General features: G+C 37.0%; 1 long non-coding RNA gene across 2 annotated transcripts; it reads right to left on the reverse strand.

Annotated features, from left to right (window-relative positions):
* Positions 1 to 22956: 22956 nt before the first annotated feature.
* Positions 22957 to 53966, reverse strand: LOC120094755 (uncharacterized). Of its 2 annotated transcripts, XR_010054887.1 has the most exons (7): positions 51891 to 53966; positions 47467 to 51288; positions 46169 to 46229; positions 37043 to 37209; positions 35965 to 36100; positions 35310 to 35379; positions 22957 to 23122 (listed from the first exon to the last, which is right to left on the reverse strand). It is a non-coding gene; the product is annotated as an uncharacterized LOC120094755 (long non-coding RNA). The 2 variants fall into 2 exon arrangements; XR_005489354.2 differs by having other exon boundaries at positions 47467 to 53966.
* Positions 53967 to 144179: the final 90213 nt, after the last annotated feature.

Below are 144179 nucleotides of genomic sequence, written 5' to 3' on the forward strand. Positions count from 1 at the left end.
AGATCTCACAGAACTTTGAGCACAGAGCTCATGAAGACCAATGTATAGAAGTTCGAGAAGACTCAAACTTTACGACCTCTGAGCATATCTCCTCTTGCATAAGTTGAATCTGGCATCTCTGTGCAACTGTTCTCCTTGTAAACAAGAGATGACTTTGAATAAATGAAGAATCCAATGGGTTTGTAACAAAGAAAAACAAGGAGGTCTAGAAAGTGCTTTATTGGATCTGACAGTTCAAACAGTCACTGATCCCCAAAATGAAAGCAGATAAAAAGAGAAAGATAAGGGTTTCTACCATATGTTTGTTTCAGTCTTTTCAAACTCATCATCAGAAGGGTAAAAATTAATGAATCTCAGTTGGGAGTTTCTACCCTGTCTTTGATCATGTAGTTCCCAGATAAAACACACACAACCTTTATATTTTTAATAATCCTTTAATGCATTAGAGTTGGGCAGCTATCTAACCTCTAGGCTATATAGTCTACCTCCCTACCTATAACCCCTAGATATGATTTGCTATGAATCACATAGGCTGGTTTATTCCAACTGACCAACCTATAACACCTTGCTTAATGGCATCTTTTTCTCTCTCCATCTTCCCTTCTCTCCCTAGTGGTTCTCCTCATACCCCAAACCTTGGAGCTCAAACCTTCCCTATCTCTTTTATATTCAACTATAGGCTGTAATCTTTATTCATACATCATGGATAACTTGGGAGCCAAGACTGCATAGCATCACTTGTTTACATGCAGATACTCTCATCCCTGAGATCAACCCATCCATGGACCAGTATTGCATTACAATACATAACAAAAGAGCAAACCTCAAAAAGTTTATATGCTGATCAAGATGTGAGATTAAACTTGAAAATATTTCTCTTCAATGTTTCCAATTTTTGAAAATTCTCAAATGCACATTCAAATATGAGTAAATATAAATTATGAAAATAAATTAAACAGAAATCCATAAGTTAGATAATTTGTGGGAATTCTATTTATAAACAAAATGTTTCTATTTATGCTTGAAAACTCATTGTGAATATACATGTTTCATTTTAATACTTTAATTATAAATTTAATTTTGTGTAGAGATATTATCATCAGGATTCATAGGCAAATCTGTAGGGATACTAAAGAAAAAAGGTTAAAAATAATTCCATTAGCATATTAAGAGACAATGCTTTCTTTCACCTGGATAATTTTACCCACAGTATTTCTTTTCATAGATACCACAAAATATGAAGGTAGCTCTGGGAGTCCGTAAAACACTCAAAAAATTAACTTCATTTTACAGTACTGATTGTGTGTCAAGGCATGCAGTAATATTAAAGGAGTTTGTTGGAGAAGAAATATTCAACAGATATTCTCAGAATTAGCACATGTAATATGTATCTGTGCATGGAATGAAATAGTGGTAAGAATCTGAGATCCCAAAATAGGATGGTTACATACAAACTTGGTAAGTAAGAGTAGGTGAGAGCAGAGTAATCAGGCCTAAGGAAGATATTGTACCATCCGTGTTAAAACTTTAGGAGCATGTAGAAGTGGGGAGAGGCAGTGTATTATTTAGCAAGAAAAAAAGTTGGTGTAGGGGAAAAATAAATGAATGTCATCTGCCTGTCAATACACAGCATGGAAAGCCTAGAAAGAAATGTGAAATCGTGGCAATAAGGATCTCTCAGCAGCTAAGGTTGACTGTATTTGGTGTGTACGAGGGAGAAACCACCTGTAGAGATGACCTCCAGTAGAAAGACACATCCCCCCAGTAGAGGGATGGGGCCACACACACACCTCAAAATTTTAAACCCAGAAATATTCCTGTTCAAAGAAAGGACAGGGACAAAAATTGGAACAGAGACTGAAGGAAAGGTCATCCAGAGACTGCCAATCTAGGAATCCATTCCATTACAGACACCAAACCCCTCCCACTATTGCTTATGAGAAGAAGTAGCTGCTGAGAGGAGCCTGATATGGCTGTTCTCTAGGAGGGTCTACAAGCACCGGACCAATAAAAATGCAGATACTCACAGTCAACCATTAGACTGAGTCCAGGGACCCAATGGAAGAGTTAGAGGAAGGATTGAACGAGCTGAAGGGGGGATTGCAACCTAATGGGAAGAGCAATATCAACTAGCTGGACCACCCAGAGTTCCCAGAGACTAAACCACTAACCAAAGAATGTACATGGAGGAAGCAAGGACTCCAGATATACATTTAGCAGAGGATGGCCTTGTCTGACATCAATGGGAGTGGAGGGAGGTTTGATGCCCCAGAGTAGGGGGATGCTAGAGGGATGAGGTGGGAATGGGTGAATGGATGGAGGAGCACCCTCATAGAAGCAAAGGGGAGGGGGAAGGGAAGGATGGGAGGATTGTGGAGGGGTAATCAGGAAGGAGAATATTATTTAAAATGCAAACAAACAAAATGATTAATTAAAAAAAGAAAAAGAAAGAAGGGGTGCATTTAGCTGGACAAAGATTAAGGAAGAACTCATGGGCCCTGTCTCTTATTACTTAAATATTTCCTATGAATAAATTCAGAAGAATAAGAAGCAAGAACCATCACTTGTAAACCCACAGGTGACCTCACCTGGTTCCAATGAATTGTGTGGACCAAACAGCCACACAAATGACCCTGTTAAGCCTAATGAGTCACACAGCCAAGAAAAAGTCAAGAGTCTTGAATAGCAGTAGCTGGCAAGTAGGGGATGAAGTTAAAAAAGGGAGAAAGGAGAAATGAGAGATTTGGAGGAAAAACCATCATCATATATGAAGTTATTAAAACAACAAAACTTCATAATATAGATCTTTAGATAGAAAAGAAGGAAAAAGCAGATGGAGGTGTTCAAAACAACCAGATCTGTAAAATAGTATCTGAGATGCAAAATTTATCTGATTTTCACAAATAATTCTTTGATTTTTCATGTCCTACATGAACCTATAATATTCACCAAAATTTTTGCTACACATTTTCAAGGAATCCATAAAAGTTCCAGCTTTCTTCTTTCAGCATGAAAGAACCTATTCATTTAGGATTTATTTTAAGTGAAAGATTCACTGACATTTAAAACATAATTTAAATTACATTTACATTTAAAGAATCATCAACCCTTTAAAAATAAATTAGATCTTTAATTGAAATAGAATTAATATTACTTTTTCCTTCCTTTCCCCCCTAAAGATCCTCCTAGCAACCCTTCTTGAAACTCCTCATAAGTCTACACTCATCAAGGTAATGTCTAACATTATTTTTTGACACAAGGTCTCTCTATGATTCCCCGACTGTTCTGAAATTCTTTTTGTAGTTCTTGCTAGCCTTGAGCTCCTGAATGCTGGGAGTAGTCATGTGCCATCCGTCTTAGCTGCCTCTCTTGTTTGATAACACACACAAATGAATTTATTTATTGTCGTTTATGTGGGCTTGTATTTTCCACATGGGGGAAAAAAAGGCTTTTACTAGCAAGCTGAAGCTAAAGGTAGGAAGAGATGACATTGGTACACATAAGAATGTTATGGTGGAATAAAATGTAACACAGCTTTACCCATAATGAAAGGGAGGATGTGAGTTTGTGATGGTAGTGGTAATAAAAAGATCTCAAACACAATTTGTATGGCAATGAATCAAATACAAATTGTAAACAGTAATTTGCATAGGTTTAAGAATGTAATTCATAAATACAACAATTCAAGTGCAGTATTTTGGAGTCAGTTGTTTAAATATCAATCCTTAAAAAATGTGAATTGATTAATGCAGAATATCTATTGAGAGAAGAAAAGACGTACTCGGCTTTAGACTCCAGTGCTATCAATATACCAAATGAATCAGCAAGAAAATAGAACCAGAGCTACACTAATTTAAAATATTATGTCAACTACACAAATGTGGTCTGACTATTATTGCACCCATAATTTTTCTCAACTCAATTCTTCCAATTATTTGTTTGAAATACACAGTGTATTACTATTATAAAATTTCTACACTTATTATTCCCAGTAATTCTTTATACTAGTATGAAGCCTTAGATACTAATAGTTTTATTTATGATGAATCATAGTTTTGAAGGATGACATAAAAATTCATTGGCAATTGGCCAGAGTTCACACAACTAAGGCAGATATTTTGAGTAGTTATTTCCCAGTTTCGAAAAATAGTAGTTAAAAAATGTTAAGGCCTTTTTAAATGCTTTCCCTTAAAATAATGTTTAGCTTTAAGAACTACGGAAACATGTTGTTGAGTAAATCTTAAATAACATATTTGTATATTGCTCTCAGGTACAGAATATTTAATACAATTCTTTTTTTTGTAGTGGTATCTAATCAGTGTATTTGTAAACGTGATTTAGATGTAAAAATATTAAGTGGAACACAAGTGTTTTAAAACTAAATATTAAAAACAAAATAAACATTTTATTGGGAAAATAACATTGTGATTACCCGCGGTTTTCCTGAAATACAGAATACAGAAGCTTATGAGGAAATGGGAAATTTCAAAGGACTAAAGCGATTGGATGACAAGAAATCATAAGATGAATAACGCAAGACTACAAGAAATTATAGAAAGAGAATGAAAACACAGTAGATAAAACAAGCTATCTACCGATCTAACAACTATATTTACTTCTGCCCTGGCTGGTAGTGTCAAAAGATGTTTAACAATGGAGGAAGACAGGGCAGACAGACAGGCAATGGGAAATGGGATGTGCTGTGTCAGGAGTGAGGCCCAGAAGGACTATTGCAGCCATAGACAGGCCCAGTCCTTGTCATTGTTGTTTGGGATCCTGCACAGTCAGCATTTCTCAGTAGCCTGGGCTTCTTCATGCAGTGTTGAGGCCTCATGGTCTCTACACCATCTACTTTGGAATGTCTGGTGGTGTTAACCCTGTCTTTCAGATTTGGTGAAACTTAGTGGTTGTAGCCTATATTAATAGCAGACTGACTCTTGCAGCAAACTCTGGTCTTCTAGTACTTAAAGTCTTTCTGCGTCCCCCACCTTTTTCCTTTTCCTTTTCCTTTTCCTTTTCCTTTTCCTTTTTCTTTTTCTTTTTCTTTATGGAAGAGCACAGCAACTGATTATCAAATACGAAATGGTTGGCCCTGAAAACATACATAGGAGTACATATGTGTACTAAGCATGGTATATTTAGCACAAAAACAAATTATATATTGTATAATAGTAATTAAAGAAAAAGAGGCCATGTGTTGGAAAACGAGAAAGGGTATATGGACTTGAGCAAGAGAAGGGAGGGGAGAAATGATGTGCTCATAAATATAGTCTCAAAAATAAAATAAATAAATAAATAAATAAATAAATAAATAAATAAATAAATAAATAAATCACAAGGTTCTGGCTCATTCCTGTTTCTAGCTGCCATTGTCCCTGCTTCACATTATACTCGCAGGTAGAAGGAGAATCAATTTTGCACCCTGAAAGTTGTCAATGATTTTATGATGACATTTTAAAAACAATACTCAACTTCTTTTGTTCTTTTTCTTTCACTACTTTATTCATTTAGATTTCCCAATTACCTCTCCATTCAACCTTCCCTCTCCCTCCCTCCCCATTGCCTCTATTAGGGTGCTCCTCCACCTACCCACCTACTCCCACCTCACCACTCTAGCCTCGTTCTATCTTGGGGCATCAAACCCTTCCCTCCCATTGATGTCACACAAGGCCATCCTCTGCCACCTATGTATGTGGAACCATGGATCCCTCCATGTGTACTCTTTGGTTGGTGGTTTAGTCGCTGGGAGCTCTGGGTGATCCAGTTCGGTTGATGTTGTTCTTCCTATGGGGTTGCAATCCCCTTGAGCTACTTCAGTCCTTCCCCTAGCTCTTCCATTGGTCTGCCAAAGCTCAGCTGATAGTTAGCTGTGAGTACCTGCACTTGTGTTGGTCAGATGCTGGCAATAGTGTGGGGGTTTGACTTCTTTACAAATGAGAAGAGAATCTTATTACACCTAAGGCTTTTCAATATACATCCAACAAAGATACATTTCTTGTATCTAATACTAAGCTGTCAACCTGTTTAAGAAGCTGCCAAGAGTTGCTCTAAAAACAGGATGCCTTAATGAGGAGGCAGATACAGCTGTTAACAGCTGGCAGAGGACATCTATAAAAGAAAGAACATCAGGTAATGAGTAGAGCTTAGGAAAATGGCATGAGATAACTGTAAATATTAGTACCAACAGTAAAACACTCTTTGAAAAGAATAGGTTCTATAATACCCCAGATAATATATTTTCAAAAACACACAAAAAATATAACGACAAATAATGTTGTCTAAAAGATAATATAGGAAATATATATTTTTTTAAAGACTACATTTTACAAAGGAAACGGAAAGCATTTTTAAAAGGATTTGCCATCTGGAAATCAAAGGACTATTAAAGAATTAACTGAGCATTTGATAAATATAGTAAGATTGTTACACCCAATTATATGTATAAGTGATTTGAGAAAAAAAGTTACCATAGCAAAAAATCTAGGACTTTGTTTTCAACATCTGTAGCAATTAATTAAGAATGCTTACTATTTTGGACTCATATTGCCATTTACCAATCAGTTAGTCTTTAATTTGAGAGCTAAAATCCAATTAGTTGGCACTGTTGTTATGCCCCATATGAAAAGTGAGTCTGAAATGCTCAATTTAAAAAAAAATTAAGCAACTATACTTTGTGTTACATTCCTACTGACAGTCACATAATTTCATTTGTAGTGTATGCTCATCCTATTTTTAAGACTGGAATTATAAAAATTCAAGGAATGAAAATAGAAAACGCAAGTTAAATAACTACCATTTACATGAGATTAGTCTGGTTTTATTATTTGTAATTTAAGGGCTTGATGGTTCCTATTATGTCCTCAAAGACTGTTTTACTTTCCTAAATTAAATATTCCAGACAAGAGTTTTGACAAAATAGAAAATGTGTATCCTATGTAATTTTTGTCGATTAAAATCATGTTTTAATAATAAAATGTAATTGTTAGAAATATTTTGACAAATTCTCCATATAAAAAAATGAAAATTAGTAAAGAATTTCTAGTGAACTGTCTACCAACAAATACCAAAGTATAAACTGGGCAAAAGAAATTATCAGGTGAGATTATTTCTAGGAATTTATGTTGCCAAAAATACCTATTACAACATTGTTTATAATGGTAAATTAGGAGAAATATGGCAAGATTGAATACAAAATTTCTTAAATACATTTTAGAATTATTTGTAAACATTCACAATATGATTAAAATATATATTTAGCTATTCACTTTACATTCAGTTCACCGTTCCTGTCCCAGTCACCCTCTCCCAAAATCCTTCCCCATCCTTCATACCACATCCCCTTCTCTTCTGATTTTACATACAATTTTTTAGGAGATATTCATCTACTGTTTTCACATTTTCAAAGTCAATATTGTAAATATCTTATATTTTAATGTTATAAATATGATTAAAATGAGTTAACTCACTTTGATAAAATATTAAAGAATTAAAAATTATTCCTGGCAGATCAATTCTAACAGTTTCTTTGGCCATTCATTTTGTTCTTAAATAACAAATGGGAACTTGACTTTCCTTGCAGTGACAGGTACCTGATCTAATAAATCACAGGTCTACAATGCCACTTATTTTCTTTAGATGTTTAAGGCCCTACATTGTCACCTTCAACTAGAAATAAAGTGACGATGGATCACAAAACTCACGAAAAGTAAATAATGGGCTCCTAAAATATACAGGATTCACCTCAGTTACTTGAACATAAAATTCAATAATTCTCCCATTTTTGCCCAGTGGATAGGCAAGAATGAAAGAAACATTCTTTTTCATTTCCCAAGGTCATTATTCTAAGATGCATCAAATACGTATATCACTTGCTGAAACTACTCATTAAATATTTCTTACTCTGTAGTGCCTATTTCTGAAAAGATTGAAGTATGCAATTTTGTTAAATCACGTTATCATTAAGAGAAACATGCAAACCTCTGGTCATAGAGGAAAATAATGCTGTAAAACCACTTACTATTTTGACTTAAAGGAACACCCCGACACGAATTAGCCTGTTAAGACAATTTCCCAGACAGGATAAAGAAGGATACTCCGCAAATGAGGCACACCACACATGTACAATCCACAAACCTTTATCTGCTAATCCCTATCATATTTATATAGATATATGCCCCCATTTACTGGTGTTTCTCAGTTTCCCTGAGCAAGTTCGAGTCATGTCCTAGACTTGCATGATGGAGAGGTTCATAGAGAAGCTGCTTCTCCAGCTTAGGAGTACCAGTGAGGTAGTGTGTGTGTGTGTGTGTGTGTGTGTGTGTGTGTGTGTGTGTGTGTAAGCCAGGCACTTGAGAAACAGAGACCACATGATTTGAGCCAGCCAACCTGAACTGCATACGTGAAGAGGCACAGCCTCAACAACATGATCGAGAAACAAGAAGCATAATCCTCGAGAGACTTGAGGCTCCAGGGAGGAGGGAGGCCTGGTGGTGGGGGAGCATCCTCTTAGGGACAGGGTGGAGGGTTAATGGAATGAGGAACATTCCATTAATGTGGGAACAGGGATCAGGGTGGGAGTGGGGAGTGCAACAGGTAGATTGTAAGTAAATTTAAAATTAAATAAATAAACGGGGTGCCAGGGGTAGCCGCTAGAATGTCCCAGATGCCAGGGAAGCAAGAGGTTTCCAGAACCCAACGGGAACGACATCAGCTGAAATACCCAACAAAGGGGAGAGAGACTGTAGCAACTATATTCAGTAGATAGGCATAGCCCCAGTTGAGGGATGGGGCCACCCACACATCTCAAAATTTTAATCTAGAATTGTTCCTATCTAAAGGAAACGCAGAGATCCCCCCCCCAATAAAAAAGGAACAGAAACTGAAGGAAGGGCCATCCAGAGACTGCCCCACCTAGGAATTCATCCCACGTGCTCATACCAACCCAGACACTATTGCTAATTCCAAGATGCGCTTGATGACAGGATCCTGTTATGGTTGTTCCCTAAGAGGTTCAACCAACATCTGACAAATACAGATGTTGATACTCACAGCCGACCATCAGTCTGAGCCCGAGGACTCCAATGGAAGAGCTAGGGGAAGGACTGAAGGAGCTGAAGGGAGTTTCAACAACATAGGAAGAACAACAATATCAACCAACCAGACACCCCCAGAGCTCCCAGGGACTAAACCACTAACCAGAGGGACCCATGGCTCCAGCTCCGTATGTAGCAGAGAATGCCCTTATCTGGCATCAGTGGAAAGGGAGGCGCTTGGTTCTGTGGAGGCTTGATACCCCAGTATAAGTGGATGCCAGAGCAGGAGTGTGGGTGAGTTGGTGGGGGAGCACTTTTATAGAGGCAAAGGGGAGGGGAGATGGGATGGATGTTTGCAGAGGGGAAACCAGGAAAGGGGAAAACATTTAAAATGTAATAACATTTGAAATAAAATAACCAATGAACATTAAAAAACATTTAAAATTTTAAAAAAGAAGCATAGGAGGTGTATCAAGAATATTGTAAATAAAAATATGCATTATTCACATTAGTGATAATTTCACTTAAACTATATCCATGTTGCTATTATTTTTAATTGAAAAAGTTGTGTTTGCTCCCCAGGTGAAATGTAGTTCACATTGCCAGATAAGATTCTTTTTATCATCAGTCATCTTTTTTCTTTTTTATTTGTTTTTCCCATTAATCTCCTTTCTGCTATACTCTCCCACACACATAGTCTCTCCTTTACCCCCTTTACTTCTCCATTGAGAGGATGGATTCCTTCTCTGGGTATTCTCCAACACTGACCCATCAAGTCTCTATAGGGCTAGGTTCGTCCTCCCCCAACAAGGCCAAAGGAGGCAACCCAGTTAAAGGAATGGACTCCTCAGACAGGAACAAGCCCCGCTCCAGTTGTTGGGGGACCTCTCATGAAGACTCAGCTGTACATTGGCTACATATGTGCAGGGGCTCTGGGTCCAGCCAGTATATGTTCCTCGGTTGGTGGTTCAGTCTCAGGAAACCTTACGGTCCAGGTTATTTACCTCTGTTGGAAAGAAAATAGAAACTCCTCAGTCACCTTTCTTGTTGAATCTCTGCCAGATCGCATGTATAAAACATGTGCACCCATGGATCTACTGCTTTTCAATGTGTAAAATTACTATTTACCATTACCATTTGAATGTCATAAAACAATATTGCAGTAGATATTGTTATCTGTTGTTCCTTTGGGTATGAAAATGGAGGGGGTTGGCCTGATGCGGCTTGTACTCTAATGCTAATTTGCAGCCCCTAAGATTGGTTGTCCCACAGACAAGAGAGTTCACATGTAATACTCTGAGTGAGTCTGTCCCCTTGGAAAATAAAAATGTCAACAGCCATTAGCTGGGCAGAAGAAACATGGGCAGGGTTTAGGTTTCCTTGGCTTGGGGTTGGAGGAGGAAGGAGAAGCTGCCATGTGTTAATGGTAAAGAGAGTGTGACCTTGAGGGTTGCCCAACTGGAGTTAAGAGCAGCCAAGATGGGTCATAGTAAATAGTAAGTAATGACGTTTGATCATCAATAGGAAAATAGATTCTAACAGGATGGAGGGTAGGCAGTTGCCCAACATCTCTGTTGTGTATGTCTTTCATCTGGGAACTCAATAAGCAAAGATGGGGTAAAAACCCTGTGCCAGTATTTAAGAAATTTCTACAAGATGAAAATGTTTCATTCACTTACGTCATGAAAGTAGAAGCCATGTAGTTAAAGGTGTCATGGTTTGGAGAATCTACTCTGGATAATCCTTTCTCTGCTGTGTTCAGGACACAGGATAATCCAACTTTCGTTTTCATCTAACTCCATTGACAGAAGATGGTGTCAACTACAATATGGTCGCAAATGCCTGAACAGAATGAGTGAAGGAAAGACTTTATAGGTACTTCGCATTATGGTGCCTGTTTAATACCCACGATCATTTGTCAAATGTGATCTAGGACAACATGAGTGTGATTGAAGGGTTACCACTGCTCTTCTGTTACCCGGCAGCGTTCTCCTAGTAGCTGGCCAATTTGAATAGAGTCTTGGGAGATAAATGTCAATTCAAATCTTAAACAGATGAAACTCTATGATATATGAATGCTCAAAATAGTTTGCTTAATAGTAACAAAGTCCCTGGCTAAAGAAGTATAGAAAAACATGACGTGCCCTGGTGACTCTTCCTTTCCTGCTTTTAACCTTTTTCCTGACCTCTTTCTGATTCTGAAGCTTATTGACTGTCCTGGGACTTTTATATATGTAACTACTTGAATGGAACTATGCCACAATAAACTGAAGTTCTCGGGGAATTTGTAATAATCACCATGATATCTGAAGGCAGGTTTTTGAGTAAAAATTTTAAAGTATCATGTCTTTTTTCACTATTAATGAAGAGTGTTTCAAAGTATTTTAGCTTTGTGAATCTGGAAGTTACAAGGAAAACATCTAAGTCCCATTCAATTTTTGCTCTTGAGGTGTGTTGGATTTTCTCTCATTTGTTAATGCATAAAGGTAGGTATCTGTGAAATCAGAAAATAAAGCTAATGCTTATATAAATTATGGAAAGAAATGTATTTTTCCAGTGAGTACCACCAGGGGAAATAAGCTACCTGTAAGTACTACACTATTCATTCATTTATTTTTTTATACCAAGTGAGAATTAATTTTACAAGCAATTGAAAGCTTGAATGCTCCATTTAATTTCACAGTATTTCTCCTCGTCACTAACGCATACGCTCCACTTTAAGAAACAGTTTTTAATTTTGAAAAATTTCATACATGATACACGTAAGTCATTACCATCATATGGTCTGTCAGTCCAAACTGTTTTTCCATACGTTGACCTGTTCTTCTTCGGATAAGTAATATACATAAAATCCAAACATAAAATGTTTCCAAATTTCTCTTCTTATAACAAATAGGAAGAGGTAAGGTGGATACAGAAAGCAAACACTGCTGGACAACATAGGCTTACAGAATCCTTGTATGTGTAGTAAGAAGGGGAAGGTTTGCCCTCCACAGAGACTCACAGAGACTGAAGCACCAACCAAAGAGCAAGGTTGAGATAGACTCAGGCTCCATACACATGTGTAACAAATGCAGAACTCGGTCTTCCTTGCTGTCTCTGACTCTCTTGCCTGTCTTTGGACCTCTTTCCCCTAACTGGGATGCTTTATCTATGCTTCATTGGAGAATGTGCAATAAGTCCTCCTCCATCTTGATATGCCAAGACCAGTTGATATCCATGGGAGACCTCCGCTTGTCTGAGGAGAAAATGACGGTGAGTGAGTGGGGAGAGGTGAGCTGAGAGGGAAGAACTAGCAGGAGAGGAGGGAGGGTAATCGGTGATCGAAATGTAAAATAAATACATAAATTAATAAAAAATTGACCCATTGATTTTGTAATATCTCTTAACCATTAGTTCAGTACAAAGGAAATAAGAGCTCTGAGGGTGGACGTTGATTTCATCTGATCTCTATATTCAGGGAAGGACCCCATGCTGATGCGCTGGATAGACACTGAGGATATCATTTCAGAGACAAGAGAGGCCCTTGCCTGAGGACTGACAAGCAAATAAGGAAGACATACAAACAGTGAAAATATAAACCTACCACGAACCTGCCTGAGCTTAGGACTGAACATATCCGTTTTACTCAGAGGCTTCCAAATAAAAGTCCATCTTGAACACAGTTTGATTTCAGACTTGGACTTCATAAAAACAGAGAAACCAGTCAGTTCCACATGGATTTTAGATTCGCCCAACTGTGACAGAGTAAATAGATATTGATTGAATCTGTGAAATTTTTGATAAGTTGTTATGCATCCAGAGTTAAAAGTTCTCATTGGAAAAAAAAATACACAACATCTTCAAGTCTTTTCCAATGGAGTTTGCATGTATTTCACTTAAAACCAAAGTCCTTTACTACATTAATGTCTTGATTTATCTAATAGAAAATTTTAAAAAATGGAATATCGCATTCTCATGTATATCTGCCACAAATAAGATGGCATTGTCTGACTGTCAAAATTTAATTCATGATCTCTTCAGAAAATTTTCAATTCTACATGTAATTATTTCAACTTGGATATTGGATATTACTTTGTAAAGGTGAATGAAGTAATGATGACAGTTTTGGATGATCAAATTATTTATAAGACCCAAATGGCCAGATATCTATTCATCGAAAGCACTTATGTTACAATAAATAAAAAATGTTAAAAAGTTCTTCACTTTAACTTGACAATACTCAATCCTCTCAACATATAAATGCACAAATTATATTTTATACACCAATTTTCAAGGTTGTAGCTTTTATTTTTTTCAGTATAAAAGTAGAAATACTTTGGAAAATATAGAGATGACTTATAGCCAGGAAATGCAAGTGATTCTTTTTAATATTTATATTGAAGGGAATTTTAGTGAATTTTTAATGTGATTCAGGAATCATTTAATGCTATTTTTTCTCACATTCAGTTATTGTGTAAATATTTTATGCTTCATAGTGAAAATCATAAATGGTCATCCAGCTATGGGAAAAACTGCAATGCATTTTGTAAAAGAAATCTCTATTTTGTTCATGATGACGACATAGTACTTCTGTTCAGATCATATCCCATTTCTTGCAGATTTCTCACACAAGTAATAACTCCCTAAAAAGGAAAACTGTTTTTAGTGCGTATTAACTGTACAAAGTAAGGAATTTCTAAGATTTTTTCAAATATGCTTACAGTGCAATTCATTACATTATTTATTGATATTAATCCCTATTATTATTTTCTTTTTTAAAAAACTTTATAAAATTCGCCTTTATTTTTGTTCCTATGCAGAATAACATTGATAATAATAGCTAATATTTTGAGCACTTGAAATGTGTAAAATTTTTCTGAACCTTTAATATATTATTTGCTTAAACCTTTCAATGATATAAAAACTGGCTTCAGAAAGTTGAACAATACTCTTATGTATGGCAGGATTTAATCTAGAAATGCCTCATGTTTGAATTTCTCAGACTGTAGGAACATAAATATGCTTTGTTCTTTAAAATTTACCCCGTTTAGATATGTTGTTATAATACAAAAACAATGACAGAAAACCACAAACCAACAAAACAAATAAACAAACAAGAAAACTAAGACCACACAAATGAAATGTTCTTTTTGCAGAAACAGAAATGCAATGAGACAAATTTTGACACTACAGAGAGTGTACGAGTGGAGCTTGTCAGCTATGTTTTACTTAAGAAAAAGCAGGCCACTCAACATAGGTATGTAAGATCAGATTTACCTCTAGAGTAACATTTCTTTGTAGATAATATTCTATTTCCCTAGTATCCTATGTTTATATCCCCAGGATTTAGTAAATAACCCACAAAAGCGAGGTCTTAATATCACTGCCGAATACCATAAAACCTTAATGTGGTACATTTAATATTGTTCCTATTGTACACTACCTTGTGAGATCATTTTATATATCATTGCATCAAATCTGTCCCATAAATAAGATGAATCCTTATGAATACTTAGTGTTTCACAGTATATAATTAGGCATCAACTCAGGCCAACATGAACCACAATAATAAGAATAAAGTCAGACATGGGCCTCATTATTACCGATCCAATGTTCTCAGGTGCTCTGTAGGAATCTGTAGAGAAGTGAAGTGGTATGGTTTGTCTCTACTTAGAGATCAGTGAACACTTAGAGCCCTTCGTCCTTTCACAGGACTAATGATTATAGGCAGTATATGAAAACAGTGTCATAGAGGTACACACACTGGTTCCCTTCACTGCAATACCAGCTGCAGCCCACCGTCTGCAGGATGGAGGACAAATGTTTGAAGAAACTGCTGAGTCCCCTTTTAAATCTTCAGATTTGGGTCATAAAATCACAGTTGTTCTTACAGTGGTTGTGCTGCTCTAGCACCGCGTGATGTTGCTTATATAATACTGAGAAACATTCTTGACATGATCTGTAACGATTGCTTTCCCTCCGTTTCTGTAAGAGTCGGTCAGTAAAAAGTTTGGGTTTCCTTTTTCTGAAATTTCCCCATGTATCATGTTTATACATAGTTTTTTTAAACATCCTTCTGCTTAGTTGACTCTGTTGGTTTTCCTGTGGATTTCCAAATCCCTTCAGGGTCTGCAATCCTTCCTCCTCTTGTTCCATAAGAGTGCCCAAGCTCCGTCCACTGTTTGACTGTGGATGTTTACATCTGTCTGAGTCAGCTACTGGGTGAAGCCTCTCAGAGGACACCATGCTCCTGTTCTTTTGGATTTGTATTTTTAGAATACATTTTATATGTGTGTTTTTCCTGAGTGTTATTTGTGCACAGCGTTTGTCTTGGAGGTCAGAAGAGACTGTGGGATCCCCTGGGACTGGGTTGCAGGGCGTTCTGAGCACTATGTTGGTGCTGGGAATTCAATCCTGATCCATCAAAATGAGAGTCAATGTTCTTAACTGCTCAGCAGGTCAGATTTCCACTAATTTTTTTTTATTGTTCTCCTCTTCTTCCAGAATCCCTGGTGTTACTTCTAGCTTCATGCCTCTAACTTTTGTGATGTATTCTGGTGTGAGTAAAGTCATGTCATACTTATTTCTCAAAGACCAGACTATTTCACTGAACATGTTAATCTTTAATTGCATTTTACCTTTTAAAAATTATGTGGTTTCATTTTTCTTTTTGTCTGACTAGAGTTTCTTTATGTGCATACACCATATTTTTTCTATTAGTCCATTTTATTATACTACAATTATTCTATTAACTTTATTAATTATCTAAATTGCCTGGGTATTTTAATTTTAGAAAGCAATGGATTCTGGGCTAAATCAGGTCATGTTATCCACTCTTTTATGGCTCACGGGTTATAAGTGATTAAACCATTCCCTTGATTAATGATTCACAGGTGAACATTTCCATTCTATTTGGCAGAAAAATTCTAGGTCTAAAATTTATTTAAGTCATTTGTTATCCCTCCCTTCAAATTTTTATATAATTAGTAGGTCTTTATTAAAATACACATTTGTTATTATTTTGCATGTGTTTCTATACAAAATATGAAGACTCTACTATATATGTGGATTTATAATCTACTCATTTCGACTATTGATATGTAAAATCTGAAGCATTTGTCACCCAGCATTGGGAACAAAATATTTAGTTAACAGTATATATAGATAGTTATATAGATATATAGATCTAGAGATCACGTAATCATAAACACATTCTGAAAGTAATGTGTAGTTAGTTAAGTACCACAAAAATATTTATATATTGTTAACCTAAGTGAATTAATGAGATATTATAATATTTAAATTTATCCATAGATATCCAAATATAGATAATATTATAGTATATAATGCACAACATTTAGTGATCAAATATTTCAAGTTCTAGAACATATAAATATGTATATATATTTGTATATATGTATATAGATATATGTATATGTGTATGTATATGTATGTAAATGCATGTGTACAATTATATACTTCCGTTTATATGTATATATACAATTATATGTATACACATGTATACATATATGCATGTATAAATATACACACATACATATATATTGACCAAAGAAGATAAAACACTAGCATTAATTGTTTAGCTTTCAGATCACCCTTATTGTTTTTCTGATACTTAAAGTCTAACAAAAGATGTAATTTGAAACACGTGTGGAGAAAATAGCTATAATCCAGATATCTGGGACTCAGGGGAGAATACTGTAATTAAAATCTTCTATTCTGCCTCTGCTTCATGATGGATATCCGCATTTTCTTGTGAATTTAAGTAGATCTTTGTGAAGAAGATTCTGATTTTCCTGTCTAATTCATTCTATTTTAATACCACAGTTTTTATTTATATTTTTAGTTTAATATATTTTGATATGCTTCCCCTTTCCTCAACCCCCACTCATCTACTCATCCAAGTTCATGGTTTTTATATCTCTCTCAAATAAGATAAAACAATAATGTAAATCAAAACCTATAAGCAAAGGATTCAATATCACAAAATTCAAAATAAAAGAAAAGAAAAAAGTGAACAAAAACTAAACTAGACACATATGGAATCTCCTTCATGTGGGATGCCTCCTGATCACGAAGGAAATTGATTTTGACTTGCATAACACAAATAACTTCTCGATTGGCGTGGGGTCATGGGATTAGTGTCTCCTTCCCCTTCACAGAGCTGAGATTTTTATCTGGTTTGAACTTGTGCAGATCTTGTGCATACTCTTACACTGTCTGTGATTTCATCCTGTTTTCATTATCTGTGTCTGCATCCCGTTATGTCTGAAAGTTGCCCTGGATTCATTCACCAGATCTAGCAGCTCTTTCAATCTTCTTTCTTCTTCTTCTTCTTCTTCTTCTTCTTCTTCTTCTTCTTCTTCTTCTTCTTCTTCTTCTTCTTCTTCTTCTTCTTCTTCTTCTTCTTCTTCTTTCTTCGACAGTCATTCCTGATATCTCAAAGGAGGAGTTTGATAGAGAAAGACAATCCGTGTTTTGCCTGCATGCTCCAAAGACTTTCAGTCCAAATGTGGGTCTCTGTGTTTATTACCATCTACATATATGATTGAATGTTGCTCTAAGATTCTCTCTCTCTCTCTCTCTCTCTCTCTCTCTCTCTCTCTCTCTCTCTCTCTCTCTCTCTGTGTGTGTGTGTGTGTGTGTGTGTGTGTGCATGTCTGTCTGCCTGTGTGTGTGTGTGTGTGTGTGTGTGTGTGTATGTGTGTGTATGTGCACCTTCTGAAGTCAGAAAGTCATTGAATCCCTTGGAATTGAATCCCGAATCCCTTGGAGCTATAGTTCAAGGCCCTGGGAGCCTCATGTCCTGGGTACTGAAAATTAAATTGAAAATCAAATTCCCTGGAAGAATGTTATATGCTTTTAAGAGCTGAAATGTTTCTTCATCCCCAAGACAACAGAATTTTTAAAACATAAATATCAAATTCATTTGTAAGTGGATGCAACAAATGAACCAAGAATATCCATTTTGATAATTTTAATCTAAAATACGCAATGAACTTGCTGGTAAACACTTTGAAATGCTATGGCACACAGTACTCTGGGAAATAAAATGAGTGCTAAGTAATGGTAGCTAGAAAAATCTGTCTCGTTGCTGGTTGCTTGAACCTGATGTCAGCAATCTCAACTACACTTCCTTGTGTGTGTAGTAGTGGTTTTGGAGTGGGTCCCAAAGGCCAAAGCCTAATGACAATGCCTTACCATGATTGCTTTGCTCCTTCCCAGTAGTCAGAAAGCATGCAAGTCTCTGAGTTCAACGCTTTCACCAGGAAGCTCTCTGGCCAGCTTCCATGTTCTATATTATAATCTTTTCTGTCCCGATGCACCATTTTCCGGCTACCTCACTCTGTGTGATTCATCTTACTTTGCTGCTGCATACATGTTGACAGTTCTCTGTTTGTTGTTATAGTATGCAGGGTAGCATGGGGATCATAGGATATTTCCCATGGGCTGACATCGGGGGGTAATGAAATTTGAGTGTATTTTATGATTAGGAGGAATTTCTTCGGATTTAAGAATAATCTCCAAATGCATAAATAGCAGTGATTAATCAAAGTCAGCTTCATTATTTTTCAAACTGTTTCTAATTCATTAAGCTCTTTAGATACTTTACTGTCGTATAATCTTAGAGATGAAAGAAAATTATTATGTACTTTTGTGATCATTAAATATGACACATAAATGACATTGAACGCCACCAGGAAACACTTTTTTCTTCCTACATGAGGAGTCAAAGCTCCTGAAGGTACAAGCCCAAATGAGGTGTAGAGGATGATCATTCTCAAAGCAGGGAGTGCTAATCTTGTAGAAATGCTGTTTCCCTCACATTGTGATTGATGCCACACAGAGTGACTGATGGGAAATTAACCACTTTTTTCATAATGGCCTCGAGCGTTATGGAGAATATGCTGACAAGGTCTTCTCAAGGTACAAACTGGGACAGGAATGCACACGTTGCTATTTCTTTTCCTTTCCTTCAAAACCCAAATAGCTCACTGATTTCTTACACTAACTACATCATCAAAAACTTTCACTGTAGAGGACAAAACATTGATTCTTCTGATGACATAACATTTCTAGTCATGAAATTATCTTATTTCCACTGACACGTTCCATTAATATAATCTGAATTATATGTTTCAAGTGGTGAGTTTCTATAACACAAATGAACTCATCCGCCATTTGCTGGTTTGTTTGGAACTTCTTATGAATCACATGTGTGCACTGCCCATCTATGCTTGCTCTCTGTCATATCATTTGCATTTTACCAGGTTGGCTTGTAAGGACTCATGCAAATTAAAGTGGTTAAACTGCCCTAGCTTTGGCTCATAATGAAATTATAATTTTAAGGGAAATAGTTCCAACTCTAACTACCCCAACAGGCCAAGTAAGCTTGGCCAGTTGTTGAAATGCCAATTACAAAAGAGAAAGGAGATATTTGTTCAGTGGATCACGCTGAGGAATCAGGTATAAGTGTCTGTTGTTTCTAGATCTTTCTCTAGCTAATTAATATGAGATTTTAAATTTAAAAATTTAAAAATGTTTCTATAAAGGTGAAATATATTATATAATATACAGTTCTGGTCCATATGTTCTCCTTTTTCCTATTTTTAATATTGAAAGTAGGCTTATTTTTTCATTCAATATATACTGATGGTAGCATTCCCTCCCCCAAGTCCTCCCAGTTCCTCCTCACCCCTACTTCCACTCAAATCCACACCCTTTCTTTTGCTTTCTTATTGGAAAACCCATGGGTATTTAAAAAAATAGTAATAAATACTAACTGGGATAGAATAGAAGAAACAGAAGGAAAAAATCCAAAGGGAAAGATATAAGAAACACATACAGATATAGAGATACACAGAGAGATCATGTAGAATTAAAAATCAGAAAACATAGTATATAAATAAATGACATGTAAGGAAAAAATATACCTCCAAATATGCTATTGAGTTCATTTATTATTGGCCGTCTACCACTAGCCATGAAACCTGCCAGCCCTTAAGAATGTGTTTTATATTCAGTGATACTCCCTTGGAGAACATGGATTTTTCCTTTGGGACTAGAAAATGAGACAGAGTAAGAATAGGTGAAGGATGCCAAGGAAACATGGCCTTCTAAGCACAGCAGGACCCAGGACTGATGCACACATAAACTTACAGAGACTTAGAGCACGCACAGAGCCTGCAGGGGTCTGGGCCAGATGGGGCTCCCAGCCCTGAGACAGAAGTAAACTTGAGCCTCACCAATAAGCCAGAATCTATTTCCAATCTGTTGATTCTTTATGTCTCAAAATAAATTCCTGAGAATATAAATTATTTTGAGATTATAGCTCTTGCTCCATGGTACAGTTTTCATATTCTCTGAGAAAATGACTCTTTATTCACATATTAAAATGACTGAAAGTATTTGATAACTTTTTAAACCATTCAGGACTTTTTAAATAAACAATCAAAATGTTTACAGGGTCTGTATCTTGAAAGAATACAGGATTGAATTATATTTTGAAATGTCAACATGAAGATTCATGGACATTATTTACAGTAGAGAGGTGACCACTTCCAAGTCCACAGTTGGTGCAACATGTGTTTCCCTTTGAGGGATGAGGCTGACATTTGATGAGAGTACTATGACATAATGCTGGTCATTGCCAGTTGTCTGGATTATCTTGCATGAAAAATAGCATATCCTTTTCTTCATATCTTCATCAACACCTTAATTCAGTTCACATGCAAAGCCAGTGTCCACAGATCTCTGACTCTTTCTACCAATATTACTACTTGAAGTTACTGCATGAAAAAACTTTCATGGAAATCATATGTTTGATTTCCTTCAAGTCAGCACAGAATTTTAATACTTTATTGAAGATGATTGAAAAATATCATTACCGTTACAATCCATAGGAGCAAAAATTTCCAACTATTCTCCCTTATAGCCACAAAATTGTATAATGAAACAAGTGCATAGACATACCTCACTAGCCCATGATCAATTTGACGTACATTAGAAACACTAACAATAAAAGTTCTGAATGCTACTATCCACAGAGTTATCGGTACAGTAATTCTGAAAAAAGGATAGATCCATAAGGCCACCTTTATTCGTCACGGGAAGTTGGAGTATCTCAAAACTTATGTCCTTAAAGTGTTTTAAAAGTCTTTTCTAAACTGTCTATATAAAATGTTGCTTCTAGTTGGCGCATGACTGTGATGGAATATATTGTTCTAGTGATCACAACAGCAGAAATCAAGTATTTCGAAGATTTTATAGCAAATTTACCAATTTTAACATTGGCACCACAAACTAGAAAACAATCCGTGCTTGTGTCTCTTTGATTAGGTTATAGGGTCTCCTGTGTGTTCTCAGATTTGCGGGTGGTAAGATCAGCATTTTTCATTATATGGGACCTTAAGGTGATTTTGCCAAATGTGAAATAAATATACGCCAACATGGTACCAATGTAAATTATTTTATTGGAATTAGTTCATTATAAATTTAATGACTAATAAAAATTAGAAAAGAGTTGTGTTAAACCAAAAACATTACAAAAACAGTATTGGAATAAAAATTGTAGTTATTTCTCCAAATATCTCACTGCTGTGAAAACATTTCCAGCTCACTGACATTGTTCTGATAGGTGTGTGTTTTCCCTGGCAGCATATATCCTGTTACACACTGACAGTGTCAAATTCGTACAATGATTCATTTCTTTAACTCTAAATATTTTAAATCTATATTGGATAAGCTAACAAGAAAATTAAAAAATCTTGGGCTGGAGAGATGGCTCAGCGGTTAAGAGCACCCGACTGCTCTTCCAGAGGTCATGAGTTCAATTCCCAGCAACCACATGGTGGCTCACAACCATCTGTAAAGAGATGTATCTGGTGTATCTGAAGACAGCTACAGTGTACTTATATATAATAAATAAATAAATAAATCTTTAAAAAAAATCTTAAAAATTGTATACACAGAACTAATTGGAAGTGGACATATGGGGTTTAGTAGGAAACAGTTTATATTTCATGATTAATATATTTAGTTTTATTTAATGAATATGTACAGGTTTATAATGAGCTTCATGAGTGTTGTTTGTTCTAACTTTAATCATTTTATAGATACTATTTTGAGTAGGAAATTGAAACCTGGCCTACTGCACTATGAATATTTTCATGTCATATTTATTTTATAAGTTTAGAAACTCAGTTGTTTCCATTTGTAAGTAGTAGAAATATGTAAAGTGGGCATCCCCTCATGCTGGGAGGCCTTGGAAGAAAGAGACAGCCAAACCCATAACCAGGGCCCATGCAGGCACCACTAAGGTGAGTGGATATGTGATGGAGAAATGAAAAAGTGTGAATAAGCAGTGGAAAGAGAGTGTGAGGTTGATTGGCTTCTGTGTTATAGAGAGAGAGGAAGGGGGAGCTATTACAAAGCTGAGGAACAGTCAAATATGAGGAGCTGTCCAGATAGTTGTGTCAGTCTGTGCTTATGTCTGTGGCCTTTATTGCCACCCAAAGATATTCAGATGTCAGTGGTCTGGGTCCAGATCCAGACCACCGAGATATCCTGCTCCAACATTTATTCCATCTATGAACTGCTGGAGCTAGTGAAAGAGAAAGTCCTGAGGATCCAAAACTACAGGATCTCCATGACAGCAGGAACAATGGGATTTTCCAGATGAGTCCCTGTGTGGGAGGATATAGGATTGATAGTGCAGAGGAGGCAAGAGGCATCAAACTAGACCAATGACTCCCATCAATGAACATTTACAACTAAGTCGGCTTAGGAGGGAGGGAGGGAGGTTTCACAAGCAGAGGATGGATATGAAGAGAGACAGGAGATGAAAGCGATTGTGGCCCGTGGTGTGAGATTCACAAAAATTCTAAAATTAAAAAGTAACAAACCGCCCTCCTCAGGCCTCTTCGTACTTGAATCTTTAATTCAGAGTGTACACAGCTAATATGAGTGTCTGAAATAAGGCTGTGGGCTTGCCGGTGGCCGCAGCAAGGGCTCAGGGCATCCCAGGGAGCAGCTACTCAGTCCTGTCTTCGTTTGACTCCAAGATCATGCTGATCCTTTACACCGATTCCCTAGACTCAAAAGAAAACCAAAGGTACGTTATTGACACTAGAACCCCTCTACTTCAAAGAACCACAAAAACTGTTACATTTCACATTTCACAGTGGCCATGTCCACATTTGAGAAGAATAGAAATCACCCATGTAGGCCAGAACAGACGTCCATCAATGCTGCAAGCTTTTAATAGTTTCTCAAAATTTGGCCACCCCTAATCATAAATTTTGTTGCTAGTTAAACACTTTAATTGTGCTACTGTTAGGGATAGTAATGCATCTGACATGTGACACCCAAAAGGGTTTCTACACACTGGTTGAGAACCACTCGTCTGTGCACACCTCACTGGACATCTTACTGTGAGTGAGGGTATTAAGTTTAAATTTCATCCACTCATTTGTTACACAATTGTCCACTGTTGGTTGAATTTAATCTCATTCTGTGGGTTATTTTGTTTCTGTTTGTTTCAAATGGGGTTTCTCTGTGTTGCCCTGGTTGCTGTGGAACTCATTCTGTAGACCAAGGCTGGCCTGGAACTAAAAGTGTGCCAGACTCTGCCTCTGAGGCAGAGGATAAAGGTGAGCACTATGAAGTCCCGTTTGAATATTCTCTTCAAACAGGAAGGTTTAGAATGGGTCATTGTGAAAAGCTCCTATGTCACTTGAACCTTTTACTAAATAAAATTCTTGTAACAACAACAACAACAACAACAAAAGCAAAAACAATAAAAACAGTAAACTGCTGAGCAAAGATGAGATCTCCTTTTTGACCAGCCTGTGAGGGTCTCTGAATCAATGTTACAAAGATTGCTTATGCTCACATTCATTTAATAGAAAAACTGTAGAGCCTCTTACAAACAACAATAGGGTTTGGGGAGATTACTGAGAGGGCAAGAGCTTTCTTGAGTATGTAGGAGAAAGGAACAACTCAGTCAGATATACAGAACTCACCGGCCAGACAATCTTCATCAAATGGTGCTTCTTAGGGCCAGTAAAATGACTGTATCTCAAATATAAGGTGTGGAATGGTTGAAGAAGATGCATAACACCATGTTTTGCTCCTATAGATACATAGATGTGTGACCATTCCCATATGCATACATAATACACACACATATACACTCACACACACCACTCACACACACACTCACACAACACACACAAACACCACACTAACAAACACACACATACAACACACATACACACCACACTAATGAACACACACACACAACACACACACACAAACACACACACACAACACACACACAATTCCATACTAACAAACACACACACACAAACACACACACAACACACACACCACACTGACAATCACACACACCACATACCACACAACACACTAACAAACACACACTCACAAACACACACAAACACATATCACACACACACATACCACACTAACAAACACACATACACACACACACCACACTAACAAACACACACACATACCATACTAACAAACACACACACCACATACACCACACTCACACACACATGCCACACTCACAAACACACAACACACACATACACACACACACACACACACACACAAAATCATCTCCACTCTCATCTGCCCTCAGTCATACTCTATTGGGCATACATGTCACAATCTCTGTCCATTTGTCCTTAAGACTTATGGCTGCAAACCTACCTCACCCTTCACATACAGTGCTGTAGTAGCCGTGAAATGTTAGTTTCTCCTAAAAACACTATTTCATTTCTTTTCCTTTGGTCAAAAACAAAGTTATTGAATTAATGGATCCTGTGGATTTTTTTTATATTTATGAAGGAAATAATCTCAATATTATTTCTCAATATTATTTTTCAGAAATGGCTATATGCTCCAGGGATCTCTTTTCTCTTTGTTCCTCAGTTTTTATTAACAGTGTTTCTTTAAAAGTCAAACTATGGAAATTAGGGCAATGTCTGTCATCCGTTCTGACTTGCATCTACCTGACATTACTGCCTCTTAAATTATTTTACTATTAACAGTATGTTCATATAATTGCGGGAAGTTTACATATTTTAAAAATTGATTGTTTCAATGAACCTGAATATCATTAATCTGAATGCATTATCACTCATAAATAAAAAATGACACTAGTTATTGGCACTATAACTGATGGGAAAATGACTGCCACCTTCAAAAAAGGAACCTTATGTATTAATTTATGGGACTTTTATTTTATAAGATATTTATAGGGGTATTAATTATATAGGTTGATCATACAGAGAAAAATGTTATATGTTTTGTAAAACTACAGTTGGATAGCAAAACTGCCAGGTTTGAAATTATGCAAAATACATAAAGAAACTTGTATCAATGAAAATATATTTATAGTATTAATTTTAATGATCGCAATGGAACAAATAGTAGAGAGACAGTGAACAAACTCATATTTCTGAGTCACCTTTTTTGTACAGTGTTGATGAAGTTGTCAGGGTCACTGAGGACGGTTATCTGTGTACATTATTATTTATTCACCTTGCTTGTTGAGTTCGTGTTCTTTAGAGACCTGCCACATTACTACTTAAGCTGCTTAAAGCACACAAACTCCATTTATAAATTCACGGCCAACCTGAAGATAAATAATCCTTCATCTCATGATAGATACCTTTAATGTTAATTACTCAGATAAAACTAGTGTCATTAAAAAACATGTTATATATTATACTACCAAATCCCTTCATTAAATTCTATTAACACAATTAATAAGCAATTCATCCAGAGAGTAGCTCTCTTTATCACTGGTTTACTTTGAATTACTAAACAATGCCCAGAGTATAGGCCCCATATGAATTTCAAATACCATCTATTTATTTAGCTAATAAACAATTAATCAGCTATAAACAGAGGATAGAACACCTTCTGTGCTTCTGAAAAAGAAAAATATCCATTATTTGACTTTCAAGTCCAATAGAGTTTTCTAGGCTTAACCTCCACCAGTAAAATATTCTAAGGTATAAAAATGGAAAACAAATTCAAAGGTCAACTGAATAATAATCTTTATCTTCTTTGGATATTCTGAGTTAATGAAGCCAGATGTTTGTGCCTTTGTTTCCTTTGCATCTGTGAACCTGAGTGTCATGTGCTACTTTTTAGTCCCTGCTGACAGCTTATCCAGCAGACTAGGAAAAAGTATTATACTTGAACAATTATACTTTCAAGGTGATGCCACATGTAATATCTCGACTTTCTAATTCTTCTCATCATATAGGATTCCTTCATTAAAATACTGTTATTTCTTATACAGACCAAATCAACATTATAGGCGAACACTCTCAAAAAATGTGAGAAACGGTCTGTAGTAGTTGCAATATTTCCATTAGATATGACTTTCTACCCAACAGTGGTTAAATTCTACAGCTTCAGTAAACTCACCCCAACTCCTGAAAGACTCTGTTAAAGTGAATAAACTGGAGACAGAATTTAATGTCCACAATAGCACTTTTACTTTCACAACAAAGAAAACAGATTCTCATTCACCTGACTCCAGTGACTTGCTTTGGACAGTCCTTATATTATCATGGACTCTTTCCAGACTGAAATAATTTACTTGCTGGCATAGTTTTAAGTAGCATATGACACCACTGAGACCAACATACCAACTTAGACAAGAATATTATTGTTATACTGTTGTCTAAAAACCTCTTGCAGTTGTATGTTTAAATTAAATTGAAGCTTAATTTCTATGAAAAGCTAAAATCTATCTATACCCATATAGTCATATCCGTTTTGAAATCATGTATAGAGAAATATACATGATTTGATAATATACCCATTTCTAAAACTCAAACAGCATATAATATAAAACATTTAATATTTAATTGAACAAAACATCTGTTCAATGTAAAGTTAAGTGCCTTCAAGACACTGAAACATTCAGAATATTTAAAAGAAATTTCAAGATTTTTGAACTGTTGAGACAGGGAGCCCAAAACAGGTAACTTCAATTTTGCTTTGAGAACCAACCACATATTTTTTTAGTAGAGTGTGATGTTGTCTTTTGACATTCCTAGTTGTACCAGAAGACTACACTATTTGACCATATGGTCATCCCATCACAATGTCCAAATGAAGAGACAATGTCATGTTACAGCTGATTCCTGTCTCTCACATTTACTCATTCCCACCACAATTAAAATGTGTCACCTGGATGCCATCTGGAGGAGATGTTAAAAGAGCAAGAGAAAAGTTAACTTTTCCCTTGCTATGATAATACAGCATGGCCAAGGCAATGTTAAAGATTCAGAAGGTAAGAATCCAAGGCTGTCACTGTGAATACCATGGAAGCAGGCAGGCTGACATGGCACTAGAGTGCTTAAAGAGAGCTTACATCATGGGATACAACCCAAGGCCCTGTCAGCTAAGTGGGAATTGAAACTTCAAAGCTGGCTCCAAGGGATGCACCTTTTTTAACAAGGCCATATTCCTAATATTTCCCAAACCCTTCACAAAATAGGAACCACGTATTCACAAATATAAGGCCATACAAGTAGTTTTCAATGAAACCATTATAAGCAGCAGTTTTGTACAATGAAAACAAATAAAATTCAGAAGCGGGAGAACAAATATTCCAATATTAGAAACAGACAACATGGAAACAGAGTGTGTGTGTGTGTGTGTGTGTGTGTGTGTGTGTGTGTGTGTTCCAAGGTGTGTATGTTTAGAGTTGCATGTATGATATATGTGTACATGTACGAAACTGCTTATATGTGAATGTATTATATATGATATGTTTATGCATGTGAAAACCAGAAGAACTTTCTTATGTGAGTAGACAGGGCTAGGTAATAACTTCAGGCTATAGTGTTACCTTACATGCTCACATCCTTGGTTTTGATCCCAGCTAATGATAACAAAACCCAAATGAACAACAATAACAAGAAATCTTGTGTCAGGGAATGTAGTTCAGTGAAAGATGATTTGCTTAGCATGTTTAACACCCTGACATCAATTCCTATATACACATAAACCAAAAGGAAGGTTTCTTAAGTGGATACTGGGAACATGAAGGACAAACACACAAACATCTAAGTTTATGCAAATAAAAGGATCGTAGACAGAAACATTAAGTAGTTAGGCTTATAGGCTGATGGCAAAGTAACTTATATTATCAGAAGAGTGCTATCACAACCCCAAATATTGCTTTCTTACAAAAGAGTTTACTACTAGGGAAAGAATAGCTACAAGGTTGTCTTATCATATCTATTCAAAACATCAATTATACTTAAGTGTTAATAATTAAAACAAAAATGTAATCAAATTGCCATATATATATATATATCTCCTTCTGTAGACATTCATAATAGCTTATACATATTCACATTAATACCATTCTAAATCATTTTTTTGAAATTTGATTATTCAATAATCACAGAATGATCACAAGGAATGGTTTTCTACGAAAAAGAAGCAGAGTTCGGGTGCTAAATCAAGACAGAATTGAAGAGTCATGCACACTGCATCCGTAGGGCTGGGAGACTGAATCTGAAGAGATTTGAGGAGTCACTGTGTTCTCTCCTTCAGGGAAAGAAGAGCGTTTAAAAATAGACATATTTCCTTGGGTAGTTTTTATAAGAGTTTCTATGTATGATATTAGAAAATATTAGTTTATAACCATGAGACTTATCATATTTTAATGTCTTATTCTGAGATCTTTTATGTTTTTCAATAATAATTATGAAAATTGATCAATATGAATATAGTTTTATTGCATGTTCCTGATAAATCTACACAATTACATAACTTAACATAAAGAGAAAATTAGTGCATATTTACTTTATACAAGGAGTTCTGATATATATAGACATCAGAACCAAATAACTTTAGGCTGGCCCTTGAGTCATTATTTGTAACTTAAAAATTTTTATAACTTTATTTTATTGTGATATGTTTATACTTAAAGGTTTTTAACATTGAAGGAAACAAATCCTTTCAAACTGGTAACAAAAGATACATTTTATCTTCCAATTACTTCTCTCTTCAACTATTTAGAAGTAGACTTCATTCTTCTTTGCTTTCTGGAGAATATGTTATGGGTATTTTGTATGACAAGGCTTTATCTTGAAAGTATGTGCTTCATACTTAAGGTGAATGTTTGTTGGGCATGACAGTATACACTTTTAAACTCAGCACTCCACAGACAGCTGCAGGAATATCTTTTAGAGTTTACATAATGTGTTCTAGGTGAGCCAAGGTTACCCTGGAATACTATGACCGCCAACAAGAACAAAATAACAGCAAGAAAGATGTACTGTGAAAAACAAAATATATCTCCATTTCTTAAAAGGACTTTCTACTATTAGATATTTGTGAGAGGAAGTCACTTATAAAAACTAACATTGGAAGGCTGGTAAATGTTTGTAGTGGTACAGTACCAATGGACTATGTCCAAGTATACATATGCCTAGAGAAAGATAAAAACAATAAATAAAATGTGGAAGTAGGCCCTTCTGGTTTGAACCAGTGCCCTGAGCAGACCTTGGGGGCTGGCACTGCACCCGATTCCACAAACACCCAGAGGAAGCTCAACTTTCAAGGGCTCTAACACACCCAGTATCACAGATGAGGAGGCCACAACTGCTCCAACACCTGGAGTAACTAGGGTCCTTCCGTGATCCAGCGATGCAGGAATCCCTGCCCAGTCAGGGGCACACATTCCTTTTGGTCTGATCCAGTGCCCTGAGCAGATCTTGGGCGCTGGCTCCACACCCAGTCTCATAATTCCCAGAGAAAGCTCGACTCCTAGGTGCTCTAACAACTGAGGATCATAGTTTGAACCTGCGCCCGCAGCAGACCTGGGATGCTGGCTCTACATCCACTCTTACAACAACCATAGGGAGCCCGACTCCCTGGTGCTCTGAAATGCCCAGGATCACAGGATCACAGAGAAAGCTCAACTCCCAGGAGATCTGAGTCAACCAGGAGCACTGGAGCTCTGATACACTCACGATCACAGTCGAGGCCACAACATCTTTCCCAACACCCAGCATAACTAGGATCCCCACAGAAACTAGGGAAACAAACAGGGCCAACCAGAGTCTGCGGTTCCTTCCAGCTTGCATGTGTGCCTGGAGTAAACCCAAGGTTCTGGCTCCCGACCCATTCCTGCAAACCCTGACCAGGCAGAATGATATTTGCATCACACACCCCCTGAACAGATTGATCAAATCTTTAAAATCTTTTTAATAGCTGTGCTTAATTCATTGACTTTATGTGCAAGAATAATTACTGGCAATAAAAAGCTGACACTCTTCTAAGACTCTTCTAATCATCAAAAACAACAGTAGAAATTATATTAGACAAGGAAAAAATGTGGGAGACACATTGCACAAAACGTGTCTGTAAACTCTCTAAATTATTAAGAAAATGCTAAAAGAAAATATAGCTGGGGGAGGGGTGCAAACATAGAAAAAAGCAAGCAAGAAACAATGAATATGAAAAGACAAAATAACCATGTTTTAAGAAATAATGTAACTTTCTGTTTATCAGTCAAAGTTCTAGAGCCTGACAGTCAGTGTCTACTTTGACAGAGTCATAGAAAAGATGTTGTCTTCCAAGGCTCTAATTACCTAACATATAAAATCAAAGTAAGAAAAAAATATACCTCAAATTGCTTTAGTGATGATTAAATGTGTGTTGATGATTAAACCCTTAAAAGAGTGTTGCTTTTTTATCAGTAATTATTCTTGCACATAAAGTTAATGAATTAAACACAGCTATTAAAAATAATTTTTAAAGTCAAATACTATTTAAAAGATTTTAAAGGATTATATATTTTTTTTAAAAAAGTGATAATAATCAGAAAGGGAAAATGGATCAGAAACTAGAAATAAACTCAATAAAAATGAAGACCAGTAAGACTTCATCAAATCTCAGAGCAGATTAAATGGAGGCCTAGGGGAACCCTAACCTAGAGTTATAAAAGGTAATGTTTAAAATGAGGTGGCATTTCATGCAGAAAAACTGCAAAGGACATGAGTCACTCAGATCAAGGACATCAACTATAGTGATATGAATTGACTTCACACTACTGCCTCACAGCAGGTAAACGATGCAAACTGAAGCTGATCTGTTTATACTGTCTTAACTTCGAGATGCTCTTGAAAGGTTTGGATATTTCTCTTAATAATGGCTCTCTATTGTCTGAAGAACTTTCCAGTAGCCTAAGTTATTCAGTTTCTTTCATATCTAGAGCCATCCTTGATCCTGATATACTGACTGAATAACTTTTTTCTAAATTGTTTACATTGACTTTGATCCCATGGGAGCTACTGAAAATGAACCAAATGACCAAGTCGGAGAAGATGAGAGATGTAAACAAGTTAAATGCTTAATTAGGTTACTTACATATGTTAAAATTTACACCTAGTTAGCTAAACATATTCTCATACTTCTTACATTTATTGAAACAGAAGCAGTTCAGTGAGTTCAGATTATTCATGGTAAATCTGTTCCTATAAAAGATGCCATGATTTTATTGAGACAATGCTAACTACCATATGTAACAATAACAAAAACCATATTTTACCTGAAAAGGGGATAGTAATTGTGTTATTTTTATTTCAACCTTATTATAACAATTTACATATAATGTGTTGAGACTCAAAGGCATGTAAGAAATACATGATAATGTTGCTCACAATTTTGAATATCCACGACCAGAAATTATTTCATTAGGAAAAAAAAATGTGTTGTGTCAGGACAGTTCACTTACTTATCTTTAGGAGGACTACTCTCCTTCTCAGCAGTTTTTATTTGCCCATAGCCCTTCATCAAGGAGTTCCATCCCATTTCAATTTCCTCAATCAATTTGACCTATCAACAGTTGTTATTTGGCAGCCATCTTGTGGAGATTGCCTGGCTGTCGCTTCTGTATCAAATCTGGAGGGTACAATATTGCATCAGACTTCTCAGGATCCTAAATTTTACAATCTTTCGGTTATGTTCACTGAACTATGATTGTGTAGGAATTCTATTGTACATGACCTAATTTGGATTAGAAAACATTAAAAGTTGCTCTCTGTATTTTGATTCATGTGGCTTTCTGTAAGGGCTGTCCTTTGGGAGAAAATAAGCTTCTCTCATGAGGGGTGAAAGTTCTATTCAATTGTGAATACAGAGACCTGTATTTATAATGCATTTAAGAATTTTGCTGGCTTAAGACAGCAGCAATAATTGTAAGTTATCCTCAGATGTTTGTGACCTCACTAGTGATGTGTGCTTGGCTGAATTTACAGTACCAGTCATGATTTCCCTCCTGTTGAGTAGTCCTTAAGTCCAGTTAGACAGCTGCTGTTTGTCACCATGCTATGAGCGCCATTATTGAACCCTTAGGCCTCTCTTGTCATGCTGATCATTGCTATGCTCCTGGTGCCACAGCTGGGATCAACTACTGAATGCTTTCTTCCTTTGGTAGCTTACATAGCACCATCCTGTATTATGAAAGCTCACCCTCAGAGATGAGACTCTGGGTGAGGTCTTACATAATTCCTTTGAGCCTACAGTCAAAGCACATGTAGTCTTAAGCATCAAAGGAAGACAAGAGAATCTTGAAAAAATATATATGCATATATACATACATATCCACATATATATATATCAATATATATACATATATATATATATATTTGTTTCATATATGTTGGTTTATTCTTATTAAGCTAGGCTTTTTTGCTAAATTGAATTCAGCAACATAGATGTTCTGATGAGGGGCCAAAGGTCCTTAATCCCTGTGACTGGAATACAAACATAGGTTTAGTACACACATTTAATTCGAAACAGTGGAAGTAATGTTAGTTTATAGAAGGAAGCAGTGATGTTTAAAAGTGACATCTAATTGGAGGGCGGTACATTGAGTTCAGTCAGTTGACTTTGGTGCTGTTCCAATTTAAGTGAGTTCAGGGTCAGTGCAGCAAGTTCAGTGCAATAGAGTTGAGTTTCTTCGTGAGTTTAGATCATGCAGTTGAGGCTTTTTTATCAGGACAGTGTTATGGCAACAAGTTACAGATGGAAGCAGAATGAGCCAGCGAGTAAGAAAGAGGCAGATGATTAGAGCAGATTACTAGAGCTAGTCTAAGGCCAAGCAGAGCAATACAGCCATGAGCTGAGAGACGCCAGTGTGAATCAGTCAGCTTGGAAAGACGTGTGAGCCAAATAGCTGAATTGGACCAGTCATCTACAGTTCAGTGCAGCTGAAAGGTGTGAGATTATCTAGAAATAATCCTTCTATTTGACAGTTATATCAGGTGAATAAAAGATACTTTTCCAAAATTGAATTACAAAATATCACATTGAACTGTAAAATATTATTGATTAATACATAATACATAAAACACTCATCTTCACATATATGAAAAGGACACTCAGTAATTAGATAAAATTCCCCTCTATATCAACATGACATATGATATATATTTTACTTTTTTGAAACTGCATTCCATAATGGACATGTCATGTTTGTTGAAATTTGAAAACAAAGACTGAATACTTCTATAATTCTGATAATTCTATCTTTTCTGGTAATCTTCATCTTTTATTCAACTTATTGTAGGAATCATATTCTAATGATTAAAATACTCATATACAATTGACTTCATTTAGAGATAGATTTGACTAGCTACACTTGAGAAAGTAGATTGCTCTAATTATAAATATTTTTAGCATAGAACCACAGAACTCTTTGCTACAGCAGGTCAGCCATCAAATCAAATGAACTCTACCTAACTCTAAAACCAGCTGTGAAATGTAAAGGATGATAGACTCAACTTTTTGTTCTGGCCTCCATAGACTTGTAGTCATAACATAATACAGAAAAAAAATGCAGTCTAACAACAAAAGTTACCAAAGTCAATAACAGCCCCAAACATGTTTAAAGGTTCAAAGTTCAAAGTCTCTTCTGAGATTCATGCAAACTCTTTACTGTAATCACTGATAAAATTTAAAAAAATAAAGCATGTATTTTCAACATACAATAAAATAGGATAGACAACACCATTCCAAAATGAAGGAAAGAAAACATAAGAAGGAAATACTTACTGAATCAATGCAAGACTAAAAACAAGCTGGGCAACCTCCAAACTCTATTTGATGTTGAAATGCTTCTCAGATCTCTAAGAATTTTCAGCTTTGTTGACTGAAACACACGTCTTTCCTTTGTACTGGCACCATTCCCTGTTAACAGCTCTCTTCAGCAGATATCCCATTGATCTAGCATCTCCAACATTTTGGGGTACAGAAATCAATCCAGTTTCACCTTCACAGCTTTACACATGGCCTCTCTCCTATATTCAGGGACAACACTGCTATACAGCTGGCCTCAGCTGCTTTCTTCAGTCCTAGAGGGAAATTCCTTAACCCCTTTATTCTATCCTTGATTATAAAGCCTGAACCATGAGGCTGAAGCCGCCAAATTCTGCTGATTGCTAGGACTGGAACATGGACCCCCTCGATCAACAACATCTTCACAAACTTTCTGTTTGCATTATTTCCTTCAGTGCCTAAGATTGGCTGTCCTGAAACTAGCTCTGTAGACATTCCTGGCCTTAAACTCAGAAATCTACATGCTTCTGTCTCCTGAGTTCTGAATTAAAGACATGTACCACCATGCCTGGACCTAAGCTTTTCATTAATTTCTTTCACAAGACGGAAGCTTAGCTGGGTGGAATCTTGCCCTTTGGTCACGATTTCCTTAATTACATTTAATATCTGCACTCTATTTATTTGAACAGTGTAAGTGGAACCAGACTTCTGGTTTAGGATTGAGGTTACATGTTGAAATCCCAGATAAATATAGAAAAGTAAACAGAATAATCAACATATCTATAAACAAGTAGTTCATAAGGCTACCCAGCAGGGAAAACGTTGTCCAACTAAACAACAAATGGAGCATAGTATAAAAGGCCAGAGCAAAAGGATTTAACTTGAAACTTGATATGCCATTAACATATTTGTTTTCATGGGAGAGTAGAAATTTCTAAGTTATATTATGTTTTAATGTTAGAATTCTGAAGGAACATGATGATACAAAGGGCGAGGGTGGAATAAAGGAAGGGATTACTCACTGGGAGGAAGTGAGAGGGCAAGGAGGAGAATAGAATAGAGGGAGAGAAAAATAACACTACATATCTTCTGAAAAAGACCTGAAAACCATTAATTCAGATTCCCCCTATAATATAAACATACCTGATTACAAAAAGAATTGAAAGGTGGTTTCTCTTCATTGACTGATAGCATCCTTGCTAGACAACACAGGCTGAAAAATAAAAAGCTTAATGTTGTACAATTTGAGAAACCTCTGGACACCAACATCCCATAGATCCCCTTAATCTAGAGGCTTTGGTCATCCCTCTTGGTTACCATCTAGAACTTGGCAGTCAGCTCATACTGCTGAAGTTGCCTCATACTTGATTTGTAGGAACTTGAGAAAAGTAGGTCATATTAGCTTGGAAGCTTTACCCAGATGTAAGAGTGGTAGGGATATTTTATTAGTAGCTAACAACTTTCTGCTTGGAGTTGAAGCCTATTCAGTAAGATGCACCTTGTTACTGGCATTGACTAGAGCTAAGAACGCGTGGTCAGACATGTCACTCTACATCAATTACTTTGCTTAAAGAATGTAGTATTAAAGTGAATTACACAAATTTAATCATTATACCTGTAGAGTAGTGCACATCTCAGGTCTTAACACAGAAGCTTCTTGATTTAGTAACGATCCAGTAAATAAGAGTATTTTATATTAATGGAATCCATCTGGGAACTCAGAAAATATCTGGCATTTACATATCTACTTTTTGCCATGACAGTAAATGCCTTAAAACCATAAACTGCCTCTTTTTACCTAGATCCGCTGCGGGGAGCCATGGAGAAGGCCTTTCACCTACGTAGCTGCTGCCTCATCTCCGGTAAAATGCCTCTCTGTGATCCCAGATCTCAGCTCTTCTGTGATATCCAACAGCGCTTGGGTGTCCAAGAGCCTGAGAACCAGACAGCCCCAGCCTTATTGTCCACCCGGGGACCCCAAGTCAGCTCTGGCTGTCCCACACCTTAGACTGCACTTCCCCAACTCCTGAGCGGTATCTGGGGACTCCCCTACCACCCATCACTTGCCAAGTGACAGCCGGGTAAGTGCAGTCAATTCTCCGTGTCCCGCCTCCCCAGATGTCATGCCCTGTGGCTGAACTGAGCGGGCACAAGACCCCATAACCCTTCATTAAAGTACTTTGTATCAGGGTTTTAGTGAAACATAATAGCTAGTTAGTTTGTTAATTAATTAATTAATTAATTAATAATATTTTAAAGGGATATTGTTACTTTGTCTCTGTGATATTTGTATCTAACTAGAAAAGCATATCATACAATTGACTAGAGTTGGTTTTGAAGACACTTTATAAGTTCCTTCTATGCTATATTTGTGGGTTAATATTAATTTCATTAAAGATAATTACACTTAGTGTTTCCATCAAATGTCCTGATGTATACGTGAAGGAAAAATGTTTAGAAAGAATGCAAAGTTTTTACTACAAGCTACTTTGATATAAATCTGACAGAACATTACATCCAAAAAATGCAAGATTGAGTATTTCAGCTTATAATAGAGGCAAAGCAACTTAAATCTACCCTGTGATTAAATTCAGGTAGCAAAACCTCTTTGCTCAGAGTTCATTGATATAATTGGATATGGTTTTAAAACATCACCCTGAATAATTTTATATAATGAAGGAATAGGTGTAATAAAAATGTCAAACATTAAACAGCTGAATCATTTTCTACACCGTTTGATCTTTAAAATACCAATATTGTATTGTGGCATTAAATATTCTAAAGATTCTTCCACAATGATAGAACATTCAGGCTATTCAAGATACTTCAAACATCACCCAAGCGAGCCCAATGAAATCTGGGAAGGTGAGGTTTACCTTCTGAGAATCTTCTCCCACAGCAAAAGTAGGAGCATTATTCTCCCTTTGGGCTGGTATGACTTGGTGTGGTCTAGAGGACTTGTAACTACTGAAATATATCTCATGGGCACACATCTCAGATGTCTTCTTTGCTTTGTCCATGGTTGTACTGCTGTATTCTCACTCTGGAATTTGAAGATGAGGAGGCATTTTTCAAAGCCAGGGACTCCCCTTGTCCAGTGGTGCTTTTGCTCATCCTATGTGGTACTGTTTGGTCTGGCTGCAAGGCTATTTCCCATTTATCATCCTTCCCCTCATTCTAGGGGCACTGTCATCCTCAAACAGCATTCACAACAAAATGTTTTAGTATATTTCATAGCAAGGATTCCAATGAAAGTTATATCTCCATTCTCTTACACATATGAGTAACTTTTATTTAAGAGAATAATGCTCTTACAATAAATAAATAAATAAATAAATAAATAAATAAGTAAATAAGTAAATAATAAATAAATAAGAGAAAGGTGGTTTTACTTGTACCACATATTATCTTATATTCTGCTTTTAATATGTAGCATTCAATAATACCATGAAGTGAACTCATGTTTTTAAAAATTAAAATTCTTGTTTTTATGAATATGCTCATGTTTAAATAAGTCTCGCCTGTTTAAACATATATTTGCTAGTTAGTTGACCATACAAATGTAATATTATGAAAGTAAATTAGTAAATGTTTGTGAGTGTATTTTTTGTACATTTTATTGGGAGAGAAAGATGGCTCAGAGGATTCATGGGTGAGGACCAGAGTTAGGATCCACAGAATATAGATGCAAGCCACACAGTCAGAAAGCTGGACTTCACACTGACAGGGATAGGAAGTGGTGCTCTCTCCAAGCAGAAATAGTGACTGTTCTGGAAAGGTTTCAGAGAATAGCATTTTCTGACTATATAAATAGTGAGAAAAAGAGAGTGATCTACAGTGTTTGTATTTAAAAACTAGTAGTATAGCACCTTCTCAATGAAGAATTCTGGATATAAAGTGGGGATTTCTTTAATCGAAAATGACACATTTATTCACCAGATGTGATTATCATCTTGGCAGCTTACTGTTGAATAAACTCACCATTTCCAGTTCTCTTAGAACTTTGTCTGGTTCAGCTTAGCTCTTCTGGCTCAAACCCCTCTCCAAGCTGGCTGATTTAAACTGGCTTCTCTCAGCTTCCCACTGAATCACTCATCTCAGCCTCGAATTAACTCTGTCATAATCATCTGGCTCCTTCTAATTCTCTGACTTCAATGGCCTCTGCTTACCTGCAGGGCACAGACTGCACAAACTGAACATGACTCAAGAATGAAGCCAACTGAATTCAACTGCACTGTATGAACTGAGCTGCCCTCTAATCCTGACTCATTCTGCCTGCTCTCAAGTAGCTTCTCTTTCCTGTGGGTTCTCTTGAAGTTGAGCATATCATATTTGTCACTCATTTTGTCAAATAGTCTGTGATTCATCACTTTGTCTGCACCTCAATTAGAATTAACTTACAACATGGCTGCTTCCTTCTACAAACTAGCTTTACCTTCCTTGTTTGATATTAAAGGTATATACTAAGGGCATGTCTACAATGCAGCTTAATCATACTATAGTCCTGGGCATGTCTGCATTCTGACCAGATCATATAGACCTAGAAGGTCAAACGATGTTATCCCTTGCCAGAGCAGCTGTTGTTGTTGAATTAAAATTCCCCAACAATCAATTACTACTAACAAGGTTAATAATGTCCTACAAAATTCTCTCATTTCGTATATCTACTTTTTGTGAATTTTTTAATACAAGGGATTATGAGCAACTGCAACTTTATGAAGGTATATAGCTTATTAATAATTTCATCAAAAGAGACATCTGATATCATTTTGGATTAGTAGATCAAAGTGCCTTTCTATGTACAGGGATATGTGAAAATTGTCTCTAGAAGGCAGAATATCACTTTTAGTATTTCTCGTTGCAAGATGATTACAAAGAAAATAGAATAGTATTTGCTCGCATGATTATAATATATTGTGGCAATAAGGTGGCATATGAAGTGTAGAGAAATTTCAATCCAGCAATGTGGCTGCTCTGGCTAGGAATCATATGCAAATACCTTGTTGGTCTGTGTGATCCAGCTAGAATGACATACTTTTAGTCTCTTAGTCCCTCTTGCTAGAATATACACATTCCCCTAGTACAAATCTTTAGTCCCAAACAATGAAGGAAAAGGAAATTTGCAGAAGAAAGCGCCAATTTTTAAAAGTGATGTCTAATGGAGAGGCACATAAAGTGAAGAATCACAGAAAGACTTGACAGAATGAGTCATAGATAGGATATGTGCAACTTTCATGATAACTGTGAGGAATGAGAGACTACTTTAGAGCACAGTGCAGAGAGAGAGAGAGAGAGAGAGAGAGAGAGAGAGGGGGGGGGGGTAACAAAGACAGATAGTTATGCTGGTAAAGCTTTATAAAAACAGGCTGTAGGTGAAGACAAAATGAGCCTGAATGAGCAAGAAAATTGGAACAAATTACCAATTAGACTGTGGCCAACCAGAGCAATTCAGTGAGAAGCCTAAAGAAGCCAGTTTGAGTCAGTCATTTTGGACAGGAGTTTGAGCTAGAATAGCAGAGTTGAACCAAGCAGTCAGAGTTGTTGAATCAGAAAGAATTGGAAGGTGTAAGCTTTTTCAGTAGTAATCCTCCAAAAGGAGAATTACATCTATCTCATAAATGCTACATTTAAAATGAGAGACGATTTTTCACTGTGAGTTATATAGCTAAAGATTCAGGAACCTAAGGAGAATCTTAATAATAAGACAACATATTGTGTTTGCTATTATAGCACTGAAGATCATTTAACCAAGAAGCCATAGTTATTTAAAATTAGTCACTCTAGCAAGATAAGAACAAACAAACAAACAAACAACAAGAACAAAAAAATAGCCTGATTTTTTCTTTCCCTTCTTCTTGTATTTAAATCTCCTACTTATCACTTATACTAAAAGAATATGAAAATGCAGAGTTTTATTTTTTGGGGGGCGATACTTTTGCAAATGAGTTATAGGTTTTGTATCTTGATGATGGAAAGGAAATATGGAAGAAGAATGTTAACTGAGTGATAAGAAACCAAACACAACAAAACAATCCCCCAAACCTCCTAATAAATCTTGGAGTACAAAACAAAAGACCATAACCACTTACTTTTTCTTCCCAAAAGATTATTGTTATTTTATACAAATCAAAATTTGTCCCTAACTATGAGAAGGTGTGACCAATGTTATCAGTCACCCAATCTATCTTCTAACACCGTCAATCACTGTTTCAGTGTCACTGCCATCGATAATGACAGTATCTTGTTTTAACCTCTATTATGTCAATACATTAACTTCAAAAGTTGAATTTCTTTATAGTCTCACTCAGAAAATAAGAATCATGTAAATAGAGTCTACTCTATAAGCTGAGATCAATAGAATTTAATTTACAAAATTTGGTGTTCCAGAGAACTTCAGGAGCAAATACAAGCAGATAAGGTCCTTTAATGATGAGTAACTATAAGAAATTCCCTCACACAGTATAGTGGAAAGGCTGAGGTGAGTGATATAAACCAGAGAGTATTTTTCTAACAGTCTCTGCTGCTGAGTCTTTACAGGCTCAACAGAAAGCAGTGAGATTACTTTTAGGTGCTCTCTTTTCAAGAGCCCTAACTAGTGATAGCCAAGCCTGTTGCTACTCCCACTATTATTGCTGCTTTCCAAGATCAGTAAGCTGTTTCTATAACTCTCATCATTGCCCAAGACACTGTGGGATGCTATCAAATATTTCATAACTCCTGCCAACTTCTAATATCCTATTACTGTCTCACAGGAACACAGGTTTACAGGAAGTCATCTAGAATAAGAATCTGGGAAATTCTATTTGCATCGTCATAGATGAAATGAACCTTGGGTTAAATGGAATTCTATAATGATAAAACCTCAGATGATCTTATAGGTGAAGATAGGCCAAAAAGAAATCTTGCACATGCATACACCACACACACACACACACACACACACACACACACACACACACACACACACACACACACCATATATACCTCATGGAAAGATGTCAAAAGAGAAGATACCAAGATATTGAAGGTATTATTTTGATTTTTAACTTATATAAAACTGGTCTGAATAAGAAAACCAAGCAATTATGGCACAAAATGAAATCTGTGGTAAGAAAAGACACTGGAATACTCTTCCAAATTTGCATATCAGTAAATGAGATTCACTAGAGAAGAGTAAAATCCAAGAAGAAAGCATGGAAAGGAACCAGCTGCATAGCTTCATGAGAACAGTTTTATAAAGTAACAAACATACATTTAAATATCTGATCATGCAAAGGAAAATGTGGCTAAAATGTAATGAACAGCCAGGTGGATATGGAGGTCACTATTTACTTTCATATAGCTTCTTTGAAAGAGTGACGGTGGCAATTGGATAAAACTTAGTAATAATAAAATTAATGAAACTGGGTTTGCACATATATTATTTATTGGTGCAATTTTGTTTGAAAGAAAAAAATATCTGACAAGATGAGTACGATAAAAATCTAAGGAAAACTGTATTACTGCTGTTTCTATTTTTAAGGTGGAAAATAATATAGGGTATATGACCTAAAGCACACAAAAATGTAGAAAGTACTACTGATATAGAAAAGGGGAGAGAAAAATTTTACATGGTAAGAGTGTGCCTCATTCACATGAGGTAGGAGACAAAATGTAAAGAATTAGTTTATTCTAGGTATAAGTAAAAATAATAAATGAATAAATTGATAAACTAATTGAAAATGAATGTGTGTTCAATATCACAAAAGTATAACTGTATTGGAGAAATAAGAAGATAATCTTGTGGTTGATTTTGTTCCACATAGTGAGAAAACAAAAACAAACAAAGAAAAACAAGTGTAAGAGAGAACAGAATGCTTTCATAGTGACGATAAGAATAGATTGACCCCAGATCTTAGTCTTCTCATCACCTGACTTGCATTATCATAGTGTCCTTGATGTTTCTAATTACCATAAGGTATGGAAGGGAACAGCATCAGAAATTACTCTAGTAGTACTGGGAAGTAATGAGAACATAGTACCAAACAAACAGCTAAAACCAAAATATCCCTTCATGATGTCTGTCAACAGAGCACAAGCACTATGGTGATTTCAGTGCTCACTACAAAACACCAACTGTTTTCAGTAACTACTGGTGGAAAGAAATGGAATTAATAAGCCTTTATGTGGAGACTGGAAATGGAGAATTTGAGACCTTGTTGAGATTAAAAATAAACTTGTGAATTTCACTTAGGAAAATGTGATTACTGAGTAACTAGAATATCAAAAAAGAAACTGAGTTTTAAGAATCGTGAAAGGTCTAAATGGAGGGATGTTTCAACATGAAATTAAGACATGGGAGGGGTTACATTTGTTATAATGACAAGAATTAGGGCATCACCCTAGAAGTTCAATGTAGAAGTAAGGGAAGTGAAGACAAGGAAAGGGAGATCTGGGATGCTGGTGGATCATTCATAAAGGTACTGACTTTGACATATGATAACACATGTCATGCTAGAATATAAGCCAGAGATCCAGATATTAAAGTTGTTCTTGAGAAAGGAAAGATGATTAAAATGGTAGGTGAGGCTGGCAGAGGGGTACAAATCAAACCTTCTGCTTTGATGGAGTGCTAAGTTGGGAGTTTGGCAGGGAGTCGATGTAAGATGATTATAGCAAGTAGCTGTATAAAGGTTTGATTATTTCAAATGAGAAAATGAAGCTGCCTGTAAGGACCATCAAAAAAAGGGGCATGCCAGAAGAGATACACATTTAAGTTACAAAAGGAAGGTGAACAATTGCTTGGAGACTATTCTGGCACATGCTGTGAAGTCTGTGTCCATGATGCCACAGCATAACTGCTGTGGATAAAATGGGAGGATTTATGAATTGGAGATGGGAAGAATAATAGTGAAATGTCAATTTTATCAAAACTAGCTCTTTTGAATTTTCTGGGGAAAATTCTTATTTAAATCCCTTCTTGGAACTGATGCCCTCTGAATTTACAGGCAGTGTGATGACAAAGAGGAGGTGGGCTAAAGGGATACAGATTTTGATCTTATAAGATATACACATCCAATTATTTTGAAGATATTAAGAATCCTGCAATGCCCTTGGAAAAACACAAGAAAACTTTGAGGGCCAAGACCATTATTGAAGCAATAGAAAAATGAGAAGATTTCAATACTATTAATTGTTTCACACCATGAATGATTGCAATTGTTCCAAAAATGATCCTTTTTATAAATGTGTAGTAAACCCTAGTAAGACATTTTAATATGGAACAAAAATTACCAAATATATAGCAGCTAAATTATATAATAGTCTTTTTAAATGCTGTTATGTAGTCTTCAGATTTATCTAAATTAATGGTATACCTCATGTGGACTAGCTATAAAATAAGTATAGGTTATTGAAAACACACACATCATATATATGAATATATGTATTTCTTTTATGGAAAATAGTTTTCTTAAATAATATACTGTAATTATATTTTTCTACTATTCCTAGCTCTTCCCCAGATCCCCTCCATCTAGACCAATAACTTTCTGTCATAAAAAGTACAAATGTAATATGATATATTTTAATAAATATATATAAGACAGAACCTAAAGCAAAAAAAAAAACACATTACAACAGAACAAAACAAAGAGAAGAAAAAGGTCCAAGGAGAAGGCAAAGGAAACAGAGAGACAAACAGACTCAGGAACCCAAAAATTATTATTTAATATTACTAAGTATTGTTCCTGCTTAAGACACCAATATTAGAATCATACACCATAAATTAACTAAAAGGATTCAAAGCAGAACACACAGGCAGTCATTCTATTTTCTTTCTTTTTTTATTCTTTAATCTCTTTTTATAGTCCAGACTTTATACCCCTCCTGGTCCATCAAAATTATTTATTTAGTGTGTATATATTTATGTGAATATATGCATTGCTTTGCACGGATATGTGATGCCTTGATGTTGTTTACAAAGAGTCAATTGACTTTTGAAATTGTCTACACAAATTTCTTAGAAGCCAGTTCTCTCAAGAGCGACTGTGGCTTAATAACACAGATACAAAGGAAGGAAGTTTCACTGAAGCAGAAATAAGTGACATCTTTTATGATATTTGAAATGATCACTGTTGTCCAGCACAATAAGCTTATATCCTCTCTCCTATAGTAATTTTCCTTCATCTCCGCTATAATAGTGTGCCACAAAGTGACTTCCAGGAACATGTCACAGATTCAATCAATTTGGAATGACACAGCACTATCATTCCCATAAGTGTTCAAGCACTTCCAGGAATGATTAAGAAGCAAAACACTGTCCACCAACTGCTGTGGTGGCATATACATTTTGAAGATGACAGCCCACCGAGTGGTTGCCAATTATATATACAGAGGGTATTTTCAAATGCTTCTTGAGAATAGTGAATTCTTTTTATTTTGAGCCTGTTTCGAATACACAGTAATATTTAATATGCTTCTGTCATAGGAATCTAATTTCCTCCGTACACCACAAATGAAAAGCTATGAAGTACAGTCAGATAAAATTGACATATTTGCTATCTGATGCTCTTTAAGAATTTTTAATTAAAATGTATTTAAGCTTTAGGAAATTAATTTTATACTGTTAACAATACAAAATATCAGATGAGCCAGACAAATAAAATTGCTATCTCATGAGGTTTAATATTTATACAACCCTATAATTAAGCAAGATGTTCTTCACTGAGAAATCTAATAAATTACACCTACTTGAAAGCATGTTGATAAGTCCAAAATAAAACTGTTAGTTTCTTTATATGCAAAAGTCTCTAGTTATTTTTTATGAATGCTGGAAATGTAACAAGAACTGCAATCTGATGTTCATATGGGAGTTTCATGTAGCTATTATTTTGTTTGGGTACTTTCTTGCCACAACTTTGAAAGGAAAAGAAAATTTTGTGTGACTAACTTGCTTACATTTCACTAGAACGTTAAGAAAATTGGATATATCTGAATTTCACAATTGAAGATATGTAATAAAGATATGAAATTGGACAACTTATTACTCAGATATTTTTCTGTTGATATTACTTGACCAATTACTAAGAAGTATTCAAAGACTTGCTCAAGATACAGAGAGTTTCAAGGAGGACCAGTAAAAAAAATTAAGTTACATAGAAGAAAATAATTAGTTATTAATCTTGAATTTCATGACATTTATTTTTGTTCTGTGTCTTGCTTTAGAATAATCTTAATTAACAATAAATGATAAATGTCAATGAATAAAGATATATTTGTTACACCCATGGCATGCACCTTGTGGACAAGGATACTAACAATGCTATTTCTCCAAGTTCACCATTGGGAATGAATTGTTTCCCATCCTTGGTGCAGGAGGTGTTGGGTGTTTACTCACTATTCTTACATTATTTCCAAAGTCAGGATGAGAGGTAGACTAACCTTCAAAATATGAGGTTCTCAAGTTCAATTACAGGGAGGCAATTTCTTTGCTTTTCCTTTTTTAATTTTATTTAATCTTGTTTTTCCACACTCTAAATTTTATCTTTCTCCTGTCTTCCCTCTGACTGTTCCACATCCCATACCTCCTTCCTCCTCCCCGTCTCTACTAGGATGTCCTCCACCCCACCAGACCTCTTCACTCCCTGCGGCCTCCAGCTTCTTGAAGGTGCATCTTCTCTGACTGGACCCAGACTTGGTAGTCCTCTGCTGCATATGTGTTGGAGACATTACATCAGCTGGTGCACACTCCCTGGTTGGTGGTCCAGTGTCTGAGAGTTCTCAGGGATCTTGGTTAATTGAGACTGCTGGTCCTCTTACATGGGTCACCTTCCTCCTCAGCTTCTTCCAGATTTTCCCTAATTCAATCATAGGGGTTAGCAGCTCTGTTCATTGGTTGGGTGCAAATATCTGCATCTGACTCTTTTGGATGCTTGTTAGGTCTTTCAGAGGGCAGTCATGATGGGTCCCTTTTAGTAAGCACTTCATAGCCTCAGTAGCTTACCCTTTAGCTGGATCCTTACCTTGGGTCTCTTGTTGGACCTTCTTTTCCTCAGGCTCTTCTCCATTTTTGTCCCTGCGGTTCTTTCAAACAGGAAGAATTGTGGGTCGGAGTTATGACTTTGGGATAGCATCCCAATCCCTCACTTGATGCCCTGTCTCTGTACTGTTGGTAGACTCTACAACTTTGCTCTCCCCACTGAAGGGAATTTCATCTAAGATCCTTCCCTTTGAGTCCTGAGAGTCTCTTACCTCCTAGGTCTCTGATACATCTTGTGGGAATCCCTCCATCTCCTAACTCCCAAGGTTCCCTAAGGGCAGGCAATTTCTAATGAATATTTGCTCTACGAAAGAAAACTATGAAAACCATATTTAGATTTTCCTGTATTTAAAACATGTCTGACAAAAAGACACATAAAATAGAGTAGTAGACATGCTCGGAAGTGAATGGAGTAAAATAATGTATGAACTGCTTTGGCACAAATAGAAGAGCATTGTGTACTTCTTCATTCTTTCATCACAGTTCTTAAAGTCCACAACATCAGTCTCAAATGTATTGGTTAGACATGCTCCTAAGACGAACAGAGCTAAATACAGCTTATTTGAATCTTCTCATTTATCTATGTTCATCTGTTTTCCATCCCCTTTGCTTATTTATACTCAACTATATCTCATAAGATCTTGGTATTATATTTTTTCAATCATAGATATTATCATACTCATTAAGTGACCTAATATTAAATTTATAAAATACCATGTCTATAAATTAGTTTCATAATATGCATGAAGTAAAGAGACTTGGAATGGAAGATATCCCCACACTCTTACTACACATAAATACAATCTGTCAGATAAAATTCTAAGCATCTAAGTCTTCATTGACCAAAGTTATAAAACATAAAGGTAGTAAATTAGGAATATCCATATGTGTCTGCAGCATATGAAGTGAATTCAAAGCTAGAAATTGTATAAAAACACAAATTGCTATTGGATGGGATTCATTATCATAGGCTTATATTAGTTTATGTGATTACATAAAGAACTGAACTATGAAATAAGATGAAGACATTAATAGGACCCTCTCATTATGAATAATTTATGTAAACTTTGGGTAGCCTATTTGGCGAAACAATTAATTTAATTAGTGATATGAAGTCCAGGCAGTAATTAATAAGATTATGTCTCACATAGTGTCTAATAGAAGTAGAGTATGCATATCTGTCAAGGTCAGTACATTTTCTAATGCCTATTATAGTTTCTCTTCTTATAAGAAAATGCTTCAATTAGAAGCAATTAAGGGACAAAAAAAGTATTTACTTACAGTTCTTTGTTAGAGTCAATCTTGGCAAAATAGTCAAAGCACCAGGAACTTCAGAAAGCTTCTCACCTCCATAATCAGAAAGAAAGAGCAGTTAGTGCATGCATTCTAGACACATTTCTCCTTTTAATACAATCCAGGTTCAAGTCAGGCAATCAAATCCAGTCACCAGTGGTGGCTGGATCTTCCCCCATCAAGTAATGCCATCAAGATAATCCCTCATAAATATGCACAGAGATTTCCTTGTCTTACGTGGCTCTGGACTTTTATCAAGTTGGCAATTAGTATTGACACAAACAGAGCCCAATCTACATCTTAACCTTTATTTGTCTGTCCAGAAATTGTTAAACATGTCTGGGATTGATTCCGAAGAACAATACATAATTATATAAATAGTGTTCCGAAATAAAACAATTAAGCATATTTTATACCTGTGTTCTGAAAAGAAATCTTCATAAAACATAGGTAAGTCAAATTCTACAGCATGTTCTCTATCACAAACCAAATTCATGAACTTGACACACTACCATGGGAGAAGGGTAAGTTCCACTGAAGGTAAGAGCCTGTGACCTGTAATAGTAACTTGTATATTAAATATCCTGGTATGATAATGGCACAAAAGTTGTGGGAGCAACCAACCACTACTTGATAAAAATTGCAGCTGGAATCCATGGTCAACAGGGCTCAGTAGGCTATGGGCCAGAAAATAGATAAGCCATGGATCTAGGTGAAAACAAACTACTCATGTATGATAAAGCAACACAGCAACAAAATGACAGCTAGCAAACTTCTGCTTGCATCCATAGATCAGTGTCTAACTCAGCCATCATCAGAGAGGTTTGCCTCTGTAATAGATGGCAACATCTATAGAGACCCAACAGTGGAAAATGTCCATAAAGTAAGACATCTTGGAGTAATCTTTCCTAAATTGGATGTCTCTATCAATGTCTTCCCTAAAAGGTAAGAGAACCCTGTAGAAGAAGAGATAGAAAGATTGTGAGAGTCAATGAGGATATAAGACACCTATGAGGATGAGGCCTTAGAGACACAGGTTGACACACATACAAACTCACAGAACCTGTGGCAGCACAGGGCTGGCACAGGTATGAGCCAGATGGACTACCAGTTCTGGTAGGTGAAGTAAGTATACACAAGCCTTCAGAGCAGTCTCCAATTCTGTGTAAGGGAAAATACCATCCCCAACCACTGTTAAGAGTAGACCCACTTAGTGTTAGATAGGTAACATAAAATTATCTCGGTAGTATTTTTGGAGGGTTTTTTTTTTTTGTCTTCTACCCTTGCAACTATTTTGCTATCTGTAATGTTTTCCGATATTCTTTTTATGAGTCTTCAATGTGTACAAAGGGTGATTCTCATAGTCTGTATTTCTTTATTGTGCTTTTCTTTTGGGTTGTTTGTTTGCTTGTTTTTCTTGGTCTGGTTTGTATGTTTTTATTTTACCACAATTTAAAAACACTTACAATTAATTGGACTTCTGTTTATATTTTAATGGAGACAAAGAGTATAGATTTAGGTGGATGGGTTAGTGGGAATTAAAAGAGAGGAGCTGTGGGAAGGAAAACCATAACATCTTTTCAATAGATTATTATCTCATCATTTTCAAAAAATATAACAATACCTATCTCAAAGTATATTGCATTTTACCAGAAATCATTATCTATTCATCAGTTAAGGGACATCTAGGCTGTTTTCATTTCATGGCTATAGTGAATAGAAGAGCAATGAACATCTAAGATTTTGCGGAAACTTCACACTCACTGATTTCTAGGGGTAGAAAAACATGTGCATCAGGAGAAGCAATATTTAAGTGTTTCACTTTTCCAACATCTAATCTAACATTTTCCCCCACTTATCTTTTGGTATTTAAACAAATAAAATCATTAATTTCCTTTTTCTGATGTGTAAGAATGTTGACCAAAAATTTAAATGTTTCTTAGTCATTTGAATTTCATTGTGTTAGACATCACTACTTATTTCCTTGTCTCATCGGATAGCATTTTTCTTTTCTTGATTTCAATCTTTTAGTTATTTACATATTCTACATACTAACTGTCTGTCAGATGAATAGCTGGTAAAGATATATTCTCATTTGTATTCTTCATTTTCATTGAAGTGATCGTATCGATTGTACTAGGTCATATTTTTTTTGTTGGTCATAATGCCTGGGATATTGTTGTATTGGTCATATATAATGAGATGATAATATCTGTAGAACAGAAAAGGCTACTAATGAATTCAAAGGCATGTCCCAGTAATATGTTACTTTATTTGGAGCTGTTGATTAGTAAGGCTCCAACGCCACCAAATATTGCCACTGCTATTGATTACACTATACAGAATGCTGGAAGACAGCCATTCTGAAGACATCACATACCTAAGAATTAGAACATGTATAAAATTCTCAAAGAACTACTTTCAAACAAGGTGAAACAAAATGAATAAGTAAAACCAAAACCCTCCTCATTCATAGTGCTGGCTTGTGTTACTGCCTCTTGCCTCTCCCTGGAAGAGCATATTATCCCCGAACACCATCAAAAGAGTTTTATGGTGATTTCCATAAAATAATTTATAGCAATTTTCCATGTAATAACGTCCATTATGTTCTATCTATAAATTTTCATTTACCTATTCTTTATTCATGTCTGAGCTTAATATTTCTCCTCTTCTTAAGAATACAATTATAGGGCTAGAGAAATAACTCAGCCACTAAAGACTCAGGCTCATACTTAAGCAAATATAATTGTAGTTTTCTTAAATTAGATGTGATGGCTTATTTTCCAAAGCATTGCATAATTGTCACTCTTAGTCATTTATTTTAAGAGATCTTGTGAAGCAAAATTTGAACAAACAATACACAACTTCAAAATTTCTCTCAAGTATGAATTTGATATTTCCCAGATTTTCTTTAACACCCTAATCTTTCTGTACCCCATCTGGGACTATAGCATCAACTTTCTTAGGAAACAGTAACTTCCAAACTGTCATCCTTTTTGTAAATGAGATACCACATTTCTTGGGCACCTGAATGATTTAAACTTGATTATGTGATTCAAACCAAACCAGAAAAACTCAACCCAGATGTGTGGGTTGATACGATACAAAATGAAGTATTGGCTTCCATCTCGTCTGCCAAACCAGTGGAGTCAAATCATCCTCTCTTGGCATGAGGAGGCTCCATAAAAACGAAGCCAACACGGAGGAATAAATACTGAGCACCAGATTGATTTCCGCCGTTGTTTTTGATCACATACAATAATGTATGCTCTGAAACTGTTATACCAAAGGAATGGAGTACTTAAAGGTAGAGATGGGCATAACTTTTTATTTATATATTGTTTACTTACTTGGGGTAATTTTAAAATGCTCATTTAAAAAAAAGGAAAATAGAAAAAAAAAAAAGAGCCTGCAGTCACATTGACTTTTATAATGGCGAACCCTTGATCTTCACAAATCTTGAGTTTTCTCCACGTCAACCTTCACTAGACAAGCACAAGCAAACACTCACTGACAGCGACAATTGATCTGAAGTCCCCTTCCCATCTATCTATACTTGGTGGATTCTTCTCAATAGTAGCTTCTCTGTGAAAACCCTAACAGCTTTGTAATCTAACGTAAGTTCTATGGCTGTTTTGTTTCTAAAGGACCCAGTAACAGTTCATCCTGCTAGTCAACATTGATTCCCCCCCACACCTCATTATTCTGGTGTTCATAGTCTTGTATTTACCAGATTCTGTCCTCGAAGATGTTTTCTCATGAATTTAACATTTTTGCTCATAACCTGCTCACCGATGATCTCAATGGTATCTTGTAATGTTCCACATTCATAACAAAAAACAAGGAAAATTAATGGGATCGTAATAAATGTATAATTGCTGCATGGGATACATGTTCAAGTTTGATATGTACCAATTATGTATCTATCACAACTACCAGTTCTTAGTTATGATTGTATCAAATACAACATACATATATATTTACCATATCTATACTAGCACTGAATAGATATTTACAGCATATGTGCAGATTTACTACCCTCTTGAGACTAGATATTTTCATCTATAAATAAGAGCTACACAGATTAAAGAGTTATTTCAAAAAAATTTTAATAATCAATTCTATTTAATTATGTCATCAGATACTATTCTTCACTCCTCCTCTGTCTTAGTTAAGGTTTTATTGCTGTGAACAGACACCATGACCAAGGCAAGTCTTATAGGGACAACATTTAATTGGGGCTGCCTTACAGATTCTTAGGTTCAGTCCATTATCATCAAAGAAAGAGCAGCATCTAGGCATGGTGCAGACCGAGCTGAGAGTTCTACATCTTCATATGCAGGCTGATAGCTGAATACTGACTTCCAGGCAGCTAGGGTGAGGATATTGAGCCCATATCCCAAATGACACACCTATTTCAACAGGACCACACTTCCAAATAGTGCCACTGCCTGGGCCAAGCATATTCAATCCATGTCTCTCTCCCTGAAATAAAATCACACTTTTAAATAATAAGGTTATAGCCAATGCTTATAAAAACAATCTAACATTTTTATTTATAACTAGCACCAAATATATATGGTACTGTGTGAACTATAGTAGTGTATAGTTTTTAAGAACTATATTTTTAATTTTAATATTTTGTACATTTACTTATTTAACTTTTACACTTAATGTGACATATTGATTAAGTGTTTCTTTTTTAATTTATTTATTTCTTTTTTTATTGGATATTTTCTTTATTTACATTTCACATGTTATCCCCCTTTCCTAGTTTCCCCTCTGGAAACTTCCTATCCCATCCCTCCTCCTCTTGCTTCTATTAGAGTGCTTTGCCACCTGCCTCCTGCCCTGGCATGCACCTACACTGGAGCATCAACCCTTCACAGGACCAAGCGCCTCTCCTCCCATTGATGCTGGAGCCATGGGTCACTTGATGTGTACCCTTTGGTTGGTGGTTTATTTGCTAGGATCTCTGGTTGGTCTGGTTGATTGATATTGTTACTCTTCCTATGGGGCTGCTTAACTGTTATGTAATGAAATCAATGAAGATATGACAGCATTAGGTACTAGTAGTGATAAAAGACTTGCAAAACACATGTAAAAATAATAGAACATTCAGGGATGGCTCAACATACTTAAGTCAAGAATTGGAATCCATAATATAAGCAAACCAACAAAGCAAAATCACATGATTTTATCATTCAATGCAAAATGACCTTTGACCAAATCAAGCACCATTTCAATTAAAAATATTATTATAGACATTAGGAATATAAAAGACGTAACACAATATAATAAAGGCAGTTTAGCCCATATCACACATAAACTTAAATGAAAAGAAAAATGAAAACACTTCCACTAAAATGAAGAACAAGTGATTAAACACTTGCTATATGCTATTAAATATAGTCTTATGGCAGTAAGTCAACTGAAAGAGTTCAAATGGGAAGGGAGGAAATCATTCTCTATATTTGAAAATGCTCTTGGAATACACACAAACAACCCTAAAAGTTTCACTGGGAAACTCCTACAGCTGACAAATACATTCAGCAAAGCTGGGTACCAAATGTATTCACAAAATCTGTAGCTGTCCCATAGACAAAATGGACTGAGGAAGAAATCAGGGAAACAACAAATTTCACAATAACCTTGATAAATATAAATTATGTTAGGGCAACCCTAATCAAATGTTAAACTTCTATACTAAGAAGGCCTTCAGGACATTGAAGAAGATATCAGAAGAATTAAAGATCTCCAAAGCTGCGGTATTACAAGGTTAATGTAGTAAAAATGGCCATCTTACCAAAAGCAATCTATGGATTTAACACAATCCTCATCAAAACTCCAACGTATGTGTTAACAAATATTTTTATCATTCCTTTTTTCCATTTATGTTTGTGTGTATTTATTTATTCACTTTACATTTCTTTTTTTTATGAAGTGTAATTTTTATTTTTGAAGAAATGGTTCTTTGCAGAGGTCACAAGATTTCAAGAACAGATACCATTGGCTTATCTCTCCCCTGAATCCCCATGAACATAGGCCAACAATAAATCTGGATACTAAACACATTCTAAAATATCTTGCTTAAAGCTTGCTTCTATAACTATACAATCTGTAGCATTTCCACAAACATCAGTACATTTAACACAAGTCTTACAAACTGGTAGTCAGTACAATAAACTGAGGCTGAGAGGCGATTTGGACTTGCACAGTTACTTGGCTGGTGGTAAGAAATTAGAGCAGATCCCTCACGGAGTGGGTACTCGCAGGAACCAGGTTGAGCACCTTTTTTAATTTTACCAAAACAAGAAATCGGATCTTCTGGAGTCCCTCATACTGCGTTGCTGCATTTTCCACAGCAAACATTGAAAGTCACCCATGGATGTTCACATAGACACTGTTATCCTTTCCAATTAATAGAAGCACTTTCTTTTTTTTTTTATTAACTTGAGTATTTCTTATATACATTTCGAGTGTTATTCCCTTTCCCGGTTTCCGGGCAAACATCCCCCTCCCCCCTCCCCTTCCTTATGGATGTTCCCCTCCCAACCCACCCCCCATTGCCGCCCTCCCCCCAACAGTCTAGTTCACTGGGGGTTCAGTCTTAGCAGGACCCAGGGCTTTCCCTTCCACTGGTGCTCTTACTAGGATATTCATTGCTACCTATGAGGTCAGAGTCCAGGGTCAGTCCACGTATAGTCTTTAGGTAGTGGCTTAGTCCCTGGAAGCTCTGGTTGCTTGGCATTGTTGTACATATGGGGTCTCAAGCCCCTTCAAGCTCTTCCAGTTCTTTCTCTGATTCCTTCAACGGGGGTTCTATTCTCAGTTCAGTGGTTTGCTGCTGGCATTCGCCTCTGTATTTGCTGTATTCTGGCTGTGTCTCTCAGGAGCGATCTACATCCTGCTCCTGTCGGTCTGCACTTCTTTGCTTCATCCATCTTGCCTAATTGGGTGGCTGTATATGTATGGGCCACATCTGGGGCAGGCTCTGAATGGTTGTTACTTCAGTCTCTGTTTTAATCTTTGCCTCTCTCTTCCCTGCCAAGGGTATTCTTGTTCCCCTTTTAAAGAAGGCGTGAAACATTCACATTTTGATCATCCGTCTTGAGTTTCATTTGTTCTAGGCATCTACGGTAATTCAAGCATTTGGGCTAATAGCCACTTATCAGTGAGTGCATACCATGTATGCCTTTCTGTGATTGGGTTAGCTCACTCAGAATGATACTTTCCAGTTCCAACCATTTGCCTAGGAATTTCATAAAGTCATTGTTTTTGATAGCTGAGTAATATTCCATTGTGTAGACGTACCACATTTTCTGTATCCATTCCTATGTTGAAGGGCATCTGAGTTCTTTCCAGCTTCTGGCTATTATAAATAAGGCTGCGATGAACATAGTGGAGCACGTGTCTTTTTTATATGTTGGGGCATCTTTTGGGTATATGCCCAAGAGTGGTATAGCTGGATCCTCAGGCAGTTCAATGTCCAATTTTCTGAGGAACCTCCATACTGATTTCCAGAATGGTTGTACCAGTCTGCAATCCCACCAACAATGGAGGAGTGTTCCTCTTTCTCCGCATCCTCACCAGCATCTGCTGTCACCTGAGTTTTTGATCTTAGCCATTCTCACTGGTGTGAGGTGAAATCTCAGGGTTGTTTTGATTTGCATTTCCCTTATGACTAAAGATGTTGAACATTTCTTTAGGTGTTTCTCAGCCATTCGGCATTCCTCAGCTGTGAATTCTTTGTTTAGCTCTGAACCCCATTTTTTAATAGGGTTATTTGTCTCCCTGCGGTCTAACTTCTTGAGTTCTTTGTATATTTTGGATATAAGGCCTCTATCTGTTGTAGGATTGGTAAAGATCTTTTCCCAATCTGTTGGTTGCCGTTTTGTCCTAACCACAGTGTCCTTTGCCTTAGAGAAGCTTTGCAGTTTTATGAGATCCCATTTGTTGATTCTTGATCTTAGAGCATAAGCCATTGGTGTTTTGTTCAGGAAATGTTTTCCAGTGCCCATGTGTTCCAGATGCTTCCCTAGTTTTTCTTCTATTAGTTTGAGTGTGTCTGGTTTGATGTGGAGGTCCTTGATCCACTTGGACTTAAGCTTTGGACAGGGTGATAAGCATGGATCGATCTGCATTCTTCTACATGTTGACCTCCAGTTGAACCAGCACCATTTGCTGAAAATGCTATCTTTATTCCATTGGATGGTTTTGGCTCCTTTGTCAAAAATCAAGTGACCATAGGTGTGTGGGTTCATTTCTGGGTCTTCAATTCTATTCCATTGGTCTATCTGTATGTCTCTGTACCAATACCATGCAGTTTTTATCACTATTGCTCTGTAATACTGCTTGAGTTCAGGGATAGTGATTCCCCCTGAAGTCCTTTTATTGTTGAGGATAGCTTTAGCTATCCTGGGTTTTTTGTTATTCCAGATGAATTTGCAAATTGTTCTGTCTAACTCTTTGAAGAATTGGATTGGTATTTTGATGGGGATTGCATTGAATCTGTAGATTGCTTTTGGTAAAATGGCCATTTTTACTATATTAATCCTGCCAATCCATGAGCATGGGAGATCTTTCCATCTTCTGAGGTCTTCTTCAATTCTTTCTTCAGTGTCTTGAAGTTCTTATTGTACAGATCTTTTAGTTGCTTGGTTAAAGTCACACGGAGGTACTTTATATTATTTGGGTCTATTATGAAGGGTGTCGTTTCCCTAATTTCTTTCTTGGCTTGTTTCTCTTTTGTGTAGAGGAAGGCTACTGATTTATTTGAGTTAATTTTATACCCAGCCACTTTGCTGAAGTTGTTTATCAGCTTTAGTAGTTCTCTGGTGGAACTTTTGGGATCACTTAAATATACTATCATATCATCTGCAAATAGTGATATTTTGACTTCCTCTTTTCCAATCTGTATCCCCTTGACCTCCTTTTGTTGTCTGATTGCTCTGGCTAGAACTTCAACAACTGTATTGAATAAGTAGGGAGAGAGTGGGCAGCCTTGTCTAGTCCCTGATTTTAGTGGGATTGCTTCACGTTTCTCTCCATTTAGTTTAATGTTAGCAACTGGTTTGCTGTATATGGCTTTTAATATGTTTAGGTATGGGCCTTGAATTCCTATTCTTTCCAGGACTTTCATCATGAAGGGGTGTTGAATTTTGTCAAATGCTTTCTCAGCATCTAATGAAATGATCATGTGGTTTTGTTCTTTCAGTTTGTTTATATAATGGATCACATTGATGGTTTTCCATATATTAAACCATCCCTGCATGCCTGGGATGAAGCCTACTTGATCATGGTGGATGATTGTTTTGATGTGCTCTTGGATTCGGTTTGCCAGAATTTTATTGAGTATTTTTGCGTCGATATTCATAAGGGAAATTGGTCTGAAGTTCTCTTTCCTTGTTGGGTCTTTTGTGGTTTAGGTACAAGAGTAATTGTGGCTTCATAGAAGGAATTCGGTAGTGCTCCATCTGTTTCAATTTTGTGGAATAGTTTGGATAATATTCGTATGAGGTCTTCTATGAAGGTCTGATAAATTCTGCACTAAACCCGTCTGGACCTGGGCTCTTTTTGGTTGGGAGACCTTTAATGACTGCTTCTATTTCCTTAGGAGTTATGGGGTTGTTTAACTGGTTTATCTGTTCCTGATTTAACTTCGGTACCTGGTATCTGTGTAGGAAATTGTCCATTTCCTGAAGATTTTCAAGTTTTGTTGAATATAGGCTTTTATAGTAAGATCTGATGATTTTTTGAATTTCCACTGAATCTGTAGTTATGTCTCCCTTTTCATTTCTGATTTTGTTAATTTGGACACACTCTCTGTGTCCTCTCCTTAGTCTGGCTAAGGGTTTATCTATCTTGTTGATTTTCTCAAAGAACCAACTTTTGGTTCTGTTGATTCTTTCTATGGTCCTTTTTGTTTCTACTTGGTTAATTTCAGCTCTGAGTTTGATTATTTCCTGCCTTCTACTCCTCCTGGGTGTATTTGCTTCTTTTTGTTCTAGAGCTTTTAGGTGTGCTGTCAAGCTGCTGACATATGCTCTTTCCTGTTTCTTTCTGCAGGCACTCAGCGCTATGAATTTTCCTCTTGGAACAGCTTTCATTGTGTCCCATAAGTTTGGGTATGTTGTACCTTCATTTTCATTAAATTCTAAAAAGTTTTTAATTTCTTTCTTTATTTCTTCCTTGACCAGGTTATCATTGAGTAGAGCATTGTTCAATTTCCACGTATATGTAGGCATTCTTCCCTTATTGTTATTGAAGACCAGTTTTAGGCCGTGGTGGTCTGATAGCATGCATGGGATTATTTCTATCTTTCTGTACCTGTTAAGTCCCGTTTTTTGACCAATTATATGGTCAATTTTGGAGAAAGTACCATGAGGAGCTGAGAAGAAGGCATATCCTTTTGCTTTAGGATAGAATGTTCTATAAATATCCGTTAAGTCCATTTGGCTCATGACTTCTCTTAGTCTGTCTACGTCTCTGTTTAATTTCTGTTTCCATGATCTGTCCATTGATGAGAGCGGGGTGTTTTAATCTCCTACTATTATTGTGTGAGGTGCAATGTGTGTTTTGAGCTTTAGTAAGGTTTCTTTTACGTATATAGGTGTCCTTGTATTTGGGGCATAGATATTTAGGCTTGAGAGTTCATCTTGGTGGATTTTTCCTTTGATGAATATGAAGTGTCCTTCCTTATCTTTTTTGATGACTTTTAGTTGAAAATTGATTTTATCTGATAATAGAATGGCTACTCCAGCTTGCTTCTTCTGACCATTTGCTTGGAAAGTTGTTTTCCAGCCTTTCACTCTGAGGTAGTGTCTGTCTTTGTCTCTGAGGTGTGTTTCCAGTAGGCAGCAGAATGCAGGGTCCTCGTTGCGTATCCAGTTTGTTAATCTATGTCTTTTTATTGGGGAGTTGAGGCCATTGATGTTGAGAGATATTAAGGAATAGTGATTATTGCATCCTGTTATATTCAGATTTGGATGTGAGGTTATGTTTGTGTCCTTTTCTTCTCTTTGTTTTGTTGCCAAGACGATTAGTTTCTTGCTTCTTCTAGGGTATAGCTTGCCTCCTTATATTGGGCTTTACCATTTATTATCCTTTGTAGTGCTGGATTTGTAGAAAGATATTGTGTAAATTTGGTTTTGTCATGGAATATCTTGGTTTCTCCATCTATGTTAATTGAGAGTTTTGCAGGATACAGTAACCTGGGCTGGCATTTGTGTTCTCTTAGGGTCTGTATGACATCAGTCCAGGATCTTCTGGCCTTCATAGTTTCTGGCGAGAAGTCTGGTGTGATTCTGATAGGTCTGCCTTTATATGTTACTTGACCTTTTTCCCTTACTGCTTTTAATATTCTTTCTTTATTTTGTGCGTTTGGAGTTTTGACTATTATGTGACGGGAGGTGTTTCTTTTCTGGTCCAATCTATTTGGAGTTCTGTAGGCTTCTTGTATGCCTATGGGTATCTCTTTTTTTAGGTTAGGGAAGTTTTCTTCTATGATTTTGTTGAAGATATTTACTGGTCCTTTGAGTTGGGAGTCTTCACTCTCTTCTATACCTATTATCCTTAGGTTTGATCTTCTCATTGAGTCCTGGATTTCCTGTATGTTTTGGACCAGTAGCTTTTTCCGCTTTACATTATCTTTGACAGTTGCGTCAATGATTTCTATGGAATCTTCTGCTCCTGAGATTCTCTCTTCCATCACCTGTATTCTGTTGGTGAAGCTTGTATCTACAGCTCTTTGTCTCTTCTTTTGGTTTTCTATGTCCAGGGTTGTTTCCATGTGTTCTTTCTTGATTGCTTCTATTTCCATTTTTAATTCCTTCAACTGTTTGATTGTGTTTTCCTGGAATTCTTTCAGGGATTTTTGTGACTCCTCTCTATGGGCTTCTACTTGTTTATTTATGATTTCCTGGAATTCTTTCAGGGATTTTTGTGACTCCTCTCTATGGGCTTCTACTTGTTTAATTATGTTTTCCTGGAATTCTTTCAGGCATTTTTGTGATTCCTCTCTGTAGGCTTCTACTTGTTCTCTAAGAGAGTTCTTCATGTCTTTCTTGAAGTCCTCCAGCATCATGATCAAATATGATTTTGAAACTAGATCTTGCTTTTCTGGTGTGTTTGGATATTCCATGTTTGTTTTGGTGGGAGAATTGGGCTCCGATGGTGCCAAGTAGTCTTGGTTTCTGTTGCTTGGGTTCCTGCGCTTGCCTCTCGCCATCAGATTATCTCTAGTGTTACTTTGTTCTCCTATTTCTGACAGTGGCTAGACTGCCCTATAAGCCTGTGTGTCAGGAGTGCTGTAGACCTGTTTTCCTGTTTTCTTTCAGCCAGTTATGGGGACAGAGTGTTCTGCTTTCGGGCGTGTAGTTTTTCCTCTCTACAGGTCTTCAGCTGTTCCTGTGGGCCTGTGTCTTGAGTTCACCAGGCAGGTCACTTGCAGCAGAAACGTTGGTCTTACCTGTGGTCCCGAGGCTCAAGTTCGCTCTTGGGGTGCTGGCCTCGAGCTCTCTGTGGCGGCAGCAACCAGGAAGATCTGCGCTGCTGTTTCCGGGAGCTTCAGTGCACCAGGGTTCCAGATGGCGTTTGGTGTTTTCCTCTGGCGTCCAAGATGTGTGTGCAGAGTGCAGTCTCTTCTGGTTTCCCAGGCATGTCTGCCTCTCTGAAGATTTAGCTCTCCCTCCCACGGGATTTGGGTGCAGAGAACTGTTTATCCTGTCTGTTTCCTTCAGGTTCTGGCGGTGTCTCAGACGCAGCGGTCCTGCCACTCCTGGGCCCTCCCCCAGGAGAACCCAGAGGCCTTATACAGTTTCCTCTTGGGCCAGGGATGTGGGCAGGGGTGGGCAGTGTTGGTGGTCTCTTCTGCTCTGCAGCCTCAGGAGTGCCCACCTGACCAGGCGGTGGGGTCTCTCTCCCATGGTTTCTGGGAGCAGAGAGCTGCTGCGGAACGGGATCCACGGGTGTGGGACACCCGGTAAACACAGGAGGTTCCCGGTCCTAGAGGAATTCTGCCTCTGTGTGTCCCGAGATCACCAGGCAGGTCTCTTGCAGCAGAAAAGTTGGTCTTACCTGTGGTCAGGAGGCTCAAGTTTGCTCGAGGGGTGCTGCCCAAGAGCTCTCTGCGGTGGCAGCAACCTCACTTTACATTTCAATCCCAGCACCCTCTCCTCCCAGTTCCCCTTCACATGCCCCCCCCATTCCCTTCCCCCTTCACCTCTAGGAAGGGAGAGGTCCACCCCACCCCTCTGTGTATTGAGCTACCCTGGCACCTCAAGCCACTGCAGGACTAGGCACATCCTTTCCCACTGAGGCCAGACAACGCATCCAGGTTAGGAAAACAGTATCCATAGATGGCAATAGAGTCAAGATAAGCACCCTGCTCTAGTCGTTGGAGGACCCACGTGAAGACTAAGATTCACATCTGCTACATATATGTGTGTGTGTGTGTGTGTGTGTGTGTGTGTGTGTGTGTGTGGTGTGAAGCAGCTTGTATGCTCTTTGCTTGTTTGTTCAGGCTCTAGGAGTCTCCAAGGGTTCAGGTTAGTTGAAGCTGTTGGTCTTCATCTGGAATCACCATCCCCTCTAATTCTCCCAATCCCTCCCTAATCCTTCCACAAGACTTCCGCATCTGTGTCTAACGTTTGACAGTGGGCCTCTGCTGTGTTTTAGTTAGCTGCTGGGTGGAGCCTCTCAGAAGACAGTTAGGCTAGGCTCCTCTCAGTGAATTCCAGGCTGACAGATACAAATCTAGCCTGAGGCTCCAAGGCAATTGAAAGAGTAAGGCAGTCCTGCACCAGGTCACGATTGATCCTCTGAAGATACCTCAGCACATCTCACCCCCCAAATGGGCAGGAGTTGTTACTACATTCATTTATGTTCATCTCAGGCAGGGGGTAGCCAGGTGTGACAAATATAGCTGTCAAGATTTGTATCATTGTGACATGGCTCTGACCAACAAAGGGGCATCAAAGTCTTACAGAGTATCTTTGTGAGTCCACTGCTCATGCAGTTACAGTAGAGCTGTTCCCTCCATCACATATAGAGCTCCCTGGATGCATGGTTGACTGCCACATTAATCAAAGTTGAGTTCACAGTGATTTATCCAAGTACATAGAACACAGAAGTAACTCTAAGAGCATGCTGACCCATCGCACCATGAAGACACAAATGGGATCCACATTACTCAATTTGCAACTCACTGTTTCCTCAAAAATATGCTTAAGGACAGATGGTTGTGTCTTCCTATCTCACTGAGGCATACAGACTCATTCATACAGGGATCGTAAACACATTTATCCAGTCACAATATCTGCCTTGCCATTCAGACACACAGAAGCAGGAACAGGCACAGAATCTAATCCCGGTACACTGCCCCCTTGTGGCAAGGTTGGAAGCACACTCATTGTGATCTGTCTTCGTATCTTCCAGTACAGCCAACACAGATACAGGCAGGGTACTCAGGGTCTTTATGCCTTCATGTTGGCAGGCGTTCCCTTCACAGGAATTAGTGGTAGTTTCACAGGTCAGGCTTCCATACCCAGGAGGACAAGGGCACAGGAAGTCCCTTTCTCCTGGGGTATTCACACAAGTGGTAATTCCTTGGCAGGGACAGAAGAAGCAAGGGTCTTTTAGATCTCCACAGTCTTTATCCAAACCACTGGCTATGTCTAAGCAACAATTGTTTTCTTATGGAAAATGATTATGTTTAGAATTGTTTGGGCAAGACTTTAAGAGACACCTGGAACTGTTTCTATTGCAAAATGAACCCTGGCACCTCAAGTTACTGAAGGACTAAGTCATCCTTTCCCACTAAGGTCAGTCAATCCAGTTCAGTGAGGGGGCAGGCTCCAAAAGCAGGCAAGAGAGTAGGGTAAGCTCCTGCTATAATTGATGATGTGCAGGAAAAGCACACTGCACATCTGATATAATGAATGAACCGATAGATGATAGATAGATAGATAGATAGATAGATAGATAGATAGATAGATAGAATAGATGAGAAGAGAAGAGAAGAGAAGAGAAGAGAAGAGAAGAGAAGAGAAGAGAAGAGAAGAGAAGAGAAAAGAAAAGAAGAAGGCCAGGACTAGATTGTTGTCTTGGGTAGATTTCTACCACACTTTCAAAGGAGACAAATATTATCCATGATGGCAGAAAAAAAAAAGAGAAAAGAAAACACCATTCTTTAATATCATGAACATGGATTTGGTACCTCAAAAGTCATGGAAATGAAACGGGTATAGTTTAGAGAATTAACAAATTTTACTTTGATTTTTTATAACAAGATATGTAGTTTTCTAAGGCAGTTCACCCAAAGAAATGATAGCATTTGAGCTGAGGGGTAAAATTCTCTACTAAGTTCTGCTCATGACTCAGTAAATGTAATTGGACTTAGAGGGCATCAGGTTCAGCAGTTCTTTGAATGCTAATTTGTAAAAGGAATAAAACCTCATCGTGAAATAAATGACAAATATGGGGTTATTTAAACTCTACATTCTTACATAATATACACACAAAAAAAAAACCCTCTAAACTGTTGCACCTCTAACTTAAAACAAGAAGGCAAGCTCCAAAAGTGCCAATATTATTCCTACTAAATAAATATTTAAAGAATATTGGGTTAAAAATATGGTAAATCACTAATTTCCTATGAGGCATCAGTAAAAGTATGATTATAGGCACCAAATTTAATGCATAATTTATTGTTCACAGGCTTATAATAAACAGTGAGACTTAACTCTGTGGTGCTGCTGTCCATGAGCCCAGTTAGGTTAGAAAGAAGAAAGGAAAACATCCTGAGGTCCACGATGTATGGGAAATAGTATCTTTAAATATATTGAGAATCTTAATATAAAACGTGCAAACCGAGTGTTTATTAGGCTAATATTTACTGAAAGGTTTAGGCTCTACATTCTAATGCTTTAGTTATGGTTTTAATACTGAAAATTTTTACTGAGCACACAGATCCTTTGAGTATGTCCTACTTATATGCAATGCCTTTCATCACAGCCATGCTGTGTTCTCTCCTTTGCTGGCCGGTTTTTATGTCACCTTGCAAACGCATAGTCAGTTTTGAAGAGGAAATTTCAATTGGCAAGTTATCGGCCTGTGTGCAATCCTGTGGTCCTCTATCTTGATTGGTTATTGTCTTAGTCAGGGTTTCTATTCCTGCACAAAACATCATGAGCAAGAAGCAAGTGGGGAAGGAAAGGGTTTATTCAGCTTACACTTCGATATTGTTGATCATCATCAAAGGAAGTCAGGACTGGAACTCAAGCAGGTCAGGAAGCAGGAGCTGCTGCAGAGGCTGTGGAGGGATGTTACTCACTGGCTTGCTTGTTTTCTCTGGTTTACTCAGCACCACCCACAATGGGCAGGCAGGGGTCTTCCCCGTCTTGATCACTAATTGAGAAAATGCCCTACAGCTGGATCTCATAGAGACATTTCTTCAAGGGAAGCTCCTTTCTGTGATAACTTCAGTTTGTGTTAAATTGACACATAAAACCAGCCAGTACAGTTATTGAGAAGTGTCCAGCTCATTGTGAGCAGTGCAACTGTTATCTGTTAACCTTGAGTACCATAAGAAAGTAGGCCAAGCAAGCCATGAGGAGCAATCTAGTAAGAGGCATTTCTCCACGGCCTGTGCATTCATTCCTGCTTCCAGGTTCTGGCTTTAATCTGTTTCCTCAACAAGTTGCTTTCAGTCAGAGTGTTTTATTACAGCAATAAAAACCTTAACTAAGACATCTTTCAAATTGTCTCAAACTTACTGTGCGGGGGACATTCAAATTAATATATTGCAAATGAACTTTAATGTAAAAAAATGACTAACTAGAAATGAAAATGAAATAGAATAATATCGCATTAGCCAGGATTCTTTTTTTCTAATCCTGTGAACATGGATCTTTTTACTTGCTGGGTTGTTTTGCATCTGTCTCTGCATACAGACAGGAGGATGCTGCGGTGATTTCTGCTAAAAGAAACTCTGTCGGGGAGCTCTGCTTTCTGCCAGAATTTTCTGTTCGGAGACTCACCACCTGCAGCTTACAATTCTGTTGTTGATGTTTGGGGGCTCATTCCTTTCAAGTTCTCATCTATTTATGATCAAGACTCCAAAAAAGATATATAAGACATGCCAAGTGTATTTTCCTGAGTGTATTCTTGGTCATTTTCCCTCAAGACTTAGTCAAGTTTCAGCAATGGCCTTCCCATGTTCTTCTGTAGCTCTCCAAGGGATGAAGGGTTCATGAGATTAACTCTGATTAAATCTGGTCCAAAGTCTATGGTGGGAAAGATCATAGGCTCTAGACAGCAATTGTATACTATTGTTTAGTGAAATGACCAGAATGTCTCTCTAAAGTCTATACTTTACCACTGTGTATTTCCGATTAGAAACTCTCAGCTTTAATGAGAAAAGCCAGTGAATGCCTCTAGCTAATTGGAGACATGCTGTACAAGATTCTGAGAATGAGTGAGGAGAAATGAATGCTTGGCTTTAACTCGATATTTATACCTTCCCCTCAAAGGCACAGGAAACATTGCTAAGACACCATCCATATCAATCACTTGATCAATAGAAACTTTCCATCAGTTCTGTAAATTTATCATGAACTAAGTTAAACACTGGTAGGCACTGTATCACCACGCACTAAGATATTCACATTGCTCTAATTTTCTTTCTGTAAAGACACAAGTGGTCATAACGCAAAGATCGACGTATTGTGGGAAGACAAGCACCAATATTTATCTTTTATTGTACATAGTATTCTACATATAAGACTCCAAACTTATTTCTTTTGAATTTCCAACGTCTTTCATTTTGTTATTTATATCTTCAAACTCTTTTTTTTTTCTTTTTTTCGGAGCTGGGGACCGAACTCAGGGTCTTTCGCTTGCTAGGCAAGCGCTCTACCACTGAGCTAAATCCCCAACCCCATCTTCGAACTCTTTAAAGTTAATTTCTACACCAAAAAAGTCAAACACTAAATCAAAGTCTTGGCATAGAAAATTAGCTAAATTATTCAGAATGGTCATTATTTTGTCAATGAGAACTAATTATACATCAAGTGGTCAGGATTTAAATATAAAGTGTTTATATTAAAATATTGCTTCATCAATTTAAAATTTACAATTATGTAATATGTCTACTTACTTAAATTTGGTTAGAGTACGTAAACAAAAATATCTACACAGACACACACACATACACACACACACACACACACACACACACACACACACACAACACCTGGGCCTGCAAACACATGCATAGACACAAGCATAGACATGCACAGGTGTGCACACACATGCACACACATATACATGTACACATGAATCCCCACAAACAAACATACCAGTGTCTTTTTTATTTCATGACCTTATCATTTGCGAATGTGTATGTGTATATGTGCGTATATTTTGGCAATGCCACAGCATGTGTATGAATTTTTGGAGGTCAGAGGACAACTTGGAGATATCAGTTCTTTCTTTCTACCGTGTTGGCTTCGTGGATCTTATTCAGATAGTCAGGTTTAAGACTGAACATGTTTAGCTTCTGCACAATGTTAACATGACTTCTTGCTTTAAATTTTCATTCAGACTTACAATTTTTATTGTTTGATAATCCTTATAAAAAAACTCATACTTCATGGAAACTGAACAACCCTCTCTCCATGATAATTTGGTCACGGAAGAAAAAAAATTGCAGACTTTCTAGAATTTAATGAAAATGAAGAGACATCATACCCAAACTTATGGAACACAATGAAAGCAGTGCTAAGAGGTAAATTCATGGCACTAAAGACTTCATAAAGAAATTGTAGAGATCCTACACTAGCAACTTAACAGCACACCTAAAAGCTCTAGGACAAAAAGAAGCAAACAAACCCAAGATAAGTAGACAGTAAGAAATAGTTAAACTCAAGGCTGAAATCAACCAATTAGAAGCAAAGAAAATGACACAATCACCATAACCAAGAGCTTGTTCTTTGAGAAAATCATCAGAATACATAAACCCTTTGCCAAACTAATTAAAGAGCACAACGACATTATCCAAATTATCAAAATCAGGTGAAAAGGAAGATATAACAACAGAAACAGAAGCACTGCAAAATATCAACAGATCATACTACAAAAGTATATACGAAACGAAACTAGAAAATAGAAATGAAAAGGATGATTTTCTAGACAGATTCCATATACCAAAATTAAATCAAGAGCAGATAAACTACCTAAACAGGTCCATAACCCCTAAAAAAGTAGAAGCAGTCATTAAAGTTTTCCAACATAAAATTGCCCAGTGCCTGATGGATGGTTTAGGTCCAGAATTCTACCAGACCATAAAAGAGCTAATACCAGTACTCCACAAAATATTACACAAAATAGAAACAAAAGGAAGACTACCTAAGTCACTCTATGATGCCATAGTTACTATGAAACCGAAATCACATGAAGACACAACCAAGAAAGAGAAATCCAGACCAATTTTCTTATGAATATTGATACCAAAATATTCCAAAAAATGTTCACAAACCAAATTCAAGAACACATCAAAAAGATCATTCACCATGGTCAAGTAGGCTTCATCCCAGGAATTCAGGGATAGTCCAATATATGAAAATCCATCAACATGACCCACTATATAAACAGACTCAAAGAAGAAAATCACATGATCATCTCATTATATGTTGAGAAAGCTTTTTACAAAATACAATACCCCTTCTTATCAAAAGTCTAGGAGAGATCAGGAATTCAAGGCACATACCTAAACATAATAAAAGCAATATACAACAAATCAACAGCCAATATCAAATAAAATAGAAAGACTCTTGAAACAATACCACTAAAATCAGGGACAAGACAAGGCTGCTCACTCTCTCTACACACACACACACACACACACACACACACACACACACACACACACACACATGACCCCCAAAATTCTACTAGAGATCTCCAACATCTGATTAATTACTTCACCAAAGTGTCTGGATATAAAATTAACTCAGACAAATCACTAACCTGCATTTAACAAAGGATAAATGTGCCAGGAAAGAAACTAAGGAGGACACAGTGCCCTTCACAATAGTCACAAACAATGTAAAATATCTTGGTGTAACTCTAACCAAGCAAGTGAAAGATGTGTAAGACAAGAACTTCAAGTTCCCTGAAAAAGAATCTGAGAAAATGGAGACAGACGAGAAGCCCAGAGGGCCTGGAGACTGAATAGAAAAATGCAGGAATGTGGGGTCAGGGACAGGAGAACCTCTAGAAAGTCCCAGACACCAGAAATGCGAGAGGCTCCCAGGACGCAGTGGGGATGACCTCAGCCAAAATGCTAAAGAGAACCTAAAGAGACCATCTCCAGTAGGTACACACGGGCCTTATTCCAGGCACGGGGCCACCCATCCATCTTCAACATTTTTGACCCAGAATTGTTTCTGTCTAAAGAAAATGCAAGAATAAAAATGATGTATAGACTGAAGGAAAGGTCATCCAGAGTCTGGCCCATCTTGGGATCCACCCCATTTTCAGGCATCAAAACCTGTTCCTATTAGTGATGTCATGCTGTGCTTGCAAACAGGAGCCTAGATTGGCTGTCCTCTGAGGGACTCTACCAGCAGTTGACTGAGACAAATGTAGAAACTTACAGTCAACCATTGGACTGAGATTAGGGACTCCGAGCTGGAGGGGATTGCAACCCCAAAGGAAGGAAAACAGTAACATGTAACCTGGACCCCTCAGAGCTCCCAGAGCCTAAGCTGCCAACAAAAGAGCATACGTAGACTATCCCCTGCCCTGTCCCCCTTGATGTAGAAGAGGACTTCCTTGACTTGCCTCAGGGTCAACGTGTGTGCTTAATTCTATTGAAACTTGATGGGGGCTCGGGGGAGGCAGATCCTAGGGAGATAACATGGGAGTGGGTGGGTGTGTGGGTGGGTGGGTGTGTGGGTAGGTAGGTGGGAGGGGACTCTCTTAGATGTAGAGTTGGGGTGAAGAACTTGTGGAAGTGGGAATCATGAATTGGAGCAACCTAGGGAGCATAAATAAGTAAAATAATTGATTAAAAATAAAAACCCTCACACTTCAGTATTTTAGAGCTTTAAGGGACATACCCAATCCAAATTACTTTTCAGAAAGCTTTACTCTTTCCTTGGTATTCTGTTTTTTCAATGATGAGGTTTTCTTTCTTTGCTAAAATGACAATAAGATGCTAATATATTATACTTTCAAATGTAAAGTAGGTGAATTCCCCTGATGGAGGAAAAGAGAAGAAACACTTTTCAAGGACAGGTCAAACAGCTGTCTGAGAAAGGTTTAGACTTTGAACTCATCATACATTTACATGACAATTGTCCCAAAACAAATAGATGCATCTTTGTTACTGCAGTGGTAGAGAGTAAAGAGCTAATCCTTAAGCCCGGTTCTTGAAATGCTGTGTAATATCTAAGAATTTTCTCTTGATTCCTGCTCTTGGACTTACTCCAGATAAAAATCAATCCAAAAGCAAATTATAGAGGCACTGCTAGTGGATTATAAAAGGGAAGTAAACGCATGCAGAAACAAGTGCTTATGCTGAGAAATGTGATAAAGGAGTTTATTTGGTGATAAATATATGTATTCTGAAGTTGTGAGTAATATGAAACTGGAGAAATAGAAATTTGTTGTAAACTCTTATTAAACAAATAATTAGTGACATTTTTCATTAATCTTTCATATGAGAAGGTTAAGAAAGAATAAAATTCTATCATCTGTTAGTTTTCTTAAAAGATTGTTATCGTCATATTGAACTATGGTATGTTCGCCCAGAATTCTGAGAAGTCTAACAATGCAATTTCTTCATTATCTTTAGAATATGTATCTGTTTTCTACACATATGCTACACGTTTACTTGGGTATGGTATATATAATATAGTATATATACTATAAGATATAGATGTTCTATCTTTACATGTGCAAAATGATTATTTCATATATATATGAATAGTGTAAAATGAACAGCTAAAAATGAAAATTTGAATATCTCCTTTAAATTTCTATATTACTTATGCTAATATTGAAAAATGAAAACTAAAATGAATTGTCTTTACCTACACCAATTCAGATCTGTAAAATACTACATTATTTAGATCTACTATGAGTGATAGTTGATAGAATCTGTTTCATAGTTGACACCCAACCTTGTGTATGTTAATGAGTTGTTTTCTAGTGACCTTTGTGAACTTGTGAATTAAGGTCCGCACTTCTGGTACTAGAACTATTATTTCCACTAGATAGTAGCAGAAGTAAATTTATATTCACACTGCCAGCATTTGTGGAAATGGAGGAAAAGAAAGCAGAATTTTGAAGCACTGAGTAGAGTTGATTCCTGGGAGAAAATCGAGAGAGGAACTTCCAGATAAGCCTAGGATTCTTCATGGCTATGATGCCCTATGCAGCCTAGAGGGCATAAAAACAAAGGTTATCTTGGCAGCCGGCTGATTTAAGAGCAGGAACCTTGAGATTGCATGGGTCAAGGAAGTTGCTGATCATAGCGATACATGTTTTATAAGGAAGGGAGTTGCACAGGACAGGATACCTTCAACTCGAATTTCACTCCTTGTCCAGTAGTAAGACATTCATATTTAAAGCAAAACTTCCAATAGTAGGGTTAAAATAGATGGCAGGACATTATAAATTTAACAATTTCTGAAGCTTGAACGAGTCTGGGAGTTACTGAGCACTGATATTAGGGGGAACTGGTTCCTGGGAGCTATACGAGGTATTCTGTGGTGGTTTAGGAGGAATATGCCTCAGCTTAAGGACTTCCTTACCAAAGCAATGAAGGGTAAGAGAGTCACCAGACTGACTGAACTTCCTGCTGACATAATCTACCAATCTTTTAAGATGGTTATATAAATAGACACCATAAGTAACATAATATTCAGAATATTTAGCATCAAAATGTTCCTTATGCATTACAGATATTAGTCTTTCTCAGAAGCAGAATCATAAGACCTAAAATATGTCAAAATTAAATTAATACAAACAGACGATGAATGGAGATGAGACAGGCCTGAAACTTGAAATTATGAAAACATTCAGTTACGTGAGAGAAAATCTGAACTAACTGAAGATAGAAAATATATTTAGAAACAAGAAGTAAATGAAAATCAAAGATATTAAAATAAAATCCAACAATGGAAAAAATAGCAGATGGGTAGTTGACTGTGTTATAGAATAGCAAATAGTAAAAAAAGAAAAGAAAAGAAAAATAGAATCAATTAATCTATGATTGTTTGTTGAGCTGAATTCACTAGAACTTAACAAAGAAATGTCACTATTGAGAAAAGGAGAGAAATCAAAAAGCTAAATGGAAAAAACCAAACTGAGCAAAATGAAGGGCAGAGAGGTAGCATCCACCCACTGTTGACTGATGTCCCAGATAAACAGTACCCACAGGCTATGGAAGCACTCTCTCCTGGGTTCCACAGTCCAGAATCATCCAAACCAACACAAAGCAAGTCAGTGTTGAAAGCATGGACCTCTTTGATTTTCAAAATATAATAGTGACTATTGTTTGAATCAAACAAATCCTTTAGTTAAACAGAGCAAATGTTGAAGAGGCATTTGTTGAGTTAGGCATTTGAGGTCATCCAAAAAATCCATCCATCCCCTGAGGGAAAAAAACGAAGGGAGAAAATATGTCCCAACTTAGCCCACTCCAAAGAACCTGCCTCGTTGTTAACTGTCGCAATCTCTAATATATTTTAATATGAAAATTTGCCTTTTTTCTTCAGTAAATGGTAAATTATATAAATATATATCACCATAATGATAATAAACTGAACCTCTGAACTTGTAAGCCAGCCTCATTAAATATTGTCCTCATAATAGTTGCCTTGGTCATGGTGTCTGTTCACAGCAGTAAAACCCTAAGACAAGCCATCATAAGAAAATTTCAGAGTTATTACATCAGGCCAGTGAAACATGAAGACAAGGAAGTTTTAGGGAACATTTATTAGATAAAGGCTTTACTCTTCAAGAACACAAATTTATCTACTTCTTCATCTAATACCTACATCCTATGTATCAGAAAAATAAAAAGAAACGGAACAGGAAGTAGACAACATTCTGTGTAACTCAATACTGGTGTAGAATGAGGCAATGGGTAGTAGGGCCTATAATTAACAGAAATGAAAATTTATCACTTGTAGGACAATGTCCCCACTAATTAGATTTATAATCGTTCAAATGATCTAATCCATTAAAAATGAGCTGTTTTCACATGTCTGGTGTGAGGAATGTTGAAATAATGCAAATATATTTCTCACAGTTCTAGATCCTGGAGGTGCAGGGTACATTCCTCTAGACTTGGAAGCTGGTAAGAACTAAGCTCTATAGACCACACCTCCCGTGTGCTCTCCCAGTGCTGTAAACAACACCAACAGCGTCCCTCAGGTCACTGTATGAGGACTGGGTATCCTTTATAAGAGCACTTTCATCTGAACTTCACCTTCAAGAGCCTACCTGGTGCACTGCAGATTACTTTTCCACAAGAGAAATCCACGGACTAGCTTTTGTGGTCAGCTTTAAGCAACAAGTTTTACAGACCTTTGAAGTTATATTAGCATATAATAAAGTAAATTGATCTTACATCATCTTCTTTTAAAAATATGGAACTGGTCATTTGCAATCGGCTTAGTGGGCTCGGTTGGTAATGATGCCATCGGAGAAGACAGCCACATGATAAGAGACAGGGAGCTTTTGCACATACTTGCTTTCGCCTCTGCTTTGGGACCGTCTTTTGTGTTTAAACCCACCAGATGCTTATCATGGTTAATCACTACAGTATCATATTTTTCTCCCCTATTTCTGCTGTGTGTCCTCTTTACAAATTTCATTCTCCCATTTACTGGTTTTTGTTTTGTTTACTGTCCTCCTGGTTTAACTCGAGCCATTTCTATGCCCCTAAGCATGGATGTAACCACCAGAGACCAGCGGACCAAGCAATGGAGACTGAATCTCAACCTAGAATCATCAGTTTCCAATAGATCAGCAGGAAAGGGTAGGGCCTCGTGAGCCAATTCCTCCTCCATCGCTGAACGAAAGAATAGTCCAATTACGGTGGACCCACAACTAATAGGCATAGTTTCTGTGGATGCAAGTTTTGTATTATTTATTATTTCATTGATAGCATTTGTGAGCTCTTGAGAATGTAGGCTGCACTGCTGAAATCCTTCTCAGAAAGTTTATACAGTTGCCTGTATCTTGAACTGGTTTTCCTGTAGCGAAATATTCGGCTTTTACTTTAATTCTTTTACATTTACTATTTGAGTTATATATTTTAGAATTGATTCTGTTTAAGGTAAACTCTTCTGAATTCCTTCTTTTTTTTTTTTTTTTTTCCGGAGCTGGGGACCGAACCCAGGGCCTTGCGCTTGCTAGGCAAGCGCTCTACCACTGAGCTAAATCCCCAACCCTCTGAATTCCTTCTTGTACATACCAAGAGATGTCAAGTTTTCCATAACCATTTGTTGGACAGGTTTTCATTTGTCTTGTTTTGCTTTTTTTCCTGTGTATTTCAGAAACTTTGACAACAATTTGGATCTCTATAGCTCTGTAGATTTATTTCTGGGACCTGTGTCTTCTGACATCAATCTGGATGCATGTTTCAGGGCCAGTACTGTGATGTTTTTGCCACTTGACTCTGCAGCGTGATTTATGATCATGACTTCTGATATCAGAAGCAATGTTCTCTGCATACTATTGTTTCAGATGTTCTGAGATTTTATTTTTATGTGACATTTAAGATTACTTTTCTAGTTCTTTGGTGAATTGCTTTGGAATTTTGAAGGGGATTATATTGTAAAGTATACTCTATCTGTATATTTCCACTTTAATCACATCTATTAGAATAATCCAGAAGTGCTGAGGCTCATTCTGGAGGTCTTTCACCTCTTTCATTGAGTGCTAGGTATTTTTATTTTTATGAGGATAGTGTGAGAGAATCTTTTGCCAAATACCTTCTTCAGAAAGTTCATTTTGGGTTTACAGGTGTTTTCAAACCCCTTTTTGCTTGTTTCTCTACATTTAAACTTTAATGACAATCTTCACATACAGCAGAATCTAGCAGTCCACTAACAGTGCTGTGATTTCCGGAATATTTAATGCGATTTCTACGGTTAGGTTATCATCACTTACACCTTAAATGTCTTCCTGCATTTTGTGGTATATTGTCACTTGCTTCCATTTCAAGTTCAGACTTATAATTAACTTTCTAATTCATAACTCTTTGTTTGCTAGCTATAGTAAATAACCTCAGACTGAGCTAAGACACTTTTGAAAATTACTGTTCACTATTGATGGTATGTGTATTTTTCATAACTAGAAAAATATTTTATTTTTCTTATGAAATATCTTGAGCATTACCAGTTTATGGCAAGTACCTTGGATAGTGTTTTTAATAGTCCCTCGTTTATGCATACCAAGCCTAAAATAGCATAATTCTTCTGGGCTCTCTACTAACAAGTACTTTTCTGACATATGAGACATTTCCAAAGTCATGTACTCACACCTGATTCAAGCAATTATTGCCAATATTACAATTATGAAGTGATTATAAAACCCTTTATGAAAAACTCCATAAATACATAAACTCAAGGGTCCTTCTAATATAAATAATTATACAGAGAGAGGAATAACAGGCCAATGCCAAGAAAGGAATTGCAAAGAAAACTTGAACCATAAAATATGCAGAAATATTCTTCCTCAGTATGGAATAAGTGTAGAACTGTTTAATGAACACCCTTGAGTGACCTCATGGTCCTCCAATTTCAGTTACTACTGCTTTACACATACACACAATTTACTAATATTTAATCTGATCAACATAGCTAGTAGAGAAGAATATTTTGAATTATTCACTTTTTTTTACTTATTTTCTTTGGATTGTAAACAATTTGAGCGGAGGATTTTCAGGAAACAGGAAGACATACTATCTCTGTACATAAAGAAGAAATCAGAATATCTATGTAACACTTAAACAATGTTTTTTAGAATTAATATTTATTCATATGGGGCTGGAGAGATGACTCAGAGTTTAAGAGCACTGACTGCTCTTCCAGAGGTCCTGAGTTCAATTCCCAGCAACCACATCGTGGCTCACAGCCATCTGTAATGGAATCAGATGCCCTCTTCTGGTGTGTCTAAAGATAGCCACAGTGCATTTACATATGAATAAATGAATAAATAAATACTTTAAAAATATTTACTTATATGAATCTAAAGTGTATCTTGTAATATCATATTGGAAGTACAGTAGTACCTGGCTGTTACATTGCCTATTTCTCATCTTAGGTAGGTTGGGGTGAAGCCCCACCCATGTTTGATTAGTTACTGGCATTTAACTTACTTTAAGGCTGTGGTCTGGCTCCAGGGAAAGGGCCATGTACATTGTGGTCGGACAGCGCAAACTGGACTCAATGTTATTTGGGGAGCAATAGTTCCAAAATACAACAGAAAAGGAAATTGGGTGGTCATGGAAATATACATATTTTCCTGTAGATAACGTATTCTAGGCAAAGAAGCTGTTATAACTCTAATACACATGTGAGAAAGAATCTTTTTTTTTTTTTTTTCCGGAGCTGGGGACCAAACCCAGGGCCTTGCGCTTCCTAGGCAAGCGCTCTACCACTGAGCTAAATCCCCAACCGAGAAAGAATCTTTGAACATAATAACAATGACTAAGAAAGAAAGAGAGGACGAATGATTGAGAGGTTTTCACTCACCATTCCCTGAGTTCTCAACAGGTGTTATGTCTTTTTGCATTTGGTATATTTATTTAATTATTTGTAATGAGGTAAATTTAGTGTTTAGATGAAAAGTACTCCCATCACACTAGCCTCATTCTTTCTGCTATAGAGCCTCTGCTTTTCCCATTCATTGTCCTGTCTGCATCTTTCTCTCTCACGTTTCTTCAGAGTTTTTTCCGTGGCCAAATGAGTCATGCTTTCTCAAGACTTCTCTTTCTTCAAAGAAACTTTTATTCAAAATTAACTAACATAACCAGAATATGTACCAGGATTAGTACCTGGACATGTATTGTTGGAGAGGAGGAGCCGTACAGATAGTGTCTCCCCAAATTTACATGAAGTCTTAATACTTAAACGGTTATTTAAGGACAGAGCTTAAAAAGTGGTCACAAAGATTAAAAGAAACCAAACTCAGTCCTTTTCAGGTGCTGATAACTATGTGTCTATGGTTATCTACATCTCTCCCTACAGATTAAAATGCCTAATGTGTAATTCTTTTAATAGACGCATCCCTTTTTAATAAACACTTGGCCATTGGTACAATGCAGCCCATAATGTATCACATATTCTCCAAAAGCTACCTTGACCAAACGAAGGTGGGTATGCTCCTGTTGAAACTGAATTGAAAGTGAAGGTAATTTTTCTTTAAACACTGGATTTTGGTGTTCTTTTTTGTATTGGTTGTCACAACTAAGTCCCCAGTTTCAGCTTACAACATTACATCAAGTTTATTTATCTATGAACCAAATATAATCCTTCATTGTTGTTGTTGTTGTTGTTGTTGCTGTTGTTGCTCTGTTCGCTTTTTTCAGGAACCCACCATCCCTGCTCATTTGCAGTTGATCTCTTTCCTAAAGTTCAGATTTCAGAAATAGAAGGAACTAAAGGAATTGTGATTGTGCATAATTACAAAGATCGTGTGATTACAGTTCCTGAACTGAAATGTTTTCAAAACTGCAGGCTATGACGTCTGCTGCTTAGAGCTCCATTTGTTCAGGAGGCTGAGGTGTAAATATGATCTGAGCTCTTAGCTGGAGAAGAACTGCAGAAGCATGGTGAGATCCAGTTGCAATAAATAAATAAATAAATAAATAAATAAATAAATAAATAAATATTGCAAGACCATCATTAGTAACACAGGAAATATCACATGGCTGTTACTTAGCTTTCCTATGTTCTAGGAATGGTGTAGAAATGTAAGATAACAGATTATAGTGAACCATTAAGAATTGAAATGATTTGCCCAGTCACAGAATCTCTTGGGGTAAATGTACTTGGATGTGGAAACTTCACCCTTGGTATGATGAGGTCAGTGTACCTGTGTTTAACCTGTGGCCATGATAAGATGGTTGCAATGATAGTATATTCTGTTCAGAATAGTGGAGGCATGACTATGTAAACCAGCTACTGTTTACATCTGAAAGAAAGACATGAGCCCCATAAATAAAAAAGGTCAAAAATTTGCCTAACTTAGAAATCCACAACCAATACAGACAGTGAGCTGTGCATCCCAGTAGAAAAGGCACATTTACACACTAATTCTGCACCTACGGCTAATGCTTCAATGCTGTAGTGGGGAGTGGAAAGAATATAAAAAGCAGAGAAACACTGAGTTTGGTATGAGATATGCCTCCTAGGAAAGCTAGAAAGCACACTCATAAAGTCTCATGACATGACTGCCTAAACATGAGCTGAACAGGGATGGCCACATAGGCAGGCTAATGTGGACAGGGTAAAGTCAGGAGACCATGACAACCTTACACAAACAACTATAGGCAACTAAGGAATGCTCACAGTGGAAGAACTGGTCTTTCCCAGGAAAGAGGACAACTGGTTTTCCAGTGTCAAAAGGTCAGGTTCTGCAAGCATACATACAAGCAACATTAGGAAGACTGAACAGGCTAAGTTTAGGAATTTATGTACACATATACAAATATGCATTTAAAGCAATTAATGAAAAATAAGTCATGAATATGAAGGAGAGCAAGGAAGAGTAAATCCAAAGTCTAGGAGGGAGGCAAAGGAAGAAAAGAAATAACACAATTATATTAAAATTTTAAAAACTAGAAGAAATAAAAATACCTGCTGTTTTGCTTTAAATTGCATTTTAAATTCTACTGTCTGTACCGTCTTGGCTTGCATTGCTTTAAGATATGCGAAGACAAACAAGAATACACATTGCAGTCTCACACAGAGTGCAGATAATAAATAAGTCCAAAAATAACCAGGCCAGCTACAGGCTGATGTTTAATTAATTGATAGTTAGCTTGGCGAAGTCTGAGGCCAACACTTGCCTACTCGCATGTGGTTTTTTTTATTTTGTATCTGTTTTTCAAGGATATTTAACAACTTGATGTACAGCTCCCATTGTGAATGATATTGGTAGTTCTGGGGGGGGGGGAAGAATCATCAAAATATTCAGTATATAATATAAAAATAAATGTAACATAATGTAGTATTTGTCTTAAAAAAAAACCCTCAGGATATTAAACAACTGAACCAAATGACATTTTGTGTTTTCTTGATAAAATTTACTTGCAGGAAAAGAAAATAATACTTTAAGTTTCAAGATTAATTGCTGTTCATATACCACTATTTGTTAACTTCAGTAGTCACTGCTATTTAGGCATGGCAAACATGTCATTAAGAGCTATATATAATTCATCCCATAGAAATAAATTAGGCATTCACCCAATCACATAGAAATGAGGGGTGGAGGATTGAGAGGGAGCAAGCAACAACCACATAATAATGAGATGATTGCATTTTTCCTAATTCAACTTCTAGCTCCATAGAGATCCTCTCAGGAGAGAAAATTGTGCAATAAAGGAACTCCTTGAATACAAATGGGGTTTCAAATTGAGTGCTTGTCCATTTCTCCATGAATATACTATCTTGCAGGAACCTGGTTGCCTCTAGCAATGAAAAAAGAAGAATAAACTATGCCCCTGGGGAGATAACAGAGGGCTCTTCATTTGTTACCTGATATAACTCTGCAGAACTAAGTTTCTTCCTCTTAGGAAAAACAAGAGGGAGTTTCGTGGCTTGGGTCTATCTAGCCAGACCCAGAGTAATTCTGAAAGCCTTGGAATACACATATTGCACTTTATCAAGACTATTTGTTTTTGCTGTGAAATAACCCCAGTGTTTATTTCTAGACATTTACAGAATAAATAATACAGACCATAACATACTCATCTAGCAAACAGATAATAAATTCGTTATTTCATTTTAATCTGTTGATTATAAAAATTATACCAATACAGGACAAAATACTGAAGGAAAACGTGCAGGAAAATCTAAAAAAAAAATAGATTTATCATTGCAAAATAAAAATAAATACAGAGGTGTGGATAGACCTCAGGGTACTGTGCATATCTTGCATGTGTGTAGTTCTGGGTCCTTTCACAGGATAAAAAATGATTCCAAGAAATACTTAAGCAAATGAGGTTTTAGTTTTTATTCTTTTAAAATATCTGTAATAGTCAGGTTTCACTAGAGTCACAGAACTTATGGGTAGTCTCTTTATAGTAAGGGAATTTGTTATGATTACTTACAGTTTGTAGCCCATCTCCCCAACAATGGTCAGCTGTGAGCAGAAGTCCAAAGATCTAGTGGTTTCTCAGTTCCACAAAGGCAAGTAGGCAAAGAAGAGCTAATTTTCCTTCTTCCAATGGGTCTCTATAGCAGAAGGTGTGGCCCAGATTAAAGGTGTGTACCACCACACCTGGATTTAGGACTTATTTGTCCCAGGTGACCTTGAACTCAGAGATCTCCATTCCCTTGGTCTCCTGAGATTCATAGCCACTATGCCTCAAGATCTCTATGCCAAGATCCAGGTCAGAAATTTGTGTCTCCCAGGCTCAAGATCTGGAACAGAGGTGAGCCTTCCAATTCTGGATTGTGGTTCATTCCAGATATACTCAAGTTGACAACCAGGAATAGCCATTACAACAGCCCTATCTATTATGACTCTAGTTGATGGTTCGATCTTTATTCGGGGCATCAGACATTATATATTGCAAAGGTATTCTAAAGATTAAGCATGATCTTATGAGCAAAGTTCACATGATTTCAAGCTCACACAGAAAAGGATGTTCACCCTATTACTACACTTGGGAGTGGCACAGAAGCACACTCTAAAAACTATTTTGTGCTTGGAGAGCTGAGATCACAGGGCATCAATTAGATTCTCCTTTTATACATTAGTTTATGGACCATGACACTTACCAAAGGAAGTTCAACATAGTTCGCTTTCTATAAATTGAACATTGATCCTCAAAACAATGTAAGTTAGCATATTTAAAAAATATAAAATTGTGGAGCTGGAAGAATAGACCAGAGATTAAAATTTCTGGCAGATTTTACAGAGGATCTGGATCTCTCCCAGAACTCACATGTCAGCTCACAAGAATTCTTACCTCCTATTCCAGGAAATCCTATCCCTACTCTGTCTGACATCTGTCCTCCAAAAAAATACAGCAAACATGGCAGTCATAGATATTAAATAAATAAGTATAAAAATCAGTTTACGAAATTTAACTGACAAAAAGTCATATGGTGTCAGTTCGAACAGGGTTCCAGATAAGTTGACTCGTATTCAAAAGTACTTTCTTGTTTTCTTGTTTTGTTTTATTTTTTTAACTCAGAGACTATTTGTTTCCATAGAGTTAAATCATCTCTTACACATAAACACAGCACACACACACATACACACACACACACACACACACACACACACACATACACACACACACACACACACACACACATTCACATAGAGAGGGGTGTGGGGTTAACTATGAAAATCAAAGAAAAACAACCTGTAAACTTAAGAGTTTACCAATTTGAGTTATTAGTAGGTGGGGGTGAATGAATTGGAGAGTTTACTGTGATGATAGTTAAGATAAGCTGGGAATGGAGGAGAAATGGAGGGAGTAATGTGATATAATTCTATTTCATTAAAAAAAATACTGAAAAATACAAAAAAATAAAAACGTGTCTAACCTTTCACAAGTTATACAAGAAATACTGACATAATATTAAGGTATAGATGATTAATCAAAACTTCATATTTATATCAATAACCATGCTATATTTATTATACAAAAATATAAGTCCTATTTCTTTGAAAGATATTTATCGATTTTTCCATCTACCAATATCTATCTTTTTCTGGTATTATTTAATTGCAGACTCCTAGTTTCAAATCTTCAGATGACAGTATATGTCCTGAAGGAATTGCACAAAGCACAAAATTAGCAAGGAGTCTAGAGTTGGGGACCAAAAGAAAGGCTGATAGCAGGATGCAGATGATCTGACAGAGTGAGTAGGAGAGGGGGCTCTCTGATGGCTCTCCTCAGTTGTCTACTTGATTACATTTGGAAGGAACTCCAGTTCAGAAATGGAGGAACACCTGTGACCTGGACCTTATGACAGGAAGACATCATGTCTTTGATTGTGATCTTGAGGCTGGAAGACATAAGCTTTTGATCCAGATTTAATGTGGGAGCATAGTTTTTATTTTTTTGGGGGGGGGGTGTTCTTTTCTGGTTTTTTTTTTTTTGGTAAAACAAACAAATAAAAAACCCCAAACAAACCATAACCCAAAAGCCTCTTTATTCAATGCAGCCAGAAAAATGATATGGCTCATTCTACAAAGCAAGAAACATACATGGCGAGTACTGAAGTGACACACACCTTTAATCCAGATCTTGAGGCACACCATTCATCTGGGCCATTCCATCTGCTGGGGAATACATAGGACAGTGGAAGAAGGAAGGATTGGTTTGTTCTTTGCCTGCTTATACTTACTTTGTCAGCACATCATTGGAACCTACTTCCTCATGATGCTGGTTTATACGGAAGACCAGCTGAACACCCAGCCTCATGAGATTGAGCAGCAGCTATCAGATTCTTGGACTTTCTGTTCACAGCTGGCACAGTTGGCCTGTACCCTGTAATTTATTCTAATAATTTCACTATATGAATATATAGATTCCTTTCATAAATTCTATGACTCTAGAGAACCCTAATAGAGAGGCTCTTTCTGAAAGAGATATGGAAGAAAGTGAAGGGCAAAATTATAATTCCCTCATGTCATATTTTGTCAGATCATCATATTATGATTATATATTATCTACATGTATGTTTTATATTATATAGTAATTATACACACCTAAGTATATAGAGAATTATGACTATCTGAAAAAGTCACAAGTTACCATACTATTAACTATCTAGCTAAAAACCTATAATACATGTAAATATGTATAAAAGAAAGAAGTAATCGTTAATATATTCTTGAAACTATTTTTGTTTTTTTCTCAAGTGAAAATCATATTCATAATTCATACAAGAATTACGTGATTACACCAACATTAATGTAAAAACCAGAAATTTTTAAATATAAACACTTGTAGATTGATTTAAAATTGTTAAAAAATTACAGTCATGAAATTAGTCATTGATCAAAAGCTGAACCCTTACCTGTAAGATAAAGAAAAGGCAAAGGCAATTCGTCCATCGATGTTCTTCAGTTTGCTCTTATAAATTCCGAAAATAAAAGGGAGAAAAAGAAGATATAAATGGCATATATTTGGTAAAGGAACCCAAATCTCACCCTATTTGTGCATGTCAGAATTAATAATTAATTGATATGGGGAAAGAATCAAAAACAAACAAACAAATACAGCATCTACAATGTGATTTTTTAAAATGTATTTTCCACAATGTGACTAAATGAGTTTGGAACAAAGTTCTAAAATGCAAGGCAATCAGTAAAAAAAAAAAAATTACATTACATTAAGCATAAAGAGATGCTTCAACGCTTAACAGCTCCTACTACTCTTGCAGAAAGCCTGGGTTCATCAGATTAGAGGATCTGATTCCTTCTCTGGTTTTCATACATACATCCATACATGGAATGCACATAGTCTCACACAAGTGCATCTCATACATATCCATAAACATACAATTTTATGCAAGTAAGCAATTAAATAAATCTTCGATGTGTACAAGTCAACCAAATGCATAACTATTCAGTATGTACATTCAGTCAACCATGCTTGGGAGAATTGTGCTAAAACCTGAAAAGCATCAATAAAATATCAAAGTAATGCTGCATAAATTGGTATTAGATACTTACACCTAACCAGTGGACTGACGTCAGGGACCCCTGTGGTTGAATTAGGGAAAGGCTAGAAGAAGCTGAAGACGAGGACAAACCTATTCTCAACTAACCTGGGCCCCTGTGATCTCTCAGACACTGAGCCACTAACCAGGCATCATACACTAGCTGATCTGAGGCCCCGGATACAGCAGAGGCCTCAGTGAGAGAAGAAGCACCTAATGCTTGAGAGCCCCAGGGAGTGGTCTGGCCTGGCGTAGCTGGCAGGGGTCATCCTCTTGGAGACAGGGATAGTAGGAATGAGACAAGTAAGTGTGAGAAGATGGACTGTGAGGAGGGGGGATAACGATTGGACTGTAAAAAATAAAAGTAAAACATGCTTATAACACTTCTAATGTAATTTTGAACTAAGGTGCATTTCTTATGTTTCATATAGTCTCATTTCCTTTTCTCCTTTTTGTTTTTTCCCTTATACAACATATCGTGACTGAAGTTTCTTTTCACCTCCTTATTTTCCTCCCATTCTCCATTCCATTTTCCCTCTCCTGTAGAGATAGTCTCTTGTCCACTGTGTAAAAGCATTCACCAATCAACAAAATGTTGATTGGCCAATGAGCTGGGGCAGAATTAGAAGGTGGAACATTTGCTAGACAGAGAAGAATTCTCAGTTTGAGTCAGGCATAAGGAGATTCACCCAGACATAGAAAAAGAGGACTACATGAAACTCAGGACCAGATAATCAGTCATGTGGCAGGTCTTAGAAAAGATAAATGGGATAATTAATTTATGAGCTAGTCAGGGAAGAGTACCAAGCTTACGGCCTAAGCATTGCTTTAAACGAGTTTCAGGTCCTTATTTCAGGGAACTCATTTGTGAGCATGAAAGCTCAAAAATTAAGCTCAAATGTTACAGTCACACTCAGATCTCCTCCTCACCTGTTTCCCTTCCAAACATGGAAGACCTTCCAGGAATACAAATCAAACATGGCATAGCAAGATACAATAAGCTATGAAGATTCCTACCTAGTCTTCTTATACCTGGTTATGCTGTATCTGGTTGATATTCCCCCATATCCATCCCCTTTCTGTCTCTTATTAGAAAAGAACAGGCTTCTAAGAGATAACAACCAAACATGACAAAATAAATTATAATAAAATGAAGGGAAATGATCACTCAACAGGAGAAAATGTATCCCATCAACAGCCACAAGAGTCAGGGACCCACTGATTGTTGCTGTCCCAAGGTCCAGAAAAATAAGCAAGTAGATATAACACATAAACAGAGAACCTGGTGTGAGACTTATGCCATCTCTGTACATGCTGCTTCAGTCTCTGTGAGCTCATATGTGCCTTGTTCATTTGATTCTGAAGGCTTTGTTCTCCTGTGTCCTTCAACCCCTCTGGTTCTTAGAATCTTTCTGCCTCCTCGTCCATGGGAATCTGAGACATGAGAGGCCGGATTTGATGGAGAACCCCCATTTAGACTCTTTTTCCACTCTAATGTTTGGCTGTGGGTCTCTGCCCCTGGTCCCATCTGCTGCCAGAGGATGCCTCTCTATTGGTGACTGGATAAGGCAACCTTCTGTTAAGTACAGAAGAATATCACTGGGAGTCATTTTACTGATACTTTTCTTTTTTTCTTAGACAAGTAGTATTTGGTTTAACACTAGTCTCTGGACTGTTTCCTCTCTAGTTCTTGGTAACCCAAAAAGGCATGGGTGTGGTTTTCTACTCATGGAGAGGTTCTTAGGTCAAATCAGTCATTGGTTGGCTCCTTTGACATGTTCTGGTTCACCATTGCCTTAGCATATCATGCAGGCAGGACACACTGTATATGAAAGGTTTTGTGGCTGGATTGATAAGCACATTTCACTTTTGGTAGTCTGTAGATTCCTTCTTATCTAAAAGAGAATGCAGGGTTGAAAGATCCACGTAGGCACAAGCTAAACTTCTGCATATTTAATGAGATATATGAGTATTGTTCTCAGCAATGGGGGCTGCTGTCAGTATGTAGAGAGCAACCTTTTGTTATACCAACAGCCTGGATTGTGTGGGTATTTCAATGGAATCCAGTTGGCCAACAACTCAGTTGAATGCATTCTAGACCCACCAGGGGAAGTGTCTCCTGCATACAAGGAAGGGCCAATTGAGCGTCTATATCACCACTTACTAGTACTCCTCATTGGGGCCACATTCACAGATTCTGGAAAGTTTTTGCCCCAAATATCCTCCAATCCAGCTTTCTCTGAACTTTTTATTTGACAATTTATAATATTTTGAAAAATGCTATCCCTTGTTATAAAATAATACATATTAAATAATATGTTAAATTTCCTTTCATATATAGATATTTTATTTTGGTAAGATTTAGTGAGTTGTAGATTTCATCCAGCAGTCAATGATTTCCGTGCTAGTTGTCCTTCCCCATTTTCAGCTTCTACCTTGCTCTACTATCCCTCACCCCATTGGTCATTCCTCTGTCATTATAACTCTTTCATCTTTCATTTTACCTGTGTCCTCTTTTCCCTTGAATTACCATATCCATAACTTCTTCACTAGCTCCCTATGTTTTGTAGGAATTCTTATTTATAGACACACCTCAAGGTTCAAATCTATAATCCATGTGTGAGAGAGCATGCAACATTTGTGTTTCTGAGTTTGAGTTAACTCACTTAAAATGACTGTAACCATCTCAATATTTTCACCTGAAAGGCATATCATTTCATTCTTTACAACTCAATAACACTGTATTATACATAGGTACATCATTTTCAATATGCTAATCAGTTGATGGACATCTGGGCTACTTCCATTTCTTTTCTGCTGCAAAAAAACAAAATGAAACAAAACACAATGACAGGGAGTGGCAGCATGTCTGAAGTAGCAACACTACTTGGAAAGATACTCAGGAGCTCTATAGCTCCTTCTTATGGAAGGTTTGTTTCAAGCTTTCCAACAAACCTCGATGGCCCTCCATACTGGCTATACCATTTTCACTCACACTAAGACTGAAAGGGTATCCCTCTGCCCCATACCCACAGTACTAGTTATTATTTTTAATTCAGCCTTCCTGCCTGTGTTTCCTAGACGTGAACCATAAGAGCTATGTTCATGATTGAATTGACCAGATATGCCCAGTGGTTCAACATTGATCCAAATATTATAGGCACAGTAAACAACTTTGTGCTTGAATTGAAAGTCACAATAGGACATTTCCCTGGGGGAAACATAGTATCTGTTACTTTCTCAATGAGCATAGTAATACGCTTCCTCTTATGCTTTTATCTTTATACTCAAAGATTAATATACCTATCATTCTTCCTAAAGACTTTTTTCCAGTAGGTTTTAAGTTACTCAGAGGCTCAAAACTTGACACCATGAAGCAAATAAGAGACTACAGGGTGTTTGGCTGTAAATGGTATATCCGAATAATTATATCATACCCTCTCCTCGAAAGACTCAGGATGACCACCGAGTAGATCCTGGGAATAGTATAAAAGTCAGAGGGGATGACAACCTGAATCAAAACAGTGATTATGCATATGCTAGGATCATGACACACAGGAACTCTAACATCTATGATTACATGTACAAAAGCTAAACAGGTTTAAGCCATTGAAGAGCCCAATGCATACAGGGGAAGGTCCATTGAAGCCCCACACCTAGAATATGAGATATTGGTAATTGATGGATGCTAGGATAGGATGATCAATATTTTTTAGGGATGTGATCCTCGAGAGGTTTCCCACAGAGATGTATTAGAGGTTCCAACAGTCATGTACATATAAGAAGTGCTATGTAGATTCATGGGATGAATTCAAATGGAACACGAATATTTGAGGAATGACGGTGTTGACGGTAGGTGAGAAATGTGAGAAAAAAGACTGGGAAGTGAATTTGATCATAAAATCATATTCATGTCTGACATTCCAAAGCAATAGTATATAGAATAGTAATAGTCATGGCAATTCATCCATAAAATTAATAATGTCAGTGTGATTTTATTAATTTCAAGGTCAGTTATTGATTTTCATAAACATTCTGCCAATTATTTCTGTTAATAACATTAATACACAAATGATAAAATGTATAGTCAAATGTTGATTTAAGACAATTCACATGTGTCTTCTATTGATGTAACGAAACATTCTGACCAAAACCAAGCTTGTAAGAATGGATTAATTTAAATCACATTTCTATATCACAATCCATCATTGAAGGATGTTAGGGTAGCATCTCAGGCAGGTATCTGAATGCATGAACTGAAGGAGAGACATGAATGAGTGCTGCTAACTGACTTGTTTGCTATCCACGGTATGCTCAAGTTATGAGCCACCTTCTCATGTGTGCAGTGCACATAGTGGGCAGGGCTATGACACATCAATCATAAATAAATAAAAACCCCACACAGATATCTACAGGGCAAACTGGTTGATTTATTTTTCAAAGTCATTTTAGTTTATTTAGAAGTTGTATTCCTCCATTTCAATTTTATATTAATCTTAAGTATTTCTTGGGTTTTGATATATATCATAACCAAATACACAATTGAGTTTCCTTCATTTCTTCTGCCCAGATGATTTTAGTTTGTGTCAAGTTGGAAAATAATATTAAAGATCACTTTACCTGATCTCAAGATACAAGATATTATAGTAAGACTCAAAAATGTTGCTCTGAAGAGGATTAAACATGCTCTGCTAGAAAAATCATTGGAAACATAAACAGAGCCTCAGAAGTATAATAAACAATTTTTTTGACAAAGCATAAAAACAATTTAAGCAAGAATTCTTTCAACTATAATGATGAAACAACTGGATATCTATAGTAAAATGCATCATCATAAATACAGCCTCAAAATGTCTGCAAAGACTAACTCAAAATAAACAAGGTATTTAAGTATGAAATAAAAATCAGTCAAAGGTCTCATAGGGAAAAATGTTTGAAAAGTGTAACACAGAGGATGATTCTTATACATGAACCTACGTAACAGTCAATGGACAAAATGGATATCTCACAATGAAATTATCTGGAATATTTCATTTAACCTAAGTAAAAGACAAGCATCAGAGTGGGAACAAATATAGGTGAATTGAATTTTTAGCAAGTGATCCCTATGTATATTATATAAACAATTTTCATACCTGAGTAGCAAAAATAAACTGATTAGAAAATTTTATTTTCCATTTTTAATTTTTTTTAAACTGCAGATTTTATTCCCCTCCCGGTCCATTCTCCAACTGTTCCCCAGTCCATACCTACTCTCTGTCACTCTGTCTTGTTAAGGATGTCCTCACTCTCCAACTCCCACCAAAATTCTAAATTCTCTGGGGGTTCCAGTTTCTTGAGGGTTAGGTGCATCTTCTCTGACTGAACCCAGACCCGCAGTCCTCTGCTGTGTATGTGTTGGGGTCCTCATATCGGCTAGTGTAAGTGTTAGTGGTTCAGTGTTTGAAAGATCTCCAGGATCCAGGTTGGACCTCCTATAGGGTTGGCTTCCTCTTCAGCTTCTTCTAACACTTCCCTATCATCAGCAGCTTCTGTCCATTGGTTGTGTGCAAATGTCTGTATTTGACTCTTTCAGCTGCTTGTCGGATCTTTCATTGGGCAGTTATGATAGGTTCCTTTGTGTGAGCATTCCATGACCTCAGTAATGGTGTCAGGCCTTGGGCCCTCCCCTTGAGCTGGATCCCATTTTGGGGCTGTCACTGCACCTTCTGTTCCTCAGGCTCCTCTCCATTTCCATCCCTGCAGTTCTTTCAGACAGGAACAATTATGGATCAGAGTTTTGACTGTGGGATGATGGAAAGCCCATCCATCACTTGATGTCCTGTCTTTCTCCTGGAGGTGGGCTTTACAAGTTCCATTGCCCCACTTAGGTCATTTTATCCAAGGTCCCTCCCTTTGAGTCCTGAAAGTCCCCCCACCACCATGGTCTCTGGTACATTCTGGAGGGCCACACCAAACTCCAACCTCCTGAGGTTGCCTATTTCCATTCATTTTGCTGTCCCTAAGGGCCTCAGTTCTTTTGCCCCACCCAATACCAGATCATGTTCTCCTCTCTCCCAACCCCCATCCCCTTTCTCTCCCCTGTACCTCCTTCCTTGTGGTTGCTTTCTTCTCCCTCCCATGGGGACTGAGGTGTCCCCACTTGGGCCCTTCAGCTTGTTGAGTTTTTTGAGTTCTGTGAACTGTATCTTGGGTATGCTGTACATTTTTCTTTGGTTAATATCCACCTATAAGTAAGTACATACCATGATGTCCTTTGGGTTCTGAGTTACCTCACTCAGGATGATATTTTCTAGCTCCATCCATTTGCCTGCAAAACTCAGAATGTCCTTGTTCTTATTGCTGAGTAGGATTATGTAAATGAATCACATTTTCTGTGTCCGTCCTTCTGTCGTGGAACATCTGGGTTGTTATCAGCTTCTGGTTATCACAAACAAGGCCTCTATGAACATAGTGGGATATGTACCCCTGTGGCACGGTGGAGCATAATTTGGGTATATTCCCAAAAAATGGTATTGCTGGGTCTTCAGGTAGATCTCTTTCCAATTTTCTGAGGAACCTCCAGATTATTTTCAAGAATGGTTGTACCAGCTTGCAATCCCACCAACAATGGAGGAGTGTTCCTCTTACTCCACATCCTCGCCAGCATCTGTTGTCACCTGAGGTTTGCATCTTAGCCATTCTGACTGGTGTGAGGTGGAATCTCAGGGTTGTTCTGATTTGCATTTTTCTGATCAGTGAGGAATTTGAACATTTCTTTAGGTGTTTCTCAAGTACTCTAGATTCCTGTGTTGTAACTTCTCAGTTTAATTCTGCACCCCATTTTTCGATGGGTTATTTGGCTTTTTGGTTATTTTGTTTCTTGTGTTCTTTGTATATTTGGGATATTGGCACTTTATCAGATGTGGGGTTAGTGAAGATTGTTTTTCAAAATCTGTACGTTGCTGATTTATCTTTTTCACTATGTCATTTGCCTTACAAAAGCTTTCCAGTTTCATGAGGTTTCAATTATCAATTCTTGATGTTAGAACATGAGCCATTGGAGTTCTGTTTAGGAAATTTCCCGCTGTGCCAACGAGTTCAAGGCTCTTTCCCACTTTCCCTTATATTAGATTCAGTGTATCTGTTTTTATTTTGAGGTTCTTGATCCACTTAGACTTGAGCTTTGTGCAAGGTGACAGATATGAGTCTATTTTCATTTTTCTACATACAGATAGCCCTTAGTCAAGATGCTGTCTTTTTCCCATTGTGTGTATATTTTTGACTTCTTTGTCAAAGACCAGTCTGCATTACTGTGTGGTTTTATTTCGGGGTCTTCAATTCTATTCCATTGATCAACCTGTCTGTCTCTGTACCAATGCCGTGCAGGTTTTGTCACTATTGCTCTTAAGTAAAGATTGAGGTCAGTTATTGTTGTTGGTTTTAATGACTTCTTCTATTTCCTTATGGAATATTGGCAGTCTCTTATGTATATTTTCTTATTATCTGCAAATAGTGATACTTATATTTCTTCTTTGCAATTTGTATCCCCTTGATATCTTTTTGTTTTCTTCTTGTTCTAGCTAGCACTTCCAGTACTGTATTAAATAAATGTGGGGAGAGAGAGCATCCTTGTCTTGTCCCAGATTTTAGTGGGATTGTTTCAAATAAACTCTCCATTTAATTTGATATTGGCTGTTAGTTTACAGTAAATTGCTTTTATTAGGTTTAGGTTTTGGCCTTGAATTCCTGATCTCTCCAATACTTTTACCATTAAGGAGTGTTTTTAAAATGCTTTTTCTGAATCTAAGGAGATGATTATGTAATTTTTTTCTTTGGGTTTGTTTGTATAGATGATTACGTTAATGGATGTTCATATATTAAACTAACCTTGCATCCCTGGGATGAAGCCTACTTGATTGTGGTGAATGATGGATTTGATGTGTCCTTGGATTTGGTTTGCAAGAGTTTTGTTGAGTATTTTTGCATCGATATTCTTAAGCAAGGTTTGTATGAAGTTCTCTTTTTTGTTTGAGTCCTTGTGTGGTTTAGGTATCAGTGTAATTGTGGCTTCATAGAATGAATTAGCTAGTGTTTCTTCTGTTTGTTTTATATAGAATAATTTGAGGAAAATTGTTATCAGGTCTTCTTTGAATTCTTCTTGTAGAATTCTGCAGTAAATCCTTCTAGCACTGGGCTTTTTTGGCTGGGAAGTTTTAATGACTTCTTCTATTTCCTTATGAGATATGAATGGGATATAAGCCTGTTTAGAAAGTTTACCTGCTTTTGATTTAACTTTGGAATATGGTATCTGTCTAGAAAAAAAATCCATTTCATCTAGATTTTTCAGTTTTGTTGAGGATAGGCTTTTGTTGTAGGATATAATGATTTTTTTGAATTTCCTTTGATTCTGTTCATTTCTGATTTTGTAAATTTGGATATCGCTTCTGGGCTCCTTTAGTTAGTTTGACTAGGATTTTATCTGTTTTGTTGATTTTCTCAAAGAACCAGGTTTTGGTTTTGTTGATTCATTGTTCTGTTTTATTTATTTATATTTGTTTGATTTTGGTCCTGGGTTTGATTATTTCCTGCCTTCTCTCCTCTTGGATGAGTTTGTTTTGTTTTGCTCTTGAGATCTCAGGTGTGCTGTTAAGTTGCTAGTGTAAGATCTCTCCGTTTTCTTGACCAGGGCACTTAGTGCAATGAATTTTCTTCTTAGCACTGCTTTCATTGTTTCCCACAAGTTTGGGTATGATGTGTCACCATTTTCATTATATTCCAAGATGTTTTTTTAATTTCGTTATTTCTTCCCTGACCAAATTATCATTGAGTAGACTGCTGCTCTGTTTCCATGTGTATTTGGGCTTTCTGTTGTTGTTGTTATTGAAGGCCAGTGTTAGTCTGTAGTGGTCTCATAGGATGCATGGAATTATTTTGATCTTCTTGTATCTGTTAAATCCTATTTTGTGACCCAATTATATGGTGGATTTTGTAGAGGGTACCATGAGATGCTGAGAAGAAAGTTTATTCTTTAGTTTTCTGGTGAAATGTTCTATAAATACCTGATAAATCCATTTAGTTCCTCACCTCTATTAGTTTCACTGTGTCTCTGTTTAGTTTCTGTTTCTGTACATCTGTCCATGGGTGAGCATGGGGTGTTAAAATCTCCCAATATGGGGCTGGGGATTTAGCTCAGTGGTAGAGCGCTTACCTAGGAAGCGCAAGGCCCTGGGTTCGGTCCCCAGCTCCAAAAAAAAAGAACCAAAAAAAAAATCTCCCAATATTATCCTATGGGGTTCAATGTGAGTTTTAGACTTTAGTAAAGTTTCTTTAATGGATGTGGTTACCATTGTATGTGGTGGAATCTCGGGGTTGTTTTGATTTGCATTTCCCTTGTGACTAAAGATGTTGTACATTTCTTTAGGTACTTCTCAGCCATTCAATATTCCTCAGCTGTGAATTCTTTGTTTAGCTATGAACCCCATTTTTTAATAGGGTTATTTGTCTCCCTGCAATCTAACTTCGTGAGTTCTTTGTATATTTTGGATATGAGCCCTCTATCGGTTGTAGGATTGGTAAAGATCTTTTCCCAATCTGTTGGTTGTCATTTTGCCCTAGCAACAGTGTCCTTTGCCTTACAGAAGCTTTGTAGTTTTATGAGATCCCACTGGTTGATTCTTGATCTTAGAGCATAAGCCATTGGTGTTTTGTTCAGGAAATTTTCTCCAATGTCCATGTATTCGAGATGCTTACCCACTTTTTCTTCTTAGTTTGAGTGTATCTGGTTTGATGTGGAGGTCCTCGATCCACTTTGAATATGGTGATAAGAATGGATCGATTTGCATTCTTCTACATATTGACCTCCAGTTGAACAAGCACCATTTGCTGAAAATCCTATCTTTTTTTCATTGGATGGTTTTGGTTCCTTTGTCAAAAATCAAGTGACATTAGGTGTGTGGGTTCATTTCTGGGTCTTCAATTCTATTCCACTGGTCTATCTGTCTGTCTCTGTACCAATACCATGCAGTTTTTATCACTATTACCCTGTAATACTGCCTGACTTCAGGGATAGTGATTCCTCCCAGAAGTCCTTTTATTGTTGAGGATAGTTTTAGCTATCCTGGGTTTTTTGTTATTCCAGATGAATTTGCAAATTGTTCTGTCTAACTCTCTGAAGAATTGGATTGGAATTTTGATGGGGATTGCATTGAATCTGTAGATCGCTTTTGGTAAAATGGCCATTTTTACTATATTAATCCTGCCAATCCATGAGCATGGGAGATCTTTCCATCTTCTGAGATCTTCTTCAATTTATTTCTTCAGCGTCTTGAAGTTCTTATTTCTTTCACTTTCTTGGTTAAAGTCACACTGAAGTATTTTATATTATGTGGAACTATTTTGAAGGGTGTCATTTCACTAATTTCTTTCTCAGCTTGTTTCTCCTTTGTGTAGAGGAAGGCTACTGATTTATTTGAGTTAATTTTATACCCAGGCCCTTTGCTGAAGGTGTTTATCAGCTTTAGTAGTTCTCTTATGGAACTTTTGGGATCACTTAAATATACTATCATATCATGTGAAAATAGTGATATTTTGACTTCTTCCTTTCCAATCTGTATCCCTTTGATCTCCTTTTGTTGTCTGATTGCTCTGGCTAGGACTTCGAGAACTATATTGCATAAGTAGGGAGAGAGTGGGCAGCATTGTCTAGACCCTGCTTTTAGTGGGATTGCTTCAAGTTTCTCTCCATTTAGTTTAATGTTAGCTACTGGTTTGCTGTATATGGCTTTTACTATGTTTAGGTATGGGCCTTGAATTCCTGTTCTTTCCAGGACTTTTATCATGAAGGGGTGTTGAATTTTGTCAAATGCTTTCTCAGCATCTAATGGAATGATCATGTGGTTTTTATATTTCAGTTTGTTTATATATTGGATTACGTTGATGGTTTTCCGTGTTTTAAATTTTCTTTGACAGTTGTGTCAATCTCTTCTATGGTATCCTCTGCACCTGAAATCCTCTCTTCTATCTCTTGTATTCTGTTAGTGATACTTACATCTGTAATTCCTGACCTCTTTCTTACATTTTCTATTTCCAGGTTTGCCTTCATTTGTGTTTTCTTTATTGTTTCTACTTCCACTTTTAGTTCTTTGACTGTTTTATTCGATTCCTTCACCTGTTTGATTGTGTTTCCCTGTATTTCTTTAAGAGATTTGAGAGCGGAAGTCCCACACCCGCGGATCCCGGCCCGCAGCAGTTCTCTGCTCCCAGACCGGGTGAGAGAGAGACCCAACCGCCTGGTCAGGTGGGCACTCCTGAGGCTGCAGAGCGGAAGAGACCACCAACACTGCTCACCCCTGCCCACATCCCTGGCCCAAGAGGAAACTGTATAAGGCCTCTGGGCTCCCGTGGGGGAGGGCCCAGGAGCGGCAGGACCCCTGCGCCTGAGACACCGCCGGAACCTGAAAGAAACAGACCGGATAAACAGTTCTCTGCACTCAAATCCCGTGGGAGGGAGAGCTAAACCTTCAGAGAGGCAGACAAGCCTGGGAAACCAGAAGAGACTGCTCCCTGCACACACATCTCGGACGCCAGAGGAAAAAGCCAAAGACCATCTGGAACCCTGGTGCACTGAAGCTCCCGGAAGGGGCGGCACAGGTCTTCCTGATTGCTGCCACTGCAGATAGCCCGTGGGCAGCACCCCATGAGCGAACTTGAGCCTCAGGACCAGAGGTAAGACCAAATTTTCTGCTGCAAGAAAGCTGCCTGGTGAACTCAAGACACAGGCCCACAGGAACAGCTGAAGACCTGTAGAGAGGAAAAACTACACGCCCGAAAGCAGAACACTCTGTCCCCATAACTGACTGAAAGAGAGGAAAACAGGTCTACAGCACTCCTGACACACAGGCTTATAGGACAGTCTAGCCACTGTCAGAAATAGCAGAACAAAGTAACACTAGAGATAATCTGATGGCGAGAGGCAAGCGCAAGAACCCAAGCAACAGAAACCAAGACTACATGGCATCATCGGAGCCCAATTCTCCCACCAAAGCAAACACGGAATATCCAAACACACCAGAAAAGCAAGATCTAGTTTCAAAATCATATTTGATCATGATGCTGGAGGACTTCAAGAAAGACATGAACACACTTAGGGAAGCACAGGAAAACATTAATAAACAAGTAAAAGCCTACAGAGAGGAATCGCAAAAATCCCTGAAAGAATTCCAGGAAAACACAAACAAACAGTTGAAGGAATTAAAAATGGAAATAGAAGCAATCAAGAAAGAACACATGGAAACAACCCTGGATATAGAAAACCAAAAGAAGAGACAAGGAGCTGTAGATACAAGCTTCACCAACAGAATACAAGAGATGGAAGAGAGAATCTCAGGAGCAGAAGATTCCATAGAAATCATTGACTCAACTGTCAAAGATAATGTAAAGCGGAAAAAGCTACTGGTCCAAAACATACAGGAAATCCAGGACTCAATGAGAAGATCAAACCTAAGGATAATAGGTATAGAAGAGAGTGAAGACTCCCAGCTCAAAGGACCAGTAAATATCTTCAACAAAATCATAGAAGAAAACTTCCCTAACCTAAAAAAAGAGATACCCATAGACATACAAGAAGCCTACAGAACTCCAAATAGATTGGACCAGAAAAGAAACACCTCCCGTCACATAATTGTCAAAACACCAAACGCACAAAATAAAGAAAGAATATTAAAAGCAGTAAGGGAAAAAGGTCAAGTAACATATAAAGGGAGACCTATCAGAATCACACCAGACTTCTCGCCAGAAACTATGAAGGCCAGAAGATCCTGGACTGATGTTATACAGACCCTAAGAGAACACAAATGCCAGCCCAGGTTACTGTATCCAGCAAAACTCTCAATTAACATTGATGGAGAAACCAAGATATTCCATGACAAAACCAAATTTACACAATATCTTTCTACAAATCCAGCACTACAAAGGATAATAAATGGTAAAGCCCAACATAAGGAGGCAAGCTATACCCTAGAAGAAGCAAGAAACTAATCGTCTTGGCAACAAAACAAAGAGAATGAAAGCACACAAACATAACCTCACATCCAAATATGAATATAAAGGGAAACAATAATCACTATTCCTTAATATCTCTCAATATCAATGGCCTCAACTCCCCAATAAAAAGACATAGATTAACAAACTGGATACGCAACGAGGACCCTGCATTCTGCTGCCTACAGGAAACACACCTCAGAGACAAAGACAGACACTACCTCAGAGTGAAAGGCTGGAAAACAACTTTCCAGGCAAATGGTCAGAAGAAGCAAGCTGGAGTAGCCATTCTAATATCAAATAAAATCAATTTCCAACTAAAAGTCATCAAAAAAGATAAGGAAGGACACTTCATATTCATCAAAGGAAAAATCCACCAAGATGAACTCTCAATCCTAAATATCTATTCCCCAAATACAAGGGCACCTACATACGTAAAAGAAACCTTACTAAAGATCAAAACACACATTGCACCTCACACAATAATAGTGGGAGATTTCAACACCCCACTCTCATCAATGGACAGATCATGGAAACAGAAATTAAACAGTGATGTCGACAGACTAAGAGAAGTCATGAGCCAAATGGACTTAACGGATATTTATAGAACATTCTATCCTAAAGCAAAAGGATATACCTTCTTCTCAGCTCCTCATGGTACTTTCTCCAAAATTGACCATATAATTGGTCAAAAAACGGGCCTCAACAGGTACAAACAGATAGAAATAATCCCATGCGTGCTATCGGACCACCACGGCCTAAAACTGGTCTTCAATAACAATAAGGGAAGAATGCCCACATTTACGTGGAAATTGAACAATGCTCTACTCAATGATAACCTGGTCAAGGAAGAAATAAAGAAAGAAATTAAAAACTTTTTAGAATTTAATGAAAATGAAGATACAACATACTCAAACTTATGGGACACAATGAAAGCTGTGCTAAGAGGAAAACTCATAGCGCTGAGTGCCTGCAGAAAGAAACAGGAAAGAGCATATGTCAGCAGCTTGACAGCACACCTAAAAGCTCTAGAACAAAAAGAAGCAAATACACCCAGGAGGGGTAGAAGGCAGGAAATAATCAAACTCAGAGCTGAAATCAACCAAGTAGAAACAAAAAGGACCATAGAAAGAATCAACAGAACCAAAAGTTGGTTCTTTGAGAAAATCAACAAGATAGATAAACCCTTAGCCAGACTAACGAGAGGACACAGAGAGTGTGTCCAAATTTAACAAAATCAGAAATGAAAAGGGAGACATAACTACAGATTCAGAGGAAATTCAAAAAATCATCAGATCTTACTATAAAAACCTATATTCAACAAAATTTGAAAATCTTCAGGAAATGGACAATTTCCTAGACAGATACCAGGTATCGAAGTTAAATCAGGAACAGATAAACCAGTTAAACAACCCCATAACTCCTAAGGAAATAGAAGCAGTCATTAAAGGTCTCCCAACCAAAAAGAGCCCAGGTCCAGACGGGTTTAGTGCAGAATTCTATCAAACCTTCATAGAAGACCTCATACCAATATTACCCAAACTATTCCACAAAATTGAAACAGATGGAGCCCTACCGAATTCCTTCTACGAAGCCACAATTACTCTTATACCTAAACCACACAAAGACACAACAAAGAAAGAGAACTTCAGACCAATTTCCCTTATGAATATCGACGCAAAAATACTCAATAAAATTCTGGCAAACCGAATTCAAGAGCACATCAAAACAATCATCCACCATGATCAAGTAGGCTTCATCCCAGGCATGCAGGGATGGTTTAATATACGGAAAACCATCAACGTGATCCATTATATAAACAAACTGAAAGAACAGAACCACATGATCATTTCATTAGATGCTGAGAAAGCATTTGACAAAATTCAACACCCCTTCATGATAAAAGTCCTGGAAAGAATAGGAATTCAAGGCCCATACCTAAACATAGTAAAAGCCATATACAGCAAACCAGTTGCTAACATTAAACTAAATGGAGAGAAACTTGAAGCAATCCCACTAAAATCAGGGACTAGACAAGGCTGCCCACTCTCTCCCTACTTATTCAATATAGTTCTTGAAGTTCTAGCCAGAGCAATCAGAAAACAAAAGGAGATCAAGGGGATACAGATCGGAAAAGAAGAGGTCAAAATATCACTATTTGCAGATGACATGATAGTATATTTAAGTGATCCCAAAAGTTCCACCAGAGAAGTACTAAAGCTGATAAACAACTTCAGCAAAGTGGCTGGGTATAAAATTAACTCAAATAAATCAGTTGCCTTCCTCTATACAAAAGAGAAACAAGCCGAGAAAGAAATTAGGGAAACGACACCCTTCATAATAGACCCAAATAATATAAAGTACCTCGGTGTGACTTTAACCAAGCAAGTAAAAGATCTGTACAATAAGAACTTCAAGACACTGAGGAAAGAAATTGAAGAAGACCTCAGAAGATGGAAAGATCTCCCATGCTCATGGATTGGCAGGATTAATATAGTAAAAATGGCCATTTTACCAAAAGCAATCTACAGATTCAATGCAATCCCCATCAAAATACCAATCCAATTCTTCAAAGAGTTAGACAGAACAATTTGCAAATTCATCTGGAATAACAAAAAACCCAGGATAGCTAAAGCTATCCTCAACAATAAAAGGACTTCAGGGGGAATCACTATCCCTGAACTCAAGCAGTATTACAGAGCAATGGTGATAAAAACTGCACGGTATTGGTACAGAGACAGACAGATAGACCAATGGAATAGAATTGAAGACCCAGAAATGAACCCACACACCTATGGTCACTTGATTTTTGACAAAGGAGCCAAAACCATCCATTGGAAAAAAGATAGCATTTTCAGCAAATGGTGCTGGTTCAACTGGAGGGCAACATGTAGAAGAATGCAGATCGATCCATGCTTATCACCCTGTACAAAGCTTAAGTCCAAGTGGATCAAGGACCTCCACATCAAACCAGACACACTCAAACTAATAGAAGAAAAACTAGGGAAGCATCTGGAACACATGGGCACTGGAAAAAATTTCCTGAACAAAACACCAATGGCTTATGCTCTAAGATCAAGAATCGACAAATGGGATCTCATAAAACTGCAAAGCTTCTGTAAGGCAAAGGACACTGTGGTTAGGACAAAACGGCAACCAACAGATTGGGAAAAGATCTTTACCAATCCTACAACAGATAGAGGCCTTATATCCAAAATATACAAAGAACTCAAGAAGTTAGACCGCAGGGAAACAAATAACCCTATTAAAAAATGGGGTTCAGAGCTAAACAAAGAATTCACAGCTGAGGAATGCCGAATGGCCGAGAAACACCTAAAGAAATGTTCAACATCTTTAGTCATAAGGGAAATGCAAATCAAAACAACCCTGAGATTTCACCTCACACCAGTGAGAATGGCTAAGATCAAAAACTCAGGTGACAGCAGATGCTGGCGAGGATGTGGAGAAAGAGGAACACTCCTCCATTGTTGGTGGGATTGCAGACTGGTAAAACCATTCTGGAAATCAGTCTGGAGGTTCCTCAGAAAATTGGACATTGAACTGCCTGAGGATCCAGCTATACCTCTCTTGGGCATATACCCACAAGATGCCTCAACATATAAAAGAGACACGTGCTCCACTATGTTCATCGCAGCCTTATTTATAATAGCCAGAAACTGGAAAGAACCCAGATGCCCCTCAACAGAGGAATGGATACAGAAAATGTGGTACATCTACACAATGGAATATTACTCAGCTATCAAAAACAACGGCTTTATGAAATTCGTAGGCAAATGGTTGGAACTGGAAAATATCATCCTGAGTGAGCTAACCCAATCACAGAAAGACATACATGGTATGCACTCATTGATAAGTGGCTATTAGCCCAAATGCTTGAATTACCCTAGATCCCTCGAACAAACGAAACTCAAAACGGATGATCAAATGTGAATGTTTCACTCCTTCTTTAAATGAGGAAAAAGAATACCCTTGGCAGGGAAGGGAGAGGCAAAGATTAAAACATAGACTGAAGGAACACCCATTCAGAGCCTGCCCCACATGTGGCCCATACATATACAGCCACCCAATTAGACAAGATGGATGAAGCAAAGAAGTGCAGACCGACAGGAGCCGGATGTAGATCGCTCCTGAGAGACACAGCCAGAATACAGCAAATACAGAGGCGAATGCCAGCAGCAAACCACTGAACTGAGAATAGGTCCCCTATTGAAGGAATCAGAGAAAGAACTGGAAGAGCTTGAAGGGGCTCGAGACCCCAAAAGTACAACAATGTCAAGCAATCAGAGCTTCCAGGGACTAAGCCACTACCTAAAGACTATACATGGACTGACCCTGGACTCTGACCCCATAGGTAGCAATGAATATCCTAGTAAGAGCACCAGTGGAAGGGGAAGCCCTGGGTTCTGCTAAGACTGAACCCCCAGTGAACTAGTCTATGGGGGGAGGGCGGCAATGGGGGGAGGGTTGGGAGGGGAACACCCATGAGGAAGGGGGGGGGGGAGGGGGATGTTTGCCCGGAAACCGGGAAAGGGAATAACACTCGAAATGTATATAAGAAATACTCAAGTTAATAAAAAAAAAAAAAAACAACAACAACAACAACAAAAAAAAAGAGATTTGATTCCTCTTTAAGGGCTTTTACCATTTTACCCGTGTTTTCCTGTGTTTCTTTCAGTGAGTTATTTATATCCTCCTTAAAGGACTCTATTATCTTCATAGGATTGTAGGTCAGCTTCCTGATAATCAGGTGTGTTGGTGTATTCAGGGCCTGTTGTGGTGGGAGAACTGGGTTCTGATGTCTACATATATTGGCTTCTGTTGCTTATGGTCTTGAACTTGCCTCTTCCCATCTGATTATCCCTGTGTCTGAGTGACTCTCTCTGCAGTCTGCCTCTTTTGTCCTTGGATTGCTTCAGGTCTTCTGGTAGGTCTGTGGCCCTGGCTTAGCAGACCTCCTGTGGTGCCTTCCAACTAGGGGATCTTCAGAGGGGCAGAGAACCTGCTGATTTTTTTCCCTGGCTGCAATAGATCTCCTGGGAGGCCCTCAGACTGTTGGGTAGTCAAGCTATTGTTCTGTGTGAAGCTGTTCTCCATAGGGGCCTACAAACTGTGGCTTCTGTTTCCCTGTGTGCTACAGAACACCAGGGAGGCTTTCAGTGTGTTGGGTCACTCGCTCTGCATGCCACAGAGTCCTTGAAGTTCTTCAGCTTGTGGTATAGGTTGCCCACTTGCTTTGTGTACTCCTGGGATCAACTCCTGGGATGCCTTCAAGTGGTGTTGTCTTTAGGGAAGCACACAAGCTCTCAACCAGGTGCTCAGTTGCTCTGTGTGTAGTAGATCTCCTGGAAGGCTTCAGGATGTGGTATCAATTGCTATGAGTGCAGGGGATATTCTGGGCTACCTCAGGATATGGTGTCTTCCAGGGAGCAGACTAGTTAGCATTCTGTTCCAACAGAAAGGACAGGGGAGATGGAGAAATGTGCAAAATTTATACAGACATGGTTTACTGTAGATGAAAACAATCACACCAAATGAACACATTATCAATGTTGCCACAAACACAAATTAAATCCTGGTAACCTACTACTATTGATCCAGTAGAAATAAATCTGAAAAATTATGAAAATACCAAATATTAATAATTATATATAAATTATAACCCATATATTGCAATTTTCATCAACTGATGGTTTGTTTAATAGTATAGGTAACAGTTTCATAAAATATTTAAATGATTTCTTGCACAAAGGATCGTTGATATTATTCATCAGATATAAAACTTCTAAAGCACACAGTGGCTACAACAGATACAAATTCTGTTAATGATTGCTAATAGTAGAACGTTTTGTATTTATTTCCAACTCCCAAAAATCACATCCTGCAGTAGATGAATGCTTTTATTAATGATGATGTATCTGTTCCTTGGACTATTCCTCGACAACAATAAATAAAAGAGATGAACTATTTATAGCAACATAAATGGACAGCAACCACACTATTCTATGAAAAAAACACAACTCAAAAACTCATATACAAAATGGTTTTGCTGTTACAAAATTTTGAAAATTACATCATCACAGAGATGCTTTAAGAATTATTGGTTTCCAGGTGGTCAGTTCAGAGGAGAAAGTATGACTGTGAAAGATCTCATTTTGGTTGAAATGTTTCCACATACCAATTAAGTGGTAATTATAGAAATCAGTTCACACGGAATAACAGGTCTAGTAAAACTACACACACATAATCAATCAAGGCTACTTCTCTACTTTTAATATAAAAAAGAGGTGAATATTAGGAAAGATTGAGCCAAGATTACTCAGAAACTTCTGCATATCATTTTAGTCTTCTGAGTATATATTTCCATATAAATATATATGATATTTATATTTCCATATAATTGTATATGATATATAACACATGCACATACATACATATATAATATACATATATTTTACACACACACACACACACACACACACACACACACATATATATATATATATATATATATATATATATATATATATGGATTTTTACATCCCAATCACTGCCTCTCCCTGTTCTCTTCTTATTGGGTCACTCTTCATCCCCCCTTCCCTTCTCTCTTGAGAGGATGGAGACTCCCTAGGCCTTTCCCTTGGTCTACCCCATGTATGTTCTTTATTTGGTAGCACAGTCTAGAAAGGAGTCCAGGCTAGTTGACTCTGTTGATCTTCCTATGATGTTCCTATCTCCTTCGAGGTCTTCAATCCTTCCTCCATCTCTTCCATAAGAGTCCTTGACATCCATAAAATGTTTGGCTGTGAGTATCTGCATCTGTTTCAGTCTGCTGCTGGGTAGAGCTTCTCAGAAGAAAATTATGCTAGGCTCCTATATGCAAGCATAACAGAGTGCCATTAAAAGTATTAATGTCTTTAATAGTACTTGCCTATGGGAAGGGTCTCATTTGGGGCCAGTTACTGGTTAGTTATTTCGTCTGTCTCTGTTCTATCTTTGTCTCTGCACATCTTTTAGACAGGACAAATCAAAAGTTTTGTGGCTGAGTTGGTGTCCTCCTTCCACTTGGGATTCTTGCCTGGCCACAGGAGGTGACCTCTTCAGTTCCATATCCCCACTGTTATGATTCTTGGCTAAGGTCACCAGCATTGATTCCTGGGTGCCTTCCCATCCCACATCTCTAGGATCTCCTAGAGATTCTCCACCACCACTCCCAGAAGCTGCAGACTTCTATTCATTCTTCTGGCCCTCTTTCCTCTCCCCTCCCCCATACCTGATTCTGACTGTCCCATTCCCTGGAAAATCACCTCTCCCTCCCAGTTCCCTCCCACCTTCTGCCTCCTATGACTATTTTCTTCCTCCTTCTAGGTGAAACTCAAGCATGCTCACTTGGGCTTCCTTTTTATGTAGCTTCTTTGTCTCTATGAGGTACATCATAGATATCCTCTACTTTAGTGCTAATATCCACTTATCCTTGAGTAAATGCCATTCATGTCCTTTTGAGTATGGGTTACCTCACTCAGGATGATGTTTTCTAGTTACACCCATATACACGTTTAAAAAAGAAATATCTAAGAGCTAAGTATGTATAATAGTAACTATTAATATTATCTAACACACCATTTTTACATCCAGACACATCATGCTGACAGTCAGCACGTAATGTAGAAATGTAATAAAGGAGTAGGTATGCATATTATTTAAGGACACATACACGGGCACATACCATGAAAATAGCTAAAGTTTGAGTATATGAAGACGACATGAAAGGCAGTATGTAAACCTTGTGATTATTTCAAAAAACATACTTTTCAATATTATAATAAAATAAAATTTCGAAGACAAAACAAAGCAGAAAGCAAATAGTAACAAGTGAAAAAATCTGTTTGGCTGATTTTCAAGACAAATAAGTACAGAAAATTTCCCTGAATATTTGTTTTGGAATCTGTTTTCTAGTGATGAGTTTCTTTACTTACTAGATATGATTTTGAACTGTCTGGTCCATATTACCTAGGATAAGATCTTCCTTTCTTTAGATTTTCATGTATGTCTTCCAGTGACTATTTTGTGTTTTTTCTTTCTTTTTTAATTTTTTATTTATTTTTTATCAGGTATTTTCTGTATTTTTATTTCTTTTCTTTTATTAGATATTTTTTTATTTATATTTTAAATGCCATTCCGTTTCCCGGTTTCCCGGACATAAGCCCCCTATCCCATCCCCATACCCTTCTTCTATAAGGGTGTTCCCTTCCTCATCAACCCCCTGCCCCCCGACCTTCCCCTACACTGGGGGTCCATCCTTGGCAGGACCAAGGGTTTTTCCTTCCACTGGTGCCCAACAAAGCCATCGTCTGCTACATATGCAGTTGGAGCCATGGGTCAATCTTTGGGTACTGGTTTAGTCCCTGGGCGCTTTGATTGGTTGGCATTGTTGTTCTTATGGTGTTGCAACCCCCTTCAACTCTTTCAATCCTTTCTCTAATTCCTCCAACGGGGGTCCCGTTCTCAATTCAATGGTGTGCTGCTAGCATTCTCCTCTATTTGACACGCTCTAGCTGTGTCTCTCAGGAGACATCTATATCTTGTTTCTGTCAGCATGCACTTTCTTAACTTCGATCTTATCTAGTTTTGGTGGCTGTATATATATGGAGCACATGTGAGGCAGGCTCTGAATGGCCGTTCCTTCAGTCTCTGCTCCAAACTTTGCCTCCACATCCTCTCCTATGAATATTTTTATTCCACCTTTAAACACTGAAGAAATAACCAATTTGCTTTTAAGTGACTCTGTTCAATATATCTGGGTTTGAACAAGGTATTTTGCTTTGATATCTTAAAATGCATGTGAAAATGCTGAGTCCTTTATGAAAATTATGAGATTGAAAATATTCAACTATTAAAAGTAATTTGACTAGGGACACAAAGACATGTGCACAGGGATTTTATGATTGAGTTCTTCAGTGAGTTGAATGAGAGAACTGCTACATCTCAATCACACCCCAGTTTGCCTTTCCTAAAATTATACAAAGTAATTTTAATGCAGATTATCTTCATAGGCAGTGGACAACATTTGAAATAGTGCCAGACACCTAAATTATGATATAATGATGAATCTTTGGTTGTGCAGTTCATTTCACTTGAGCTGAGTTATTAGAAGTAGAAGATTAAAGCTTCTAAAATCTTACTCTATTGATAAATTTATGAACTCATGTAAAATTGCTTCAATTCTTCATCATTTAACTTTATTTTTAATGATAAACATTATTGTCAATTAAAAACAATTTTAATTATGTACATGACTACATGTTTTTCTTTCCATTATGATATGATCATAATTTACTATAAATTCCTTTATTTGATTAATAATAGTTAATAATTAATAATTGTCCTACAATCTATTATTTTGTGTTATCTGTTTCAATATTTTTTAAATATTCACCTTTCTGTCCAATAGTTATTCATACTAATTTTAGTTATAAAACATTTTTGCATGAAATCTGTACAATTATATTTTTATTTTATACTTTGTTTTGTACTTATCTCATGAATATATTATCATTAATATATAAGTTACTCATAAAAGATAAAACTGTTCATGCAATCTTCCTAATAAGGCTTCTATACTTGCTAATTTTGAGTTGCTATTTTATGCAGAGTAGCGTGCCATTGAGTATGGAGCACCATTAACAAGATCGCTTCATAACATTTGCAATATAAACTTGAGTTATCTTCACGTCCTGGGAGATGGTGTGTCTGCATGAGAATAACGACTTAGCTGGGACAGTCTGTTTCACTCTTGTCTGGGTTCAAAAAGTCCATCCATGAGATGGACATCATTCTTGGTACAGTTAAAGTGGCCAAGAAATTGAGACTAGAGAGATCCTGGGCTTTAGGGGGAAACCCACTGCTATTATTTACCAAAGGATCCCAGGAATAAGATGTCCCAGTGCTGAAGCTGAGCATTGCTCAACAGTCTTCAAAGGAGATGTCATCTTAGTCGGTGGTAATTAACTGACAGAACCACAGCCGGACAGACAGCTTGTGAGAGGGGAGGTTTTGGAGCACTTAGTACTAAAGTGACTGTGTTCATCAATTCCTCCAATAAAGACTCAGCCATCTCTGCAGAGGAGGAGACAGAAAGCTGAGGTGGCAAATTACTCCATGGAAAACGTGTCTTCTAGTCAAAATATGTCCACTCCAGCACAAAACCTCTTCATATGCTTAAATATGATTTTGGCCCTATTTGAGGAGTTCTTTATTTTTTCCATTTGTGTGTTTTACTTCTATTTGGATGATTCAGAAGAAAAGTGAGTGTAATCTGCACTTGATCTTAGCCAAAAGAGTTGTGTGAGAGATAAGAATGTGATCAAAACAAACTGCTTGAAAATTATTTAAATAAAATGAACAAAAATTAAAATTATAACCAATTTTGAGAGTTCTGCAATATTTTAAAATTTCAAACAACTTAAAAGTTGTTTTTTGTTGTTGTTGTTGTTGTTGATGTTGTTTTTTGTTTTGTGTGTGTGAGCAAATTCCTTCAACAATGGGTTCCTGTAGAAGGTTTTGGGGAAAAACAAAACGGCATAGTTTTACTTAAAGAGAGATGAACCACAGCTGTACATTCACAATAAGATTTAAAAAAAAGATAAACTAATACTTATCAGATGTGTGTGCACACATGTGTGTGTACACGCATGCATATTTTTCTGAAAACAAAGTACTATATTCTTTTGCTTAAAAAATATTCTTGTTACATCATTTGGTTACAAAGAAAATTGATGTTTTTAAGTCCAAGGCCACTTTACTTAAATATCAATTCCTTTAATTTCTGTTATTACACCATATGGATACGGGGAACATTTTAACAGAAAAGAAGTTTTGGGCAAATCTTGATTGTCAACATGTTGGATTTTAAAATAATCTATGACAACCAGTGGGTGTCAGATTTACTAAAAGGAGGGGGGAAGGGGCAGGATAGACTGATCAGAGCAAAATTTCCCTCCTCCTCTTCGAACTGTACATCATGACTAAGCATGAAGCATGACTAGTCATTTCATCTCACCATGTTTCCTCACCATGATGAACTGAATCCTTTAATTAATCATAAGTCAAATAAATGTCTTCTTCCTCAGCTCGTCTCAAGGTTTGGATTTTTACTTCTTCCCAATGATGTTATGAAGAAAAAGAGTATCAGAATCTAACCTCGAAAACTCAGCGTTCTTGCTGGATTTAGCTGCTTCTTTTTTTCCTTTATAAAATTTATATGCAATAGCACTGATTTTCTAGAGCATATATAAAGTACAACAGGGTCTTTATCTTTAAGGAGTTGGCTTTAAAATGACAAAGAATTGGAAACACTAAAATCGAGTGTGGTGAATATTATAATACAGATAAGAATAAAAAAAAGAAAATGGAAGTTACTATTAAGTGCAAACTTTTAGCAGGTAAGATAAAAGGAGAATATCTCAAAACTCTTCCATAGGGATGCCTTTAAAAATTTATACAAGAATAACCTAGGAAACATAATGTTAGAAATATGTTCTGGAAAAAAAAACCCTAAAAAATCCCTAAAATAACCTACTTGTACTTTCATCTGATCAAACACAGAAATGAAGTCACAAAATATGCCCACACACCTGGTCATTACCCCCCGTGGCTTAGACGCTTTCTAAAAGGTTGGCATTGATGTGTCAAAGCAAGTAGCAGGTGGTCTCAAAGTCTTTGCTCCCTCTGGTGATGGATGTCATTTAGTTCTTAATTTTTCCAAAGAAGATGCCCCAAGCAAATTAGCAAGCAAACCTACAAACCCTGTTTGACCACATTTATGCAAAAGAAAGGCAAAAGATCATTTTCTCCACCTCACATATGGACAAACTCATTAAAAAGTGCTTCAGCTTCTCAATGGCAGATCAAGGGACAGAAGCTTGGAACCCTAAAGCTTCAAGTCTAAATATTTAGTCTTGATCAATTTAAATATGTTTAGGCTTTTCTTTTATTCAGTATCTTATCACATTCTATTAAATATGGTTATATATATAACATATATATATATATATATATAAGTATTAACTCAATACATTTAAAACCTTTCTGTGAACTGGTATGTTATAGTTTCTGTTACATAGGGTGGGTCTTAAGGTGGGGCTTCACTTAAGGGGGTGAACTAAAGACTTTATGGGTATTCACTGAGTATAAGGATTCTGATTTTAACCTGGTATTGTAAATTCAATTGGGTCCCATATCACTTACACTGTTTTTCTATAAACTCTTGTTTATCAATTTGATCTCTTAGCAACTGCGCCACTTTTCATCCTGTAACTTTCACAAAAAGATAATCTAAAAGTACACCTCGTTATTCTCCTTTTGCTCATATTAAAATTTGAATGTTAAATATTCTGACTTCATTTTAGCTAAGGATAGAACAATGAGCTTGTTCGTAAGTGTGTACTCATTGAATTCTTAAAATTGAAATCTTAATGTTGGTGTGAGATTTGTTTTTATTAATATTTTCCATTTGTAAACACTAAATATGGCTTAGCTTATAAATTGTTATTCTTATTTATGAATTTATGAGTTTCAAATCACAAACTTAATACCGTAAACATCAGAAATGACTTTTACTAGTTTTATTAAGTAATTTGTCTTTTAACAAATCCTATGTATAAAGCCCAAGTGCAATCTGATACCTGTCACTGCATATACTCTCTGAACTCACAGATGGTAACTTCTTTCCAGCAAGCAGCTTTAGTTAATGTGTGTTCTGTTTTGTTATGCTTTTGTCTTATTGAGCTAATTATCTGTGTGACCATGGTCCAAGAGTTATCCAACAACATCTGATGGCATTATAGATTATTGGATATAGTAACTGAAGAAAACAATTTCCCCTTCCTTAGCATCTAACAATAGCAAAAAGTAAGCAAGGTGGGTGGGGCCCTCTGACATGCTGTACACAGGCTTATTTTTAACAAGCCTAGTTTTGCAGAGGCCCATGTTGGGATGTCTCATGCGTGACCAAAATTTCAGTGGTTGTATTGTATTTAGCTGATAACATCTTATGGTTCTCCCCTACATCTTTTGCCCCCTTTTGTGGAGTATTCTGACCCTTAGATGGATATTAATGTCTGATTTAGGGCTGATAATTCAACTATTATTTGTTATCAACCTTGAGCAGCTATGCAACTCTGTACTCATCACTCATCATTTTAATATGAACTTTCTCTCATTCATTTGAGAATAATATTTGTCTGTGGCTATAAACACAAATGCAGAAGACAGCTTGTTGACACGACAATTCTACTGAAAAATAGTAGTACACTTCCCTCTAGGACTTAAGGTCTCCTCACTTATGGATTGTAGAACTTGATTTTTTAAAAAGCTACTTTTAAGGTTCTCAAATGTTTCATCTCCCTTCTAGCCCACCATTAAAAGGTAGGGGAGCAAAGATAAGAAATAGGACAAGGGGATATGGAACTATTTAGACGTAGTTCTTTGGGGCGATTCCAATCTCCGTTTATCAGGATACAGGAGTCCCATTCAGCAGTGTCAGGGAGCAAACACAAATCAGCTGCAGCTGTGGCAGGATCCAGCAGAATCATCCAGGCCTTTGCTAAATCAGCACGAGTCAGCAGGAGCAATCAGAAACATCTGGGACATGAGAAGTTTTCTGCCAGACCTCACTCAATGAAGTGCAAAACCATGAAGACATGAGACCAACAAAGCATTGCAAGGCTAGCTGTGCAAGTACGTTGTCACTCCTTTGAGTCTTATTTATACTCTCTCCAAACTTCATGTGTCTTCCAATAGGTCTTGCCTCAGCAAAACTCCATGCAAGTCTAAATATCACGCAGATCTGCATCTCGTGAAACATCCAATAAATTTCTGCTTCAGTATTACCAAACGGAGCTGCTTCATGTGGAGTTGGAATCCTATTCAATTACAAATAGGTTGGTAACTCTCATAACAGTTGTACCATTATTGTACCTGTGAGGAAAATTTGCCTGGCATATTAATACACTGGATTGGAGTGTTTACAGTGCAATGAGTCTCTTGATGGCATTTATTTCTCCACAGCCTTAATATTTCCTACCATGAACAAATCAATAGGTTTTAGCTTTTATAATTACTCTCTATACTTGGAATTATCTGCCATAATATGATAATGAAACATTTAATACTTGGCTTTTGAACTTTTAATCAGGTACATCCACTTACTCAACACAACTTTATCTATAATGTTTAACTTCAGTTCATCTTTATGAAGACACTGATAATAGACTAGTTCATTTATTCTAAAGTCCTGGGTCTACTTTATAGAAGAGGATGATTTAAAAACACTCATGCACAATATCACTATTAGCTCATTGTAAACTATTTGTTGTTTCTTCTATTATATAAATCCAATGGCCTTCCTATAGGAATGCAATTAATTGATTTCTGTAATGTGATCTTTTTCTTAGAAAACAAGTTGTGGTTGCAGTGGTAAAGTAAAAGGTTTCTGATGAGAGGAACAGTTACTGAAAAGAGGACATCTGAATTTCTATTATTGAGTACAGCTACCCTTCTAGCAAATATCGGATTCAAATTTTATTATCATATTTAGACTCTGCATTCAGATACCGAGAAATAAATATTCTAGCTTTTAATACTTCCCAGATTTAATTAAAATGCAATTTTTGTCCAATGTTTCAAAGTATTAGAGAGGATGTTGCAATTATTTCTATGTGATTATATGACATTAGTACTAATCGTGTTGAGAAAGAGACAGAAGCTCATCAATTTCAGAAGAATTCAGAAAAATAATTTTAAAATATTATATATGTGTATATATATATATTTTTATATGGTGCACAAAGGGCTGTATGCAAATATACATATTAAATATAAATATAGGCAATTTTATTCAGAAGAATAATTGAGTAGAATTTTAATTGTATATTGTTATTTTAGTAATTACTTTACCTAAGTATCTATTTGAGTGTTAACTGACAATAAAATTACAATGCAGAAATTTCATAGAAATACAAGGTCAGAAACCATAATGTAGAAGCTTAAAACCTGCAGGGAAAGAAATGTTTGTGCCCGGTGCCTGAGAAGGCCAGAAAAACGTAATAGATCTCCCAGAATAGGAGTACAGGAAATTATGAGCTGGAATGTGGGAGTCAAGAATGAAACAAGATCTTTTCAAATAATCCCATGCACCCTATCAGACCACGATGGCCTAAAGCTGGTCTTCAATAACAGCAAATGCAACAGAGAACCCATGAACACGTGGAATCTGAACAACACTCTACTCAATGATAATTTGGTTAAGGATGAAATAAAGAAAGAAATCAAAGACTTCCTGGAACTTAATGAAAATGTCGACACATCATATCCAAACCTATGAGACACAATGAAAGCAGTGCTAGGAGGAAAATTCATAGCACTAAGTACTCTGGTCAAGAAACTGGAGAGATCTTACACTATCAACTTAAGAGCACACCTGAGAGCTCTAGAACAAAAAGAAACAAACTCACCCAAGAGCAGTAGAAGGCAGGAAATAGTCAAACTCAGTGCCGAAATAAACCAAACAGAAACAAAGAGAACAACACAAAGAATCAGTAAAATTAAAAGCTGGTTCTTTGAGAGAATCAACAAGATAGATAAACCCCTTTCCAAACTAACTAAAGTGTCCAGGGGCGCTATCCAAATTAACAAAGTCAGAAATGAAAAGGAAGACATATCAACAGAAACAAAGAAAATTCAAAAAAGACCATCAGATCCTACTAAAAAGCCTATACTCAACAAAACTGGACAATCTAGATGAAATGGATGGTTTTCTAGACAGATACCACATAGCAAAGTTAAATAAAGAGCAAATAAACTTTATCAGCAGGGCCATCCATATCCCATAAGGAAATAGAAGTCATTAAAAACCTCCCAAATAAAATAAACCCAGGACTAGGTGGACTCAGTTCAGAATCCTATCAGATCTTCAAAGCAAACCTGATACCAATATTCCTCAAACTATTCCATAAAATAGAAACAGAACAAGCACTACATAATTCATTCTATGAAGCCACAATTACTCTAATACCTAAACCACACAAGGACCTAAGCAAAAAAGAGAACTTCAGACCAATTTCCTTTACGAGTATCGATCAAAAATACTCAATAAAATTCTTTCAGACTGAATCCAAGTACACATCAAAAGCATCATTCACCATTATCAAGTAGACTTCTTCGCAGGGATACAAGTTTTGTTTCAATATGTGAAAATCTATTAACATAATCCACCATATAAACAAACTCAAAGAAAAAAATCACATGACTGCCTCCTTAGATGCAGAAAAAGCATTTGACCAAATACAACACCCTTCAGGTTAAAAGTATTGGAAAGAACAGGAATTCAAGGCCCATACCTAAATATAATAAAAGCAACTATTGCAAATCAACAGCCAATACCAAATTAAATGGAGAAATAGTTAAAGCAATCTGACGAAAATTTGGGGCAGGATAAGGATGCCCACTCTCCCCGTATCTATTCAATTTAGTACTCAAAGTGCTAGCTAGAACAATAAGACAACAAAAAGAGATCAAGGGGACACAAATTGGCAAAGAAGAATTAGATGATAGAATGCAGATGATATGATAGTATACATAAGTGACCCCAAAATTTCTACCAGAGAACTTCTCCAGCTGGTAACTTCAGCAAAGTGGCTGGATATAAGATTGACTCAAATAAATCAGTAGCCTTCTTTTATATAAATCATAAAGAGACTGAGAAAGAAATTAGGGAAACAACTCCCTTCACAATAGCCACAGATAATGTAAAATATCTTGGGGTAACTCTAACCAAACAAGTGAAAGACCTTTATGATAAGAACTTCAAGCCTCTCAAAAAGGAAATCAAAGAAGATCTCAGAGCAAGGCACTGGGTTTGGTCCCCAGCTCTGAAAGAAAAGAAAAAAGAAAAAAAAAAAAGATCTCAGAAAATGGAGAGATCTGCCATGCTTATGGATGGGCAACATTAAAATAGCAAAAATGGCCATCTAGCCAAAGACAATCTACAGATTCAATGCAATTCCCATCAAAATCCCAACACAATTCTTCAAAGACATCGAAATAGGAAATCGCAAATTCATATGGAAAGGCAAAAAACCAAGAAGAGCAGAAACAATTCTTAACAATAAAAGAATGACTGGGGGAATCAGCATCCCTGCCCTCGAGCTCTAGTATGAAGCAACAGTGATAAAATCTACCTGGTATTGGTACAGAGACAGAAAGGTTGCTCAGTGGAATAGAATTGTAGGCCCAGAAATAAAACCACACACTTATGAACACTTTATCTTTGACAAAGAAGCCAAAAATATACAATGGACAAAAGAAAGCATCTTCAAAAAAATGGTGCTGTCTGTCTATATGGAGAAAAATGAAAATAGACCCATATTTTTCCCCTTATATATCTCAAGGACCTCAAAATAAAACCAGATACACAGAATCTAATAGAAGAGAATGTGATACAGAGCCTTGAATTCATTGGCACAGGCAGAATTTTCCTAAACAGAACTCCAATGGCTCACACTCTAAGATCAAGAATTGATAAATGAGACCTCATGTAACTGGAAAGCTTCTGTAAGGCAAAGGACATAGTTAATAAGACAAATTGGCATCTTGCAGATGGGGAAAAAATCTTCACTAACCCCTTATCCAATAGAGGACTAATATCCAAAATATATAAAGAACTCAAGAAACTTCCAAACAATCAAACAAACAAACAAACAACCCAATCAAAAAATGGGGCTTAGAATGAAACTGAGAATTCACAATTGAGGAATCTCCAATGGCTGAGAAGCACCTAAAGAAATGTTCAAAGTCCTTAGTGATCAGAGAAATGCAAATCAAAGGGACCCTGAGATTCGACTTTACACCAGTCAGAATGGCTAAGATCAAAACCTCAGGTGACAGCACATGTTGGCAAGGATGTGGAGAAAGAGCCACACTTTCACAGGTGGAACTGCAAACCAATACAACAACTCTGGAAATCAATTTGGAGGTTCTTCAGAAAATTGGAAATAGACCTATCTAAGGACCCAGAAATACCGCTTTTAGGAACATACCCCAAAGATGCTACACCATGCCATAGGGGCACATGTTCCCCTATGTTCATAGAGACCTTATTTGTGATGGCCAGGTCCTGGAAACAACCCAGATGTCCTATGCCAGAAGAATGGACACAGAAAATGTGGTTCATTTACACAATGGAATACTACTTAGCTATTAAGAACAAGGACATCCTTAGTTTTGCAGGCAAATGGATGGAACTAGAAAATGTCATCCTCAGTGAGTTAACTCATCCCCAAAACAACCTGCATGGTGTGTTCTCACTAGTAAGTGGATATTAGCCCCCCCCTCCCAAAAAAAGTACAGAATACCTAAGGTACAGTCCACAAAGCTCAAAAAGGCCAATAAGGTGAAGGGCCCAAGTGAGGACACCTCATTTCCACTAGAGAAAGAAAAGAAAGCAACCAAAAGGGGGGAGGGAGGGACAGGGAAGGGAAAGGGTATGGGGTTGTGGGGAGAAGAGAACATGAATTGGTACTGGGTAGGGGAAAAGGACTGAAGCCCTGATGGACAGCAGAAAGAATTGAAACAGGCAACCTAGGGAAGAAGGAGGACCCTCTAGAATGTACCAGAGACTCAGGAAGTGTTAGACTCCCAGGATTCAAAGGGGAAGGATCCAAGATGAAGGCCTTATGGTAGGAGAGGGAACTCATTGAATTTACCTCCATAAGAAAGATAAAGCATCAAGTGAGGGATGGGTTGCTATTCCACAGCCAAAGCTCTAACCCATAATTCTTCCTGTCTGAAAGAAATGCAGGGGTAGAAATGGAGAAGAGCCTGAGGAAAAGAAGGTCCAGTGTCAGGTCCAAAATGGGTTCCAGCTTAAGGAGAGGCTCCAAGACATGACACCATTACTGAAGTTCTGGGGCACTCAGACAAAGGGAACTACCATGACTGCTCTCCAAAACACCCAACAAGCAGCTGAAAGAGTCAGATGCAGATATGTGCATGCAACCGAAGAACAGAAGCTGCTGACCCCTCTGGTTGAATTACGGAAAGCTGGAGGAAGTTCAGGAGGAGGGCAACCCTGTAGGAAGATCAGCAGTCTCAACCAACCTGGACCCCTGAGCTCTCTTAGACACTGGATTACCAACCAAGCAGCATATACCAACTGAGATAAGGCCTCTATCACATATACAGCAGAGGACTCCCGGCTCTGGGTTCAGTCAGAGAAGATGCACCTAATCCCCCCCACCCCCCAGGGGACTGGAGGCCCCAGGAAGTTTAGAGGTCTGGTGGGATGGGTACAGTGGGGACATCCTTGTGGAGACGGGAAGGGAATGTGGGAGTGAGGTGGGACGTATGGGATGTAGAACTCTCAGGGGGGTGAGCGGCATAGATCGGGAGGTGAATAAAATCTGGAGTGTAAAAATAAATAAATAAATAAATAAATAAATAAATAAATAAATATAAAAACAGATGTTGACCCATCTCTTCAGTCCCTCACAATAATGATCTTATCAGATTGGCATTTGTTAATAAAGATGGTGTGTGTGTGTATGTGTGTGTGTGTGTGTGTGTGTGTGTGTGTGTGTGTGTGTCTGTGTGTGTGTGTGTGTGTGTGTGTAAAAGACTTTGATTCAAATAATTGTCCATGTGATATAATGTATGTGCTATCGACTCTTGAACATACTTTTTTAAAAGATTTATTTATTTTATTATATATGAGTACACTGTAGCTGTCCTCAGGCACACCAGAAGAGGGCATCAGATCCCATTACAGATGGCTGTGAACCACTATGTGGCTGCTGGGAATTGAACTCAGGACCTCTGGAAGAGCAGTCAGTGCTCTTAACCACTGAGCTGTCTCTCTAGCCCTCCTGAACACAATTTTAACTGATACTTCAAAATGTTTTCTGAAGCAGCAATTTCCACACAATTTTTGAGGATGACCATATGCATAATCAAACAAGCAAACACTGAGAGCCATGTACACATTACAATGCATACTTCTATAATCTTTCGAAATTTTCTTTCATACTTTTATAATCTTTTGAAATTTTCTTTCATGAGAAAGAAAAATATTTAAAATGATATAAGATATATAGATCAATGAGATATTATTATTTGATACAGAGGTCTCATTTTTGGTATTCCATTGTTCTTTAATTTACCTCAGATCTGTGGAACATGTGGACCATAGACAAGAGTTCGGAGCAAGTTGTCTTCACGATTTGCCTCTGTCAGTTATTGTGGTTCAAAGCCTTGGTTATGTCTGGACATTTGCTTTGTCAGGCACAAAATGAACACAAGAATGTCCACTTAATATTTCTATGTTAGCTTACATTTAACTTACAATCTGTCCACCTGCAAACAGTATAGAGAGTAATTGCTAGGTCACTCAAATAATTTTGAAAGCAAATCATATTTCATTTGTAATATTTTTCTTTTAAAAAATGTATGTGTTTATGTGAGTATATATGTGCATGTGTGTATGCATGCATATGTATGTGTGGGGGTGGGTGCAGACATAGATACACATGTCTTCATGTGTGTCAAAGCCAGAGGACCAATCTGTAGAGCCAGTTCTATCCTCCAAAATTTCACAGGTCCTAGGATTGAGCTGTTCCCTGGGGTTGTGAGATAAGAGCCCATTGGGATATCTTGCCAAACCACGGAACACTAATTTCTCTAATGGATAATCTATAAATTAATCATATTAAATATTTTCTTTACCTAAATATTTGTCCCACTTATTCAAGAATGATACTCTGTATTGAATCTGTCTCGGTCATTAAAACAAATCAACTGTTATCGAGCTGTCAGCAGGAAACCAAGTGTTAACTGTGGTTGAAGCCCTTCTCTAGCCTTGACCTGACACAGTCCATATTATGCATTGTGAGACAGACATGCTCATCACAGTGGAACAGGCAAAGCTGCCTACAGACCGTGGAGTGGAAAATAAAGGGCACTGAACAGTGCTGGACCAGACACTGTGGCAAAGGCTTTGGGGGATTATCAAATAAAATGATTGGAAACTTAAAGGAAAGAAGGAGATTTTAATTCTGCTCAGAACCACTGACAGATTATTTTACTATAGTAGTATTTTACAAAATGTTTTTGTATCATTAGATTTATGATAATCCAGCCATAAAGTCAAGTATGTACTAAAACATAAAATAAGTTTAGACTGATTTTTACTGCAAGTAGTTTGAGCAAAAAAAAAAACAAAAGGAAAGAAAAGAAAAAATGAAAAAATGCCAATTTTCAGATTCTGCTTTTCTTTATTTATTATTCTTTATGCCCCCTGCAAATTGATCTTTTATTTTGATTCATTTGGTTGGTGAGGCAGATGAATGTGAAATTGAGTTATAAATGCTTCAAGATTTCAAAAAAAAATCCACCCCAAATCCTTCTGAATTTCTTCTAAAATCTTGTTTGCTTTGTTTCTTCAATCTGAATATAAAACAAATATATATTCACCACTATTTATGCACATAAATGTATATAACAATATTCATGCAATTATACAACACATATATATGTTTAAATAATATGTATATGTATCTATATAAGGATAAACATATGTATAAAACTTTACATCAACATACATATGTAGGTATGAAACTAATAAATATACATATATATCCCCATATATGTGTATTTATATATGCTTGTGTGTATGTGTCCATGTATATTTGTGTGTATGCTTGTATGTATATATGTATGTATATAAATATGTACATATGTATGAGAAAGTGAATGTGAATGAAATAAAATTTGCAGAAAATTCAACAGGATGAAATAAAATACTCAAAACCACCTAATAAAGGAAATAAAAATAATCACTTTTGAAAGGCAACCTTCTTTCAAAAAGGACCTCTGGGTTTGATCTCAGACATAGATGGATTGATTAGGAAATGACCACAGGCAATCATTTCGAGCTAAAATTGAAAAATGTCGAAGTCACCTATGTAAACCTGAAAGCAATAGTACTCATTGAAATGGAATGTGTCCTGCTTCTTTCCCAAGCCGGCATACCACCCTCACTGAGAGAAATCCTCAGAGCACATGCATCTATCTCATTAAGGAATGAGTTCCATTCCCCTGCATTCTGAGACACTTCTCAGAATGCCTACTCTCCTTCAAACTCATAGAATTATTAAGGAATTGATTAGACTATTTGGGGCTAGACTTAAACAAAGAAGAAGCTCCCAGATACTATAATGCAGAGTTTAGTGAATCACAGCACATGTCTACTTATATGACCGTGGTAAGTAAAACCAGCTAGCTACACAATCCATCTGGTTATTTCTATAGTAATCATAAAGGACTTTTCCCCTTGTTTAACGTATTCACATAAAATGATAAATAAAAATTTGGAAAACCAGATATTTGACACAGTTTACATGGAATAACTGAAAACCTACAAATAGAGAATATTCAGCAGAGGTGTGGATCAGTAATAGATGAGTCAGCATGACAGTACAAATAGTAAAAAATCCTAATTAGGAAATCAATCACCATGGCTGTTTTACAAAGACTGAATCATATTACTTTAATGTTTATTTAAAATCATATGTAATGCATACAAGCATATATATCTAAAGAGAAGTTACACCACCTGATATGACGAATATACCACGGTCAGTATAAAATAACAATGTCCAGGTATCTGACATAAGAAATTTGGTCAACACAGTCCAAAAGACTCCTAAAACCTTATATGATTTAGCACTTGGTTGCCTTTGTGACGGGAAGTTCTGATTACTGATGACAGGGAACACTGAAGACATGGAACTCAGATTACATAAGCTGGATCCTTGAATTCTGACAGCCTTCAGAATTCTCTCTGTATCTTAGCTACGTCGGTACCAGAAAATGCTGTGTAAGCTACCAAGCTAGAGAAGTAACGAATAGTCCTCCGCAGATATGACATCTATGACCTACAATAAAACATGGTAAGACGTTCCCAAAGGTGCGAATCGTGGTAACCAACAGCTCTCTCATTGGACTTAAAATCTACTTAGCAGAAAGGAAATCATTCCTAGTTCTAGATTCCTAGTCAAATTCGTGAAACTGGTGAGGTCATATCATATGTCATAGAAAATAATCTACTATGGCCATCTTGCTAGACTAGAAAAATTTCTTACAATAATTTAACTATTATATTTATAGCACAGATATAGGGAGATACCTCCCCTAATATGAGGAGCCTCTTTATACAGCCAATGGAGACCATCACAGGAAAATATGAGTGGACACATTCAAGTAATAATGTGGGGTCCATCTCTAAACTCTACATCTATCTCACAGCTTTGTCTACATCGATATCAAAGCTCCTGCATTTATGGCAGACAACGTCATAGAAAAGGAAGAAGAGAGAACTTAAAAGACAGTATATATGGAAGTCTGCTGTGACAAGTCTCCTATGAAGTGCTATGTAAACTGGACTGGAACAATGACCACATCAATAGGGGTGCTGAAATGGAAGAGACGAGATAGCATGGTGACTGCACCCTTAGATAGAAAAAGTAGAGGAATCTAATGACTTCTGAGACTAGATTATTTTTTCCAAGTTTGAGTGTGGACTTTGTTATCCAATACAATGTAGTAAAACCAGAAAGTGTATATGTACAAACAAAAAATTTTGACTAAGGATATATATATATATATATATATATATATATATATACACATATATATATATACTATATGTGTGATATGATAAGTGTGTGTGTATATTTATATGTGTGTGTGACAGTAGTAAAAGGAGAAAAGGGGACTATTAATTTGAGAGTGAAGGCATATATAAGAGGTTAAAGAGAGTACCTGGCAGGGATTGGAAGTAGGAACAGATAGGGGAAGAGTGATATGTTTCTTCTAATTAAAAAATGCATTTTACAGGTACAATGATTCATTGTGAATGAAAGAAACGAAAGGAAAAAAAAGCAGAGTTAAATAGCATTGAGACAGTGGATAGAAATCTTTAAACAAGCATATTTAGAAGAGGTGCATGATACTGATTAAGGCAAAAGAAGATAATATTAGGGCTGATGAGATAGTACCAGTTATCATGTGTTTACACCACAAAAGACATGAGTTCAAATCCTCAGTATCCACAAGTTGTATGACTCTTTTCTAAGGAGACATGAATGAGCATACATACACTGCAAATACATAAATTATCACGACAAATCTCTTTTGTTTGCATGATGACTTACAACATAAATTGAATAATGAGAAACACAGCATTATATATATTATATATAATATTCTATGTATATAGAAACACAGTTTCATACATCCTTTAAAGAGAAATCATTTGTAATAACGTAAACTCTTCAAGAGAATCTCGTGTTAAATTAGAAGACCCTTGTAGAAGGTAAACACTTCACTGTCTCTCATGTGGTACTTTTTAAAATAATATCATATAGATAGAAAATATAAGGATATTTAATAGGGATGAGAAAAGATGCAATGGAAGAATATTGTTATAATATACAAACTTTGAGTTGGAATATGTACAAATTTCACGGGTTCGGTAGTGAACACATTGACTGATCAAATGCATTGTGCATGTAAAATTCGCTGCAGTGTATTCTCAGCCTTCCATTGACAGAACATCAAAATGAAATACCTACATAGAGATACAATTATGCACATGCGCTGATGTGTATGGACGAACACACACACACACACACACACACACACACACATGCTCACATACACACAGGCACACACACATACACACATGCACACACATGCGCACACACATACTTATACACACAGAGACACAAACACCCATAAAATACCAATACCAGTAATAACTTTATGCTTTGTAGTTATTTACAAATTCAATGTGTACCTAAAATATGTAAAGTTTTGTGTCCATAATTACTACATAAAGCCATTGATAAGTGTAAACATAGTTGGGTTTTCTTCTCCTGAGGGAAATTTTTCATATGAAAGAAAACACTTTATATTTACCCTCAACCACTTAAATTTATATTATCAAATAATAAAATGGTTCAGGCTATTATTATATATCATAATGTCACATTCTAAATCAAAAACTATTTTGAAATAATCGAATCATATTATAGATGTCATCAATGGAGTGGTATTAATGTTATTTCTTTTAAAATAGTTAAGTGTTCAGAACAAGTTACAGTTCCTATCAAAGTTGTTATTTCTTTTTGGATAAGGTCTTTACTAACTTAAAATTAAGTTTATTTCTTTAACAATTTCTTCTAAAAATGAATCATATTCTGATTACTCTCTTACACCCTCACTTCCGTATCAGCCCTCTTTCTTCCCTATCAGTGCCACTCCAAATTCAGGACACATTGTTTTGGCTCCTCATCGACTAGCTCTGCAGTGTAAGAGTGAGTTTCTGGGACACACCATTTGTAATTCTTAGGTTAAAAAAAAATAGGACACTGTAAGAGAGCATAGGGAAGAGGAATAGACATTGGAGTTGTTGGTGCAGGGGATGTGTATAATAGAATATTTCCAAAATACATAGACTTAGCTAATAAAACTGAGAATCAAAAACAAAGAGGACAACTGAAAAAATAACCTGTTGTTGAGTTCAGAAATAAACCTGTGGCGGGAGAGACAGACAGAGAGAAAAGTGCAGAAAGACAGACAGAAAGATACAGAGAGACAGAGGTGGAGGCAGAAGGGGAGACAGAGAGTGATTGACTCTGGGCCACTGCAAAAATAATGGACAATAGGATCGGAAATCGATTTATACGCTCATTTTCTCATTTTTAAAGGAAAACTCTCCCAATGCCTCAAATGAGGGTCCATTACAATGCTACAAATGAGAGAAGGAATGAGTAAAAAGTATTCTCTCTGGACAGTGACATATGACAGTCTTTAACTAAAAAGCAAGCGTGATTGTGGAAAGTAATTTTTAAACATGACATTTTCGCTGCGTTGAACAACCTAATCATGAAAAGGAACCTATAATATTACTTTTGTTAGGTATTTGTAAATTGTCACAATCAATCTGATTTTAGAAGGAGGAGTTGTTTAATGAGTTTTATTCAGGTTATGAAGATTAAAAATGTTATAAAATTACATAGTTGTAGTGTTTGGACAACATTATGGAAGCAATTAAAATAAGTGGGCCATGACCTCCAAATAGTTAAGATGTTAAATTATGCAGTGTTTACTTCACAACAACATAGAATGAAAATGTGATATTGTCTGAGTATTAGGCAAATTCTTAATGTTATATATATATATACTCTGTCTTCTATAAAACTGATTATTTGAGAAGCCACACATAAAGGAAAAAATTCTACACTAAGAATTTAACTAACTAAAGTTAACTTAACTTAAGAAATTAACTAACTTCTTAACGGAAGCTTTAAAAACCAGAAGAGCCTAAGGAAGTATGCGAAAATAAAAGATGACAACTTAAATAATTTACTCAGCAACACGCTATGCCATAGATGGCATGCCTTTGTGATTAAAGTTCTAGGGTTAATAGAACTGAAGATAGATCCCACAACATAATAAAGTTTGTACATGACAAATTTACAGCTATCATAATTACCATTGGGGCAACTCACCATACTTACAATAAAGTAAGGCTTCTAAATATTTCCAGAGCAAATCTGCTTTTTAAAAACAAATCAAAAATAGTCAGATATTAACTGTCACAATCTCAGCAAAGAGGCTGTCATTCCTTGACAGTGGATTGAAGCCTTCAGAATGCAATAGAAGTGCCATTTTAACTGACAATTTGTTAAGAATTTGGTTTTAAGCCAGTAAATGGATTGAAGTTTACAGCACTTTTGAATATTAATATTTCAGAAAAAGTTCAACAAATATATTAAGTAAAATTTTTAATAAATAGAACATATTAAATAAAATGAGATCAAAATGCATTTGATTTGAAAAAAACAGATGATAGCTGATTCAGTGATATTTGTTTTAAATCATGTTAGTTTGCTCAATTTTGGCAAGTAATTTTTCTCCATCAATTAAGTGATATCATACTTGTTTCCTAATACTTTTTTTTAAAAAAATTGGCTATTTTTCATTTATTGAACGTGTTTGCAATTAAAGAACACTTTTATTGAGAAGTTTTCAATAGTACTCATTAAACAACATATTGGTCTGTATTTTAATTTTATCAAAATGTCCTATGTTTTGTTTGGTTATCTGCCTTTTATTTTAATCAGAAAATTTCTGATTATACACATAAACCATAACAATGTTATCTTGTCTTGAGGCTCTCCAGGACTGGTGTTCTTTTTTTTTTTTTTTAAGATTTATTCATCTATTATATATAAGTACACTGTAGCTGTCTTCAGACACACCAGAAGAGGGTATCCGATCCCATTACAGATGGTTGTGAGCCACCATGTGGTTGCTGGGAATTGAACTCATGACCTCTGGAAGAGCAGTCGGTGCTCTCAACCACTGAGCCATCTCTCCAGCCCAGGACTGGTGTTCTTTAAAAGTAACTTCTAATTGTCTGATACAATTGTCTCTGAGGCTTACTACTAAGTAAGCTCACCCTTTCTACTTCTTTCTCAAATCTCCGTGACTGGTTCAACTCAGCTGTTCTGTCTCAAAGTCCTCTCTAAGCTGACTGATTAAAACTTGCCTCTCAGCTTCTGACTGAATTGCCCTTCTTCCCTCTAACTAACTCTGGCAATCTTTCCTAATCTTCAGGTTCTTCCTCGTTCTCTGACTCGTTCAGTCTTCACCTGGGCCTAGCTTGTCCTATCTGCAACCCGTCTATAAAACTGTCCCTGTAAAAACTGTCTCTGAACTCCCAGAACTGAACTTCCATGAACTCCACGCCCCTCCACTGCCTCTCAGCTCACCGACTCAACCAGGTCACTGACTAGAGCTCAGGGATGTGCATGCATCGGTTTCCGGAGTGCTGGGGTTTCTTCTAGTGTGGTTGTTTGTGATTACAGATTTGAGCTTTTACTGGATGTTTATGGGTTTATACCTTATTTCTTCATGCTTCCCTCTTTCTTATTTCTTTAAATAAATTCGTGGCAGTTAGGAAACATTTTCCTAATAATGACCCATCAGGTGTTTTTCATTTCTTATTCATCTCCTTTGAGGCGCGTTTCCCTGTTTGTTGCTCTGAGATGGTTCCTTTTTTTTTTTCTTTTTTCTTGAATATTTTATTTATTTACATTTCAAATGTTATCCCTTTCCCCATTTCCCCTCTATAAACCCCCTATCCCTTTCCTCCTCCCACTTCTGTGAGGGTGTTTCCCCTCCCAACCTCCCAGCCCTTCCCACCTCCCCTCCCTGACATTCCCCTACACTGGGGGGTCGAGCCTTGGCAGGACCGAGGGCTTCTCCCATTGGTGCCCAACAAGGCCATCCTCTGCTACATGGAGCTCATGGAGCTACATCCTCTGCAGCTGGAGCCCTGGGTCCCTCCACGTGTACTCTTGGGATTGTGGTTTAGTCCCTGGGAGCTCTGGGGATGTGGTTGGTTGATATTGTTGTTGTTCCTGTTGTGTCGAACCCCTTCAGCTCCTTCAATCCTTTCTAACACCTCCAATGGTTGGTTGAGAACATCTGCCTCTGTGTTTGTCAGACTCTGACAGAGGGATGGTTTCACTATAACTCATAGTTTGGAAGCTTGAAAATATGTTCTCTAAGTTAAAATATAGTTTCCTCTCTGCAATATGATATCTGATATTTCAGTGTTTTTAATTCTCTGGTGTCTTCTAAGCCTTGACCTTACTTACTAAGGCATACACAGATGCTGTCAGTTTTCCTGTATATAGTCTTGTCTGTGCCTCTCATGATTAGCACCAGCAAAGCAGACATAGACAAAACTGAAGGTGAAAAAAAAAAGTGGACGTTTGCCCTTTAAAACATGTGGATGCCACTAATCTAGTGAAAGAACACAGCAACAGTGTCTGAGGATATAAACAGTGGCCTTGCATCATTATCTCCAATTCTGTAAAATGGTGATCATGGGTGATGATTTGAGAGCAACAGAAAGGTCTATAATATTTTGGAGAATGGCATTCTCTTTTGTCCCATGGCTGCCATAAAATGAATTCATGTGGGTCTTGGAATATATTTGCATCTGCTTATCACAACCTCTGTGATCTGCTCTAACTACTGTGTTCAAGTAAAGTCACAATAGGCATATGACAACCAGCTATGGCCACAGCTATAGAGAGGATTCCCAGAAGAGGGGTGACGTGTGTTTATGGCAGCCTGAGATACACTGTAAATTCTAAATGAGTCTGGGATACACAGCAAAGCTCGTTAGAAAACAAAAGCTTAAATTGGACAAAGTCAACTATACTTAATATCTAACATTAGAATATTAGTTAAAAAAGTAGTAGGTCTAAAAGTTCAAACAGAATGTCATCTGAGAGATTGATTGTACCAAATTCATATATGGAAGCCCCTATCAGGGTTTTTTTCCCAATATGCTTTAATTCTTAGAAGTTTTTGACTTAATAGAAACTGGTTGCTAAAATCAATTTTCATTTTTGTTAATGTTCTGTGATATGCTACACTCTTTCTATAATTGACCCTCTCCTTTTTTCTATATTATTGTACTGTATCATTCTCATAACATACACTTTGATAAATGTATATTATATAGTTTGTATAAGATATTTCAATATCATATTTCATTCTTCTCATAACCCTTAATCTTATAATCACCCTATAATGTTTATTGTATTTATATTCTGGAACACTTTATCAACTATATTATCCTCTTAGTAGAAAACTTTCCCTAGGCAATTTCCCCTGTAATCCTTTTATCATGGTAACACCTTTATCACAATGTAGTTTGACGTATGTGTGTGTGGAGGGGGAGGCATATATATAGAAATGTATTTGTTATGCACTTTGATATCTTCATTTTCCTTCTAAATTAAACTGGTTTCATAATGATGTGATTTGTTAGTATGCATTTATTCTTCTGTGGTTTACCTTGATTCAATTCTATTAAAAAACAAAGTCTACAGTGATTATTACTGTACTCTAATGTAAAGAGTTACTGAAATGTGTGCTTTGTCGGTAATTTAATTTTTACAATTTATTTATTTTATTGTTGTACAAATGTGTTCTTTGCATGCATTTCTATTCACTGCTTATCTGCCCAGCATCTGTGGACGCCAAGACAACGGAACATGGTTTTCTGGAAGTGGAGTTACAGTTTGCTGTGAGTTGCCAGGTAGGTGCTTGAATTCATACCCGGATCCTCTTGGAAAGCAAGTAATGCTCTTTCTTAGCTTCTGAGCCATCTTTCCCATTCATTAAATATATACTTTTAAGGGAGATGGATATGTCCATAGGCCTGTTTTCCTTCTGTAATATAAAGAACCGAGTCAGTGGTATTGTAATTGAACGATGTCGATGCAAATATGTCTTGTGGTGTTACAGCATTGCTACTAGCTGGTCTTACACTGAGATTGACACACTGACCATTATGAAAATTAGTTCTATACCTCAAATCTTAGATTAAATATCATATTATGTGTGTGACAGGGGACAAAACGAGAAGTATGGAAAACTCTGCCAGGGTCGTTCTGATATTTTAGTCTCTGCTTGTTTCCCAGCCCTTTATTGATGACTCTCAGAGCTGAAGCATTACAGAGCTTCCTAAGGCTGGGCGTGTTGTTTCTCATGATATGTTATCATTTTCTCTTCTGCTACTGCAGTAATGGTGTTGACAGAAGTCTTTTCCACCTATGAGTTTCTGAATGCTGTCTTTGCTGGATATGTTTAAAGTGATTTAAGTGATTTTCAAAATGGAGAACAACTGACTGTGAAACAAAAATATTTGTCACTGATTTTAGTTATTTACAAAAGATGTTATTTGTAGCTGGTTCTAGAGCGCTAATTTGTGACTCTATTGAGCAGTCAAAATTCAGATTCTTTTATTGCTGAGTGGTGATCTTTTACAATGTGATTGACATTTTCTTCCTGAATTGGACATTGTCGCATGATTTATATTTAGAAATTATTCACATTAGTCACTCATGCAGTGAATCATCCTTATTTATTTTAATGATGCTCATTGTCTTCTGATTATTTCATCATAAAAAGAGTATATTTAGGTTGGAAATAAATTGACTTAAAATAGCTTTAAAATAAGTTTACAACAACTATGATTAATAATAAAATCCACACAAAGGAGCCCTATATTCTCTTCATAATTTTAGAAAAATAAAAACTACTATGGGATGAATTTAGCAAATGATGTTCCAGGGGAAGAATGGCAGAAATTATAATAGAGAATAAAAGATTCGTATTCAAATGCTTAAAAGTATGGTACAATAGCAACTACGTTCATTTTAACAAGACTCTTTTTCCAGATATCCCAAGATGAAAATGGGAAATAGGACCAGACCTATGCCAAAAGATGTTTATAATTAAATTTTAACATTAAAGTGAGGCATTAGTACACTTGCAAAGACTTCCATGTCTGTCCCATATTTAATAATCAATGGCTATGACTAAATGTATGATATCATTTTACTTGATTTTAATTTTACTATACTTTCAATGGATGATAATTTTTGTTTAAGTTAAATGTAATCTGTAACATTTATTGAATATGTTATTAAAAGCAGTGATCAAATTGTAAGTAATACCAAAAGGGCAGTAAGTCAATGAAATAAAAAGGTGATACTTTGTGTAAAGTTCTCAGAGTACCCTAAACACTCTATCTTGGAATGGAGCCATGGAGGAAATACACATTAAAGCCTTAATATTTTGCTTCTATAGAGCCATTATGAAAGGTAACATGTGGGCAGTTTTCTCTTTTAAGTATTGATGTTACTTGAATTTTCTTGATGATATACAAATTGATAAAGAAAGGTATTTTAGTATTTTTCTTTTGGTCATAAAATTGATATCATCCAGGGTACAACATGTTGTTAGACTAACAATATCTTAGAGTGGAAGACTATATAAAGACCTCTTTTGTCTGCGTGGTCTTTTTTCTTTCTTTCTTTCCTTCCTTCCTTCCTTCCTTCCTTCCTTCCTTCCTTCCTCCCTCCCTCCCTCCGTTCCTTCCTTCTTTCCTTCCTTTCTTTCCTTCCTTTTCTTTTCCTTTTAATGTTATCTATTTATTTACATTCCAGGTGCTGCCCCACTCCCGGCAGCCCTGTCTCCCACAATTCGTCATTCCATTCCACCTCACCCTAACCTCTGAGAGTGTATTGTCCCTCTCTCCTACCTCGCCACCCCTTTGCCCCCGCTGGCTAATCCCCTTCTCTGGGGCCACAAATTTAAAAAATTAGGCACATCTTCTCCCACTGAGGCCAAACCATGCAGTACTCCTTTACATACGTGCCATGGGGGCTCAGACCATCCCATGTATGCTGCATAGCTGATGGGGCTCAATGTCTGGAAGCTCCTGGGGATTCAGTTGAGACTGCTGGTCTTCCTTCCTGTGGGTTCGCCCTCCACTTCAACTTCTTTAGTCCTAACCCTAAGTCTCCCCACTGGGGTCCTTGACTTCAGTCCAATGGTTGGGTGTAACTATCTACTTCTGTCTCAGTCAGCTGCTTGTAGGGTCTCTTGGACAATAGACATGCTAGGCTCCTGTCTGTAAATACATCATAGCATCAGTAATAGTCTCAAGTGTTGGTGCCTCACCATGAGATAGATCCCAAGTTGGGCTGGTCACTGGACTGTGCATTGATAAATGGAATCTCCTCTTCATTTTTGTCCCTGCAGTTCCTTTACCCAGGAATGCTACCAGGAAGGTTGAGCTAATGCCTACTTAGAACCTTCACCCATATGAACAAGTGTTCATGTTTCTAAAATGCACTCTGCACACCGCCAACAGAGAAGAGTAAACACCAATCCAGCTACACACTCTTCATTTGGCTATAGTGACCTGCTTGAAAGGGAGTGGCCAATCAGCAACTATTTGGACTTAAAGCCCACTCCTTAAGATGGAGTCCATATGTATCACTGCTCACAGACCAAGAACCCAAGACCATATAGGGCAGGGACCTAGGTAAATATTAATTACTGCTCTTATGCTAAGGGAACATAGTGATTGACTCCCAATGGCATAATTCTATATTCATCTTAGTTTCTCTTAGCCATCATCAGAGAAGCTTCCTGCCGTATGTAGTAGGTGGAACAAACACAGAGACATACAGGTGTACTCTGCAGAGTGATAGAACTTAGAATACACACAGCTCAAAATGAGATGTCTCCACCATATTCCTCCCCTCAAGGATCAGAAAGCCCTGTGGAAGAGAAGAGTGAATGATTGTAAGAACCAGATGAATAAAGGTCTTCTAATTATGGAAAGACCCAAGCTCATATGAACTCAGAGATTGTGGCAGCATGAACAAGGCCTTCAGGCCCACTGCTTAAGCCAGAAGCTACTGACAATTGATAAGCAGTCTGAAATGCAAAATTTGTTTTCTCCAATGGAATGAATCTAACTGGGACACAAAAGCACTCTTCATGGAAGTCCGACACAAAGCTAACTCAATAGCATCTTTAGAAGGTATTTGTCTGATTTTTTTTGTCAGACTTTTTAAAATTCTTTTCTCTTACCTTGCAGGTCCTTTGCACATATGTTGTGGCTCCTGCTTTTGTGTTTGTAACATTCCTGTGTGCACGAATATGTGTCTCTGTTTCTTTATGTGGTTTTTCTGCTATGCATTTTTTTGAGGGAAGGGGAGCATTTTTCTTCTGGCTGTTTTGGTTTTGTCCCATTCTGGTTTGTTTTTATGCTATCTATCGTGTTTTATTATATTACCATCCATTTGATGAAAAGGGAAGTAGGAGGATCTAAAAAACTATGAGGAAAGTGTCTTAGCCAGAGTTCCTATTCCTGCACAAAACATCATGACCAAGAAGCAAGTTGGGGAGGAAAGGGTTTATTCAGCTTACACTTCCACATTGCTGTTCATCACCAAAGGAAGTCAGGACTGGAACTCAAGCAGGTCAGGAAGCAGGAGCTGATGCAGAGGCCATGGAGGGATGTTACTTACTGGCTTACTTCCCCTGGCTTGCTCAGCTTGCTTTCTTATAGAATCCAAAACCACTAACCCAGGGATGGCACCACCCAAAATGGGCAGGGCCTTCCCACCCTTGATCACTAATTGAGAAAATGCCTTCAGCTGGGCTCATGGAGGCATTTCCTCAAGGAGGCTCCTTTCTCTTGGATAACTCCAACTCGTGTCAAGTTGACCCACTAAACCAGCCAGAAGAGGGAAGGGAAATCATGATCATGATATATTGATTTTATGAAAAACTTCTGTTTATATAGATGAAAAATAGAAAAAAGATCCATTTATGTGGAAAATATCGTATTTCTAAGAATGTAAAGAAGAAAATGAAAGTTATTCTTATATTTGTATTTTAAGAATTTATTTAAAGAAGTTCTTAAAGCATTCTCAAGGTTTGGTGAAAAAAAATCTACTACAGGAACCAAAACCTAGGGAGATGAGGTGGATGGGAATTTGAATGGTCACAGAGGAGAATAGCGAGTAGGGGAAATCATGCCACTGTTCCTGAATGCTGCTGTCATTGAATGTCACCTTGCATTTTTCACATATGTCATATGCATGGTAAAATAATCCCTAGAAATTGCTTTTCAATAAAATGTAATGAATCTATATCCTCCATTCTCTATGCAATTAAAAGTATCCTGTTCAATGTCTTTGATGCAGAAAACGTCAGTGGTTTTAAGATCATTTTTTTCTACATTTGAATTGCTCTGTGATACAGAATCACTACGAGACTGATTTGGTAAGATAACAACATGTCATAGTCTGATTGGCATAATTAATCTTTCTGAAGATGTATAGAATAATGAGCATTCACAGAGAACAATGAAGCTTAGACGTGATGAAATGTAGCTTAACAAGCAGCTGACTTCTGTAATTTAGCTTTTCTCCCATCAGATGGAATAACTTACTGTAATGATTATGCAGGTAGAAATGCACACGACGTTTACTCACTTCAATGCAAAGAACCTCAGAAGCTTCAGAGGCTGATTTCGAAACAGGAAATGACCATGGCATGCTCTACTGTTAATTTAGAAAAATGCTAAAGTACTTAACATAGAAATTTATGTTTGTTTGAAATTTTTGGCCAAATTATGATTGAATGAAAATATTTAAAATATTAGAGATATCAAGACTATTCCAAATAGTTTATTCATTTCACGTGCCACATAGGTTTCATATATGACATTCTCATTCTATGATTGATCTCTATTCGTCTAAAGCTTTACCCATTGAAGAAAGGTATCTGTTATTAAATATTTAATATCTAACTTATTTAACTAGTGCACAAATGAATTCTTAGTAGTCATTTGTAGTTCTGTTTTTTAATTTAATTTTATTTGTTTTTACTTATTCACTTTACATCCCACTCATTGCCCTTCTCCTGGTCACCTCCTCCCACAATCCTTCCCCCCTTTCCATTTCCTCTGTGTTTTTAATTATTTAACTTTGTATATTTAAATCTCATTACATCCTAGCCAATTATTTTTAATTAAAAAAATGTTTCACTGTTTATATCTCTTTTTCCTCTTTAAAAATATTGACTGGGAGGAGGAACTGAGAAGTGGGGAAGTATTTGGAATGTAAATAAATAAAATAATTCAATAAAAGATGAAAAAATAATTGGTTAGTTAAAATCTTTCCTAATTTTATCAATTCTCTGTGAATTTCACATTATGTACTCCAAGGCCACGAATCCCCCCTCCTCCCTCTCATCCTTCTCCCTGGGGGAAAAAGTAAAATAAGATAGAATTTTTAAAAAATATCATCTCGTCATGGAAGCTGGAGTGAATCACAGTGTGCCATTCAGGGTTACATTTTGTCCACACATCTTTACTTGCAAACGTTGCAATGAGCTATTTGTCTGTTTCGAGGCCTGTGGTTTCTGCCATACTATCAATCCTATCAATACTTGATCCTTACCTGGACCACTCTTGGATGTCCTGTTGTTGCCCAGTGTCATGAGACCCTGCAGCTTTAGATTTGTAGGACAGGCGACAGTCTCCAGCAGATCATAAATGGGATAGATGTTGGGATGGATCAACTCAAAGCCCTGGATCTGCAATTGGAAGGAAGATAAGTTGGTCAGCCCATACTCTCCTGTTACCACATGACCGGGGTGAGCACTCCAGGACTATCTCCAAATAGCTTAGGCAATCCTGTTGTCAGAAGGGGCAGAGTCAGGTCTCCTTTTATTACCTATGGCCTCTTGGTCCACCTGAGTCAGCTCTACTGTGCTGCCCAGGCGAGGTACAGAGCCTGCTATCCAGAGTGTCATAGCTGGTAAGTGGCAGGACCAGTTCACCTGCATCCAGACCACAAGGGTCAGCTGTATTGTACTTCCCAAGTAGGGCATGACCAGCTCTCCCTAGAATGTTGTCTGGTGAGGGACAAGGGTAGCTCAGCACAGTGGCTCAGAAGATAGGCAAGACCAGGTACAACAGCAAAGCGTTTGTTGATAACATGTACATGGTCACTGGCAGTGGAAGTCTCCAGAGCCTCAGGGTCAGACCAATCCACAAACATCCTCTTGGCCTTTGGTGGTAACTTGGGCCACAGGTATCTGCACATATCTCATTGCAGCAAGAGAAAGGACCTAACGTGGCCCATGAGGACAGCCCTGGCCAGAACCTTACCATAGTCCCCTCATAAAGGCCTGTTCTTTACCATAGAGAGTCCCAAGTTCCACCTTTCTTCTCAGTATGTGTACCCCTCGGCCTCACTTTCTCTTCCACCTCTCCACTGCTTACTCTGTCTTTCCCATCTCACCATTGTCTCATCCTCTGTCCATTCTAGTAAGAATCATGGCAGATGCTTGGATGTCTTGCTTCTGACTCCATGGCCAGAGCACAAATTTGGGATTTTTTTTTAAAAATGTGCTTGTAATCCCACAAACAGAAAAGGACAAATGCATCAGAGTGGCAATGAGAAGGGGTTCTGTGGAAAGAGATAGAAGGATACAGGACAGTAACGAGGGAACGGGAAAATAGGATGAGATTCAACTAGAGAGGGTTAAGGGGGTACAAAATACCAAGGGAGAGTATGGAGTGAAAGATAAATAATACTAAGTCATTTGAAGAAGGCACACAAACTAATTAGCCTGCATTTATAGTTTAAATGAAACTATGTCTCAGAGGATGATCATTCTTTTTCCAAGAACCATAGCATGTCTGAGGAAAATCTCCACTACCAGGCACCAGGCAAGGGACACTTCCCTTCTCATTCTTGTCAAAAATAATTCCAACAGACTCTGCAAACAGTATAGGCTAAGGCCATTGTCTTTGGTTTCATATTAGAATTTGAAGGAAAGACCATATTAATGAAGTATCACATACCTTGGGCACATGAGAAGGAATCAGGCTGGAACTGACTTGGAGGCCTCTTTGTTTTGCAAACTAGACTCAGCATATTGGCAGGTACTCAACAAGATTCGAAGGAAGAAAAGCAATCAGTAATTCTATCAAACTACAAAATATGATCACCATATTGGTTAGCCTGGCAGATATCCCCCAGCATGGATGGGATGTATGGCACTGTAAGTATAGCTTAACTTCCCTGGCTATTGATGAAGGCTATAGAAGAAACTACTATTGTCATTTTGTTAAACTAGTATAATTTCTAATTGTATTATAAACACTTACTCCTATAATCACAGATAAGTGTAACCCTCTACAGATAATCAGCCCTCTACAGATAAGTAGAGATTTCACCCCTCAATGGAGAGGATTGCAGAGATCTATAACTTCAAAATGGAGACACAGTGATTTGGGATGCGGTAGTGGTTTAAATTAGACATTTCCTCCATAACCACAGACATTTGAGCACTTATTTTACCTATGGTGTTGCCATTTAGGAAGATTTCAGATATGTGGCTTTGTGGAAAGAAGTATGTCACTGGACATACACATAGAATATTCAAAGCCTTACAACATATCTAGCTCATCCTTTCACTTATCTCATGTGAACCCTAACATTCTGTTTTCCACCATTGCTGCTCTTTCCTTCAATGCTTCATAGCATCATAGACTTGTATCCTTCTGAAACTGTAAATCAAAATAAACTCATTTTTTAAATGTTAATTTGGTCACGTTGGTTTACCACAGCAACGGGAAAGTACCGAATGCAGGCACTCATCCCCAGTGTATTTTATCTATGGAGGAAATACCTACACATGAGGTTCAGGGAACATGTAAGAAGAGACAGGCAGAAGATTTTACTGTAATAGCCGTTGGACCAAGATACCTATAGTGAAATAGTATTTTCTAGTCATGACAGGGTTGATGCACCAGTATCTCAGTGATGTGGCCGCCTAAACATGGCACTCAACATGCCAAGGAAAATATGAAGATTTTTCACAGTGACTCAGCTATTTGAAGTGATACAGGAAATCAATGGGTGCCAAGACAAAAAGAAAATCTTTCCCCTAGCCTTGTCTTGCTGTTCTCACCCCAAGTAGTCAGGCTTAGACATGTATACCCAAGAGCAACTCTCAGTGGATTCATTAATATCTGTTTTCACATATGTACAAGTGTGTGTGTTTATGTGAATTTGCGGGAGAAATGTGGGAAACATACAAGCAAATAAGTGGGGGAGAGAAATGAGAAGGACTATTGCCACAAAAATACCAGTGATTTTTCCATTTTTAATTGTTAATCAGGTGTGCCAGTAAATAATATATTTAAGACACTAGGTTATTCAAACCTGTATAAGAGAAATGCTTTTTTGTTTTTTGTTTTTTCATAATCTAATTTCTCGTGAGAAGTAAAACATGTTGACTTCAGTGAGTCATTGATTTAATATACAAGATAATTATCCCATAAGTAAAGAAGTTGAAAATGCACTAAATATAAAAGGTCACTTGTGTGAAAATTCTTTCATAAGAAGCATCATGAAGAAAAAGATAGTGGTCTTCTATCACAACAGAAAAATCAATATTTTCACTTAAGAAACCATTTTCAAAGAGTTCTGAACACATAGCAAATAAGATTGTGACAAAACAAAAGGAAAGAAAACCAAGTCTTACCACATCATTACTAGCTTTCCTTTTCTGTCTAAAACACTCAGTGGCATAGACCTAAGAGTGACTACAGGAAAACCAATATTGGGAAAAATAGTTATAATTATAGAGGATGCTTCGAGTGTGATACTAGTAGTTTACTGACATGTTGTGTGCTATCTTACAACACTGTCATTTAGGAATACCAGGAGTGACTTTGCTGTGTAAAATGAACTGTTACTAAGGTCTTATGTGCTTCATTCCAGGTCTTAAAGTGACAAAATGTGATTTGGAGATCCTTAGCTTCATATGCCCTGTGGTGATTTGAAAGCGATGTACTCTATGGTTTGAGCAGTTGAACATGTTTACACCAGTTATTGACTGTTTGGGGAGCCTTAGGGGCCCCCGGCTTATAGACAGAATATGTTATGTTTCTCTGGCTGGATTTACAGTTCCAAGAGACTCATGCCATTTAATTTCCTTCTCTTGACTTCCAGTTTGCAGTTGAAGATGTGAGATATCAGCTATTCCTGCTGACATACCTGGTGTTGGCAACATGAAAACCCAACCATGATGATTATGGTTATTATACCTTTGTAAGTAAAAGCCTAAAAGAAACCTAAATGAAATAATGGTCCTGGGTTGGGATGGGTGTTTTATAATTAAGACAGTCACCGAGCTCATTGTCCTCTCATGAAGGAACATGAAGAGAAAAGATAGCAGTTTGCCATGACGCTGCATTTTCTACAAAAGGAAGAAATATTGAAATATATTATTGTTATCCATGGTTAATAGAAGTATATATAATAAGCATTATATATTTAACCCATATTGTATTTACAAACATGTTTTGTTTTGTTTAAAAAAAAAACAAAACACAACTAAATAATGGGAGTTAGAGACAGGATTTAAGTTTCGTTCTTGGCACCAGGTTGAGAAGGTAACAATTGCTTGTGACAGGAGGTCCATGGATCTGACACAATAATACCCTGCATATTGAGACATGTGAGTGAATGTTCATACTTACACACACACACACACACAGACACACACACACAGACACACACACACAGATACACACACACAGACACACACACAGACACACACACAGACACACACACACAGACACACACACAGACACACACACAGACACACACACACAGACACGCACACAGACACACATAGACACACACACACAGACACACACACACAGACACACACACAGACACACACACACAGACACACACACACAGACACACACACACAGACACACACACACAGACACACACACAGACACACACACACAGACACACACACACAGACACACACACACAGACACACACACACAGACACACACACAGACACACACACACAGACACACACACACAGACACACACACAGACACACACACAGACACACACACACAGACACAGACACACACACAGACACACAGACACAGACACACAAGCACAGACACACACAGACACACACACAGACACACAGACACAGACACAGACACACACACACAGACACACACACAACTAATAAATATTTCCTTAAAAATAATACTTGATATACAACAAGCATATTTTCCTCTAAGTGAAAAAAATTCTCCTGGATTATGTTGTTTTACGAACTACTTTATTTGCAGTATAAATACACAGCTCTCCAGGACCAATATATGTGTCTACTGTGGTGGCTGGATACAGTTGGCTTACATTTGTTAAAATTTAATTTTACATATGTCTATGCAACAAATGTTTATATTTTACTGCTTGCTGGATTAGATGGCTGAGAAAGAAATGGCAGCAGCTGGCATTAACAGCCTCAGATCTGACTTAGGGCACAATGGTGAAGAGGAGCAAACCAAGCCCTGAGGGCTGTGCTGTTTCCTGCACAGGATGTTGACATATTATACTTCAGAGAACAAGATCATCCAGGAGAATTTTTTTCAGTTAGTCAGAGGAAAATAAACTTGTTGTATAGTATTATTTTGTTTGACATAAACAGAAACAAATGGTGGCAAGCAAAAATAATACAAGAACAGGATTTCTGTCTTCTGTAATAAATCTACAACACTACCCATTCTCTCTCTGTACATATATCTAATTTTTTAACATTAAATCAAATATATATGTATATATGTATAAATTCTGAGTACATACATATATATGCATATACACAGGTATGACTAGGTACACACACACACAGAAGCTAATACTATTGAAATGGCCTCAGATCATTAAAATCTTCACATCATACTTGAAAACAGGAAATGTAATTGTATTCTACATAATAGTAATTATTTTTCTCTTTCTCCACATCCTCGCCAGCATGTGTTGCCACCTGACTTTTTTTTTTTTTTTTTTTTTTTTCCGGAGCTGGGGACCGAACCCAGGGCCTTGCGCTTCCTAGGTAAGCGCTCTACCACTGAGCTAAATCCCCAGCCCCTGCCACCTGACTTTTTGATCTTAGCCATTTTGATGGGTGTAAGGAGGAATCTCAGGGTTGTTTTGATTTGCATTTCTCTGATCACTAAGAACTTTGAACACTTCTCTAAGTGCTTCTCAGCCATTTGAGATTCCTCAGTTGTGAATTCTCTTTAGTTCTATACCCCATTTTTTGATTGGGTTGTGTGGTTTTTGGTGGTTAGTCTCTTGAGCTCTTTATATATTTATGATATTAGCCCTCTATCAGATGTAGGGTTAGTGAGATTTTTCCCAATTTGTAGGATGTTGATTTGTCTTATTGACTATGTCCTTTGCATTACAGAAGCTTTCAAGTTCATCTTAAGAGTGTGAGCCAATGGAGTTCTGTTTAGGAAATTTCCCCTTGTACCAATGAGTTCAAGACGCTTTTTCGCTTTCTCTTCTATTGGGTATATCTGGTCTTATGTTGAGGTCCTTGATCCACTTGGACTTGAGCTTTGTTCAAGGTGACAAATATGGGTCTATTTTCATTTTTCTCCATACAGACAGCCAGATATACCAGAACCTTTCATTGAAGATGCTTTCTGTTTCCTATTGTATATTTTTGGCTTCTTTGTCAATGATCAAGTGTGCATAAGTGTGTGGTTTTATTTCTGGGTCTATAATTCTATTCCATTGATCAATCTGTCTATCTCTGTACCAGTGTCATGCAGTTTTTATCACTATTGCTCTGAAGTAGAGCTTGATGTCAGGAATGGTGATTCCTCCATTGTATTGCTATGAATTGGGTTTTTTAAAATTTGTTTTTGTTTCTTTTTTGTTTGTTTGTTTGTTTGTTTTCCTATTTTGGGTATTTTTCCTTTACTTTCCTTTATTTTAGAATGGCTTTTAAATCTATGTGAAGAATTGTGTTGGGATTTTAATAGAGATTGCATTGAATCAGTAGACTGCTGTTGGTCCGATGGCCATTTTTGCTTTGTTAATTCAGCCAATCCATGAGCATGGGAGATTACTCCATTTTCTGGGATCTTTGATTTCTTTCTTCAGAGACTTGAAGTTCTTGCCATACAGATATGTCACTTGATTGGTTAGAGTCATACCAAGGTATTTTATATTATTTATGACTTTTGTGAAGGGTGCTGTTTCCTTAATTTCTTTCTCAGCCTGTTAATCCTTTGAGTAAAGAAAGGCTACTGATTTATTTGAGCTAATTATTTATCCAGCCACTTTGGAGAAGTTGTTTGTCAGCTGGAGAAGTTCTCTGGTAGAAATTTTGGGGTCTCCTATGCATACTACCTTGTCATCTGCAAATAGTAATATTTTTATTTCTTCTACTGGAATAGATATGGCAAGAGTGAGCATCCTTGTCTTATCCCAGATTTTCATGGGATTGCTTCAATTATCTCTCCATTTAATTTGATATTGGCTGTTGATTTCTGTAAATTGATTTTATTATGTTTAGATATGAGCCTTGGATTCCTGATCTCTCCAATACCTTTAACATGAAACGGTGTTGTATTTTGTCAAATGCTTTTTCTGTGTCTAAGGAAATGATCATATGATTTTATTCTTTGAGTTTGTTTATATAGTGGATTATGTTAATGGATTTTTGTATACTGAACCAACCTTACATCCCTGGGATGTAGTCTACTTGATCATGGTGAATGATGGTTTTGATGTGTTCTTGGATTTGGTTTGCAATAATTTTATGCAGTATTTTTGCATCTGTATTCATAAGCGAGATTAGTCTGAAGTTCTCTTTTTTGGTTGGGTAATTGTGGCTTTATAGAGTGAAATAGGTAGTGTTTGTTCTGTTTCTATTTTATGGAATAGTGGAGGAATGTTGGTATCAGGTCTTCTTTTAAGGTCTGGTAGAATTCTGAACTAAATCCATCTGGGCCTGGGCAGTTTTTAGTTGGGAGGTTTTTAATGACTTCTATTTCTTTATGGGATATAGGCCTGGTTAGATAGTTTACCTGCTATTGACTTAACTTTGCTATGTTGTATTTATCTAGAAAACCATCCATTTTACCTAGATGTTTTAATTTTGTTGAATATAGGCTTTTGTAGTAGGATTTGGTGATTTTTTTTTAATTTCCTCCGTTTCTGTTGTTATATCTTCCTTTTCAATTCTGATTTTGTTAATTTGGATACTGCTTCTGGGCCCTTTAGTTAGTTTGACTAGGAGTTTATCTATCTTGTTGATTCTCTCAAAGAACCAGCTTTTGTATTTGTTGATTCATTATATTGTTCTCTATGTTTCTATTTGGTTGATTTCAGCCCTGAGTTTGACTATTTCCTGCTTTCTACTCCTCTTGAATGAGTTTGCTTCTTTTTGTTCTTGAGTTCTCTGGTGTGCTGTTAAGTTGCTATTGTAAGACCTCTCCATTTTCTTGACCAGAATTTTCCTCATAGCACTGCTTTCATTGTGTTCCATAAGCTTGAGTATGAAGTGTCAACACTTTCATTAAATTCATGGAAGTCTTTAATATTTTTCTTTATTTCTTCCCTGGCCAAGTTATTATTGTGGAGAAAGTTCTCCAGTTTCCATGTGTATGTGGGCTTTCTGTTGTTTTTGCTGCTATTGAAGACCAGCCTTAGGCCACAGTGGTCTGATAGGATGCAAAGGATTATTTCAGTCTTCTTGTCTGGTTTGAGGTTGTTTTGTGACCAATTATATAGTCAGTTTTGGTGAAGGTACCATGAGGTGCTGAGAAGAAGGTTTATTCTTTTGTTTTAGGATGAAATGTTCTGTAAATATCTGTTAAATCCATTTGGTCAAGTTACTGGTGGGATTGCAATTTGATATAACCACTCTGGAAATCAATTTGGAAGTTCCTTAGAATATTGGAAATAGATCTTAATGTCTGAACAATACCACTCTTAGAAATAAACCCATAAGATGTCCCACCACAGGAGATACGTGTTACACTATGCTCATATCAGCCTTATTTGTGATAGCCAGAAGCTAGAAACAACCCAGATGTCCCAGGACAGAAGAATGGATATAGAAAATATGGTTCATTTACACAATGGAATACCACATAGCTATTCTGCACAAGGACATCCTGAGTATTCCAGGCAAATGGATGGAAATAGAAAATATGATCCTGAGAGAGGTAACTCAGACCCAAAAGGACATGCATGCTATGTACACGTACTCTCTGATAAATGGACATTAGCAAAAAAAAAAAAAAAGGGACAGAATACCCAAGATACAGTCCACAGAACACAAGCTGAAGGGCCTAAGTGAAGACACCTCACTCTCACTTGGGTAGGAGAAAAAATCAACCACAAGGGAGGAGGGAAAGAGAGAGGGACCTGGGAGGAAAAGGGGAACAGGGATGGGGGAGGGGAACATGATCGGGTATTGGTTGGGGAAAAGGACTGAAACCTTGTGGGCCAGCAGAAAGAATGGAAACAGGCAACTTTGGAAGGTAGGAGGTTGGGTAGACCCTCCAGAATGTACCAGAGACCTGGGACATGAGATACTGTCATGACTCAAAGGAAGGAACCCTAGACAAAATGCCCTACAGGGGGGAAGAGGGAACTTTTAGAGCCCAACTCCAGCAGAAAACAGGGCACCAACTGAGGGATGGGTTTGCTATCCCACAGTGAAAATTCTGACCCGTAATTGTTCCTGTCTGAAAGAACTGCAGGAACGAAAATGGAGAAAAATCTGAGGAACAAAAGGTCCAGCAATAGGCCCAAAGTGGGATCCAGCTGAAGTAAGATCCAGACCTGAACACCTGAGACCATTACTGATGCTATGAAGTGTTCACAAAAAGAGACCTATCATGCCTGCTCCCCGAAAGACCCAACAAGCACTTGAGTCCGATGCAGATATTTTCATACTACCAATGAACAGAAGCTACTGACCCCTGTGTTGGAATTAGGTGACCCTGTAGGAGGACAGAAGTCTCAATTAACCTGGACCCCTGAGATCTCTCAGAAACTGCATCACTAACTAGACAGCATATACCAGTTGATATGAAGCCCCCAACACATATACAGCATAGGACTGCTGGGTATGGGATCAGTCAAAGAAGATGCAACGAACCCTCAGAGACTGGAGGCCCCAGGGAGTTTAGAGCTCTGGTGGGCTGTGTGGGTTGGGGACATCCACATGGAGACAGGGGGGTAAGTGGGTAGGAGTTATGATATGTGCAACAGTCAGAGGGTGGACCAGGAAGATGGGAATAAGATCTGGAGTGTAAAAAAGAGAAAGGAAGAAAAAATATAATGATACTACTACTACTACTAATAATAATAATAATGACTTTAAAATTATTTTTATTTTATTTTAACAGTTTCTTAAGTTTGCATATTTAAAAAAAGATTACTATTTTTGATCATGAGCATGATGCACCAATCCCACATCTACAGAAGCCCCACCATGACTTGATCTGCTTCATATAACAACTATCAGAAGCATGCAATAAGAGGTTATGGTTCTTTACTAATTGATAGCATCAACTGAATATTCAAATTGTTCAACATTAAAACCATTCCAACTATAACAAATGTATTTTATTAACCTAAATGAACAAACATGAAATATGTAAATAATTCTGACAGTAGATTCTGGTATATTATATTTATACTCCAGAAGCAAAGCATGTCCTTTTAACATTTTTATTTTTAAAATAAAATTAAATTGTGGTTTGAATTTTCAAGACTTAATTTTTCTAGTTTTATTGGCAGTTATTCGTCAGAGACATCTGTGTACTATGAAACAAAAAAATAGCTATTGATGACATTAAATATTCTTAAAACTGCACTAAAATGCTATGTGTGTGAATTGAAATTTTACTGTTTCATTACTGTGTTTACTATCCAGATTATTAATAGCTTATAATCGCTATTCTTTGTTTCCTTAATCAGAAAGGCAAGAACTACCCCTTAGTATGATTAATAGGTTAAAAATATTGGAAATTTGCTTCAGTTTAGGGCACCAAAGAAGAGTTGTATAAATACATAAAAACAATTGCAATGATTTCTTCTATATAGATTATATATTTTATACATATTCAGGTAAATCACACTATGCACAGAAGACAATCATTTAAAAAATGTAAAAGGTAGTTGTACAAGCATTTGAGATCTTTTAATTAGAAATAAATCTAGTGTGAGATTTATAAACTACTCTTCTATCTTGATCACACAATTAAATTAGAGCTCAAATGAGAAAGTTCCAGACCAATAACACGTCAAACTGAAAGCAAGAAGACAGCATAGATAATTCCCTGCTATATTTTCCTTGAAGTTGCCAGTTTTTTTTTACATAATATCGAATCAAATCAGAAGGGTAGATTTACAAACCCATAAGGAGAATCGAGTAAGAACTGATTTATGTGAATTAATAGAGTATTGTAATCTAAAGTATTATGGTCAGGTAGAAGATTAAGACTCAAGAATATAAAAAAAAGAATATGAGAAAACCATAAATTACATAAAACTGGTATGTATGAATAATCTTTTATGCAGTCTATATCAGTAAGAATGAAATATTTTTGTGAGGGTACTAAATATAAGCATTATTGAAAATTGCTTTGGTTTATAATGTTTGTGTAACTAATTATAAACAAACTACCAGAAAATTATTTTACCAAAATATAAACTAAAATAGTAATATAAACTTCCCGATGTCCATCATAATCAATATCAAAATGCTAAATGCAAATATTTTTGAAAAGAATGTTATATACACACCTTCTGTCAATTCAAAATAAATGATTTGCAAGAAATGAGCAATTTAATAGACCATCAAATGGATATTACTTTTACTGTAGGTTCTATATGGCATAATAATTACTGGTTGTTAGAAAATAGGGTGTACAGTGTCCTGATTGGACACTGCTGAGTGACCATCTTTGTCTGAGGTCATCCATTCTAAAGTGTACACATAAGTCAAAGACAAAGAGGTGTGGTAACAAAAGCAGCCTGAACAAGTAAATCAAGTCACATCAATATTTTGTTCAAATTGTTCATATTGTTCTTTAGAATTATAAAAATTAAATAAACCTAGTAAATATAAAAAACAGTGTAAATATTTGCATCTACTATTAAGGATATTTTATTAGTCATTAAGAATATAAATAACCAATGAGAACATATTTGATATCTTCTTTTTCTAAAACACTCTCTTTAACATAGTCTGAATTTAGTGATTCTTGGGTTTTTGCCTGATGATTATTCTAGTTCTTTTATAGTAACATTTAAATGTTCTATGTACAAACATAACATTTTAACCTGGCACCTAGAAAGTTATATAATTTACTTCAATTTTGCTTTAGTTAGAAGTTGGTACAAAATATATGTATTATAATTGTGATTCATCCTTTCCCCCTTTTCTTTGTTAGATAATTTTATTAACATTGCCCACACCCTTCAACCCCATCCTGCCTCCCTGCCCTGATATTCCCCAACCTGGGGCATCGAGTCTTGGCAGGACCAGGGCTTCTCTTCCCATTGGTGCCCAACAAGGCCATCCTCTGCTAAACATGCAGCTGAAGCCAGGGATCTGTCCAAGTGTATTCTTTGGGTAGTGGTGTAGTCCCAGGGAGCTCTGGTTTGTTGGTATTGTTGTTCTTATTGGGTTGCAAACCCTTTCAGCTCCTTCAATTCTTTCTCTAACTCCTCCATTCGAGGCCCCATTCTCAGTTCAATGGTTGGCTGCAAGCATCTGTCTTTTTATTTGTCATGCTCTGGCAAAGCCTCCCAGGAGACAGCTATATCAGGCTCCTGTCAGCATGCACTTCTTGGCATCAGCAATATTGTCTGGGTTTGGTGGCTGTATGTGTATGGGCTGGATCCACAGGTGAGGCAGTCACTGTATGGCCTTTCCCACAGTCTCTGCTCCAAAACTTGTCTTCATATTTCCTCCTGTGAATATTTTTGTTCCCCCTTTTAAGAAGGACTGATGCATCTACATTTTGGTCATCCTTCTTACTCTTCATGTGGTCCATGAATTGTATTTTGGGTAATCTGAGCTTTTGAGCTAATATCCAATTATCAGTGAGCACATACCATTTATTTTTTTTTGATTGGGTTACCTCACTCAGGATGATATTTTCTAGTTCCATCCATTTGCCTATGAATGTTATGAAGTCATTGTTTTTAATAGCTGAGTAGTACTCCATTGTGTAGATGTACCACATTTTCTGTATCCATTCCTCTGTTGAAGGACATCTTGGTTCTTCCCAGCTTCTGGCTATTATAAATAAGGCTGCTAAGACTACTTTCCAGAAAATGA

The sequence above is a fragment of the Rattus norvegicus genome, chromosome 9, assembly GCF_036323735.1.
Source record: "Rattus norvegicus strain BN/NHsdMcwi chromosome 9, GRCr8, whole genome shotgun sequence".
In the NCBI taxonomy this organism is placed as follows: Eukaryota; Metazoa; Chordata; class Mammalia; order Rodentia; family Muridae; genus Rattus; species Rattus norvegicus.